The sequence below is a fragment of the Ursus americanus genome, chromosome 14 (assembly GCF_024610735.1).
Source record: "Ursus americanus isolate L20-20 chromosome 14, mUrsAme1.1.p, whole genome shotgun sequence".
Taxonomy (NCBI): Eukaryota; Metazoa; Chordata; class Mammalia; order Carnivora; family Ursidae; genus Ursus; species Ursus americanus.
The window spans coordinates 51,850,161-51,970,501 of NC_142140.1; the positions used below are offsets into that span (position 1 = coordinate 51,850,161).

Consider the following 120,341-nt stretch of genomic DNA (forward strand, 5'->3'; position numbering starts at 1 on the left):
CCCACACAGTCACAGAATCGACCAGTGCTGAGGCACAATCACAGACAGTGTCTTATACTGTCACTGACATACCAGTGGTGGGGGACAAGCACACACATACAAGTTACAGACACACACCAACAGTTGGACACAACCACACGTGTGGAGTTCCACGACATCTGAGACTGTCCCAGACTTGGCATAGCCAAACCATAATACCATTGTTGGGACAAAGAATCACACACAGTGAGAGAGACACAGGGTGTCATGAGCACAGTCATGCACCTACAGAGTCAGACACTCATACAGTCACACATAGAGAGACAGATATGGGGTGTCACACATTCACATGTGTCTTGACAGTGGGACACAATCAATTATTCATCCACAAGTTGGGAACACACACTGCATCAGAGTCAATGACCTACCAGGGTTCAAATGCAATCACATATACATTATGGCATGGGAATGATCCCAGAAACGTTGGCACACCTACTGCTAGCCCCTGAGAGTTGTGGGACAAATTCCACACCCTCCCACATGCACAGAATCACAGACACCCTGAAGGTTGTACAGTTACAGGTGTGCATGCAGCTACTGACACATGAACACACAAGGACCCATGTACCCCAATGCCCAGACTGGCCTGGCCCACACTGATATACATGGGGACCATTCCAGAACCCCACACACACCCCTACACACCTTTGCTCAAGTTCTGAAATACTACAAAACTTCATGAAAACCTCCACACTCTTAACACCCCAGCATCACAGTACACACATACATACGCACCTGCGGCCACAGGACACAATCACAAACACACACACAACTCCACAGGACCCTCAGTCCTCAGCGAGGTTGGCCTAAGGTGTCAAACCAGACTCCACGCCCTCCCATTGAGGGAGGCGGAGGGAGGTGTTAAGGTGAATTCCCCATTAACAACAGCACTTATATGGCTGTTCTGCATAGATTAACTCAAACTTCAAAAAAATCCCATGAGGTTATTATAATTGCCCCAGGGTGAGAAAACCCAGGCACAGATGAGTTAGTCACTAGCGCAGAGTTACGGAGCTAGATGAGCAGAAATTGTCTCCATCACTGCTATCAGTGCTGTATCCTAAGCGCCTAAAACTGCACCTAGCACACAGTAAGCGCTCAAGAAAGGTTAGTTGAACAAATGAAGGAATCACATCACTTCACCTTTAATATTTCATTCCCATATTTCAGGTGGGAAAACTGGGGCCTCCAGGTGGATTCACAAGCCGCTCCCCCGCCCCGCCCGGTCCCTCAAGTCCAGCCTCCCAGCCCCGATCGGTCCAGTCACTCTTTTCCCGGCCTTAATGGGGGTGGGACCTGGCTCTGTATGAGGCAGGACCAAGGCCTTTCTGCCTTCCTATTGGTGCTCCTCCATTTGGGGCGGGACCTCTCTAAACCAGCGTTCTCGATTTGCTGTCTCCCTGGTGGCCCGTGACCTGGAAGCAATCTGGGTAAAATGGCGGCGCCCAGAGTCGAGACCGAACGGGCCCGGAGTCCGCGGCTTGCCGCGTGAGTATGTAGGTCGCGCGTGGGGAGGCTAGCTCGAACTTCTGGGTCCTGGACGGCCAGTTCTGGGCCGGCAGGGCGAGCGGGCGGCCCAGAGCAACCCAGCTGCAGGGCCAGGGCACCGTGACCTTTTGAGATGCGGGGCGGGGACGGGCTGGGAAATCCGCTCTCGGTGTACTCCCCTCCCCACTTCCCTAATCTCCTGTTTTGCAGATGAGACAGCTGAGGCTCAGAAAATTTAAGGCCTTCTCCCGAAGTCACGCCGCAAGTTGGCAGCTGGGCTAGAATTCGAACCCGCGTCAGTCCATTTCTCCCAAGGAACCGAGAATCCTGACAGCCAGCCTCAGAGCTGCTGTAGGTACACCCCCCCTACCCCCCGCCACGGGGGTTCAGACTTCTAGATCATAGACGTTTTGTAGAAATTTAGCTCTTCTCCTAATTGATCTGATACTTGTTAGGCACCTACCATAGTCCAGGCACTGTCCAGGTGCTGGAAACACTTCAATGAGGAATACAAAGCCTCCGGTCTCCTTGGGGAGCCAGACATTAAACAAGTTAGTAGAGGGAACAGGTGATTTCAGATGTTAATAATTGCTAATAATGCATTCATCAGGGTGCTGGGGGCTTTAAACTGGAGTGGGGCTATGGTCAGGGAAAGCCTCTCATTTGAATATAGACCTGAATGACCAGAGACAGCTATGGACTGATCTGGGGGAAGAAATTTCCCAACAGAGGGAAAAGCAAGTGCAAAGGCTCTGAGCCTAGAATAAACTTAGCTTGTTTAAGAAACAATGTAGCTAAGGGCGCCTGGGTGGCTCAGTCTGTTAAGCGTCCGCCTACCGCTCAGGTCATGATCCCCGGGTCCTGGGATGGAGCCCTGAGTAGGGCTCCCTGCTCCTGGGGATTCTGCTTCGCCCTCTGCCCCTTCCCCTCCCCCTGCTCGCGCTCTCTCTCTCAAATAAATAAATAAAATCTTAAAAAAAAAAAAAAGTTCAGTTTGGAGGGGTGGACCCTGTCTGAATTTTTTTTTTTTTTAAGATTTTATTTATTTATTCGACAGAGAGAGAGACAGCCAGTGAGAGAGGGAACACAAGCAGGGGGAGTGGGAGAGGAAGAAGCAGGCTCATAGCAGAGGAGCCTGATGTGGGGCTCGATCCCGCAACACCAGGATCACGCCCTGAGCCGAAGGCAGACGCTTAACCACTGTGCCACCCAGGCGCCCCCCTGTCTGAATATTTTAAGTGTGATGTAACACTAGCAATTTTTAGGCAGAGAGCACTGAAATTAGTTTACATTCTAAAAAGCTCCCTCTGACCATGGCAGCGAGAATTGACTGGTGGGAAGGCTGGGTAGGTATTAAAGAGATCATGGATTGGGGTGGTGGCTTGCAGATGGAGAGAAATGGATATATTCGGGATGGATTTGGAAGTACTCATCAGGACTTCTCGGTGGATTATATGGGTGTGTGAGGGACATAGTGGACTCAGAAATGACTTCTAGGTTTGTGGACTGAATGATTGGGAATGGTGGTGTCATTGGCTAGGATGCGGAGGAACAAGTTTAAGCAGGGATATCATTCTGGAGCAAATTAAGTCTGAAATGGCTAGGTATATGCCCAAGTGGCGGTTAGGTATGGAGGTTGGAGCTCAGGACTGGCAATATCTATGTGGAATCCAGGGCTCCTGGGTGGCTCAGTCTGTTAAGCGTCTGCTTTCAGCTCAGGTCATGGTCCCAGGGTCCTGGGATCAAGCTCCGCATTGGGCTTCCTGCTCAGCGGGAAGTCTGCTTCTCCGTCTCCCCTCAGCTTGCACTCTCCCTCACTCACGCTCACTCTCTCTCTTTCAGATAAATAAGTAAAATCTTCAAAAAAAAAAAAAAATAACTATTTGGAATCCATCAGCAAATAGATCATCATTTCAGAGACTTTAACACTCATATGAGAAACCTGGACTCTTCTTAAAATGTGGATTCTGATTCAGGAGGTCTGGGTTAGGGCTGAGATTCAGCTTCTCTAATGAGCTTCCAAATGATGATGTTGATATAGCTGGGCCCTGGAACACATTTTGAGTAGTGAAGATTCAGATAAGGTCTTAATCTTGGCTTCATATTAGATTCATTGGAGGCTCTTGTTTTTGTTTTTTTTTAAGATTATATATTTGAGAGAGCATGAGCAGATGCTGGGGGCAGAGGGAGAGGGAGCCCCTATGTGGGGCTCAATCCCAGGACCCAAGGATCGTGACCTGAGCTGAAGGCAGATGCTTAACTGACTGAGCCACCCAGCTGCCCCTGGAGCGCTTTAAAATGCTGATGCCTGGGCCCTAGATTTAGATACTTTGATTTATTATATCCAGGGTATGGCCTGGACATAGGGATTTTTAAAAGCTCTCTAGATGATTCTAATATGAAAAAAGTTTGAGAACCATTAGTGCTGCCCATAATAATACGGAGAAGAGAGGAACAAGTTGAAAGACAACTCAGGGTAGCAGGCAGACAAATCCAGAATGTGGGACTCTTTGCCGCTTTATTACTAAAAGTGTGGTCCCCAAACCAGCAGCATCAGTATCATTTGGAAGCTTGTTGGAGGTGCAAGATCTTTAGCTCTACCCCAGACTTGCTGGATCAAAGTCTGCATATTTTTTTTAAGATTCTATTTATTTATTTATTTATTTGACAGAGAGCGTGAGAGAGAACAAGAGAAAGCACAAGCAGGGGGAACAGCAGAGGGAGAGGGAGAAGCAGGCTCCCCACTGAGCAGGGAGCCCGATGCCGGGCTCAGTCCCAGCACCCTGGGATCATGACCTGAACCGAAGGCAGACGCTTAACTGACGCAGCCACCCAGGCGCCCCCAAAATCTGCATTTGTAACAAGGTCATGGGTGATTTATTGGCACATTTAAGTTTGCAGACATTGCAAACTTTAAAGAAAGAAGTGGGTCTTGCTGATTGGCTGAGAAACAGCCCGGGTTTAGGAAGAAAATCTAGAGTGCCAAGAAAGTGGGAGGAGGGCCTCACCTATGGTACATACTTCAGAGAAATTAAGCAAAATGAGGCCTGAGAAATAAATAAGCATTGGCTTTGGTAAGTGTAAAACCAAAAGGGATCTTTACAAATGATGTCAGTGGAGTAGCTGGGGCAGCAGCCAAGCTGGAGAGAGTGAGGAAGCAGAGTGTGTATGTACCTCTTGGGAGAAGCTTTGCTGTAAAGGGAGCAGAGATGTGGAGCAGAGGCTGGAGGGAGTCTTTGGGACAAGTAGGGAGATGCTAGAGAAAGTTTAAATGATAATAAGAATAGTACAGACACTTCCCAGCTTATTTTCTGAGGTCAGCATTACCTTGATTCCAAATCACACAGACACTCAAAACTACAGACTGTTATCTCTTATGAATATGGATGTAAAAATCCTCAACAAAATAACCAGCAAACCAAATTTTAGCAACATACAAAAAGGATTATACACCATGGCCAAGTGGAATTTGTCCCAGAAATGCAAGATTAGTTTAAAATCTGAAAATTGGGGTGGCTGGGTGGCTCAGTCAGTTAAGCATCTGCCTTCAGCTGGTCATGATCCCAGGATCCTGGGATCGAGCCCTGCATTGGGCTCCCTGGTCAGCGGAGAGCCTGCTTCTCTTTCTCCCTCTGCTGCTCCCCCCTGCTTGTGTGCCTGCTCTCCCTCTCTCTGTCAAATAAATAAATAAAATCTTAAAAAAAAATAAGTAAGTAAAATAAAATCTGAAAAATCGGTTAATATAATATACCTTATTAATAGAATAAAAGACAAAAACTACAGTCGTTTCACTAGATGCAACAAAAAGTACTTAACACAATCCAGTATCTTTCTGATGAAAATATTCAACATCTGGATATAGAAGGGAATTTCTTTTTTTTTTTTTTTTTAAGATTTTTATTTATTTATTCTGGGGCGCCTGGGTGGCACAGCGGTTAAGCGTCTGCCATCGGCTCAGGGCGTGATCCTGGTGTTCTGGGATCAAGCCCCACATCAGGCTCCTCCGCTAGGAGCCTGCTTCTTCCTCTCCCACTCCCCCTGCTTGTGTTCCCTCTCTCGCTGGCTGTCTCTATCCTGTCGAATAAATAAATAAAATCTTAAAAAAAAAAAAAAAAGATTTTTATTTATTTATTCTTTTTTTTTTTTTTTTAAAGATTTTATTTATTTATTTGACAGAGATAGAGACAGCCAGCGAGAGAGGGAACACAAGCAGGGGGAGTGGGAGAGGAAGAAGCAGGCTCATAGCAGAAGAGCCTGATGTGGGGCTCGATCCCAGATCGCCGGGATCACGCCCTGAGCCGAAGGCAGACGCCCAACCGCTGTGCCACCCAGGCGCCCCAAGATTTTTATTTATTTATTCTGGAGAGAGCGAGCACAAGAGTGAGCGTGAGTGGGGCGAGGGGCAGAGGGAGAGGGACAAGCAGACCCCATACTGAGTGCAGAGTCCGATGTGGGGCTCATTCCCACAGCCCTGGGATTATGACTTGAGCCAAAATCAAGAGACAGACACTCAACCGACTGAGCCACTCAGGCACCCCAGAAGGGAATTTCTTTAACCTTATGAAGGCCATTTCGGAAAACCCACAGCTCACATCATACTTAATGATGAAAGACTGGATACTCTTCCCCTAAGATCAAGAACAAGAAAAGGATATCTACTCTTGCCACTTCTACTCAACATTGTACTGGAGGGTTCCAGCAAGGGCACTTGGGAAAGGAAAATAAATAAAAGACATCCAGTTTGGAAAGGGAGAGGTAAAACTGTATTTGTAGGTGGCGTGATCTTGTATATAGAAAATCCTAAAGAAGGCAGTAAAAAGCTATTGAAACTAATAAGTGAGTTCAGCAAGGTTGCAGGATATAAGATCAAAATACATAAAAAATAAATTGTATTCCTATACACTGGCACTGAACAATATAGAAATGAAATTAAGAAAATAATCCCATATGTAATAGCTTCATAAAGAATGAAACATGAATAGGGGCGCCTGGCTGGCTCAGTTGTTAGAGCATGTGACTTTTGATCTTGGGGTTGTGAATTCAAGCCCCACGTTGGGTGTAGACATTACTTAGAAATAAATCTTTAAAAAAAAACATAAATTTACAATAAATAATTATTTATTATTTAATAATATAACATAGATAAATAAATTTAACAAAAGTAAGAAACTCATACACTGAAAACTATAAAACGTTGAGAGAAATTAAAGATAATCTAAATAAATGGAGAGGCATCCCGTGTTCATGGGTCAGAAGACTTAATGTTAAGATACCAACATTCCCTAAATTGATCTATAGACTCAACACAATCCCTATCAGAATCCCTCTGGCTTTTTGCAGAAATTGACAGCTGATTCTAAAGTTTATATGTAATTGCAGGGGAGCCGGAATAGCCAAAACAATTTTGTAAAAAAAAGAACAAAGTTGGAAGACTTACAGTTCCTGATTTTAAAACTTAACAGAACTATAATAATCAAAACAGTGTGGTACTGGCATAAGACCCAACGTATAGGGGCGCCTGGGTAGCGCAGCGGTTAAGCGCCTGCCTTCGGCTCAGGGCGTGATCCCGGCGTTCTGGGATCGAGCCCCACATCAGGCTCCTCCGCTATGAGCCTGCTTCTTCCTCTCCCACTCCCCCTGCTTGTGTTCCCTCTCGCGCTGGCTGTCTCTCTGTGTCAAATAAATAAATAAAATTAAAAAAAAAAAAAAAAGACCCAACGTATAGATCAATGAAATTGGGAACCCAGAATTAAACCCTTAACATTTATGGTCAAGTGATTTTCAGCAAGAACAACAGGACAAAAGAGTGCACTTATCATGATGAGCACTAATGTATAGAATTGTTGAATCACGTTATTGTACACCTGAAACTAACATAACTATATTAACTATACTAAAATTAAAACTTCATTTAAAAAAAAAAAGAATGCCAAGACAAAGAAATAGGGAAAGAATAGTCTCTTCAACAAATAGTACTAGGACAATTGGATATCCACTTGTAATGAATCCCTTTCTCACACCATACACAATAATTAATTAAAGGTGGATCATGGGATTAAATGTAAGAGCTAAAACTATTAAACTCTTAGAAGAAAAGAGGAATAAATCTTTTTTTTAAGATTTATATTATTTGAGCAAGAGAGTGGGGGGGAGGGGCAGAGGGAGAGAGAGTCCCAAGCAGACTCCACGCTGAGCGCAGAGCCTAGTCCAGGGGCTCAGTCTCATGACCCTGAGATCATGACCTGAGCTGAAACCAAGAGTCAGATGCCTAACCAGCTGCGACACCCAGGCGCCCCAACATAGGAGTAAGTCTTTATGACCTTGGCCTTGGTAGTGGTTTTTTAGGTACAACATCAAGACCGCAGCTATAAAAGAAAAACAAATTGGACATCATCAGAATAAGACTTGTGCTGTGAACTGTTAACATCAAGAAAGTGAAAAGACGACCCAAAGAATGGGAGAAAGTATTTGTAAATCACAAGGGTATCCAGAATATATAAAGAACTCTTACAACTCAATGATAAAAAGATAAGTAGTCCAATTTTTTAAATGTACAAAGGATCTAAATACACATTTCTCCAAAAAAGATACACAATGGCCAATAAGGACCCGAAAAGATACCTGGCATCAGTTTTTAGGGAAGTGCAAATCCAACCATGAGATACCACTTCGCATTCACTACTGCGTCCAATGAAAAAAACCACAAGAATTGGCAAGGAGGTGGAGAAATTAGAACCCTTATATATTGCTGGTGAGAATGTAAAATGGTGCAGCCACATTAGAGAATGGTTTGGCAGGGGGAGCCTGGCTGCGTCAGTTGATAGAGCATGCGGCTTCTGATCTGGGGGTTATGAGTTCAAGCGCCATGTTGGGCAGGGAGGCTACTTAAAATAAAAAAAAAAAAAAACAGTTTGGCAGTTCCTCAAAATGTTAGACATAGAATTACCATACATCTCAGCAGTTTGACTTCGTGTATATCCCTAAGAGGCATGAAGTACCCGTTCACACAAAACTTCCACGCAGGTGTTCACAGCAGCGTTAATCATAATAGTCAAAAAGCGGAAACAACCCCAAATGTCCATCAATTGATGAATGGATAAACAAAGCATGGTTATATCCCTATAATGGAATTTTTTAGCAATTAAAATGAATGAAGTCTGATACATGGATAAGCCCGAAACACCTGCTAAGTGAACGGCTAGTCACACAAGAGCACGTGTTGCGTGACTCCTTTTATACAAACTACCCAGAGTGGGCAAGTTATAGAGACAGTGCGTTAGTGGTTGCCTGAGGGAAAATGAGAGGAACTGCTGATGGGTATAGGTTTTCTTCTTGGGGTAACGAGAATGTTCTAAAATTAGATTGCAGTGATGGTTGCAGGGTTCTGTGAGTATACTAAAAAACCATTGAATTTTACACTTGGAAACGGTGAACTATAGGATATGTGAATAAAACTGTTATATAAAAAAAAAAAAAAGATCCAGAGGCACCTGGGTGGCTCATTTGGTTAAGTGTCTGACTCTTGGTTTCGGCTCAGGTCATGATCTCACGATTGTGAGATTGAGCCCTGTGTCGGGCTCCACACTGGGCGTGGAACCTGCTTAAAATTCCCTCTCTCCCTCTGCCCCTCCCCCCCATCACATGCACTCTTTCTGTCTTATTTTTTATTTGAGAAAGAGAGAACAAGCCGGGTGGGGGGGGGGGGGAGCAGAGGGAGAAGCAGGCTCCCCGCTAAGCAGGGAGCCCAACATGGGACTGAATCCCAGGCCCCTGAGATCATGACCTGAGCTGAAGGCAGATACTTAACCAACTGAGCCACCCAGGCACCCCATAAATAAATCTTAAAAAAAAAAAAAAAGGGTCCAGTAGGGAGGGGGACCATGGCAGGAGCAAATTCCTCGAGATAGTGGAGGGTTTAGCCCAGCAAAGTAGGGACCCTTGGTTGTAACAGCCATTTTAAGTCCATCTTGTGGATAAGGAGACCAGGGGGCCTGGTGAGTTAGCCATGCCATCTGGATCATGGCTCTGCCCATGAGGGGTCTCATCTCCATTAGCAGGTGGGGTGCCAGGCTGATGCTGTCTTTTTTCCCTCTCTTGGCCAGGTGGTTGTCTGACAAGCAGCGGCATGAGCTGGGCCCAAGCCATCCTGCTGGCCCGGGGCCTCTCTCGCAGCTGGGGAGGCATCTGCGGGCCTCTCTTGGGAGCCCCCTTCTCTCAGGTAACCAGCAGCCTATCGGCTCTGAGGGCCAGCTGAACGTGCCTTATTCATTTTAAGAAGCGCTACTGTCCATGTGGGTAGGGGGGTTGAATTTGGAAATGGGGTTACAGGAGCGCAGTAGATTTGGGTGGTGACTATGGGTAACTCCCGCATCCATTTGTAAAGATGGGGGCAGAACATTGAACTTCTGTCCCTTCCACGAGTGACCAGATGGCCCAAGCCAATCGATGGGCCTAGACAGCAGTAACAGTGATGGCGGCAGTGATGGTAATAATAATTACGTATACCTTGTTCTGTTGTGCTTCACAGATAATGGTTTGTTTGGTTGGTTGATTTTGGTTTTTCGGTTTTTACAAGTTGAGGGTTTGTGGCAGCCCTCTGTCGAGCAAGTTTGTTGGTGCCATGTTCCGACAGCATTTGCTCCTTTCGTGTCTCTGTGTCCCATTTTGGTAATTCTTGTAATATTTCAACCTTATTCATTATTATCATGCGTGTTATGGTGATCTGTGAGCAGCGATTATGACCCACTGAAAGCTCACATATGCTGCTTAGCATTTTTTAGCAAGAAAGCATTTTTTAATTAAGGTACATACATTTTTTTAGACGTAATGTTATTGCTTTCTTCATAGACCACAGTATAGGGTAAACCTAACTTTCCTATGTGCATTGGGAAGCTTCAGAATTCATTTGACTCACTTTATTGTGACATTTGTTTTATTGTGGAGTCTGGAACTGAACCCTCCATGTCTCTGGGGTACGCCTATGCTTCCCTTACTAAGCACTTCCTCTGTGTCAGGCCCTGTGCTATGCTTTTTGTTTACATTATCTCCTTTGTGGGGTCTCCCCTTCTTTTGGGCATCCTGGAGCTTCCTTTCTGGTATTTGACCTATGCACATACCACCTACAGAATGAGTGGCCTACAATTGTACTTTAAATGGACACTTTTTGTTTGTTTGTTTGTTTTTTAAAGATTTTATTTATTTATTCGACAGAGATAGAGACAGCCAGCGAGAGAGGGAACACAAGGAGGGGGAATGGGAGAGAAAGAAGCAGGCTCATAGCGGAAGAGCCTGATGTGGGGCTCGATCCCGTAACGCCGGGATCACGCCAAGCCGAAGGCAGAGGCCTAACTGCTGTGCCACCCAGGCGCCCCTTTTTTGTTTGTTTGTTTGTTTGTTTTTAAAGATTTTATTTATTTATTCGACAGAGATAGAGACAGCCAGCAAGAGAGGGAACACAAGCAGGGGGAGTGGGAGAGGAAGAAGCAGGCTCATAGCGAGGAGCCTGATGTGGGGCTCGATCCCAGAATGCCAGGATCACGCCCTGAGCCGAAGGCAGACGCTTAACCGCTGTGCCACCCAGGCGCCCCCTTTTTTGTTTGTTTTTTAAACATCACCTTATGTAAGTAGGACATTGGGATGGCTGTTGGGGCAGCAGAGCAGAGAGACTAAGGGCAGGGACTGTGATCTCAGCTCTGTCACTTTGTAGCTATGGGACACCAGACATCCCATTTCACCTCTCTGAGCCTCAGTTTCCTCCTCTGTAAAATGGGTACACTAAGAGCACTCTCTCGGTGGGCAATTGGAAAGATTAAATGAGCTTCACATTCAGAAAGTGATCAACAATGCCTGGAAGAAGATTCAATAACTATTAGCTTTTATTTGCCATATATATAGATATAGATAGGTAGATATCTAGATCTATATATCTTTAATAAATAAATAAATAAATAAATAAACATTCGATTTCACTTAAAATAAGAAATTAGGTAGTGTACTACCCATACTGGGGTTAGCAAACATTTTCATGAAGAGTCAGATAGTAAATATTTGGGGCTTTGCAAGCCACACAGTCTGTTACAACTACTCATCTCTGCCAGTGTCGTGTAAAAACAGCCCCAGACTAGACATCATGAATGTGCCTGGCCATATTCAAATACAACTTTATTTATTATTATTTTATTTTATTTTTTAAGTTTTTATTTTTATTTTTATTTTTTTTTAGATTTTTCTTATTTATTTATTTGACAGAGAGACAGCTAGAGAGGGAGCACAAGCAGGGGCAGCAGCAGGCAGAGGGAGAAGCAGGTTCCCTGCTGAGCAGGGAGCCTGACGTGCGGCTCGATCTCAGAACCCTGGGATCATGGCCCGCGCCGAAGGCAGATGCTTAACGACTGAGCCACCCAGGCACCCCGAATACGATTTTATTGACAAAAGGAGACAGCTGCCCCTCAGATTTGCCCCCAGCAGCCTCCACTCCTCACTCTGGGGAGCAAGGTCTGCCTTGACTCAAGGGAAACACCATCGTAACAGACAGGGAAGCTTAGGCCTGAGTAGTAAAGTGGGATGTGGGTATCACCTAGCAGAGGACAGCCAAGCCAAGATTCCTGCTGAGTCCAAAATCTGCATTTTCTTTTTTAAACTCAGTTGTTGACATGTATCTTTTGAACAGATAATACAGTTAGTTACCGTGAGCAATTCAAACAGTTCTGGGGCCACACCAGACAAGGGTCTGTCCCTCTTTTGCTTGGCCACCACTTAGCTCCCCTCTCTAGAGGCAAGAGGTGTTACCCACTTAATGCATTTCCTCCCAGACGTATTTTACAGGAGCAGGAAATGTATATGCATACAGTCGATTCTCATTATCCACAGTAACATTTTATAAAGTGCCCGCCTACACCGAATTAGCTAGTGAACCCCAAACTATCGCTTCCAGGAAAATACAGGTCGGTTCTTGTGAGCCTCGCCTCACATTTTCATCAACCAGTCAACCCCCTGCTTGTGTCTGTGAATGACCAGGAAAGTGTTAAGAGTATTGACTTTGGGATTACAAATCGTTTTTAGCAAGTAGGCAAATTTGCAACCAGGGAGTCCACCAATAATGAAGATCTATTGTATATAAGTCGGTGAGGTTTTTTTACACCTCTGGGAACTTACTCTACACATCGATTCACACGCTATTTTTTTTCATTTCATAATATACCTGGGAGCTCGTTCTGGGTCACGCAAGACCCTCCTCGGGGCCCCTCATAGATGCAGGTACTGCCTGCCCACGTTCATGGCCGGGGGCTTAACCATTCCCTTGCCGATGTACGTTGCGGCCCTTTCCACCGCTGCTGTGGAAGTCCAAACGTCATCGGGCGCAGGTTTTGTTCAGAGCTGTCGGATTTACAAACCCGAAGCAGGATCCCTGCATCAGAGGGGGTGTTTGCCATGCTCAATGTGGCCCAGAGGCCCCATGGGGGTTTCACTGTTGTTTTCTCACACTTTGTAACAGTGCCTGAACTTGGGCTTATCACCACAGCACCCCGCTTCCTCAGGGGCCCTTCGGGATGCCCACTGGCACCTTGCCCCGGAAGGAGCCAGCCCAGCAGCCCCCGGGGGCCCAAATTCCGGCAATGGTTCTCTGTCCCCAGGTGCCTCTCCGGGCCGCACGGGGCCTCCACTGCAGCGCAGCCGCCCGTAACTCAGACTCGTGGCTCGTCCCGCCCCCGCCTGAGCCCCGGAAGGGCCCCGGACCCACGAAGGCCCTGGCCCTCCACGAGGAGCTGTTCCAGCAGGCACCGGCAGGGGCGCGGGACAAGGCGAACTTCGTGCGCGCGGTGCAGAACTTTGGGCAGCACAACGTGCACAAGCGGGGCCACGTGGACTTCATCTACCTGGCGCTGCGCAAGATGCGGGAGTACGGCGTCGAGCGCGACCTGGCTGTCTACAACCTGCTGCTCGACGTCTTTCCCAAGGAGGTCTTCCGGCCTCGAAGCATCATCCAGAGCATCTTCATCCACTACCCACGGCAGCAGGAGTGTGGGATCGCCGTCCTGGAACAGATGGAGAGCCACGGTGAGGCCCGCAGGCTCAGGGCTGGGGAGTGGGTTTCCTCCTTCTCCCCGGTCTTGGGCCCCTCCGCCGCTCCAGGGCTCTGTCTTGCCTTTTCTCTGTGTGTCTGTTTGGCTGGTTTGCTCCCCCTCACTCCCCTCTCTCAATCTCTCCTCTGTCTCTCATCTCTTTCCTCTCTCCCTCTGACTGTTCCTTTCAATTCTGATTCTGTTCTCCCTCTCTGTCATCAATCCCCTGACTTCAATTCTTCCTGTCTCTGATTCTTTCCATCTGGCCCTCCTCCTGATTCCCTCTTGGCCCTGGCTCCTCTGCCCCTCCCTGTCTCCCATGTTTCTGTCTCCCCTTACCCCTTTGAGCCCCTCCCTGAGGCTCTGCCTCCTTCTGCCCGATGCAGGCGTGATGCCCAACAAGGAGACTGAGTTCCTACTGATTCAGATATTTGGACGTAAAAGTTACCCCATGCTCAAGTTCGTGCGCATGAAACTGTGGTTCTCCCGCTTCAAGAATATCAACCCCTTCCCTGTGCCCCGGGACCTGCCGCAGGACCCTGTGGACCTGGCCAAGTTGGGCCTGCGGCACATGGAGCCCAACCTCAGCGCAACGGTCACCATTTACCAGGTATCCACCCCTTTCCACACCTTCAGCCACAACCCCAGCCCGGGCCCCTCACTCACCCTGAGTGATTGTGCTGAGACAGACTGAGCCCTCACTAGATTCCCGTGGCCCTCACTCCTCACTACAGCTTGACCTCTGACCTCTGACCTCCACTCCTGCCCCTCTCCCCACACTCTGTATTCTGGGCATCTGTCTTCCTTTCTGGTCTTTGAGCCCTTTTTTTTTTTTTGAAGATTTTATATTTATTTATTTGAGGGGGCAGGGGAGGGGCAGAGGGAGAGGGAGAATCCCAAGCAGACTCCACGTTGAGCTTGGAGCCCAATGCAGGGCTCGATCCCAAGATGCTGAGATCATGACCTGAGCTGAAATCAAGAGTTGGACGCTCGACCAACTAAGGCACCCAGGTGCCCCAGTTCTTGAGCATTCTATGCCAGTTTTCTTCTCAGGCCTTTGTGCTCACTGCTCCCTCTGCCAGGACTACTCCTCCCTGGGACTTCATGTTCTTCTGATCTCAGCTATGCCATCCCTTCCTCAGGATCCCCTTCCTGACCACCCTGGCTGAGGCACTGGGTGACTGGCTTGGTTGCTCATTCACCATGATTCAGTTTCCCCTGTGTCTCCCAAGGCTCAGCACAGGGTCTGGCACAAAGCTGAGCTCAGCAGTTGTTTGTTGAATGACTGAATGAAATAGTCCACACACACACGCACACACACACACACACACACCACACACACCCCGGTGTTCTAAGGGTGCCACTCGTGCCAGACCACGTGGAGGATCCTTTGGTCCTGGAGGCTGACCCCAGATCACAGTTTCTCTCGGAGCTGCTGGTTCTGAGATGGAGAAGCACTGGGGGCTGTGGGAGCCCAGAAGGGGCAGGGGGGAGGGAGGGCTTCCTATAGGAGGTGAGGGTGAGCTGCACTCAAGCAGGACAGGAGAGGCGAGGAGAGCATTCTAGGCAGAGGGAGCAGTGTGGGCTGGGGTTCAGAGGGCAGCTGGGAGATGCAGAAAGGGCTTCCTCTGGCCAGTGCAGGGGGGGGGGGGGGGCTCGGGTGTGGGGAGAAGGGGCATGGAGGCACCAAGCTAAAGAGTGTGGTTTGAACCGGTTGGTGGGGAAGGAGCCACCAGGAAGTTTTAAGAAGAGGAAGGATGGGGTGGGAGTCATGTTTCTGGAAGGAGTTTCTGTTTCAAAAGCACCCTCTGGTGGCCACGTGGTTGGTGTTGGATGGGGGCCAACCGAGGACCGAGGGACTGGGACAGTGGGTAATGGGGTGTCTGGGTGAGAAAGGACAGAGACTTGGCCTGGAGCACATCGCAGAGGAAAGCTAGTCTTTAACTCATTTCTTCATTTTGAAAAGTAAAGCATTAGAAGCCAAACAGTCCTCAAGGACACACAGTGAAGAGTTCTCCTCTCCTAGCCTGGCCCTTCAGTCCCCAGGCTCCTTCCCCAGAGGTGACCACGTCTGTGTCTCCTTGCATTTGCAAGCAGATAGATCCTTTGTATGTATTCTTGTTTCCCCTCATTATGAAAAATACATACAGAAAGCTTGAAAACATGGTAAAATGATCACCAGCACCACCTAGATTTAAAATGGGAACAATCCAAGACTCCATCAAGAGGGCATTGTCTATGTAGATTCTAACAGCGCAGTCAGATTTGTAAAAAAAAAAAAAAAAAAAGAGCAAGTGAAAAGTTGAAGTATATTCAGTGGTACAGTAAGTTTCCTTCAGTGTGAGAGGGGAGGGGAAATAAAAGTGCATATAACTATTTGCCTGTTTTCACAAAAATAAATAATGCAAAGATAAATCTGAAAAAGGAAGAAATGATTATCTCTGGGCAGGCGGAGGAAATGGGGTAGAAAGAACAGGAGTGGAAGAGAGACATCTATTTAATATGGATTGACTTTTAAACTGTGAAAATGTTTACGTGTATTTTTTTTTAAAGATTTTATTTATTTATTTGACAGAGATAGAGACAGCCAGCGAGAGAGGGAACACAAGCAGGGGGAAGTGGGAGAGGAAGAAGCAGGCTCATAGCGGAGGAGCCCGATGTGGGGCTCGATCCCATAACGCTGGGATCACGCCCCGAGCCGAAGGCAGACGCCCAATGACTGCACCACCTATGCGCCCCAGTGTGTATTTTTTTTTTTTAAGATTTTTATTTATTTATGTGACAGAGAGACAGCCAGCGAGAGAGGGTACAGAGCAGGCGAGTGAGAGAGGAAGAAGCAGGCTCCCAGCAGAGGAGCCCGATGTGGGACCCGATCCCGGAACGCCGGGATCACGCCCTGAGCGGAAGGCAGACGCTTTAACGACTGCGCTACCCAGGCGCCCCCCCAGTGTGTATTTTTTTAAATCAAAGGGGGGAGGGGAACTCCACTAAAATTGAAAACAAGCAGAAACAAATGGATATGGCTAAATATCTAATTGATAGTATAATCAATGAGAGAAGAAGTTCTTCCAAGTCAGTTGTCCAACTGCCCGTCCTTAGTGGCATCTGTTCCAAGAACAGACATACCTGTAGAGAAATCCTAAGCTTAATCCCATAGCGTTATGGTTACCAGTAACATCAAAACTATTTCTGTGGTTTGATAGATAAGTAAATGTATTACTATTGATAGGAACCAAGATTTTTAGTGAGAAAAGGAAAGAAAAATATACAATCAAATGTGAAAAAAGAAAAAAAAAAAAAGAAGAACTCCATGGTGTGAAATTTAAAATGAAAGATCAGTATTGGGGCGCCGGGGTGGCTTAGTCGGCTAAGTGTCCAACTCTTGAACTCAGCTCGGGTCTTGATCTCAGGGTCATGAGTTCAAGCCCTGTGCTTGGCTCCACGCTGGGTGTGGAGCCTACTTAAAAGAAAAAAATATATATATCAGTATAATTGTTCGGTAAAAAGGCCCAGGAGCAAAACATATACTTTTTTCTGCCTCCAAAAAACTTACACTTTGAAAATGTTTCTGCAGTGGCATAGCATTCTGCATATGTTCTGCACCTTGCCTTTGCTGTTTTCACTTAAGCATATGGCTAGGAGCCCATTCTGTGTCCATACCCATTGAATTACCTGTGTTCTTTGTAACTTGAAAGGATGAATGATAGTTGTCTACTCTCAGACGTTTCAGTCAAAGAATATATGCATTTTTAAGATTTTATGTATTTGTTAGAGAGATCAATAGAGAGAGCACGCATGAGTAGGGGGAGGGACAGAGGGAGAGGGAGAAGCAGGCTCCCTGCTGAGCAAGCCCAATGTGGGACTCAATCCAATGCATTTTTTAAAATTTCATTTGGGGGACACCTGGGTGGCTGAGTTGGTTAAGTGTCTGCCTTTGGCTCAGGTCATGATCACAGGGTCCTGGGATCAAGTCCCGCATCGGGCTCCCTGCTCAGTGGGGAGTCTGCTTCTCCCTCTCCCTCTGCCTGGTGCTCCCCCTGGTTCCTTCTCTCCCTCTCTCTCTCTCTCTCTCAAATAAATAAATAAATAAAAATCTTTAAAATTTTTTTTCATTTGGTTTGGTTTTTGAATCATGGCTCTATGTAAAGTCAGAAGGATATAAAACTGTCCTCCTGTTCTCCAAGAGGCAAACACTGATTTGTTTCCTGTGTCTCCTTGAGAGTATACTGTGCATGTGAAATTATTTTTCTTTTTAAAACTTTACAAGCACAGGGGCGCCTGGGTGGCTCAGTCGTTAAGTGTCTGCCTTCGGCTCAGGGCGTGATCTCAGCGTTCTGGGATCAAGGCCCACATCAGGCTCCTCTGCTAGGAGCCTGCTTCTTCCTCTCCCACTCCCCCTGCTTGTGTTCTCTCTCTCGCTGGCTGTCTCTCTATGTCAAATTAATAAATAAAAAATCTTAAAAAAAAAAAAAGAACTTTACAAGCACGGAACATTTACTATGTGCCAGGCACTGTTCTCAGCATTTTAGAACCATCTGAATTAAGTGCTGTTATCTCCATTTTGCATCTGGAGAAACTGAGGCACACAGGTACATCGACTTGACCATGGTCACACAGCCTGTGTGGCAGATCCCAAATTTTAACACAGGTAGGCAGGCTCTAAGGTTCCCTCTGGGTACACATCTTAAATGTCGGCAGCTAGCGCCAAAGTGGATAGAAATAAGGAAGGGATGGGCTTGAGTGCTGGGTCGGAGGCCAAGAGGAGCCCTGAATTCGCTGGGATCCCCTTCCCCATTTTTCTCCCCAGCTCTTCTATAGGGGCTGGGGGCCACAAGCTTCCACCCCTCCTCCTCCTTGCAGATGCCTTCTTCCAAAGACTCCACAGGTGCAGCAGATCCTGCTGAGCCCCACATTGTAGGTAAGGCTCTGGCATGGGGGGCTGGATTCCCACCAAGCCTGCTGGGTGGGCTCCCTGGGCCTTTGGGCAGAGCCCATCAGCCAGCCCCTCCCCCCCCCCCCCCCCCCCCCCGGGCATGTGTGTATCCTCACCAGGAATCCAGACTCCTGATCAGCAGGCTGCCTTGGCCAACCACAACCCAGCCCGGCCTGTCTTCGTCGAGGGCCCCTTTTCCCTGTGGCTCCGAGACAAATGTGTCTATTATCATATCCTCAGAGCTGACTTGCTGCCCCCTGAGGAGAGGGTAAGGCCCCAAAGCGTGAGTGGGGGGTATGGGTGTGTTTGGGGGGCTGGCACCACCCTAAGGGCTCATGTGAGGTCTCAGAGGGGCAAGCGGAAAGGGAAGGGATAGCTCCTGGTTTGGGGAGGTAGGCTGTAGCTGGCTGCAAGATCCTGGGCCTCTGACCCTGCTGGACCCGCCTCCCTGGGGTAGGAAGTGGAGGAAATTCCGGAGGAATGGAATCTCTACTATCCGATGCAGCTGGACCTGGATTACGGGAGGAGTGGCTGGGATGACTACGAGTTTGACATCCATAAAGGTAAAACTGGGATGGGCAGGGTTCCAAACACCAGACATGATGAGGCCTCTGGGGTGGAAGGGTGGCACCCAGACTGAGACCCAGCCCAGTTACCACATGCAGACCCAGTAGATGTCCAAAGACACACACAAACACACACTCCTCAGGGGCTCCAGGCCTGTTAGCCCTTGGTCATGGAGCATCTCTATGCTGGCTACTGAGTGTGACCAGGACAGGCCAAGTCTCTCCCCTTGAGCAGCTCTGGGCAGTGGGAGAACAGGCAAGTTAAGTTACATTCCTCGGGTCTCAAGGGAGGAGCACACCATCCAGCATCAGGTGGGATGTGGGGAGAACTTCCTGGTGGAATGTTGAAGAACCAGGAGGCATCACTCAGGTGAAGCATGGGATTAGCAGTCTAGGCAGACAGGATATTTTGTGCAGAGGCTTGGGTGCACAAGAAACATGCCACCTGTGGCCTGGAAGGAGTGCAGGTATGGGGGGGGGGTGTCCTCGGATTCCCATTGCACAAACTCTGAGCACCTATTTCCCCCAACAGTGGAGGAAGGCCCTGTCTTCGCCATATGCATGGCGGGTGCCCACGACCAAGCTACACTGGCCAAGTGGATCCAGGGCTTGCAGGAGACCAACCCAGCCCTGGCCCAGATCCCCGTGGTCTTCCGCCTGGCTGGGTCCACCGGGGAACTCCGGGAGTCCTCTTCAGGGGTGAAAGAGCCGCCCCCGCCCCCGCCCCCGCCAGAGGGCCAGGAAGAAGAGGAAGACAATCAGCAGCGACAGCAGCAGGGCCAGAGCTGAGCTTGAGCGGTGACCTGCACAAGCTGTGGACTGGTGTGACAGCGTGAGATGCCTTTTGAGTGTACAGCAAATAAAAGTTTTCCGGTCTTCAGCCTGCCCTCCCTCTTCTCTAGCAGCGTGGCGTCTCTGTCCCTTTAATGCTTGGTGGCCTGGCTTTTCAAGGGATCTGCAGCATCCGGGACGGACAGATCAGACTCCAGACTACCTCTGCCTTCACCTGACAGCTCCTACCCTTCCGTTGTCATTTCCAGGATGCATTCAGGATGAAGCGTAGAGAGGGGAGCCCCTACCTCCCAGGGTCTACGGGCTCATCTAAGTCTTCCCGAGCCTGGCCTCAAACCTCAGCCCCTCCCCTCGGTCTCTGCGAAGTTAGAAAGTTTAACAAAGGAAAGAAGAATGGGTTGTTGCTTGCGCTTGTGGCGCGCATGCGCAGTTTCTGCTCTCGGTCTCCTCTTGGCGCCGTGGGGCAGTGAAAGTCCGTGAGAAATTTCCCGTCGGCGCGGAAGATGCGCGCCACTTCCGGCCGGGCTCCTAACAACGGGGGAGGTTGGTAACCAGGGAGGGGGGGATGGCGGAGCGGGTGCCGGAGCCCGAGGCGGAGGCGGAGGCTGAGGCGGGCGCAGGCGGGGAGGCGGCGGCCGAGGAGGGCGCGGCGGGCCGCAAGGCGCGGGGTCGGCCGCGGCTCACGGAGTCCGACCGAGCGCGGCGGCGGCTCGAGTCCCGGAAGAAGTACGACGTGCGGCGTGTGTACCTGGGCGAGGCGCACGGGCCCTGGGTGGACCTGCGGCGCCGCAGCGGCTGGAGCGACGCCAAGCTCGCAGCCTATCTCATCTCGCTGGAGCGCGGCCAGCGTAGCGGCCGCCACGGGTGAGGGGGCCCGGCTCGAGGGAGGGAGGGAGCGAGCGAGGGAGGAGACGCCCCCATTCCCCGCCGAGCCTGGTCCCGCCCCCTCTGCCCACGGCCCCGCCCCCGGCACCTGTGAGCCCCGCCCAGTGGCCGGGCTGCCGGCCTGGGTCTCCTACGGCAGGTCCTGGGACGCGCCTGGCTCGCGGCCCCGCCTCCCGTCTTTCCGACTGCCCAATCCTAGAATGCGCCCAGCCTCTCGACCCGCCTCTTAACACTTGGCCCCGCCCGCTAGATTTGTGGCTGCCCAATCCTAGTACGGGCCCCACCTCCAAGCGTTCTAACTGCCTAGTCCCTGGAGGGGCGGCCCCGCCTCTGAGGCCTTAATGCCCCTTCTTCCTTGTTGGTCCTCGGGATCTCACATGCCTCATCCTCTAAAACCCCTACTGTGTAGCCTGGGGCTGTGACTGGATACACTGGGCCACCCAGTCCTGTCCCTCATGAGGTTCTGGCACTCCATCTGGGGCTGTGTGTGGCCCCATTCCCACAACCCTCGACCCCAGACATAGGAAGACCCCCCACAGTCCAGATCGCATTCCCTTAAACCTCTTGGCTCCTGGGGAGCACCTTAGCCCATGGAGACTCAGTTGAAGAGGAGTCCCCAAGTTAGCTGCTTAGGCAGAGGGCAGAGCCCTTTGCAGAGTCTCAGTCTTGAGAATGAGGAGTGTGGATGCAACTTTTCCCTTCCTGCGTAATAGGTTGGCGTGACAATTAAATGAGTTAAAATACAGCAAAAGGCTTAGAACATGGTTGGCACATAGTGAGCACTCCAGGTATTAGTGGTTATGATGATATTTGTTCTCTGTCGCAAGCAATGCTGCGACAGAATCCTTGCTGTGCCCTGGTTTTTATTTGCACACATTGGCATGTTTCTCTGGGGGGAGATTCTAAGGATCAAGAATCAACCAGATCCTTCTGCCTCCCTGGGGTGGCAGGCTGGCTTACATGCCCAGGAGTGCAGCAGGAAATGCTGGGCATTAAAAAAAACTCAAGCTAGTGTTCCATTATTGGAGTTTCTTTTTTTTAGACAGAGACATAGCACAAGCAGGGAAGGCGGGGGGAGGGGAGCAGGGTGAGAAGGAGAGAGAATCTTAAGCAGGCTCCATGCCCAGCGCAGCACAGAACCCAACTCGGAGCTCGATCTCACAACCCTGATAGCATGACCTGAGCTGAAATCAAGAGTGCCATGCTTCACCGACTTAACCGCCCAGACATCGGCCCATTATTGGAGTTACTGACTCCGTTAATCTGGGTAGAGTTGCAGACCTTGTGCTTTTTTCTGCAAAGCTTCCAGGGAGACATTATGTGCAGCTGGAGTTGAGAACCACTGGGCAGAGGGAGCCCCTGGAGGTCCCTAAGCTGGAAGTGGTATTTGCAGAAGCTCGGTTTGTGTAGTCCTGCAGGCCTGGGGCCAGGACACTGAGACAACCCAGACAGGGAATGGCAATAACCGGATCCCGGGACACATGGGTAGTCGGAAAAATACACTACCCTGAGTGAGGGGTCTCCTGTGGAAAATGGACATGACCAGAGACAGGGCATCACTGGTTTAAACTCTTCAATTATTTGTAACTATCTTGTACCTGGAAGGATTTCAGTTCAAGACTATGTACAACATGGACCAGAAGACAGAAATGAAAAGTGGGATGAAAAGAGAAAGGAGGGGCGCCTGGGTGGCTCAGTCAGTTGGGTGTCTGCCTTTGGCTCCGGTTGTCATCTCAGGGTCCTGGGATCAGGCCCGTGTCAAGCTGTCTGCTTGGCGGGGAGTCTGCTTCTCCCTCTGCCTCTGCCCCTCCCCACTGCTCATGCTGTCTCCCTCTCTCAAATAAATTAATAAAATTAAAAAAGAAAAGAGAAAGGAAAAGGAGGGACACAGTGGGGCTAGGATCAGTGTTATTGGATTGAGGCATAAGTCACAGGGGACAAGGGCAGTTTTGTGGCATGGTGAGTTAAAAACCTGACCAGAGGGGTTCAAAAGACATGAAGAAGTGGGAATGGAGAAATGGCCATGAATTTGCCTCAGAGCCACGCAGCAGCCAGTGGGAACGGGGAAACAATGGTCAATAGTGGAGTCTCCAGTGTCCATCTGTTTCGGGAACGCTTACTCAGTACCTGCTATGTCCCAGACACTGGTATAGGTGCTGATGGCGTAGCAGTGAGCAACACGAAAAATCACAGCCTTATGGAGCTGTCATTCTAGAGGGCAGAGACTTGTCCACTGTGCAAAGGTTGTCTATTACTATATATTTACTGTCATTTACTATAAAGAATAAATTATGTAGTGAGAGACAGATAGGGGCTATGTAAAGAAAAAAAGTGAAATAGGGAAAGAGGAATCAGGAGGGTGTGCTGGAGGTTTAAGTAGGGTGTTAGGGTGGGCCACAGTGAGAGGATAGCATCCGGGGTACAGACCTGAAGGAGGCCAGGGAGAGCCATGCAGATATCTGGGGGAAGAGCATTTGAGGAAGAAGGAATGGCAGGTGCAAAGGCCCTGAGGCAGGACCCAGCCTGGTGTGTACATGGGGCAGTGAGGAGGCCCGTGTGGCCGGAGCACAATGAGAGGATGAAGAGTGGGAAAAGGCGAGGACAGGAAGGTGACAGGGCCCTGTGGGCTGCATGGAGGACTCTGGTTTTTCCTCCCAGTGAAGTGGGAGGCCTGATAGGATTTTTTTTTTTTTTTTGCTTTGCTTTTTTTAAGTACGGAATTTTGGACAGAGAGGTCCCATACCTGGCTTATATTTTAACAGAAGCACTCTCCAGGGTGTGTGTGGCAGGAGGATTGGGTGAGGGATGCCCTGAAACAAGGTTGGCTAAGAGTTGGCATCTTTAAACCTCGTGATGGGCTCCAGGAAGTTCACTCTTCTCTCTAGCGTTGCATGTGTTTGAATTTTTCTTTTTACATCTTCAAATGTTAACAAGAAAATCAAAAGAAGCACACGGACTCCGATGTTGAGGCTGTGGTGGGGGAGGGCTGGAGCTGGCAGACTGGGAAGGAGCTGACTGCTCTTGTCCAGGTGAGTGAGGCGGGGCCATGCAGAAGTGGAGAGAAGTGGTTGAAATTAGGGCCAATGGGGTTTGCTGATGGGTGTGGATACGAAAGACGTCCCCCGGTTTGGACCCAAGCACCTGGAAAGTTGCAGACGCCATTAACGAGAAGGGCTAGTTCGGGGGCAATAGGACAGCTCACGTGTGAGCCGTCTGCGAGACCCCTACAGGTAATGTTGGGGAAGCGTGCTGGTCGTGTCGTCAGGAGAGGGCCAGGTGGGAGATCCGGATTTGGCAGTCACCAGGCCAGTGATGGTATGGTGCTGGAGGGTGCCAAGGGGGCTTGGGTAGACACACAGGTCTGAGCCCGGCGCTCTCAGTCTGTGTTTAGAGAAGTCAGGGATACGAGGGAGAAGCAGCAACCTGGAGGCTGGTGGAGAACCCGCCGGGGCGGCGTCCTGGAGGCCACGGGAAGGATCTGCAGTCGAACGCTGCTGGGCCGAGTGAGGTGGCCACCCCGGGGGCCGAAATGGGGCAGTTGGTGGTATGATGGAGAAAACCCTGACTCGAGGGGCTCAAGGGAGACGGAGGAGAAGACAGGAAGGCTGTGCACGTGTATAAACAACTCAGAGGGGGACAGAGGAATGGGCGGAAGTTGGCAGGGAAGGGGCTTCAGATTATTTAAATCCAGGGTAGAAGAACTGGTGGTGTGTTTGGACACTTGGTGGGGATGATGAAGTCGAGCGTGAAAGCACATGGCAGAGGAGGGCGGAGGAGAACGGCTGGGCGCCGTTTGGGGGCTGGCCACTGCGAGGAAAGCAGAGCCCTGGAGAAGCCCCAGCAGCTGCTGTCCTCAAACAGGGTGATGTGTAAGGGGTGGAACTCGGAGAAGTGGGCAAGGGGAGGGAAGGCAGTTTGAGGTCTGGCCTCGTTTAATTGCCGCAGCAACTCTGTGTGGGAGGCACTGCTGTTTTCCCCAGATGAGGACACTGGGGTCAGAGGGGACGAGACACAGCTAGTCAGTGGCAGAGAGGAAACTTGAACTCGGCTCTGACTGGCACCAAACACCAAGCAGTGTTCCCAGCACCCCGGTCATGGCAAGGCCGTGGGTGCACAGAGGTGGCCATGGGTGTTGGGACTCGGGTGTGAGTGAGGATTGGGGCAGCCAGCCTCCCCCTTGCAGGGGAGGGGAGAGCCGTGGGAGGGGATGGAGGCAACTGGGATGGGGGTGAGGGAGGGGGCAGAGACCTGGACGGGGCAGAGCCAGGGGCAGGAGGGGCAGAGGAGCCCAGGGGAGCTGTCCTGGGACCAGACGTGGGGCGTGGGGGCTGCAAATTTTTAGCAGGCTGGACAGGGGTCAGGTGGGCTAGGTGGTGAAGCCGACAAGGGACCCTGGACTGCCTGTCAGGATAATTTGTGGTGAGAGCACAGTCTGGCCCGTAGCGGGGAGGCTCTGTGACAATGTCGACAATCACAGTGATCATCTCTACCACTTGCCGACTGGTTACTAAGTGCCAGGGGCTGCCCCAAGCTCTTTCAATGCACATAACCTCATGCCAGTCCCACAAGGAAGGCATGGTTATGATCCCCTGCTGCAGATGGGGAAACTGAGGCATGGGGAGACAAGGTTACCCAGAGTCTCAGGGCCTTCTGCTGCAGCGTAGAAAAGGAAGGATGAGGGGCACCTGGCTGGTTCAGTCGGAAGAGAATGCAACTCTTCATCTCAGGGTCATGAGTTCGGGCCCCACATTGGGTATAGAGATTACTTTTTTTTTTAAGATTTATTTATTTGAGAGAGAGAAAGAGAGTGTGAGTGGGGGAAGGGGCAGAGGGAGAGAGAGAAAGAGGAAAGAGAATCTCAAGCAGACTCCCCACTGAGCAACGAGCCTGATCTCACAACCCTGAGACCAGAGCTGAAATCAAGAGTCAGACGCTTAACCGACGGAGCCACCCAGGTACCCCGGGTGTAGAGATTACTTAAATAAATAAATTTAAAGGAAAAAAAAAAGGAAGGCTGAGGCAGCAGCCAGAGCGGGCAGGCAGACCCAGAAGCATGGTGTCAGGAGGGCAGAGGGAGGCCCCTCACGGGTCGAGGAGAGGTGACTCTGAAGCGCCTGCCCACAGCACGTGTAGAGCCAGTACTGGGCCCCAGCCGAGCGGCCTGGATGGGGTCAGGATCCCACCTGGCAGTTCTGGTGGCCATCGGGGTGCGGAAAGCCTTGGAGGGTCCCCAGCGTTGGGGCCCGGCCTTACCCTGGGCTCCCTGAGGCACACGGTCAGGGTGTTGGGCTCCAGCCAAAGCGGGGAAGGCCCCAGAGCCAGGCGGGTATGATGACCAGGGCATGTGGGCCCGAGCTGGCTGCAGGGGCAGGACTGATGGAGGGGGCAGCGCCTTGGCCTGGGACCCACACAGAGCAGGCAGTTCAGGTCGGGGGCAGGGTCGTTACAGGGCCAGGCATCCTGGCTCAGTCTGACGGTCTCCCCAGGGCTCTCAACCAGCCTGGGGGGCAGAAGCTTCAGGGCCCTGGATGGGGCAGTGCCAGTTTTGAAGCCGACTCCACAAAGGTCCTATTGCTATGGAACAAATGACCACGGACTTCATGGCTTAAAACCACATGGATTATCTCACATTTCTGCGGGCCAGGAGTCTAGCATGTTTTAGCTGCGTCTTCTGCTCAAGGTCTCACAGGCCTGAAGTTTCAGCCAGCCGTGTCTTCATCTGGAGGCTCGACTAGGGAAAGAGTTGCTTCCAGACTCCCTCGGAGCATTGGCAGAATTCATTTCCTCCTGGATTGTACAGCTGATGTCCCCACAGCCTTGAGGCTGTCAACCAGGATTGCTCTCAGCTCCCAGAGGCCGTTCTCAGGTCCCAGCCCCTCATAGGCCTCTCCTAGCCTCGGCCTTAAGGGCTCCCCTGATTAGGCCAGGCCCACCTTGGAAAGCTCCCTCCTGATTGATTCCAAGTCACCTAGCCACAGGAGTGGTCTCCCGTCATATTCTCAGGCCACCCCACTCAAGGGGAGAGGATTATAGAGTGTGTGACCCGAGGTTGGGAATCGTGGGGCCAGCATAGAATTCTGCCTGCCCCACCGACTTCCTGTTACCCCTTTTCTGAGTTCTCCACTCCCTGGCCACGGGCCCCTGGGTAGGCAGCCTCCCTCCTCAGCCTCATTTTCCCACTTGGTGAAACAGGTGGTGATGCTAGACCACCGTCCAAGGGCTGGTGTCAGTGGAGGAGAGAGTCCACGCGAAGAGCCCTGGGAAATAGAACGGCAGCTACAATTCGGCCTTGAAGCCGTATGCTGTCATTAGCTCAGCATCAGCCAGGCCCTATGTTCACTCCCCCTGCCTCTCTCTTTCAGGAAGCCTTGGGAGCAGGTCCCCAAAAAGCCAAAGCGGAAGAAAAGTAAGTGGGGCTGCAGCCAGTGGGGAGGGGATGGGTGTTGGGAGTAAGTGGCTTTGTTGTTCATTCCCTCACTCATTCTCAGGCACCATTTGTGAAGGGCCGGCATGCACCAGTGCTGTGCGGACCAGGACAGACCCAGCCCTGCCCTCGCAGAGCCCACGGTCTCAGGGAAAGATGGGACCAGGCCCAGCAGGGCCGTAGCAGGGAACTGGGGGCACCAGGGGCCCAGAGGAAGGGCCGGACTCAGCTGGGCCTGGGGAGGGGCAGGGGGCAGGGGCCGGAAGGGGACTGGCACCTGTGCTGTGCCCGGTGGCGGTGCCCCCACCACCCCCATAAAAGGCCAACTCACCACCCCACGCTGCACAGCTGACAAGGGGCCAGGCCAGACTGCAAACCTGTGTCACCCGAGCAGTCCCCTTAGCTCCTGCACTGCCCCGCCTGGTGCATGGGTGTCACCCAGGGAAGAGCTGGACAGGGCAGAGGGAACAGCTTGTGCTGGGGCCGAAAGAGCGTGTCATGTGCCAGGCCGAGGGGAGCGTGGCGTGAGCAGTCGGAGTGGAGGCCTAGAGCGCCTTCCTCCTGCCCCTCAGCCACAGCCTCGGAGCCCTGGCGCTGTGGGTCTCGGGCCTTGTCCAGTGGGGTGAGGGCCAGCGGTCCAGGCCAGCCATCTGGTGGCAGTGAGTCCCCCTCCCTTCTCACAGCTGTCAGAGGCAAGGGCTAAGCTAAGTCTGTGACCTCCAAATCCCAAAAGGGTGAGGAGGGAGATAAGGAGGCAAGTGCTGAACTGGAGGGGCGGCTAGGGGTGGTGTCCCTGTTGTCCCCATGGTCGTCACTGGGTTGGAGGCCCCGGACAACATCCCTAGGCCCAAGGACCCTTCTGGGCGCCCTCCTCACCTCCCAACCTGGGAGATGGGGGGGGGGTCCTCCCCCTTGGCTACGGGACCAGCATCTTTAGATATATCACAGGTTCCATTTCTTGGGCATTCAAAGTGTACCCACCCCTGTTCTATGCCCTGTCGATGTCTTCCCTCCCTCCTCCCTGGCAGCCCTCAAGGAACAGGGACCGATATTCTCCCCTGGCCCAGGAGAGGCAGCTGAAGTTCAGAGAAGCCGAGTCACTTGCCTGGAGCCACCCAGCTACAAAGTGGCAGTCAGGATTTGAATCCCACAGTCTGTCTCCATTGGGTGCCCAGCTCCTTGAAGCATTTACTCATTCAGCAAACATACTGTGTGCCATGCCCTGTGTAGGCACTGGGGATACAAGAGGAGCAACAGACCAGTGTCCCTACCCGTGGGGAGCTGGCATTCTAGTAGGGAAGACAGAAACACAGACACAGATAACCACAGATGGTATCTAGATACTACGTGGAGAAAAAGAAGCAAGTCAGGTTGGCCAGAAAGATAGTGGGGAGGGGGTGGCAGACTGAGGGAAAGACCTGGGTGAAGGGGGAAGGGCAAGGCAGTCATCTGGAAGGAGACACAATCCGTGCAAAGGCTCTGAGGCAGGGCCATACCCTGCTCATTTCAGGAGCAGGGAGGAGGCCACAAGGCTGGGGTGAAGTGATCAAGGAGACCTGCAGGGGATAATGGAGCAGAACACGCAGGGCCTGGTGGGTCTGGGGAGGTCTTTGGCTTTTACCTCCAGCCAGGTAGGAGCCCTGGTGGATTCTGGGCAGAGAAGAGGCATGGCCTGACTCAAGTGTTTGCAGCAGGCGCCCTCTGCTGCAGGCCGAGCAGACTGTAGTGGGACAAGAGTGGGAGCAGAGAGACCAGGGCGGAGGGACTCAGCAGGTCCAGGCCAGAGACACTGATGAGGGTGAGTCTGTTAACAACAAGCAGCTCATGACCACTGCGCACCTATCATATGCCAGGCTCCACAGTTTACGGGGTCTCACCCATTCAGTGAGGCCGGTCTGGCCGGGGGGTCTCTGTTATCACCAGGGTGGATCTCAGTGCTGAGGGCCTGTTTCGTCATCTGCACACTGGGGACGGGCCTGGACAGGGTGCAGGAAGGTGTCTCACCCGCCGGGAGCCGTAAGGCTGGGGCATCCTGGGGCTCCCGGGGGGCGAGCACCGCCCCTGACTCCGGCCCCGCCCCGTGTGCGCAGGGAGGCGGCGCAACGTGAACTGCCTGAAGAACGTGGTGATCTGGTACGAGGACCACAGGCACCGCTGCCCCTACGAGCCGCACCTGGCCGAGCTGGACCCCACCTTCGGCCTGTACACCACGGCCGTGTGGCAGTGCGAGGCCGGCCACCGCTACTTCCAAGACCTGCACTCGCCCCTGAAGCCCCTCAGCGATTCAGACCCCGACAGTGACAGAGGTGGGTCCGAGGGGTGAGGGCTCAGCGCTCCTCCTCCTCAGTCGCCCTGGACTCCCTGCCCTCGCGGGTCTTGTCGGTCTCAGGCCAGCACTGGAAGCATCATAGCAAGGAGGCCGGCGCCGGCGTTAGGGACGACGCCCCGACCTGGCAGGCCGGGCCGCAGTCTGCTGAGTCCTTCTGGAGCTGAGAGGCGGTGGCCCCCATTTTCCAGAAGGACAGGAGAGCTTGGCCCACCTGTGCCCATGGCCAGCTGGGCTGGGGGTTGGGACACCTGGCTCGGCGGCTGGAGGGAGGGGTGGGTGCTGGGCCTCCTCAGGCTTGACTCCTCTCCTGGCCTCTTCCTCCTGTTTTCCCTGGCCCTTTCCCTTTTGGTTCTGGGCTGTCTCTCCCAGCCTCATCCTCTTCCCCTCTCTGTTCTCCTCCTTCCTTCCCATTTCTCTGTTCTTGAGCTCTCTCTTGTTCCCCCTCCCTCTCACACTCTTCTGTTTCATCCTCTCCCTTCTGTCTCCTGCCTTCTCCCTGCCCCCAGTCTCCCAATCTCCCCACACCCCACTCCCTTACCCCCATCTGTCTCCCCACTGCCCGTTGTCTGCCGTCCCATGTGGGTCACGTGTCCTGAGCCGGCAGCAGGACTGGGAGGGACTCAGTTACTGAGGCCCAGTTGGCCCTGGTAGGGGAGCAGAGGAGACGCTGTGGGTGGCTAGGGGCTGCCTGCCTGCCTGCCTGCCGGCCTCAGGGGCTCAGCTTCAGCTGCAAGGAGCGCGGGGCCCACTGCCAGGTGCCCTGCCAGGGCTGAGGGTGAGGTCAGTCGCCAGGGCTGAGCCCGCGCTGGCAGGAATCTCAGAGCAGGTGGCATCCCAGCTGGCCGAGGGGAAGCCGTGGGCGAGAGGTGTTCCAGGTGGGCCCCCTGGCCAACGGCTGTCCCGTGTGCGTCAGCCAGACCCCAACATGCAGCCGGCTCTTCAGCCATTCTCTCCCCGCTCCAGGTCCCCCCCCCCCCCAAACCACCCTGAGTCCTCCCTACAGCTCTTCATTAGCCCCACTTGACAGTCGAGGAAACCAAGGCCCCAGGACTAATGTGACTGACCCCTCTGGTGATGGGTCCGCTGGGCTGGGGTTGGCACCCAGAGGAGCCCCTTGTACCCCCACCCAATTTTGACACCAGTGGCTGCCAGATGTGGCTCTCAGGAACGAGTGCTGGGGTCCAGGGCGGGTCTGCTGTGGCTGCAGTCTGGCCTTCACAGCTGGACGCTACAGCTGGGGAGGCAGTTACAAGGAGGGGCCAAACCCCCTACCCCACCCCTGCTGCCATCCCAGGGCCATGAGTCAGGGATGGGGCATTATGGTAAGAGTGATCATAGAAACACTGATAGGGCACTTACTCAGAGCCTGGTACTGTCCTAGGCCCTGTACATATATTTACTCATTACCCCAAACACCCCCTGGGGTAGGTGCCAACTTATCTCCAGGCCCAGAGAGGTTACATAAGGCGCCCACATTCACACAGCTGGAGGGGGGAGCACCAATATTCCACCCCCAAAGTCTGGCTCCAGAGCCTGTGTGTTCCATGTGACCTTCTGGGAGGGTAGGACACATGGTCCCCAGACAGTGCACCCCAACTCTCTCAGGAGTGTGTAACCGAGGGTCATTTCTTGATTTTTCTGTCCCCCGTTTCTCCCCGTGTGTGGACTTTAGCATGACATGCCTGGGCAAAATGTCGGTCTCCTTGACCTTCATCACAACGTTGGGCTGAGAGTCATTCATTTTTACAGCCATGCGTTCAGTGTGCTCCAGGCGGCCTTCTGGGCACTGGGGCCTGTGCACAGGGCCCCCCTATCCTGTGGAGCTTATGATCTAGGGGGGAAGTAGAGAGGAAACAAGATAAACAATTAAAATCTAGAGAACTCTGGTATTTTGGAGTGAAATAAAGGAGAGAAAAGAGTGCTATTTGAGATAAGGTAGTCAGAGGCTTCCCTGAATAAATACATTTTAGGAAAGGGTCTGATGGAGGTGAGGGAGGGAGCCCCTGCAGGTGTCTGGGAGAAGGGTGTTCAGGCAAAGCAAACAGCAAATGCAAAGGCCCTGAGGCAGGAACCTGCCTAGTATCCCTAAATACGTGGATGTAGTACCAGCGGGTTTTGCTGACAGACTGGAAGTGGGTGTGAGAGAATGAGAAGTCAGGGCAGCCCTAGGACTTCGTTTGGCCTGAGCACCTGGAAGGACAGAGCCGCCATCATCCCTTGAGATGGGGATGACTGGGAAGGGTGTGGGCTTTTTCTTAGGGAAGATTCAGAGCCCAGAATTGCTGGGAGGACTCTGAGGTGCCTGAGAGACACCCCCCCCCCCACCAGGGGCAGCAGAGGAGCCAGGAGGAGGTAGGAGTCCCCAGCCCCACAGGAGGTCCAGGCGGGAGCTGTCCACATGGAAGCATTGGGTATGGGTGGTGGCAGGGTAATAAAAATCAATATTCGATCTTTGTCCCTGGTTCCTGGCACAGAGCTCCTAAAACCCTTGGAATTCCTGAGTGATGGGAATGTTCCTCATTGTTCATCATGAGCCCCTTTCATAAGGGGCCCCTTTGGAACACACCTGAGTCCGTGCTAATGAGGTGACTCAGGCAGGGTCCCCTCGATAGCTTCAGGATGGGGGCTGGTCATCAAAGGCCAGATGCATGATTAGACGGGGGATCTCAGCCCCACCCCTGGCCCCCAGGGAGCAGCCTGGGGCTGGAGACTGGGTTGCAAAAACTCTTCAATAAGGAGGTCCAGAGAGCTTGCAGGTTGGTGAACACCTCGAGGTGCTAGGAGGGTGGCGCATCTGGAGAGGGCATGACAGCTTCCGCCCCAGCCCCCACACCTTGCCCTGGGCACCGCTTCCATCTGACTATCGCTGAGTGGCATCTCTTGTGATAAAACTGTAGCTATAAGTAAAGCATTTTCCTGAGTTCTGTGAATCGTTCTAGAAAATTATTGAACCTGAAAAGAATGTCGTAGAAACCCACAATTTAGAGCCAGAATTACAACGGCCTGGGTCTTGTAGCCGGTGTCTGAAGCGGGGCCAGGTAGTCTTGTGGGACCTGAGTCATTAACCCATGGCATCCGAATTGAATCGTCAGACACCCAGCTGGTGTCAAGAACGAGGCAGGATCTACACCATCAGGCTAGCTGAGACCCTGGGGTGAGTGGAGCACTGAGGAGAGCCCTGGCTAGAACCTTCCAGACCTGTAAGAGCCAACGAGGCTAAGAAGGGGACACCAGGGAAGGGCCAGAAAAACAGAATTTGAGTCTGGAGGCACAAGGGGGACTGAGAAATGACCAATGTTTGTGGCACCGAGGGGGTTACCGTGCCCCCTAGTGAGCCCTCGACAGAGTGTTGCCACCACTGTTGCTGTTGTGACTGTCCCCTTTCCTCTGTCACCACAGTGGGCAATGGCCTGGCGGCCGGCAGCTCCGACTCCTCCAGCTCAGGCTCCAGCTCTGACTCCGAGGACCCCCCTGAGGGCCAGCCACCCAAGGCAGTGGCGGCGGCGGCGGCGGTCACCCCCACCAGCCCAGCAGGCAGCAGCGGGCTCATCACTCAGGAGGGCATGCACATCCCCTTCGACGTCCACCACATGGAAAACCTGACCGAGCAGGGCACCCCGCTGTGCCCCAACCCGGCAGGCAGCGGGCCCGAGGCCCTGGAGACGGTGGTGTGCGTGCCAGTGCCCGTGCAAGTGGGCCCGGGCCCCGGCACCCTCTTTGAGAACATGCCCCAGGAGGCGCTGGGCGAGGTGGTGGCCAGCTGTCCCATGCCGGGCATGGTGCCTGGCTCACAGGTGATCATCATCGCCGGCCCCGGCTACGATGCCCTCACAGCCGAGGGCATCCACCTCAACGTGGCCGCAGGCAACAGTGCGCCCGCTGGGGGCCTGGGGGATGAGGTGCCCTGCGCCATGATGGAGGGTGTAGCTGCCTACACCCAGACGGAGCCCGAGGGCAGCCAGCCCGGTACCATGGACCCTGCCGCCCTGGCAGGCATCGAGACCAAGAAAGGTCTGGGGGGGCCGCACCGGTCCAGGGGGGCTGGTGTGGTCTCTGGCAGGGGTTGCGGCGGGACCTGGGAGGAGGAGGGAGGGTGGAGGGGTGGCCCTGGAGCCAGCGTCTCAACCGCAAAGTCCCCCACGGACACCCACCCTGTGTCCACCCCGTAGAGAAGGAGGACCTGTACATGCTTAAGAAGGAGGAGAAGGAGGAGCCCGTGGCCCCAGAGCTGGCAGAGCTGGCGGCGACGGTGCCCGAGAGCGCAGAGCCCGAAGCGGAGGCGGACGGGGAGGAGCTAGACGGCAGCGACATGTCGGCCATCATCTACGAGATCCCCAAGGAGCCCGAGAAGTGGGTGCCTAGGCAGCTGGGGGCTGGGACAAGGAGCAGCCCCGGGGCCCACAACCTGCCTGGTGTGAGAGCCCTGATGCCATGGGCCCCTTCCCCTCCAGGAGGCGGCGGAGCAAGCGGACTCGGGTGATGGATGCCGATGGCCTGCTAGAGATGTTCCATTGCCCCTACGAGGGCTGCAGCCAGGTCTATGTGGCCCTCAGCAGTTTCCAGGTGAGGCCACCACCCAAACAGGCCGAGCAAGGCCTGCTTCCGTTTCCCGCGGCCTGTGTGCTGGTGTCTGTGGCTCACAGAGGGCTCGACTTGGCCCCATCGGGTGCCACTGGCCTGCCTCCCACATGCTGACCTCTCAGCTTCTCACTGACCCTACCTCGGCCACAGGGCACCAGGAGTCACCTCGCTGCCTCCCCTTCCTGCTCTCCATTGCCCTGTCGTGCCTTCTCAGCCAACCTGAACTCGGCCACCTTCTTGGCTCCGGATGCCTCTTCTCCAGGCTCAGCTCAGGATGCCCCTCCGGCAGGAAGCCCACCCTAGTCCCCCAGGGTTGGCAGGGCCTGCGAGCCCCAGGTCGCTGCGCCACCAGGACGTACCTGTAGTTTGTCCTCCGGAGCCTGGACGGGATGTCCCAAGGGCAGAGACAGGGTCCTGTCACATTCCCACCTGAGGCAGGAGGCGGCACCGGTAGGCCTTTGAATTTGCTGAGTCTCCTTTTCCAGCGTGTGTTGAGCACCGACCGGGTGCCAGGCCTAGTGCTGGGCACTGGAGCTACAGGTGTGCTGGTGACTTAAAGAATAAAAGAACAAAGGAGTGACTGAGGGGGCTGCCTGCTCCAGACCTGGGGGCAGCGCAGGTCCGTGGCAAAGCCTGCTGTGGGACTGAGAGCCCTGGGATCCAGGCCAGCCCTGTCACTGCCCACCTGTGAGGCATGGGCCAAACCCTAAGCCTCTGGAACCTCATCTCCCCATCCATAAACCGGGCCAATAGCAGCCCCCCCCCCAAGGTTACGACAAAGCTGATTAATGCCCCTGGCCAGGCCCTGGCTGTTGTGGGTGCACAGGAAAGCTGGGGTGGATCCCAGTTGTGTCCCTGGGCCTTTGCTCAGAGCTGGGAGGCCCTCGAAAGGGCAAGGGCACCCCTCTTCAGTCCTCCAGAGAGGCTGGCCCTGGCCTGCCTCCCAGCAGCCCTTATCTGCCTCCACCGTGGAGAGCCCTGGAGGCGGGCCCATGGCACCCACAGCCCCACTCCTGCCCCTCTTGCCTACAGAACCATGTCAATCTTGTGCATCGGAAAGGGAAGACCAAAGTGTGTCCACACCCTGGCTGCGGCAAGAAGTTCTATTTATCCAACCACCTGCGGCGGCACATGATCATCCATTCAGGTCAGACCCAGGGTGGGGCTGGCAACGCGGGGCCCAGGGTCGTGGGCTTGGATCTCGGGCGGGGGAAGGCCGGCTGAAACCCCAGGGAGCACTGGGTTCCCAGGCATAGGACTGCCCCCGCCCCCAGGACTGCCACCCAGGGCGTGGGCTGCTGACTCAGTGGGTAGCTGTGGTGCCTGTGTCCCGCGGGAGGGCACAGCTTCAGATTTTTCAAGAGGCAGGAACCTTGGATTTTTATGTGAAATCGCCCCGAAGTTCAAATATTGGGGTCAAATTCAGACCCACTCTGGCTTGACAGTTTGGACTCCGTGCCTCCCGGGGAGCTGAGCTCACATTTCAGCTCTGCCCCGGCGCCCTGCCGGGCAGTCTCTGAGCCTCATACGGGGCTGTGAGCTGCCCTCGGTAATAACCGCCCTCGTTATTAGAGCCAGCAGTGGCTCCCAGAGGCTGTGAGGCTGTGGGATCTGCTGTCCCTGCGCCCAGAGGTCCGGGAGACCGCCCCGGAGACCCGGTTCCGGCCGCGCAGCAGGGACATCCCGCAGCCCCTGCCCCCGACGCCGGGGCGCTCAGCTCCGCATCTCCCCCAGGTGTCCGTGAATTCACCTGCGAAACCTGCGGCAAGTCCTTCAAGAGGAAGAACCACCTGGAGGTACACCGACGCACGCACACCGGCGAGACGCCCCTGCAGTGAGTGACAGGCTTCCCCTCGAGGGGGCTGAGGGGGAGGGGGGTGTGGACCTGGACCGGCAGAGGGCGGGTCCACCCCTCGGGTTCCTCGTAGTTTGGGCCCCGCCCCCAATGCGGCCCCACCCCAGTCTGACCCCGCCCCCGGTGTCGCCCGCCGGCTCCCGGCAGGTGCGAGATCTGTGGCTACCAGTGCCGACAGCGCGCGTCGCTCAACTGGCACATGAAGAAGCACACGGCCGAGGTGCAGTACAACTTCACGTGCGAGCGCTGCGGGAAGCGCTTCGAGAAGCTGGACAGCGTCAAGTTCCACACGCTCAAAAGCCACCCAGACCACAAGCCGGCCTGACCCATCCAACCACTGACCGCCCCTATTTATTCGTCCGCTCGGACAAGATGCCCTGGCTTGCCGGGGCCCGGACAGCCGCGGGGGCCTCCCGGACCGCGGGCCGGAAGGAGGCGCCCCTGCCCTGCCTAAGGGCTGGGTCCCCCGGGGCTGGTCCCCCCCCAACCCTACCCCATCTCTGGAGGTGACGCCTGGGGCACTGCTAGAACTGTGTCAAGAGAGCAGAGCGAGATTAAAAAGCGAGAAAAGAGACGCCCTTCCCCTAGGCCTGGATGATTTGGGGGGCCGGGCCCCTCTTTGTCTCCATCCTGGTCCCTTTCTGAGCAAGGCCAGGGCAGGTGGTGATGCCCCTACATGCCGGACAATGCCCTTTCCCTAACAGCCTCTGCTATGCCTCAGCTATCTGGGCCTGGCAGCTCTGAACACTCCCTGCCACAGGCCCAGGGTTGGGAAGTTGGGAGCCTGGGAGGCCACGGGACATCTCCCAAGACTCAGGATCCTGATGCCCACTCCTAAATCTCCCATAGAACACGTATTCCCCACCGTCAGAAAACTCAGGGGCCGCTTGGGGAGACGTTCAGAAGACCCCTAAATAAGACATCTACAGCTGTGACAAATGCCGTGCAGGAAATAGAGTGATGTTAGTTTCTGGCTGTTTAAATTGGTGGTCAGGGAGGTCCTCTCTGAGATGGTGGCATTTGAACATAGACCAGAATGACAAAGAGGTTCCGTCCCTGAAAAAAGCTGGAGGAGGCAAATCCCAGGCCGAAGGAACAGCCAGTGCCAAAGCCCTGAGGTAGAACGGCTCGGCGTGTTCCTGGAACAGGAAGCCGCGGTGGGGAGGGGAGTTGGCAGCGACGGGGCGGCTGCCCTGGCCCCATTTCCCGGAGGAGGATGCTGAGGTCGCCGCCGCCTCCTGTCGGCCGCCAGCAAGACAGGCGGGGAGCGATACGAGGCCGGCGGCCGCCAGGTGGCGCGCAAACTGCGTGGGCCCTGGTGGCTGCAGCCACGTGACCCCGGGGACCGCAGCCGCGAGCCTGGGCACGTGCCCGAGGGAGCCCTGTGGCGCCACTCGCAGATTGGCCCCTTGGCTCCTCACCAGCTCGTGGGGGCGGGGCCGCAGCTAGGCTTCATTTTACACTTTGGACCGGGTATTGTCCCAACCAGGGACGGAAGTGTCGGCGAGGATGAGCAAGTCCGGCCGCTGGGGCCACCCACGCGAGCTCCCCAAATCCCCCAGGGCTCAGTCCCCTTCGCTATCCCTGCACGTCCAGAGCCAGCAGTTTCCATGGAAACCGCAGCAGGGTCTGCGCGCCCGGGAGGAGCTCCCCTCCCGGCACAGGCACAATTTGCAATCCGATAGGAGCCGGGAGGAACACGGGATGGGGAACAAGCCTTCGCTCGGGGTCTCTATGTTAGACAGCCAGGTCGCCCCGGCAAACCCAAGAGGGGCCACCCGGGGACCTGCAACGCCACCGCCCAGATTGCGCGGGCCTCCGTGATTGGCCTGTTCTCTCCATCAGCGTGGCAGTGCTCTCTGCTGCGCGCTCTCTCATTGGCTCAATCTCGAGGGCATCCTCCCTCAATTGGTTCTCCCGAGGGCAGTCCCTGATTGGTCAAATTAGGCTCTCCTCGCTGGGTTTGATGGCATTCTCGGACAGTCTGGAACCTAAAAGGGCGCGCAGGGACGAGAATAGGGTGGAGGCTGCGACTCCCGGATTAGGGGCCCCGTGCTACCCAGCCCTCAGCGCCCTCGGCCAGACCGTCGGGCCGCTGTCTGTGGTGCTGAAGTCTCATTCGAAAACGACCCTGCCCTAGTGAGAACACTTCCTCCTGCCTGATAGCCGTCCCGACGTAAACGTGTCCTTGAGCCCGCACACCAAAGGAGGCTGCACCAACTGCTATTGCTTGAAAGAGAAGCCAGATTCCCCCTAGCTGAGAAGAAGCGTGACTCCACAGGCAGGCCAATCCTGAGCTCGGAAAGCCAGGACATTTATACAACAGATCCACCCACCCAAAATTTATGGGGTCTGAGAAGGCCCGGTGGTTTCCCGGAACCGCAGCGCGCCAGTGGGTTTGGCCTGGAATCCTAAGCCCCAAACTTCTTCACCCCCTTGGAAAAGTGCCTAGTGCCCTTGTACTACGGGGTGCCAGTCCCCACCTTTCTAACGAACCTTTTGAACCTAACCCATTCAAAAGCCGCAGGGTCCCAGTTCCTTCTGCAGGCAGACGAGAGCCCCTGCCACCGCCACCGTTCTCCATTGGTCTTGGGAGGCTACACCTGCTACCCCCAAATCTGGGGACCTGAGCCTCTGCTCATAGAAATCTTGGTTCCTCGTCCCTTTCCAATCTTCTTGATGGACAGCAACTCCGGAAGTTCGTCCAATCGGGCCACCGATATCTCCTCGCTGTCTTCGCCCCAAGAGCTCAGGGTGTTGGACAGAGGAGAGGAGCCTTCCCTGTCTTTCCGGCAGAAAGCCTGCCCGAGAAGGGACGGCAAAGCAGAAAGCAGAGTCCACGGGGGCAAAGGGGCCCGAATCTGGCAACCCGAGCCCCCAGGGCGTGCTTTCTGGGGGTGCGGAGTCCCAGCCAGCGCGCGCTCGCTTCCACCTGCCGCGCCGTCGGGCGCCGGGAGGAGGCGGGGCTCAGCTGCCGCAGCCAATAAGCGACGCCGGCTCTGGCAGCTGCTCCTATAAAGGGCTGGGGGCGGCGGCGGCGCGGCCCAGAGCGCGGAGCGCGCAGCGCGGGCTGGAGGGTGGGAGGGAGGGCGGGCGAGGGGAGAGGACTGAGCATCCAGGACCGGACAGGCCCGGCCGAGGGGCGGCGGCGAAAGGCAGAGCGCCGCGATCTCTGTCAGGAAGCGCAACCTCCCCGGGCCCCGCGGGGCCGCGCAGGGGGCGTTCTCAATCCCGCGCCCGCTCCCTCTTTCCATCCCCTGCCGCCCGCAGGCCACCCCGGGGCCCGGCTATCCGCGCGCGCGTCCTCGGGCTCGGGCCCGTCCCCGGCCCTCGAGGGAGCCGCCGTCTTCATCTACACCTCTGCAGCGGCCGCGCCAGAGGCCGCCCGGGCAGGACCCCGGCGTGAGCATCGAGCGCCCCCCAAGGAGTGCACGACCCCCGGAGCCGCCCTCAACACGGACCGCGCCCGCCGGGCACACAAGAATGGTCACTGTAGGTATTCCCTTGTCGCTGAGATGGAACCTGGTTGGGGAGGGGTTAGGCACAGGCTCCGCGGAGATGGCGGGGGGTGGGGTGGGGGGGTAGGACCAGGCCTAGCTAGGCCCCGGTGGGGGGGGTAGGACCGAGCCTCGGGGTCTGAGAGTGGGCTGGGCCGCACCCATAGTGCTGGGGGCGAATAGAGCCTGGCCTGAGAGGCCTTAGGGAGCGGAACTCCGATTCGGGGAGGCGTCCTGCGGCGCCCTGGGGGCGGGATTGCCCCCCTCCAGCAGGCCTGATGGGGGAGGGGCCGCAGCAGCGGAGGATGCCTTCTCCATCCAGGCCCGGACCCCGCAGGCCTCCCAGGCAAACGCAGGGCCCCAATCACTGGTGCTGGGCCAGGACAAGGCGGCAAACCGTCCCCGAGAACCCCGGGAAAGCGGGTGGCGTCGGATCGCGCGCCCCGGGCAGTGGCCGCGCCCGGGGAGCCGGGCGTCTCGTCCTCGAGCCCGTCGACCTTGCGGCAAGCGGGGAGGGGAGAGGAGGGGGCGCGCCCGGAGGCCCCGCGGGCCCGCCGCCGCTGCCGCCGCGTCCCTTTGTTTCTCGGAGCTTCTTAGCGGGCCGTAGCCTCGCGCGGGCGCCTCAGGCTTCGGGGAGGGGGAGGGGAAAGGAGGGCCCGCGGCGGGGGGGGGGGGGGCTTCCTGACTCCTGGGCCCCCGCTCCACAGGGAATGGGGCAAGGAGCTCAGGGATGTCCCCTAGGCCAGGTCCAGGCGCCCCACCCCGCCAGGGCTCTGGGCCTCGGGGTGACCTTGAGAGCGCCCGCCCGCCCGCGCCGCTCGCCCCACTGCCGGTGCTTTCAGCAGCTACCGAGCTGGTCAGCTCCCGAGCCTGCGGCCACGCCCGGCCACGCCCTGTATAACCACGCCCCTGCCCCGCCCATCTGGACCCCGCCCCCTGGGGCCCCCAGGGCCCGGCCTCGCCCGAGCCCTCGGATTTCCACTCGGCAACCCGGGCGTATCCCGGGGGCGGGGCTGGCCAGTCCTAGCCCCACCCCGGCTCCACCCCCGCCCCCGCCGCGCGACTCCGCTCCCCGCGCCGCCGCGCGTCCTTTGTCTGGTCCCAGCGCCCAGGCCTCCTTCTTCCGTACTTACTGTCTTTCCGGTCTGTGTGTGTGTGTCTCTGCGCACTGTGTCTCTTTCTGGGCCTCTTCTTGGAGTTGTGGCGAGCACAGTGGGTGGAGGGATGCTCTGCACTCCCTTCCTGCATGGGACCCTGGGACCCGCCCACCTGGCTCCCTGCTGTGTGACCTTAGGCAGGCTCCCTCTGCTCTCTGGGCCTCAGGCTGCCAACCCAGGTGCAGGAATGTGCGTGCAGCCTCCTGAGGACCCTCAGAACCCCCACAACAGCCCAGCATCGATTCCTCTGATCTGTTCCTTCATTTGAAAGAGGGAAACTGATGCACAAAGGGGCGAGGGTGTGGTCAGAGGTCACGCAAGGGCCTTGAAGCCCTGGAAGGCCTGGTTACTCCCCTAGAGGGCACTCAGGCAGAGGTCCACCATGGGGACAGGCTGGGAGGAAGTGAGGGGATAAATTGAGACAGTGAGAGCCCTACATGGAGGGAGAAGGACCCAGAAGTGGAGGGCCTAGTTAGCACCACGTGGTGGCCCAGCCTTACCATGCATAGTCACTCAATGCCCTATTGTCGCCAGTACCCAGGCATCTATCACTGTGACTGGGGCGAGGGGGCACAGCTGGGGCCAAAGGGGTCAGTCACAGGCGGGTCTACAGAGCACGTGACTGCAGGTGTGTACCCTGCAAAATCCATTTGTCATATGTGTGTGCAATGGTGCAAAAGAGTTGGCAAAAGAGAGAGGGAGGGGGGACAGATGGGTTCAGAGGGGAGAGAAGGACAGAGAAACAGAGGGGGGAAAGAAGGAGAGAGAAACAGAAAGAGGGAGAGAACCAGAGGAAAAGCTGAAGAGACTGGGAGGGAAGGTTCTATTGCTCCCACTTGGTCTCTGCCTCCCCATCTTGGATACCCTCCTCCCCTCTGAGTTCACCCCTCCACTCCTGACCTGGGACAGCCCTCCAAGGTCCCTGTGATCCCCGAGTCATCCCAGGCCACGCATTTGCTGTGGGCTGGGGCCGGGCGGGTGTGGTCTCCACCAATCCGATCCCTATTAGCGGCTCAGCCGGCTGAGCTGCAGAGGAAACGCGACACTGATCCTGCTAAGCTCTGGCACAGATGGGAGGGAGATGGGGTGCTGGGGAGATTAGTAGGCTGGGTCTCAAGATCCCAATTACCTTTTAACCCCATCCAAGTTGAGGACATTTGGGGTGGCTCTGTAGGCTCTGGGATAATCAGATCAGTGGTCAAACTTCATCACTACCTCTGCTACCGGTCACTCCCAGGCAAATCACAGGTCCCTCTGACCCTCAATTTGTCCATCTGAGAAATGGAGATGATCTCTGGCTTTCAGTGTGGTTTTGGGAAGTCAATGAAACCTTTGCACCTGCTCAGTGCCTGGCACATGGTAGGAGTTCCAACGCTGGGATCTGCTGTGTCCTGAAACAGTGTTTTGTGTACTGATAATTATTGGGGGGGGGGCTCCCCAAGCAGACATTATCAACCAGTCACAGAACTCTAGTTTGCCGAGCCCAGAAGGGAAATCAGAATCCATCTTCGTGCGTGATGAACCTTGGTGCCGTATCTTTAGTGGAGGGACAGAGGCCCAGGGAGACAGTGTGAGTGTCAGAGGATACACAGTAAGAAGGTTGGAGCCAGAAGCCAGCACATGGTGGCAGCCAGTAAATGCTTGTTGAATTGAATGGGTAGATTCAGCGAACAGAGTGGGTTTAAATGTAGTGATGCCTAGGCTAGGTGTAGAGTACGGGCTCAGTTTCACTTTGCTCTTATTTTTACTACTGTTATTAGCCTTTTTGTTAGTAAAGTGGGCTGTGATGTCCAAGCCCTGGACTTGAATTCTTGATCCACCATTGGCATGCTACCCAGCCTTGTGTAAATCCCTACCCCTTCATTGAGATTCAGTTTCCTCTTCTGCTAAATGAAGGAAAGAGTCCCATAATGATCAATGTTGGAAGAATTGCCCAGAAATTTTCCCATAAAGGATTTTGTCTGGCACAGAGCAGGGCCTCGATACATGGCCATCAGTAAAGTATTAACCTTCTGAAACTGGATGCGGATCCGTAGCAGGCGTTCCGGCTTCATGGCAGGCGCTGGGGGCAGACATTGCTCATCAACCCAATGTGTGTTCCTGCTCAGTCTGGACGTGGCTTCAGAATAATTCTCCCGGAAGCCCCCGGACAGCCGCTCTTAGCCAACTGTGGATACAGGGGAGCTGACCCTCCGTGCCATCCTTTTACTAAGAATAAATGGAAAGGAAACAGAGGCTCAAAGAAGAGCTAAGATCATCCCTGAGGACACACACCTGTAAGGTGGCAGAGCTGCCCCCACGCATTTGTCACTGTCATTAAAAACAGCTCTGAAGTCCAACATAGCCAGGTTTGAAATCGAATTCCCCACTGATATCACTCAACGTCTCTGAGCTCGGTTGCCTCACTTATAAAATGGAGAATGTGTTGCTGTCTCTAAAGATGATTGGGAGACATAAGTGGAAGGATGCCTGGAAGCACTTCACGCAGTGCTGGGCACACAGAAGATGTCAGCTGGGGCAGGACCAGTATTAATAACAGGTATTACAAGGCAGGGATGGCAGATATGACAAGCTGCTTCCTGTGACTGTGCCCACGGCAGACCTGATCCCAGAATGCTTTCCAGCTGCACCCACGTATGGCGTTAGTGCCTTCCCTGGGGTCACTGTGCCAGTAACTTGGAGTTTGCAGCAAAGTGGAGCAGAGACCCAGAAGCATATCGGAGGACACACAGCTGAGAAATGTTAGAGCTAACCCTGTTCTTCGGTTGGCAGTGAAGTTGAAAATATGGACTCTGGATCCAAAAAGCTCCTGTGAAAATCTCCGTTTCGCCATTTATAAGCTGCGTGACCTTGAGTAATTTTTAAAACTTTGCTGAACTTCACTTTCCTCATCTGTTGTCTTTGTCAGCTCAGCTCAGCTCAGGCTGCTCTCATGAAATACCATAAACTGGGGGGCTTAAACAACAGACATTAATTCTCATAAATCTTCTTCTTCTGGAGGCTGGGAAGTCCAAGATCAAGGTACCAGCTGAGCTGGTTCCTAGTAAGGACTTGCTACCTGCTTTGCCGATGGACATCTTCTTGCTATGTCCTCACATGGCGGAGAGAGAGATCATCTCTCTCCTGTCCCTCCCCCCCTTTTTTTAAAGATTTTATTTTATTTATTTGTGAGGGAGCGAGTGAGAAAGAGAGCACAAGCTGGGGAGAAGGGGCAGAGGGAGAGGGAGAAGCAGGCCCTCTGCTGAGCAGGGAGCCTGGCATGGGGCTCGATCCCAGGACCCTGGGATCATGACCTGAGTCTAAGGCAGATGCTTAACTGACTGGGCCACACAGGCGCCCCTTTCCTGTCTCTTTTTGTAAGGACATGAATCCCATTCATGAGGGCTCCACCCTCGTGACCTAATTACCTCCCAAAGGCTCCACATCCAAATACCATCACATTGGGGATTAGTTTTCAACATATGAGTTTGAGGGGACACAAGCATCCAGTTCGTAACATCTTAAACAGAAGAATTAAGCTCTCTTTTCAGGGTGATTGTGAATAAGAAAAAAAAATAATAAACATTGCCTGTAGAGGGCTTTGCACTGTGCCTGGCACACAGTAGGACCAATATTGGGAACAAGTATGATATTATATTTTGGGTCAGGGATGGCTGAGATGAAGTGTACATACTGACTCCTTCTAATTCTGTAGCCTCAAAGACCTTGCTAATCAATCACAGTGATCTCTCCTGCTGAAACTGAATATGGCTTCTAATCCTTCCTAATTCATCCCTTTAGGAAAACCCTACCAATCGATTTGATTTTTCAAGTGAGGACAACCCATCTGCCAACCATGCCATTGGAGAAAACCTAAGGAAATGTTGGCTATTTTACCTTCCCATGCCCATGACAAATAATCCCAGCACTGTTTCCTACTGAGCACAGATGTGGCTGTAAAATTCTTCTCTGTGTGGTCCTTATGTGTAAAATAGATGTAGAATATATTTGAAAATTGCTAAGGAAGTAGATCTTAGAAGTTCTCATCACAGGAAAAAAAAATAGAACTATATATGGTGATCGATGTTAACTAGACTTATAGTGGAGATAATTTTGCAATATATACAAATATTGAATCATTATGTTATACATCTGAAACTAATGTAATATCATATGTTAATTATTTAAAAATGGAAATAGGGAAAAAACGTTAATTAAAATTCAACATCCATTCTTTAAAAAAAAAATCTTGTTAGGATACTAGGAATAAAATTAAACACTCATAACATAAAAACCCACAGCAAAAATCAAATTTAACTGAGCAGTGTTTAATGCATCTCCTTTAACATCATGAATAAAAAAGCCACTATCACACTGTAACCCCTGCAATAAGACAAGAAAAATAAATAACAGGTATAGATTGGAGATAAAGAAATAAAATTGTCATTATTTGCTGGTGTTATTATGCTGTACATTTAAATAGCTCAGGGGCATCTAGCTGCCTCAGTCAGTAAAGCATGCAACTCTTGATCTCGGGGTTGTGAGTTTGAGCCCCATATTTGGTGTAGAGATTACTTAAAAATAAAATCTTTTTTTAAAAGATATTATTTTTATTTTTATCTTTTAAAGATTTTATTCATTTATTTGAGAGAGAGAGAGAGAAAACACGAGCAGGGGGAAGGGCAGAGGGAGAGGGAGAAGAAGACCCCTGCCAAGCAGGCAGCCCCATGAGGGCCTCCATCCCAGAACCCTGGGATCATGACCTAAGCCGAGCCGAAGGCAGATGCTTCACCGACTGAGCCACCCAGGCGCCCTTATTTTTTGTTTGAGAGTGAACGAGCGAGCGAGAGAGCACAAGCTGGGGGAGAGGTGGAGGGAGAAGCAGACTCCCCACTGAGCAGGGAGTCAGATGGAGGGCTCAATCCCAGGACCCCAGGATCATGACCTGAGCCAAAGACAGATGCTTAACCAACTAAGCCACCCAGATGCCCCTTAAAAATAAAATCTTAAAGAAAAAATAATAGCGGCCTCTGCGTGGCTTAGTCGGTTGGGCATCCGATTCTTGATTTCAGCTCAGGTCGTGATCTCAGGGTTGTAGGATCGAGCCCCACATCAGGCTCAGTGCTGGGTGTGGGGGGAGTCTGCTTGAGATTCTCTCTCTTCCTCTCCCCCTGCCCCTCCTCTCTCTCTCTCTAATGAATAAATTTTTGAAAAATAAAAAAAATAGCTCAGTGGCAAAACTGGGGGGGGGTGTAAATGCCTAGTGGGGAAATTATTCAGGAAGCAAAAGGAATATTAACACATTTGGGATAGGAATTCCCTTTGGTGGGAGGAGGGCAGTACATGGTCAGGAAGGAGCTTATGAGGACTTCAAAGCTAATAAAAATGTTATATTTCTTATTGTGAAGACAAAAGTGTTCATCTTATTATTCTAGAAATACACAGACTGTTATTAGACAAACAGGCAAATAGCAAACAGACATACATGGCATCTATATATGGAATTTTTCACAGTAAAATCACATGTAAGGTGCTTGCCTAATGCTGAAGGAGTGGAAGGGATTGTTACTATACTTGTCCTCTCTCCATGTTTAAGCCCATGTCAGACATGACTGATCCATCACCACTGAGCCGTTCCTCACTCCCACTGATGCCTGTGTAGGGACTGGGCCGTGAGCGGGTGTGGCCTGTTGTCTCCAGCAGATACTCGGGGCCATGGAGTCTCAGGTGGCGGGGGGCCCGGCCGGCCCGGCCCTGCCCAACGGGCCACTCCTTGGTACAAACGGAGCCACTGACGACAGCAAGACCAACCTTATCGTCAACTACCTGCCCCAGAACATGACCCAGGACGAGTTCAAGAGTCTCTTCGGCAGCATTGGTGACATCGAATCCTGCAAGTTGGTTCGGGATAAGATCACAGGTGTGGCTGCTGGCAGGTGGGGAGGGAGGGGACAGAGGTGGTAGTCTCAGGAGTACAGGTGTGATGGGGGCAGGTGGCACCCTGGGGGATCTGAGGTGTGATGGGGAGACAGGTGTGACCCATGGTAGGGTATCTCAGGGTCAGTGGGGTTGGCAGGACTCTGGGGGATCTGAAGTGTCCTTGAGGGCAAGTTAGTACTCATGGGGAACAGTAAGGTGGGGATCTTGATTCTCATAACCTTGAGTGATGGCAGTCAGCCTCTCAGGACTGGGTCTGGGAGGACACTGATAGGTCTGGGGAAGTCATCATCCTGGTCCTGCCCACAGGGCAGAGCCTCGGTTATGGGTTTGTGAACTACTCTGATCCCAACGATGCAGACAAAGCCATCAACACCCTCAACGGCCTCAAACTGCAGACGAAGACCATCAAGGTTAGTGCCCTCATTTCCCTCTGCTGCCCATCCCCCGCGACTGCCCATCTGCAACAGTCCCCAGCCCCTCTTACTACTGTCCACTTGGACTGCCCCCTTCACTGCCACTTAACCCCTACAGCCACCTACCCTCCCCACACACCCTTTTCCCCACTACCACCCAACATTTTCCATGGCTCATCCCCTGAATAGTTAAAACTCTCCGCTGAGTTCCTAGCTGGGCACCTGGGGCCCAGTGGCTCTGCCTCTCTGAAACTCAGTTTCCTTATTTGTCAGTGAGAATATCAGCTTCGCATTCTCTGGTGGCTCAGGGAGGTAGCCATGCCATTGGCCGGAGAAGAGTGACCAGGGTCTGATGGGCAGTCCCCCTTGCCTTTGTCATGGAAATGGGGGAGGGATGGGGGCCCATCCGCCATCTGGAGCCTAATTAGGGTCTGAGAGGGCGGGATTAGGGGCAATCCCCTCCCCCACCTTTGTGCAATGCCCCTCCCCCCACAACCTCCCCTCTCAGCAGCTGCAGCTGGGACTCTACTAGCCCAGATTCCCTGGGGGGGATCGCCATGGAAACGCCCCTCTCTAGGTATGCCTGGGGGTGTCTGGACTCCACCCCACAAATCTGCTCTGGAACCTTGGGGGAGGCTGAGCTGGGGGTGCCCATCTGGCCCCTGGTTCTCTCTGGGAACAGAGGTGCAGGAATCTCTTCCTCTTCCCATTGTGCGTTGTGGGAGAGGATGAGGTCATGACCTAACGGGTCCCTCCATGGCCAACTAGACTCAGAAGCCCTGGGGCATGAGAGTGACAAATCCAGAGGGCCACTGTATGCATGCAGTGCAGTGAGTGTGAGTGTGAGTGTGTGTGTGTGTGTGTGTGTATGTGAGATGCCCTGGGCTGTGAGCCATTGTGTTTGTGGGACACCGGGACTGTGTGTTGTCACATGAGTCTGGCTATTACAGACCGCGGGTGTGTCACTATGTGTCTGTGGGATGTGGGTTTATTTCACAGGTGCTTCGTGACGCACTGTGACTCTGGCTGTGACCCGGCGGGGCTGTGTGGCTGTGTCTGGTTGTGACTGGGTGGTTGTGTGGGTGTGTCTACCTGTGCCCCATTCGGGGTGTGGGCTTGTGCGGTGGTGACAGGTGTGTGGTTCTGCGACTCATACTGTCTCTGGCTCTGTCCCAGAGCCTCTGGGGACGTCTGGGCAGCCTTGAGTCACCCTTTGGCTGGTGTCGGCCCTGGGGCTGTGCAGAGGGAGGCACGGGGCGGCCTCGTGTCTGTGCGTGCGGGTCTGTGTGTCTGCCTGGGTGGCACTGTTGTACGGTCGCTCCGACTGGATGCTCTGGCAGATTTTGCCCACGTCCTGTCCTGGTGAAGGGGTGTGGCCAAGCACACACCCAGGTGAGGGACCCGGTCAGCCCCCGTTATGGGGGGATGGAAAAGACCCCCGAAGACCGGCTCGGTGCCTCAAATGACCCCTGAGCCCAAACGCCCACCCAGGAGCTGAGGCCCGTCTTCGCCTCACCCCTAACTCTGATTGTCAACAAGCCCTCCCCCCTCAAAACTCCCAGCCCCGTGGGCCGGAGTGGAAGCCATCGAGTACGTGGCCATGATTTTGAATGACTATTACGGGAAAAAGAGCAGCCGCTGGGTTTGTGTGTGTTTCCTGGAGGACCCCAGGTGCGCGCGATTGCATTAATTAGCACCCCTCCACCTCCAGCCCAGGGGCGCCCTCACCTGACCCACGCCCCGCCCAATGTACTCCTTTTGTTAGTTTTTTAATTAGTCATTTCTGATGAAGTGCTCTGCCCTCCCAAATCACCATGCCGAACAAAAGCCAGACCCTTGACAATGACCCTTATCTACCCAGAGGTTAATTTAGAAGGATTCAGAAAATAGTGGCAGAAGTAAGTGGAAAGAGAAGCTTGTGCCCCCAGTGCCCCTGCCAGCTCTAGGTCAACCTGTTAGCATCTGGGGGCGGCCCCTCCAAACTGTGTTTCCAGGACACTGATAAGCACACAACGAGAGGGGGTCACACAACTGGCTGCTGTGTAAATGGACTTTTCTTTCCCCCAGTTCACAATACTCACCACTGTTTCTGGGAAATAAATACACACGTCCGCCATTTTTTAAACAGCTGCAGAGAGTTTCATTGTGCGGCTGGACCATAATTACTGACAGAAATCGAATGGCGGTACTAAAACATGTCTTCTTCACCACTGAGAGAAGTGCTTGCAGACAGTGCTAGGGGTGGGGCGGAGGACCAAATTCAGACGGAAGAGGACAGGGAGGACATTTCAGCTGAGACTGGAAGAAGAAAGGAGAGGAAGGGCGTTCCAGGCCGAGGGGAACAGCCAGAGCAAAGGCCCTGGGGCCGAAGTGTGCCTGGTGTGTTTGGGCAACAAGGAGGAGACTCGTGTGGCTGAAACAGAGCAGTCTGGGCAGAGATGAGAGTGAGGGGGTGGGGTGGTAGGCTGGTTATGCAGGACCTTGTGGGCTGTGAGAAGGACTTTTACTCTGGGGAAGGTGGGAGCCACAGAAGGTTCCGAGCAAAGGAAGGCTGTGCCCTGACTCAGTTGCTCACAGGCGCCCTCTGGCAGCTGTGGAGGAAAGAGACTGGGGAGGTTAGGGCGGGAGTGGGGACCAGAGTAGAGGCTGCTGTGCTGGTCTGGGTGAGGAAGGGTGGGAGGTGGGCCAGGAGGCAGCAGCAGAAGTGGGGGAAGTCTGTGGACTCCGGGTAATGAGGAAGAATCAGCAGTGCATTGGATGTGGGTGTGAAAGACGGGCACGAGGGACAAGGGAGGCTGGGGACCTGAGCACCCAGGAGGACGAAGCTGCCATTACTGAACTGAGGCACAAGCTGGGGACAGTTGGAAGCTGGATGCAGCCTCACCGAGTGTGATCCACTGTGAGACCTCGGGGGGTGCCCAGAGGCAGGTGTCAAAGGTACGCAGCTTGGGGGTCAGGCCCGCACTGGGGATGGACATTTGGGAGTCATCAGCATCGAGCTGGTGGCTGAAGACCTGAGCGACGCTGATGGCCCCAATGTGGTCAGAAAGAGCAGGGCCAGAGTCCCGGGCTCACTTTTCAAAGGAGCGGGAAATGTCATGTTGACGGAAGGTATGGCGTGAGAGCAGGAGCTGGGGACTCGGGGTCCTCAGGGAGACATCTGCCCCCCCAGGGCCCAGCGACAGGTTTCCCTCACCCCTGTATGTAGGCCAGGCCACATTATCGGCCATGGCCGTGTCCCCCCGCTCAAGCCCTGGCCGGCACCAGCCACGGAAACTACTTGAGAGATAGTTACTGAGGGAACAGATGAGGCCCTTCTGCCGCTTGCTGACGGTCAGGACGTGGCCTCACTCTCCCCATCTGTGAAAAGGGTCTTCCCCTCACCTCTGTCCACCTGGCCCACCCCCCTCCAGGTGTCCTATGCCAGACCCAGTTCTGCATCCATCCGAGATGCTAACCTGTATGTCAGTGGACTCCCCAAGACCATGAGCCAGAAAGAAATGGAGCAGCTCTTCTCCCAGTATGGCCGCATCATCACGTCTCGGATCCTGGTGGACCAGGTCACAGGTCAGGCTGCCGGGGACGATGCACTTGGCAGGGCACTGGGCGAAGGCACGGCGGGGGGGCGGGGGGTGAAATGGAGAAGGCGGGCAGGGCCAGGGGCAGAAGCAGGTGAGGGGGTCACAAGAAGGGGCAGGGTCCTCATGACGCCCTCACTCCCTGGCAGGCGTCTCTCGGGGTGTGGGTTTCATCCGCTTCGACAAGAGGATCGAGGCCGAGGAGGCCATCAAAGGCCTGAATGGGCAGAAGCCACTGGGCGCCGCGGAGCCCATCACGGTCAAGTTCGCCAACAACCCGAGTCAGAAGACTGGGCAGGCCCTGCTCACTCACCTCTACCAGTCGTCAGCCCGGCGCTACGCAGGCCCCCTGCACCATCAGACACAGCGCTTCCGGTAAGCCCCCTGCCACCCCGCCCCCAGGCACCCTGGACCCCCACATGCTGGGGGCCCAAGCCTTGCAGCCCCCTACCCTGAACCTCATTCCTCAGGCCAAAGGGACACTGGGAGGGTATCCGCACGCCGGGGCCACTGAGGGCCGCAAAAGGGAAATGTGTGAGTCTGTCAGATGTTGAGGCCAAGCCTTGTACGCAGCAGGCACTCAATGTATGCAGGGCACTGAGTGTATTAATGGTATTAAGAGTTTATTTTTTGTAAAGATTTATTAGAGAGAGAGAGGGAGAGAGTGCGGGGTGGGGGGGAGCAGAGGAAGAGGGAGAAGCAGGCTCCCGGCTTCTGCGAGCCCGATGCGGGGCTGGATCCCAGGATCCCGGGATCATGACCTGAGCTGAAGGCAGACCCTTAACGACTGAGCCACCCAGGTGCCCTCGGTATTAAGCATTTTCGAGTCACCTGATTGGGGCCCCCCTGTCTCAGGGGTGGAGCTCCCGCGCTGCCTCCAGGTAGATATACTTATGAGGACAGGGCTTGTCTTGCCTGTACTTTATGAACAGGGACCCTGAGGCACCAAGAGGTACTGTCACTTGCCCAGCCCAGGCACTGCCCAAAAGAGACCTGAGAACCTCCCCTTCTGGGGACCTGAGCCCCGCAGGGTGGGGGCAGGCGAGTGGGGCGGGGTAGGCTGGGGTGGGGAGGACAGGACACGGGGGCAGGCCAGGCAGCGGCAGGGCAGGCGAGAGGCAGTGCCCGAGTGACCACGGTTCCGTGCCAGGCGGTGTCCAGCCGGGCGGGGAGCAGGCGGGTGGGGGCAGGGCCGGGCTGCTGGCCTGCTGGGTGGGGGCGGGGAGGGCAGTCGGGCCGGCTGGCGAGCGTCACAGCTGGGGGTGTGCCCAGAGGCCACGGGTGACCACCCTTTTGCTTCCACAGGCTGGATAATTTGCTCAACATGGCCTACGGAGTCAAGAGGTAACAGTGCCCCCGCCCCGCTGCCCCCAGCTCCCCACTGTCCCTCCTTGGACTCTTGCCCCAGTGCACCCCCTCCCCCTGCCTCCCCACCTGACTGCCAGCTTAGCTGCGTCTGCCCCCTGTCTGGGAGGGGTAGGGGCTGTGGAGCCTAGTAAATGCCTTGAAAGAGCTGCTATGGAATTCGGGCCCAGAGGGCCTGTCCAGGGCGCTCTCCAGCCCAGGGAAGGGGTCCCAGCCTTGGGTCTGGTCACAGCCAAGCCCCCTGGTTCCCATGCTAAGTCTGAGCTCCGTCTGCAACAGCTGACGGTCTTTGCTGAGGGTCACAGAAGGCCCCCTCTTACCCCATAGTCTGGGGTGGACCTTGAGGCCCACACGACGTTGTCCACATCCCTGACCTGTGAGGGTCCCTGTGTTTACCGCGTCATGAGCTGTTGAGCACGCACTGAGTGTCCGGCGCTGGGCTCGGGGCTGGGGACCCAACGTGGCCCAGCCAGACTTGGTCTCCCATGGAGACGACATGACGTTGAGCACAGTGCTTGGCACATAGTGAGCGCTCAATAAAAGGTAGCCGCTCTTGCGATTCTGGTTACTGTTGTTCATTATCTCAGTCTAGTGGGGAGGAGACAGACAACAGCCAACTGGGCCGTGAAGGGGGCAGGAGAGGGGCTGACGGGGACCTGCCGAGACTGCTCACGTCACCAAGGCGGCAGCACCTGTGCGGAATGGGGGAGAAGGGAGCAGGCAGTTCGTCCCCAGGGGTCACACCGAATGGGTCAGACCCGGGCCCCCCCCTGAGCTGAGCCAGGCCTGGGAAGGGAGGGAGGCTGTGAGGAATGAGGGTGGAGCCAATCCTGTCTGTTCATTCATTCGGTCCCTCCATGGGTCAGTCAACAAACCCTCCCAAGTGCGGCTGCGCTCAGAGCTGCTCCAGGCTGGGGCTCCACAGGGAACAGAACCTCACAGGGAAAGGGGAGTGGATGCTAAATACACAATATGAGCAGGAGAAGGCTGGCAAAGGGCAGAGGAAGGCAGCGGAGTGCCGCCCTTCAGGGTGGGGTCGCCGGGGGGAGGGCGGGAGTTGGGTGGGAAAAGGTGCCAAGGGAGGGGTACTTGGTCAGGAGCGGGGAAGGGGCCAGAGGTCTACAGGGCCAAGGACCCTGTAGGGTCAAAGGTTAGGGGGTCAGGGTGTAGATGGAGACTCCTGGCAGGATTGTGGGAGAGGGCCTGACATTCAGGAAAGGTCAGAAGTCAGGCCAGGGCTACATGTCGGGACGGAGATGCAGGTGGGGTCAGAGGCAGAGGTCACGAGGCCATGGCAGAGTCAGGACAACGCAGGGATCACTGACCGGCCGGCAGTCCCGACAGCATCAGGGGTCGCAGGGGCTCAGGGGTGTGCCGGGGGTCAGGGCAGAGCCCGCGTGACCCCCAAAGTAGTCCCCTGTCGCTCATCGCCAGGTTCTCGCCCATCGCCATCGACGGCATGAGTGGCCTCGCGGGTGTGGGCCTGTCGGGGGGCGCGGCGGGCGCTGGCTGGTGTATCTTCGTGTACAACCTGTCGCCGGAGGCGGACGAGAGCGTGCTGTGGCAGCTGTTCGGGCCCTTTGGGGCGGTCACCAACGTCAAGGTCATCCGCGACTTCACCACCAACAAGTGCAAGGGCTTTGGCTTCGTCACGATGACCAACTACGACGAAGCGGCCATGGCCATCGCCAGCCTCAACGGCTACCGCCTGGGCGAGCGCGTGCTGCAGGTGTCCTTCAAGACCAGCAAACAGCACAAGGCCTGAGCCGCCGCCGCCCGCCCTCCCCACCCTCCCCGGGCAGCAGAGAGAGAGAGAAAGAGAGAGAGAGGGGCCCCGAGAGAGACAGCGCAGGCAGACCACCGACGGCACGAGGGCCCCGCGTCCCTGCGGAAGCCACAGGGTGAGCACTCGGGGTGGGAGAGTCTGCAGGGAATGGGGGGTGCCTGGGGGTCCCCCAACCCGTCCTCCTGCCCCCACCCCAGGCTGGGCTGTTTACTCTCTCGTCTTGGTTTTGTTCATGGCGATGGTTTTTGTTTCTTTTTTCGGCTAAAAAGAAAGCAGAGATGTGCCCCCACCCTACCTTCGACCACCCTCCATGGGATGGCTTTGCGGGGGCGCTGGGGGTGCCCTCCAAGACCCCCTTGCCCAGGCCTCCCCAACACCTAGATGAGCCTGAGGGGAGGGGGAACAGGTTTAAAAATCCCCAAAAAAGCGAAACGGAGGAGGGGTGTGGGCATCCCTGGCCCAGAGCCCCTGGATGGAGTGTGAGGAGCAGGGGGAGGGGCTGGAAACAGAAACAAAATGAAAAAAAGGGGGGGTGGGGGGGAAGAAAAACTCTATTTTTGTAAAAAGGGAAAAAAGACCTCGTGGAGAATTTTTACTGGGGATTCTTGAACTTGAAAAAAAAACACAAAAAAAGACAAAAAAAAAAAAAAGAAAATATTTTGGCAGGTTATGTTTACCAACTGGGGCAGGGGCAGGGAGCAGGGCTTGGGGGCCGGGGGTCCACGGGGCCACACAGAGAAACACAGCCACGCAAAGACACGCGGGGGCATGCGCACGCACACGCGTGTGCGCGCGCACACACACACACACACCACAGGGACACACAGAAGCACTGACAGACCCAGAGACACACCCGGACACCTTCAGGAGCTCACTGGCCAGAGCCAGACATGCAGACACACACGTGGATAATCACAGGAGACCGAAGCAGGGGGCTACACAAATGTGGCCGCGGGCAAACACCGTCGTGGGCAAAGGCGGCCACAGGTGGACCAGGAACGCAAACATTTCCACGTGGACGCGTGAGAGCAGAGACAGATACATTTGGACACACAAATCTAGACACCCAATCATGGAGAAACAGAGATACAACACCCTGGAGACACCGACATGCCCATAGCATCCCTTAGGCCCAGGCAAGAGGTCGTAGCCCAGACCCTGGCCCAGTCCACTTCCTCCAGCTAGGCCGCCCGGGTCTCCTCCGGACGCGTGGCCCCACTCAGCCCGGCCCCAGGTTCTCTGCAGAGCTCTCTCCTGGCTCATCCGTGGTCCCTGCCGCCCACGAACACAGGCGTGCACACAACATCCATGCATCCAGACACACGATACCTCGTTTCACTTTTGGCGTCACGGTGGGCTGGAGGCAGCCCCCCCCCAACACTTGAGGCCAAAGGACCCCCTGTCCCTGGGGCTGAACCTCCCTGGGCTGAGGCCCTGGCCCAGAGGCTGAGGGGGGAGGCTGGGCCCTGAGCCTTCCCCCTCCCCCAAGGCCTCCCCAGCAGGAAGTACCCCCCTGTTCCCTCCAGGCACCCCCCCACCCTGGGGTGGATGGGCCCAGGGGCCCAGCCCTGAATTCCCTTCCCACCTACTTGTCACCCCCCTTTCAGTTTGTTGGGTTTTTCCGTCTTTCCAAACTCCTGAGGGCCGTGGATGCAGCCCCCATCCCGAGTCCCAGCCCCGGCTTCTGTCTGGAAAGTCCAGACACTTTCCATTCCCCTAGTTTTCATTCTTTTTAAAAAAAAAAAAAGAAAAAAAAAAAAGAAAGAAAGAAAAGAAGAAAAGGAAAAAAAAAGAAAGAAAAAATTCCAACAGAAGCCGAAGGCCGGAGCCCCTGGGAGCCCTCGCAGCCCCCCACCCCCCGCAGCAGGCCCAGTCGGAACTGAGAATTGCAAACCCCGAGTTCAGCTTGAGTCGCCCTTCCTCCGGTGTCCCTGCGTTTGGTGTCCGGCCATGGCCCCATCTGACTGCCCAGCTCTCTCTCCCCCACCCCTCCCGGTGTTTGTTAGTAAACGTCTGTGGAGCTTCTGCTGCAAGGAACAAAAAGAAAAAAAAAAATCAAAAAAGCGACAAAAAAACACAAACAGAAGAGGAAAAAAGCGACAAAAAAAAAAAGGAAGAAAAAAACACACACAGAAAAGATTAAAAAAAAAAAAGGAAAAAAAAAAAAGACATAAACTGGCACCAGTTAACTTTCTTGTACTTTTTTGCCGAATTTAGCTTCTTGTAGTTTTAACTTATTGCTATGTTAACTATTTATTCTCCTTGTTGCCCTGTAAGGACATTTGTGTATATTTCTGTTACTTCATCCAGTTTGCAAGTTTAAAGGAACCACGATGTTCTTTGTTTCTTTAAGTTTTGCTGAGACGTGGTTATGCCTAATTTATTTATAAAAGGGGAAGTGGAATCATTAAAGTAATAATAATTATTAATAACAGTAATGGTAGCCGAGCGGCGCCCGGGGGGGCGTGTGCTCTGTGGGGCGGTCCCCGCGGCCAGCGACGTCCGGGGTCTTAACGGGATTATTTTTGCTCGTCTTGAGAATTTTTTCAGTCCTATTTAGCTGGTGAAAACCCTAGCTTGTTCTTGATACACGAACCTATTTATTCTTGTGGTTTTTAAGTCCTTCCCAACCTCCCAGCTCCCCTCCAGCAGGGCAGGCACCCCCAGCGGGTCCACCCCTCTCCCTCTGCTGTTTCTTGGGGCTCTCTCCCCTCCGCCCTCCGAGCGCAGGGACACGTGTGCACACGTGGGCAGCCGGCGTGCAGGAGGCGTCTGAGCAATAAGGGCTGGGTTTGTCCCCTACCCTGGGGCAGCCGGGCTCTGCAGAGGGGGCACCTCCCCACACACACCCTCCCCCACTGAGGCCTAGGCCCCTGACACCCCCGCGTCTGGGAGGGGACTTCTTTTTCTAAAACACAGAACTCAGCCCAGCCAGGCCCTCTCCCCAGAGGCCAGCCCCTCACCCCAGGGGCTGGGGGGCCTGGGGTCTTCCACATCCCTGGGGGTCAGGGGCAAGGCCCGTGGGATGGGGGCTCAGCCCCTCCAGCCCTCCCCTCATCCTGTTATTTATTCAGAAGGTTTCAAATCACGACAGAGTCCATGTTGGAGGTGATAAAGAACTGTAAAAAAAAAAAAAGACAAAAAAGACAAAAAAAAAAAAAAAAAGTAAAAGACAAAAAAAAAAATCACAAAAACCCAAAACCCAACAAGAACACTTTGCGTTGCGTTTAGACTATTTATTACCGGGATTACAGGCCTGGCCGCGGTAACAGACTTTTACATGGAATTGTTTAATTATTTGTACTTTTCATGCCAGAAAATAAAAGTTCAGAATCTTACGGCCTCGGCTGTCTTGTGTGCCGGCAGGTGGGAGCATTGGGAGTGGGCGTCACTGGCCCGAGCCCCGAGGCCAACATCCCTGCCGCTGTCCCTCCCCGGGCCTCGCCACCGCACAGCCTGGCGCTCAGGATGGGTGGGAAACTGGTGCGGGCGGAAACCCTGAAGATTGCGGCCCGGGGCCCGCGCGCCCTGCGGTGCTGGGCTCTGCTCCGAGGCCCACGCAGCATCTCCTCCGATGTGAATCAGGCTCTGATGGGACCCCCGCTGCGGAGCCACCAGATGGGGGAGAAGGTCTGAGCACCATCTTCTTCTCCTGAATCCCACCCTCGGCCCATCCCTGGCCCGCTCACACCTGAGCAAATCAAGGCAGACACAGCTTGGTTGGGGGGGGATCGTGTTTATTGTTTTGAGGTCACAGGTCAAGTCACTCATCCCCACCAGGAAGGGAGGCAGGCGCCCTGGGCGGGGTGGGGGTGGGGCGCCCGGGGTGGGCGAACCCCTTTATTCCATCTTTGGAGGCCGCCGGGGCCTGGGAACGTGGCTGTGCCCTGCCTGGCCCCCCGAGAGCAGGGCACGGAGCTCCACACGGTTCCTGCCCCCGCGGGGAGGGTGAGGAGACCCGGGGGCGGGCCTTGGTCCACAGACGGCGGGGTGGGTGGGCGGCCCCGCTGGGGAGGTTCCCATGCCTTGAGGTTCTGCGGCCAGAGAAAGACCAAATGAGAGAGGCGGAGGCGGACGGGCGGGCAGACAAGTTTTCCTCAGCCCCTGCCGCACCCCCAGGTGGAGGAGGCCCCCTCAGCTCCCTGCCCACCTCGGCGCCCAGGAGGGCTAGAGCTCATCGTGGTCGCCGTCGGCAGGTGGTTCGGGCGGCGGCTCCGGGCAGGCGGCTGGCGTCATCAGCTCCATGAGGTACTCGCAGCGACTGGGCTCCGTCGTGCTGGTCACCACTGTTTCCTTTCCACACAGCAGGCGCACCTGGGATGGGCAGGAAGGGGCTCAGGTGGGCTCGGGTGGGCCGGGGCTCCCGCAGCACCTGCCGCCCCCCCTCCCCCGCCCAGCACTCACGGTGGTGGAGCGGTTGGGGCCCTGCCAGCAGCCCGTTCCCTGCTCGTACTTCATGGCACTGAACTTGTCGTGGTCAGGGCCAGCCCATGAGCCCCAGGTGCTGCGAGAGAGCAGGGTGCTTAGGGTGGGGGTGCCCACAGGGGCAGAGGAGCTGCGGCAAGGGAGTCCAGTCTAAGCCCACTCACCCGAGGCTGGTGGGGGAGCCGCCGAGTTTGGGCTTCTGAGAGACGAGCTTGAAGGGACAGAGCCGGTAGACGTACCTGTCACAGGATGGGGACGGTGGGCAGGGAACACGGGACCCCAGCCTCCTCAGTGCACCCACACAGAGGGTACACGGGCGCCTCGAACCCCGCTGACTGCCCTGGAGCCCACCCCCTCGCTCCCCCGCGTCCTGCCCTGCCCCGCCCCAGACTCCACCCGCCCGCTGGCCAGTGGGGGGCGCACTCGTTGGTGGTGAGCTCGTAGCACTGGCTGTACAGGTAGGCAAACTCTCCGTTGGGGCCAAAGTCAAAGGAAATCTCCTGCTCCAAGTTCCTGGAATGGGACGCCAAGCAGTTAAGGGGCAGCTGGGGACGCCACCGCCTCGCTCAGGACAACACAGGGAGGCCCACTCCAGCAATGGAGGGCCGCTCGGGGGCTGGGCTCTGGCTCCCCACCGTCTGGGGACCCTCCCCGCAGGAGCCACTGCTGCCCCAGCAGGGGTAGCCTCGGCAACTCCCCATTACCGCCTCCTCCGGGGAGCTGTGCGCCGGGTGGAAACATGGCCTTGCTGTAGCCCGACACCTGCCCCCCTTACCTGATGGACTCCTCCATGTCCCTCAAGGACCGCTCAGCCTCCTCAAACTTGTTGCGGGCCTCCTGGGCAGCTGGAGGGGGTGGGTAGTGTGGGGGGAGGTCAGAGGTGCCCCAACCCCCAACCGCGAGAAGAGGGAGGGGGGCCACGGATACACTTGCTTTCCCCCAGCTCCCCGGCCTGCTCTGAGGCCCAGGCCCAGGAAGGCCCTGTAGGCCTCGACAGGCCTAGGGCAGACCCCGCCCGGCTGCCCAGGCTCTCCGCTCCTCAGGGAGGAGGGCCAGGACTCTCGGGGCCTAGCTGGCTCCCCGCCCCGACCACGCGGCACAAACAAGCAGCAGCCAGAGGAGGCGAGAGGGCCCCTGGGGCCGATCAGGGTGGCAATGCTTTCTCCAGGCCCCAGATGCCCCCTCCAGGATGGCCCCAACTCCCCGGGCTTTCTGAGGGCCAACACATGCCCATCTTGGGGAAGCAAGTGAGGCCCATTCCCTGGGTCCCTGCAGGTGTGGATCATGGGGAGCATGGATTTCCCTGCTTGGCCCTCACCGTCAATGAAGGCCTGAGTCTGCTCATCATAGGGCGGCATTTTGTCCTCTTCAGGGGGGCTGGGGGCAGGCTGCGGGGGAACCAGCGGGGGCGGGGCCTCCTGGGGGAGGGGCAGAGTCAGCAAGTGACCCAGTCCCCACCCAGTCATCCCCTTCTCCCCCAAACACACACCTTGGGCTGCTCCCCCTGCACCTGGGAATCTTCTTCTTCTTCTTCGTCCTCCTCCTCCTCTTCTGTCTCCTCTTCTTCCTCCTCCTCTTCCTCCTCTTCCACGGGTGGCGAGGGCACTGCAGGCTGCTCCTCCCTGGGCTCTGTCAGGTCAGGCTCAGAAGGTGCGGGGGGGGGGGCTGGTGGGTAGCACCTGGTGGGTGTGCGGGGAGGAGGTGCTATGGGCTCGGTGGTCCCCCCCACCCTCCCCCGGTCTCAAGTCCAAGCTCACACCGTCACCCAGTGGGCAGCCACAGTGTCTCCGCCCCTCCAAGGGGCCCGGAGGGAGGGACAGACAGCTGATGGGGGGGCCCTCCATGGAGGGCGCTTGGATGACCCAGCTGGCCAGGGTGGCCCTGTGCCAGAAGCAGAGGGAGTTTCTTTGTAAGGCATGGGGGGGGCAGGGAGGGGGCACACATCTCCTCTCCTACCCCGCTGACCTCAGACCGGTACTTGTCCCTGATGGCAGCCCAGACGCGGTCGTAGAAGGCAGCGGCGTCAGTCTGCACGTCTCCCCCAAGGAGGGCCTGTGTGCGTGTTGGGGGTAGTGTCAAGATCAGGGGACTCCACGTGCCCCCCTGTGCCCCAGGCACTCTCAAGGGGGGCCTCAGGCTATGGTGCCAGGCACGGATGTGCTCTGACCACCCGTGGCCGGGCCTGGGCCTGGCCCGCTGAGGCGGAGCAGTTCGAAGGGGGCAGCACAGGCCTGTGGGAAAGGGGGCGGCCCCAGAGGAGGGGAGCCGGTGGGGGCAAAGGCCTGAGCGGCCAGGGAGAGAAACTGAGAGACAGAGAGGGAGAGGGAGCTAAGAGCACAAGCGCCAGCGGTCGCTGGGCCCTTGGGAAGAGGCAGAGGCCCAGGCGGGACAGGAATGGAGTCAGCAGCAGGGATCCAGCCCCAGCCAGGACAGAGAGCCAAGGCCCGCCCTCAAGGAGGGCAGGGCGGCGGCACACGCTCGGGGAGCACATGGGGCCAGGTGGGTGGGACATCTGGCGCGTTCCTAACCAGGTGCCCCTGTGGCACCTGTGTGGCCCCCCACCCAGGTCCCAAAGGGCAGGGAGAAAGAGAGCTGGGCGGCTACCCCCTTGCCTTACCCAGGCAAGGCCAAGTGGCATCGGCCATGCTGGGCACCCCAGCAGCCCTGGGAGCAGCCCAGGGCCTGCCTGTCCTCCGCCCCTGGCCCTGAGGTCACCCTGGAGCAATGCCCCCTGCAAGTCCCAGGGCAAGGAAAAGGATGGGATACCTGAGCTTCCGCTTCCGATAGTGCCCCGTCACCGTCGCTGTCCAGCTCCGGATGGGTCTGCAGCTCGGTGACCGAGACCCTGCAGGGACACCGGGAGAGGCCGGCAAGCAGTGAGGCCCACTGGCTCGGGGCCTGCTACCTGTTCCCCCCCTGTCAGGGGCCCTCCCCAGAACTTATTTTAGGACCTTAAAGTGGGGGGGAAGAGGCAGAAGTTGGGAAAAGGTGAGCTCTGGGGTTGCGGTCGGAGGGGGGGCCCAGTCCCATCTCCTGCCCTGTCCTGAGAACGCCGCAGCCCTTACGGGGCTCAAAGGAGAGACAGAGATTCTGTGTTCCTGACAACCCACCCTCCACTCAGCCATTAGCCTGGGTCAGAAAGCAAGTCAGGGGCACAGGATTAAAAGGTGTCCGGCTTTCGTCAAAGTGACCCAGGCCACAGAATAGTCTTGGGAAAAATAATGGGACCTCCCCCCAGCTACCTCACCTGGCTCCTTGTGGGGATCCCCTCATCTACCCTTAGGATTTTTCTAGACCTACTTTATACTTTAGTAAGCAGGGGCTTGTTCAGATACGGTTTGGCACTAGCTAAGGACTCATGATGAGGAGGTGGGGCTCAGGCGCAGGGTAGGGGGAGGTGGGAGGAAGGAATCCCAGGCCCAGGGTAGGATGGGTAGACTCACGCCCCATCCATATCGTCGTCCAGCTCCTGGAAGGCGTTGGCCGCCAGCTCCTGTTCCCGCTGGGCCTTGGAGGCGGCCTGCTGCTCTGTGGAGGGGCGAGCTCTGTCACCCGCCACCCTGAGACCTGCCCTGCCCCAACACCCCACGTGTCCCACTGTGTGCTTGGCCCTGCACTGGGTGCCAAGTCGGGCCACTGCAGAGCACGGACCAGGGATGGGAGCCAGGAGCTGCCAAAGGCTGGCCAGGGTGGGGGCCAAGGAAGAGGCGAGAAATGCCAGATAACGGGGAGACTCCGAAGCTGGGAGTTGAAAGGGTTTGCAGACATGGGGGCTGGGGCTTGAGGACACCCTGGGACTTTGGGTTTGAACAAGCAGGGGCTGGCAGAGACCGTGCAGGGGTGGGTGGGAGAACATGCACAGGTCGGCCACATCTGGGAGGCCCCCATGAGAAGCAGCCCGTGCACCCCAGGCCCGCTCTCCAACATAAAGGTCAGGATGGAGACTGGGGTGGGGTGTGGCCAAGCCAGGAAGGCTTCCTGGGGGCCCCAAGGAGTGTCCCAGGAACATGAGGGAACTGGGCTGGAGCCAGTGGACACAGGGCCACAGCTGCATGTCTGCTCGGACAGTGCCTCCCCCGCCGGCCTCACCCCCACCTAGTGTGGCTGGATGGGAAAGCGGCCACAGCGCAGCTCCAGTGACCGAGCTCACGGGGTATGCCGGGCCGCCGCTCAGCCCAGGACAAGTGGGGTTCCCTCTACCACGCTGTGGCTCACGCCCAGAGATCCCGCCATGCCCCAGCAGACCAGGCTGGCACTGCCCCTCTCCCAGATGAGGGCGTGAGGCTAGCTGGCTGAAGGGACCTGCCCGCAGGTACCCGGCTGGCGAAGGGCAGGGCCAGGGGCAGAGACACAGGACAGTTTAGGAAGTCGGCTTCCATCAGGGTGAACAGAGAGAAGAGACCTCCTGACTTCCCAGTGCTGGAGGGGAAGGCAGAGCTTCGGGACAGCTGTCTGAGTGGCGGGGCCTGCGTGTGCTTCTTGGGGCGGGGGGGGGGGGGGGAGGTACCAGCTGGACACCGCCCAGGAAAGAGGGGAGAAAACAAAGTCCGGGGTCTCCCAAGAGCAGTGGAGATTGCAAGCCAGGGTCTGGGGGCAGAAACAGCCCCTGCTGAAGGAAGAAGAGGAGGCTGCAGAAGCCACTGGGGGTTCTGGACCGGAGGCCTCCCTGCTCACCTGCCCCGGGGCCACGACAGCTTCAGTCTGTCTTCAGGCCCAGTTCTCTCCACCTCTGCGCCCCCCACCCTCATCCCAGCCCACTGCTTGCCTGGAACAATATGGTCAGCTTCTCCCTGGTTTCCTGGCTTCTGTTCCTCCTCTGCTCAGAATCCTCTAGAGCTCCTACCTCACTTGGGAGGAAGTGAGGTCCCCACAGTCCCCAAGGCCCTACCCTTCTCTCTCCCCACCACCCCTCCAATTCTCCTCACTCCCTCCCTCCTACCACACGGCCTCCTTGCTGCCCCTTAAAAACCAGACAAGAGGCTGCCTCAGGGCCTTTGCAACTGTGCCCTCTGCCTGGCTCACTCCCTCTCTGAGCAGGCAGAGGCTATCTCCATCTTGTTCAGTGCTCAACTACTGGCACCTGGGGTGTGCCCAGAACACAGCAGGCACCCCGCGAATGCCAGATGAACTGAGTGTGAGAAACCAAGGCAGAGAGAGCAAGGGACAAAGAACACAGCAGGTGCCCCGGGAGATGGAGACCAGCAGTGTGGACTCAGAGACGGGCTCCCAACTCGTGGCTCCCAGCCCAGGGAGTAGCCAGGGCCACACTTCCAAACCCTGTATGGAGGGGCTTCTGCCCCACCTCACCCGTCTAGCCTGCTTCCACAGGATGACCCCCCACTGGACAGACTGAGGACGAGGGCCAAGGCTCCCGATTTCCCAGAATGACAGCATGACCTGCCAAAAGCAAGAAGACGCTGGACAAAGCATAAAAACCATCTCCAACCAAGCAAAGTGACATAACTTGCCAGGGCAAAGAGCAACTCAGGAAGGTTAAAGGACACAGAAGCCCCCCGGCAAATTCCGAGGTCTGTGTTGATGAGAACTTGTGAGACAAGAGAGAGGGAATCAAAGCCCCAGGAGGGGAGAATGGGAAAGCCCCACCAAGCCCCCAGGAACCAGGCTGTGACCCCCACCCCAGGGCTGTCCCCTTAAGGAGAGGCTGGACCAGCAATCGCCCAGCCTGTGCTCACACCTCTGCTCACACTGCCTGACAGGCAGGAGGGGCCTCCAGCCCCCGCTCTGGATTCAGGGGACCCCCCATGCTAGTGTTCCCATGTGGCTGGCAGAAACAAAAGCATCTCTTCTCAGAAAAAAAATCACTCCTGCTAGGCTGCAGATTATTCCTACAAATGACTTTCGAATACAATGACCGATGCACAGCGAAGACGAGAAGGCGCCTGAGAGACTGAGGCACGGTGATCGGTGATCTGATCGAAAATCAGCAGGAACGAGCAATCGGGAGACGAGGGCCAGCCCAGCCACCCCCCGACGTACCTTCCCACCGCTTCTGGTGCTGGTCTTTGGCCTCCTTCTCCGGCTTCTCGGCCTCCTCCTTCACCACGCGTAGCATCTCCACCTGGTCCTCCAGAGACTTCTTTCCAGCCTGCAGCTCAGCGAGCTTTTCCTGGGCGGGCAAAAGGCAAGATGCAACCTCTCCTTCTGTTCTGGCTTCTTCCTGAGTGCCCCCTCCCTGCCTCTACTCCACAGGGGGCCACAGGTGACCTTCCTGAGGCACACTCCTCCCCAGGTCTCCCCCTCCCTGTGGTTCCCCAGAGCTCACGGGGGAGAACCCTGAACACCCTGCGGCAGCCCCCCCAGGTCCCGCATGACCGGGCCCACGGCTCCAGCCCCCCCTGCCCCACAGCCGTCCTGACCTGTAGGCTCCAACTACCCCGACACCGTTTAGATTCCCCACAGGCTCTCCAACTCCCATTCTTCACACGTGCTTTCCCTCTGCCTAGAACGCTCTGCGTGGCTAACTCTGAATTATCCCACTGATTCCGGTTTAGACAGAGACCTTCTCCTCCAGAAGCCGTCCCCGCTTCCTGCCCCCACAACAGGTGGGAGGAGGAGGGAGACAGGGCACGAATCTCCTCTCTGCCTCAGAGCCCCAACCCCAATGTCCCTTTTCCCAGTGGCCCTGGGTGTCACTTTGGCATCTGTCCCTCTCAGTGGACAATGTGTCCTCGAGGGAATTCCAAGTCTGTTTCCAGTCTCACGTCCACTACACCGCAGCAATCCTGGGCCTCTGCGGGTATTCCAAGAAGGAACGAGTGCGCTGTGTGGATGGGACCCCAAGCTGAAGGGCCTTAGCCCAAGCCCCGCCAGGATCATTTTCCTCCTAAGGCCTTGGCCCACACCTCAGCCTGACCTGCCCCCAGGGTCCTCCTACCGCTCCCAGGAGGGCAAAAGGCACTTGGAGCCAACCCCACTGCATGGCTCTCCCACTATGCTCTGAACTCAGAAAGGGCTTCACTGCCCACCCCCCCACCCCCCCATCAAACTCAGGAGGGGCCTCAACAGCCAGGGCATGGAGAGGGGAAAGACCCGGAACCTTCCCTGGGCAGAAAAAGAGCTGAAGCTCTCGTGCAGAGAATCTGGCAGAAGTCCAGGGGGCAGCGCTGAAGACTCTGACCCGTCTAACGGCCCAGGGGGTGGCGGGCAGGCGAGGAAGAGACACATGCCTGGGGACACAATTTCTTCCAGCCCCTGCAGCACTCACCCTGTGGAGCTAGCCCGGCTGCTCTGACAACGTCTCGAGTCCTCCCCCAGAACAGGGAGGTCACACGGTCATCGGCCTCACCTTACAGATGACGGCACACCGAACCAGGATGCAGAGACGTGTCCCTCCTGTTCCGGGGTGCAGGAGGAGAGCTCCTCTAAGCCCACTCCAGCCTGCCACCCCAGGCCCTGGGCAACAGCTGTGCTGACTGCCACCTGGCAACGGCTTAACCAATGACTAAACAGCCAGTGGACGAACGGGTAAACCAAGGCACACACGGACAGTAGCTGGCCTCGGGACTCCACTCGTCAGGGGCGGGTGTCAATCCCGCCCAGCCTCACCAGCCCATGAATCCAGGCCTCAGGGCCCAGACTGTCCTGGGCCAGCCCCACGGGCTCCCTCACCTGCTTCTCCTCCCGAGCCTTCTTCCAGTCCTCGATGAGGATCTTCTTCAGGCGGAACCCCTCCCGCGTGACCTCTGCCATCTGCTGCAGCGTCTCTCTCTCCTTACGGCCCTTCTCTCTGCGGTGGAGGGAACACACGAGCGCCACCAGGGAGGCCCTTAGGGCTCACCAGCTCTGGCTCGTTCCAAAACAGCTCAACCCACCAGCTGCCGCCCCTACGTGGGGAAACATAAGGAGCCAACCTCCCACTCCCCAAGATCTCATGGTCTCAGAGCCCTTCATCCCTGTCCTTGAGAGGAGGGACAGCGGTCAGAGTTCGCTCACTGTAGGGATCTAGGGAAGGGGCTAGGGAATGCTCGGATGTGGGGCAAGAGGTTGGCTCCCAAGAGAGAAAGAAAAGCACAGAAATCACAAACTCCCAGACAAGAAGGCCATCTGATGGATAACTGTGTTGCCCCTGACCTGCCCTGTACCTAAAAGATCTTTCATCAAGTGAGTTTACAAAAGTATTGGGATTTTCAGGTTCTCTGAAAAACGAATCTAGCTTGGCCACCTGCCTTCGAATGACGGAGTCAAGGGGCAAGTGTTCCTTTAGATGCCACAATGCCCCCCAGCCCTACTGCCTCACACTCAGCCGCCTTCTGTTTATGCCACCCCGCCTGGGGGCATTTCAGTTTTCAGGTCCTGCTGCAAGAGTGTAGCGATTCAAAGATCGGAGTTTCAAATTATACCGGCCTGGGTTCAAGCCCCGGCTCTGATCTGTCCTAGCTGTACGAACCTGGGGAGGTCACTTTTTATTCTAAACCTGACTTTCCTCATCTGCTGAACTGCGAAACAACTCTGTCTGCTTCTGGGCCAGCGATGAAGTGGCAACGCGGTGCTCGTTCACAAGGCACGGGCACAGAGTGAGCACTCGAGAGACAAACGCAGGGAAGAGAGGGACTTGCTTCCCTGCGTGGGGTGAGGCAAGGGCCGGGCCGGGGGCAGCGGCTGCCAGCCACATACTTGCAGGTGTTCTCACAGACGGTCCCACTGTTGTATTCATCCGTCCCGTCACAGCAGTCTGAGAGCAGAAGCAGGGATGCGATCAGACCCGGCGGTGGCTCCTCCCTACTCCCCCCCACCGCCTATTTCCCCAACCCCAGCGTGATCTCACTCACCACAAACTCCATCGTTGACCCATCTGGAGGAGATGTACAGGGGCTTGTAGCCAGTGTTGGTGCAGTGAAAGCTACCATTAGGACAGGCGGCTGTACCTGCGGGAAGAAAGGAGAGTTTTTGCGGTGAGCTCAGGGCTAACCCATCACACCCACCCACAGACAGATCCCCGCCCCCCAACACACGTGCACACAGACAACACGTAAGGATCACCAGTGCTGAGAAAGGGAAGGAAGGGCAGCTGCCCGTTCATGGCCTGGAATAAAACTCTCCAATGTTCTCTCTTGCCTCTCCTCACCAAGGCCCTCAGAACAGGGCCCGGCCAACTGCTCCATCCCTTGCCTCTGCTTCTGTCTTTGTCTGCCCTTCAACCCCACCTTCTCTCCCATCTCTGGGTACTTGCACTTGCTGGCGCCTCCATTTTCAGCACATTTCAGGGTTCAGTGGAGACCTCACTTTGTGATCCCCAGGCGGGGGGGGGGGGTGCTCTCTGGGCTCCCCCAGCAGCTGTGGCCCTCCTCACCAAACCACTAACCACTGGCTTCTATGCCTGCTTTCCCCCGCTCAACAGGGAGCCCTGTGAGGGCAGGACTGGGTCTGTGTTGGTCACCACCACACGGGCTGGCATTTCCCAGGCATTCAAAAAACCTTGAATGAATGAATGAATGAATGAGCAGAGAAAGACTCACCTGGTTCATCTGAGCCATCCTTGCAGTCACAGTAGTCATCATTGACCTGATCAAAAGGGATGGTGGCAGAGCCGTCCAGGCAAGTGAAAGGTTTGGACTCATCATAGAAGTGATGGTCTGGGGAGGGAGGTAAGGCGCTCAGCCCAAGGCAAAGAAAAGGCCTTCAGCTCTCTCCCAGCAGCTGAGCACTGCCACCTTCCCTACCCAGAGACCAGGAAACTGAGGCAGAAGGCTCAAGTATCTAACCCAGGGGCCAAGTCGGCCCCTTCCACACCTTACCCCCACCTCCAGCCACGTCCAGTGCCGGACTCACTGGTGAGGGAGACGCCCCGGGGCCTCTTGACCTCCACGGCCCAGCACAGGGGCAGCAGCAACGCGAACAGTAACATCTCGCAGAAGCTCGCAGGCCGGAAACAAGTTCTGGGGGAGGAAGGCGGCTGCGGGGAGATGTGCTGTGCACCCACGCTGCGGCAAGAAAGGGACGGCTGGTCAGCGGGAGAGGGCTACTTCCAGCCAAAGGAAGTCACCTCTTCCTCCAGCCAACTGGACTCCTCCATCGCTTCCGGGCAATGGGGACTCACTTTGCTTCCAATATGGGGGGGCTGTCTCCCCAGTCTTGCCCAGAAGAAGTCTCACTTTTCTCATATCAATGGTAGGAAGCTCAAAACCTCCGCTCCCTGCTGGGGGGGTGGTGAGCTACCCAATTCCCGCCAATCAGCCGAAGGGGTTAACAGTCTCCTACTCTACCGACGAACACCCTCCAGCTGCCCCCAATAAGAAATTAGGGTGACCCCCCCCCGCCCCCGCGCGTTAGTTCACCACCTACACGAAGCCGGGGCAAAGGTCAATATCCACCGCGCCCCCCAGCCCGGCAGCCAACCGTTCCTCCAGAAAAAAGAAAGCGGAAATGTGTGGGTTCCATCACTTCCGGCATCACGCCGCGCGTGCGGAGCGACGACCCAAGGGTGCCATGTTGGGAGTGGCAAATGGGGGAGGGGCTGGGCTGGAACCCAGACGGCCATCTTGGATAGGACTGTGAAGCCCTAGAGGGGATCGTTCTGATGGTTCGCGCTTAATGGCGGCGCTAGGTTCCTCCATCTTGGGAGTGGCAGGTTCTGCGGCCGGAAAAGAAGGTTCCTGAAAAATGCCCTGGAAACCCAGCGGAGTGGGGGTGGTATGTGTGTGTGTGGGGGGGGGGGGGTACTTTAAAAAAAAAAGGGGGGGTTGCTTGGCTGGCTCAGTCCAGGAGCGGGACTCTTGATCTTGGGGTTGTGGGTTCGAGCCCCATATTGGGAGTAGAGATCGCTCAAAAATAAAATCTTAAAAAAAAAAAAAGTAGGGGCGCCTGGCTGGTTCTGACTTAGACCGTTGGACTCTTGATCTCAGGGTTGCGGGTTCCAGCCCCACCTTGGGTGTACAGAGTACTCAAAAATAAAATTAAAAAAAAAAAGATGAGCACGTGACCCCAAAGTACCCTCCTCCCAATATCCAGCAGAGAGGCTTGGTCAGCCTGCAATTAGACCGCCCCTCTGCACAGCCTTAGCCAATGAAAGCGGTGGTGTGGAACGCGGGCGGTTTCCATGGGAGCGGTAGAAGAAGGAGGGGGCAGAGGTTACCCAGCAACCGGGAGATGCTGCGAGGCCCCGCCAAGCGGTCGGAAAGTGCATTCTCCCAGAGCCCGGGGAACCCGCGCTGACGGATCCGGGACAGGGGCAATTGCTGTTTGCCACCCTAATCCCCAGGGACCCTACGCCCCAACCCAGTCATGACGTCTCCCCTGTGCTGGGCGGCCTCCTCCAACATCCAGCCTTCTCAGGACCAGGTTTCGACTTCCGCCAAGGTCAAGGGCAGTCAGTCTCAGGCTCAGCACCGCCACTCCCCAGTGAAGGGTGTGTCCCACGCCTGGCTTCCACACCATTCCAAGGCTGGAGGCCTCCATGCCGGAAGGGGGAAGTCTGCTGTGCACACGCAGGTGGCAGAATTACAAAGGAAGATACAACTGTTAGGTAAGATGGCTCAAGGGCACGAAGAATCAAGAGTCAACAGTGTCCACTGAGCCCTCCGACCAGGCACGGTGTGACAGGGGCCTTCCTCCGGCCTTCAACCAGGTGACCAGTCTCTGGAGGCAAAAACTCATACTTGTTCATGGTTTTCCTCACCTCTCTTCTAAAATCTTTCCTGGGCTCAGAACCAACTAGGCTGTGTTTCATACTTTTGTGTAATTTCGACTCTTCTACCACACATTGGGCAGGGAGTAAAGAACATGGATTCTAGAGCCAGATTTTTCTGGGTTCAAATCTTGGCTCTACTCTGCATATACTGTTTGATCTCAGGGGACTATGAGTAGCCTAATTGCTTTCAGTTTCTCTATCCGCAAAATGGGGATAGTAGAGTACAACCCCATAGGTAGTTGAAATGTATAAAGTGCTTAGAACAGTGCCTGACACACAGTAAGGCACTATAAAGTGTAAACCATGTATCTGGAAGAGGGCCATTTTGCTCCCCAGTGGACATGTGGCAATGTCTGGAGACGTTTTTGATGGTCACATTGTTGGGGGGTGGGGGGTGGGAGGCGGTGCTACTGTCATCCGGTGGGTAGAGGCCAGGGATACTGTTCAACATCTGAGAATTCATGGAACAGCTCGAAACAAATAATTATCCATCCCAAATATCAGTTGTGCTAAGGTTGGAAAATTCTGCTGTGAACCATTATGATTACTGTTTTGTTATTACTAGAAGGCAATCTTGCACAGTAGTTGAAGGTATGGGCTCAGGAAACAGACTTCTTGTGACCTTGAACAAACTCATAAGCCTGAGCCTCATTGTTCTCATCTGTAAATGGGCATGATAGGGATATGCACCTATTGACATATGGCATTCGATATCTAGAAAGTTCTTTGTCAAGCATCGAGTATATAATAAGTGCTCAAACTAAAGTATTGTTACAATATTAAGTCAACGTAACAAAAACAGCTTCCCTCTGGGAAGCCCCCAGCCCCCTATGAGATTCTGCTTGTGTACCTCGCATGACCTCAGAGGGTGACCGGAAGGCCTTTTATGAGAGCACCCAGTGGAACATCAGGAAGAATCAGGAGACCATCAACCACCTCCGTGAGGAGACCAGGGCACTGCAAGTACAGCTGACGGACCTGCTCCAGGTGAGCAGGTGGGCGAAGGGTTTCCAGGAGTCAGGGCAGCACCCCCAGGGGCAGGGCGCTGCCTCAGGTTGGGGTGGTCTCAGTGAGCGGTGACTGGGCTCCTCTCCTTGCAGGGAGATGAGAAAGTGGTCCAGGCAGTGCTTCGGGAGTGGAAGTCAGAGAAGCCGTACCTGCAGAACAGGACAGGACAGGTTCGCCCCGTCCCACTCCACTGACCATCTGCCTTCGTTTCCAGCTTGTGTCCCCTCCCAGCTGGACTCCCTGCCTCACCTCACCTTCTCCAGTCCTTTCTCCACACCAGCTGGCGTTCATTTGTTCACTCAGTCTTTATCACACACCGACCATGGGGTAGGCATGGTATTCGGTATTGGTGACTACAAAGTCAAAACACCACCAACAACAACTGAGACCAGTCTCCACTCCCCAAAACTTCACATCCTAGTGGGGAAAAGAGATTGGAGGAAAACAAAACAAAACAAAAACAAAAAAAACAAAAAACACCAAGAACGAATGCAGAAACAAAGTAATTTCCAGTGGTGACGAGAAATGAATAAAATAGAGATAGATAGGGGCAGAGTTTTGCACCTTATTTTTTTTTAAGATTTATTAACTTTTTTGAGAGAGAGAGAGAGAGTGCACAAGCACGAGCAGGGGTGGGGGTGGGGAACAGGGAAAGGAGAAGCAGAAGACACCCTGCTGAGCAGGGAGCCTGAGGCCAGGCTCTATCCCAGGACCCTGAGATCATGACCTGAGCCGAAGGCAGACAGTCAACCAACTGAGCCATCCAGGCGCCACAAGGGGTTTGCACTTTAGATTGGGGGGGGGGGATCAGCAAAGCCCCCTCTCTCTAAGAAGTTGACATTTGAGCTAAGAATGTGACAGGCAGGAAATGATTTGGGGAAAAGTGATCCAGGCAGAGAGAACAGCAAGTGCAAAGTCCCTGAGGTAGACACAAGGGAGCAGAGCATTGGAGACACAGGCCTGGGCAGTGTGGCTGCATGGGAATGCGGGGCTCTGTAGGAGATGCGGTGAAGAGGGTCAGCTGGGGGCACCTGGGTGGCTCAGTGCGTTAAGCCTCTGACTACAGCTCAGGTCATGATCTCAGGGTCCTGGAGTTCAGCTTCTGAGGCTACTTGTCTCTCTGCCCCTCCTGCTCATGCTGTCTCTCTCTCAAATAAATATATAAAGCCTTAAAAAAAAGAAAAAAGAAGAAAAAAAAAAAAAAGAGGGTCAGCAGGGGCTGAACCTTCCAGCAGGCTTAGCTGGCCAAGATGAAGAGTTCAGATTTTATGACGTGCAGTGTGAGGAAGACGTGGGAAGCCAGGTGGCGGTCATCCAGGTGAAGGTATTGTCAGCTGCCCTTAGACAAAAGTGGTGGAAATAGGAAGAACGAGGTAGCTCTGGGAAAACCTTTGACATAGAATAAAGCGTTGCTTCACAAATTGGATGTAGGGGGGATGGAAGAAGAAAAGGTGGGGTAGGACATCGAGCTTTTGGACTTGAGCGTCTGGAAGGATGCAGCTGCCGTGAGCTGACATCGAGAAGATTCAGGGAGGGCAGACTTGGGGAAAGATCATATACTCAATTTTGGACACGATGGTTTTGAGGTGCCTATGGAAACGCCTGGAAGACGGTGTAGATATGGGTATATGAGGCCTGTCGTTCCGGGCATTGGGAGGGGGTGGGATTTGGATGTTTTCGCTATGGTGAGTTTTCAAACCCTGAGCCTGGGTGGGTCCATCAAGGGGGTGGGTGTGAACAGAGGCGAGAAGAGCCTGAGGCGGCCAAGGAAGTGGAGGAGGGGCAGCCGGGGTGGAAAACTGGGGAGTGGGGGGTCCTGGAAGCCACCAAAGGAGACCATACGCAAGAGCAGGGGATGAGCCAGGTCAGATGCCGCTGAGCCCAGGGAACGAGAAACAAGAAATGGGAGAAGAAAGGAAGGCTTCGGTGGGAGGGTTCAGGCTGCCGCTTGGGCTCGCCTCCCTCCAGCAGGCCCTGGAGCACCTGGACCAGCGGCTGCGGGAGAAGGTGAAGCAGCTGAACGCGCTGCGGCACCAGGTGGGGCTGCGGCGGCGGTGGCTGGACGAGCTCCAGCTGCAGCACCGCCTCCGTGAGCTGGAGGTGGCAGAAGCGCAAAATGGCAACACAGAGGTGGCCAAGGTGAGGCCGTTGAGGAGGGGTGGGGGTGGAGATCCTGGGGAGAATTTGAGAGGGGAGGGGACTCAGCCCAGCCTTGCTTCCCTCTAGACCTTGCGGAACTTGGAGAACCGCCTGGAGAAGGCCCGGATGAAGGCGGAGGAGGCCGAACACATTACCAGTGTTTACCTGCAGCTCAAGGCCTATCTCCAGGTAGGGACCAGGACCGCTTGGGGGCGGGGTGGAAGCAAGTGGGAGGGCCAGCCTGCGGAAGGACGGCGGTCACAGGCCCGTCCCACCCCCCCCCCCCCCACTCCCCAGGAGGAGAGCCTTCACTTGGAAAACCGGCTGGACTTCATGGAGTCCGAGGTCGTGAGAGCAAAACGTGAGCTCGAGGAGCTGCAAGTGGTGAACCAGGAGGCGTTCAACGCCCGGGATATCGCCAAGGTGCCAGCCTGCCAGGCCCTGGGGTTCCTGCCCAGATGCCATGGTCTCCTGGCCCCAGAATCTGAACCTCGGCTGTCCCTGAGCTCCTCCCGCCTACCTCCCAGGACCCCGCAGCTTGGCCCAGCTGTCTGAAGTTGGGCCGGCCGCTCGGGCCCTGAGCCTCGGTAGGTACCAGCTGGTCCTGCTGTCTCCCCCGGCCCTTCCTCCAGAACCAACTGCAGTATCTGGAGGAGAGCGTGTTCCAAGAGCGCAAGAAGCGTGAGCGCTACATAACCGAGTGCAAGAAACGCGCAGAAGAGAGGAAGCTGCAGAACGAACGCATGGAGCGCAAGGTGGGCGTCTCCAGGGGTGCCGGGCGCAATCCCAGCCCGCCCCAGCCTAGACCTGGCCCTGCAGGTCCGGCCACAGCCCTGCCTGGAGCCATACCCTAGACCGTCCCCGCTCTTAACTCTTCTCTGGACTCCGCCCCCACCTGCGCTGGATGCCAGGGCTCCTCCCACATCCCTGACCCTGCCCTCCCTCCATCTGATTTTCTCGTCTCCAGATCGCCCTTCACTCACTGGTCGTCCCAGTCCTTCCCCACCTGATTACCCCCACTCCGAAATCTGATCCTGCCTCTAGCCCGCCCCTTACTCGAGGCCCCGCCCCCGCTCCCTTGACCCCGCCTCTTTGCCCGGCCTCTGTGGGGGCCAGTCGCTGACCAACCCTTTCTTGGCACTGCTGACCCCTGGCTGGGTGCTCCCCAATCGGGCCCCGCCCCCTCGCGGCCCCCTGTCCTGCTACCCCTCTCTGCCCTGTACCCTAAATCCTTGCCTGAGCGCCGACTCCCACCCTGACCTCAACCTGTGAACAGACCCAGCGTGAGCACGTGCTGCTGCAGTCCGAGGATTCCACCCAGGACAGCCTGCGCGCCAAAGAGGAGGAGCTGAGGCGGCGCTGGAGCATGTACCAGACAGAGATGCTTTTTGGCAAGGTCAAGGACGCCACCGGCGTGGCCGAAACCCACGTGAGTGCTGCCTGCAATTCTCCCTGCCCTCTAGTTCCGCCCAAACTGAGCCCAGGCCAGTGAAGCCAACACGCCCAGCCTCCCCTTTCTGCTGGCTCAGGTCCTACAAACCTGCTCTATTCGTAGAAGACACTCCTGCCTCCTCCAGTTATTGCTCCGTTTTTCTGCTGCTGGTCACAGCAAAACCCACACAAGCTGCGACCCTCGCCGTCATTCCCTCTCCTGTCCGCTCTTATGCTGGCCCTAACTTCTTTGGCATGCCAGCTCTGTGTGATCTGCGAGTTTGGTCTCTCCTGTGTCTCCAGTCCCTGTGATGTGGTGTGGGGCACAGTAGACTCCCCAGTGCCACTCTCAGACCCTGGCAAGCCGGGCCCCTGCCCTGGGTCCTGCGCTTTGTTGCATTTTCCTTGCAATTTGCTAAGACCCTCATGTTTCCTGCTGGCAGATACGGATCCCACTGGACCCCAGTCCAGTTTCTCCCCTTCAGGCACTCTCCCACTGCTACTTCTCCCATAGGGTAACCCCTATGGGAGTTACCCTCCCATAGGAGGGTTCTGGAACTCCGAGCTATGGGGTCATCTGGGGCACTGTGGCATGACACCTTTCCAGAAATTGGCCTGGTGGGCAGATAGCTCCTGAGATTGCCCATATTTCCTCAGTGGACTGGGTGAGATTCACGGTCACGATGTGGATGGCAGGTTGATTTTGGAAAACAACGACGCTCACTGCTACCCTGCACCACACCCTGATTTGGGCTGATTCAAATCCCTTATATAGAAAAAGGCCCCACAGAAATTATGTGTCGGGGGCTGTACATCCTTGAGGCAGCTCTGAGTCTGACTCTCGGAGTCCCTAAACATCATTGCTGCGCAGAAGCCACCAGCTTAGGCCATCTGTCCTGCGTGCCCAGGGGAAAGGAAGAGGGGGTGCACCCAGGCCTGCCCAGGCCTCCCTCTGACGGGAGCTGGGGGACCTGCAGGCGGTGGTGAGGCGGTTCCTGGCGCAGGGCGACACCTTCACGCATTTGGAGATGCTCAAAAGCGAGAACGAGCAGTCGCTGCAGAGGCTGAAGCAGGAGAAGCAGCGGTTGCAGCGAGAGCTGGAAGACCTCAAGTACTCAGGGGAGGCCACGATTGTGAGGTGAGGCCCCAGTGCCCAAGGGAGAGAATGCCTGCCCCCCCCCCCGGGCTCAGAGGCACCACAGTGGTGGCTCCCCACTGCCTGTAGTCAGCAGAAGCTGCAGACTGAGTTGCAGGAGCGCCTCAAGGCGGAAGAGCAGCGGCGCACTGAGGCACAGGACCAGCTGGAACACGCCATGCGGGCGACACAAATGACCAAGGAGAGCCTTGAACACCTGGCGGGCAAGCTGAACCACATCACATTGGTAGGCCTCACCCCCAGGAAGCTCAGCCCAGAGCCTCCCACAGCCCAAGAGGGTGGGGTTCCTGCCCCTACTCAAGGGGACTGACCCTCTGCCCTGTCCAGGATGTCAGAGGCCTGCCTACAGGGGACGCCCAGCCCCACTCTTCAAAGTCCCCACCCCATATCCCTGCGGGGAAACCCCCTTACTTCTCAAGAGGCTCAGGACTTCAGAGACCCTGTTCCATCTTCACGGGAAAGCCCCCCCTTGCCTCCCCATCCGAAACCTGAGACTCCACTGCAATACTTGGGCGGCCTGAGACAGGGGGAGCCCCACCCTGCCCGCAGCAGAGTCCCATTTCTTCCGAAAGTCATCCCCGAAATGACTTCTCCTCAATTATTACCCCCTTCCCCACTAAAACCCTTCGTTCCACCCATTGCCGTTTGTGTCTGGAGTTCAGAGGCCCCGCCCCACAGGGGATAGCACACCCCCCCACCCCCCGTTGGTGGTCCCTCGCCTTTAAAGTCCTGGCTCAAGGCCGGTAAGGTCCCGCCCCCGGTGAACACGCCCCAGGGGCCCGCCCCCTTCGGGCTGACGCGGCTCCGCCCCCGGCCGCAGGTGGATGGCCGCTTCGCCGGAAAGGAGCTGGATCCCCAGGCAGATAACTATCTGCCAGACCTTCTGGGCCTCGTGGAAGAAAAACTTCTGAAGCTGCAGGCACAACTCGAGAGCCACGACGTGCCAGAGATGCTGCGCCACCTCGCTGAGCAGGAGGTGCGAGTACAGCCAGAGGGCGGGGCTGAGGATGCGGGGCTGGGGCAGAAAACCAGGGAGCCGGGGGCACCCCTTGGGAGACCAGGGATGAGGTCTATGGGTGGGAAATGAGCTTTAGGGACAACGTGTGAGGCTTGAGGAGAACTTCCAGAGGGTCCGCGAGGCCAGTGGGCAGGGCCGGGGAGTGTGGGTGCTCTGGCGTTGGGGTGGGGGGGAAATCAAGAGGCCGGACCCCAGAGACCAGGGGCGTGCATACGGGGCAAAGAGGCGGGGTTGGGTATCGCGGTACGCTCTAAGAACGAGTCATTCGGCAAAGCTAAACTGGAGGAGTGTCATGGGGAATCAGGGTATATCTTGGAATGGGGTAAGGAGGAGGGAATACAGGACTTCCCTGCAGCCTCTACCCCACCCCACTCTGTTGTCTCCCGCTCCCTCCCTCCCCCAGTTCTACTCCACCATAGAGGGAAAGCTGCCCACGTACAACACCCGCATCGCCCTGCCTCTTGCCAGTCTCAAGGACAAGTTCTTCGGTCAGTACGGTCAGGGAAAAGAGGCGGGGCTGGGGGCCCAAGCCGACCAAGGGAAAGTGGTCCCAGGCCTGGCGTGGGGCCAGCTTGGGGGGTGGGGCCCAGTTGGGGATGGTAAAGGCTGGGAAAAGGGAAATCTGAGCCAAGAATGGGAACCCGGATCGCCTCATTGCCCTGCGCAGACGAAGAGGAGAGTGAGGACGAAGACAACGACGTGGTGAGCCGTGCGGCGCTTAAGATTCGTTCCCAGAAATTAATCGAATCCCGCAGCAAGAAACGCAGTCGCGCGAAGAAGACCTAGACTCACCCTTGCGTCCACCTGGCGCTTCTGGGCCCCTGCGGAGCTCCCAACCCCTCTGGGTCCAGCCTCAGGCCCATGGGCCCCTTCAAAGGCTAAACGCAGCCCGGACAAGGGAGCAGAACGGGCCGGTGGTGCCCGGAGTAGAGAAGGGGGCCGGGCCACCGGAAGTTCCCACAGTAAATCTTCCAAGGCGAGCCTGTGCTGGCCTCAGAATCGCGCAATAAAGGTCACCAACCAGCCCCCTGGGTATTTGCCTCTCCTAGACCCTGCACCTCCTCAAAGACTGCTGCCCCGAAAATCCAGGGCACAGATTCCACCTTCTCTGACCTGGGGAGTAAGGACTCCCCATCAGCTGGGGACGCAGATTGAACACCCCCCTCCAGGATAATAAGAGATACTCCCACACTTGGAGCGAAACAGCCCTCCCCATTTGAGGACAGGGTACTCTCCTCCCCAGGGATGCAGACTGGCCCCCCACTTAGCTACACACGCTAGCTCAACCACACCTGGAGACAGAAAAGAACCTTTCCCTGGGAGAGAGGTGACCTTTCTCCTGGGCACAGATTGGTACACAACTATAGGGAGAGCCGGGACCTCACCTCCGTGGGCTTGGGGTCCAGCTGGGGGCATCCGAGAGCCACGGGACCCGCCCCGCCCCTGCACGGCCCGGTCGCCCCGCCCTACCCCGCGGGCCCCAACGCCCGGCCACTGCCCGCCGCCCGTCGGCCCTTCCGCCTCACTCAGCTGCGCCGTGGAGCGGGACGGGCACAGGCCATGGATCGGACAGCGGGCAAGGAGCTCGCCCTGGTAAGGGGACCAGGGGTCCCGGACCCCACGTTCCTAGCGACCCTGAGGTCCAAAAACCCCAGGTCCCGCCTTCCGGACCCTATCTCCCAGCAAATCGGACCCTTCGTACGGGCCCACGAGTTCCAACCTTGGGCCTCCCGGCCCCTGCTCCACTGCAGTGGCTGGTACCTCTTAAGGATAGGGGGCGTCTCTGAGCTCATCTACAGGAGGGGACAGAAACAGATTCCGTGAGCCTGGACCCTGGGACGTCCCTAGATGCCACTCCATCTTCTCAGGACAGAGGAGGAGGGTCCCCGCGGCGCCGAGGGGACTGCCCTAGACAGGGACCCCGCCCCGAGTCTCGCTGAGTCTGACCGGGAAGGGGGAATGGTGCTAGAAGGCCCGGCTTGAGTCCGCACGGGAGAGGGGGGACGGTCGGGGGGCCCCCCACGGCCCTGAGCCGGTCTCCGCGTCCAGGCGCCGCTGCAAGACTGGGGCGAGGAGACCGAGGACGGAGCGGTGTACAGCGTCTCCCTTCGTCGGCAGCTCAGTCAGCGCTTGAGCCCGGGGGCAGGGCCCAGGGGTAGCCAGGTGAGGCAGGGGAGGGAGGGGAGGGGTGGAGCGGGGAGGGAGACGACCAGGTGAGGGCGGGGCCGAGTGGAGGGGCCTGGAGGAAAAGAGGCGGGGGCAAAGCCGAGGGGCGGAGCTGAGGCCCGAGTGAAGGGCGGGGCTTACAGGCGCCCAGGTGAGGGTAGAAAAGCACCTGGGGGCGGCCAGGTGAGTGGGGTTGATGAGTGCGGCGGCCCCCAGGCGGCCCGGTTCCGCAGCGGGACCTGGGGACTAAACTGGACGGCGGGGCCTAAGTCGGCCAGGTTTAACGGGGCGGAGCTGGAGGGGAGGGATGGTCTTTTGAAGCCCCCGGGTGCGAGCGGGCTGGGGTGGAGGGCTGGGACCTGGGATCTGGAACGATCAGCGAAGCGCGGCTGGAGAGCTGGGAGCAGCCTGGGAGGGCCGAGTAAGTGAGGGCATGGGGCGGGGCCTGGGGGGACGACCGTGTCCAGGGCGGGTTGCGAGGGTCACTTGGGTGTGGAGCAGAATCATGAGTCCAGGAGGCAGGGTTCAGAGAAATGCGCAAGACCAGATGCAAGAGTGGTACTTAGCGATGGGTGTGATTGGAAAGGGTGTGCTCTGGGGGCCACTCTTGTGTCTCTTCGCCGCCTCCTTGCCCCCCCAGGCCCCCAGCCCCGCTGCGGATGCCTTCCTCCATTATCGCACGAGCAAGGTGCGGGCGCTGAGGGCGGCGAGGCTGGAGCGGCTGGTGCGGGAATTGGTGTCTGGAGACCACGAGCAGGACCCGGGCTTCGTGCCTGCCTTCCTGGCCACCCACAGGGCCTTTGTGTCCACCGCCCGTGTGCTGGGCCTTCTCCTGCCACCACCGCCGCCGCCCCTGCCTCCAGGGTCAGTACCGATGGGAAACCTCCGCGTTCCCACCCCCAGACTCTCACCTGGGTACTCGATCCGGCATTCCCGCCCCCTAAGCGCCCCCTAGCCTCCCTCTTCACCTGATGGGGGAGTTGCTTTTCCCAGGATAAAGGTCAAGAAGACAGAGGGAGGATGTCTGCGTGTCAACAAGAATTTAAGGTTGGTCTCCCATAGGTGAGGGTGGGGGTCCTAGAGGCCCAAGGTCACCTCTGAGGTGTGGGGGCTCCCGAGGTCCAGAGCTTCGGGCTGGTCTCTGAGGCCCCCCACTCTGGCCAGGGCTGTGGTGTCCGTGCTGGGCTCCTGGCTGCGGGATCACCCTCAGGATTTCCGGGATCCCCCTGCCCACTCGGACCTAGGCAGTGTCTGCACTTTTCTGGGCTGGGCGGCCCCAGCAGGGCCTGAGGCCCAGGAGGCAGAGAAGCTGCTGGGAGATTTCCTGGAGGAGGCTGAGCGGAAGCAGGAAGAGGAGGAGCAGCCTGAGGCCTGGACAGGTGAGGGGAATGGGGCCCAGAGGCTTCTCCCCTCACAAAGTGACAAATCTTGGGCAAAGTTCTTAACCCCATCTGAGCCTTTGTTTCCCCACCTGTATAATGGGGGTATTGACCCTTTGTCTAACGTTTTAGCATTTGTCTCACACTTCCCCCTACACCTCCATCCTAACTACAAAAATGCTCTACCATTGGGTCAGGATGCCCTTGGTTTCTAGCTATAACTCAGGCCACTACTTACCTTAGGAGCCACAGAGACCTGGGTTCAAATCCCAGTTCTGCCATGTGCTGACTATGTGACCTTGGATAAGTCACTTCACTCTCTGAGCCTCTATTTCCTTATCTGTGAAATGGGGATGATAATAGTATTTCCCTCATTGACCTCTTTATTCATTCAAAAAATAGTTAGCTACTGGCTCTTGGCAGGAGAACTGGACAGGAGCTCCCAGTTCCCCAGGGAAGACAACAGTAAACCAGTAAATAAGTAAAGAGTGAGGGCTTGACAAATAGTATTATTTTCATCATTGTTATCACTGATTCTTACTTATTAGAATCTATCACATAAAGTGAAAAGAAGTAAGAGCACATACTGATATGTTCTTGTAGAGTAAGTTATTAGCAAACTATCTGGTCCTTTAATAGAGTTTGCCAAACTTTGTTGTAGAGAGCTTTTGGGGAGTGGGAAAAAAATATCTACATACTTCATCCATCCTTCATCCAGGCCTTTGTTCAACTTGTCCCTTTCTCTGATCTCCAAGCAAATATATCCTCCCACTCTGCATCCCTGCCTGCCTCATTTTTCTGCACAGCACTCATTGGCCTTGTCCCTGACTCTGTCCCCAGGGGCAGAAAAAACCAAGATTTGTTGATTGAATAATTGCATCCTGCTTATAAGGTATCATCTTTCATCCATCTGTGTTTGACCTGATCCCCATCTCAAAAGCATCTAAATCCCTAATCCCCGTCCTTTAATCCTCAGATTAAAGTGGCTACATCCCTCTCTGCTTTACAAAGTAGCAGCCACTTATTTCTCCCTGGTGACAAAATCTTATTTATATATAGTTTATCCCTCTGTCTTCCCCCTTGGTTCTTAAGCATCCTTCTTCCTCTGCCAGCAGGATTTCACCAGCTGATTCCAAACCACTAGAGCTACACAGTCCCACGGGGCAGCTGATAGCTGCGTGTAGTTATTGAAATTGAACTTAAAATTAAAATTTCAGTTACTGGTCACACTAGCCACATTTCGAGTGCTCAGTAGCCACATTGGACAGCACGAGTAGAAAATATCTCCACCATTGCAGAAAATTCTATTGAAAGTACCACTCTAGGGTATGAGTTCTTGAGGTCAGAGGAGTACGTGAACATTTATTGGACACCTACTGCATGCCCTGCTCTGGGATGTACTTTATTTTAACATCTTTATTTTGGGATTACTTTTTACTATGAAAAATTGCAGACATACAGAAAAGTAGAGAGAATAGTATAAAGAACACTCAGACACCCATTGCTCATTTTTAACAGTTATGAATTTGACACAAACATTTTTTTTCAGGATGATTTGAAAACAAATTGGACTTAAGACACTTCACATGTAAATACCTTGCTATGCACCTTAACTGACAAGAACTTTTATTAGGATTTTTTTTAACATAACCTTGTGTGCACAATAATTTCCAACAAAATCAGCAATAATTACTTAATATCAAAAATTTTCCAGTCCTGGAGTGCCTGGGTGGCTCAGTCAGTTAAGCGCCCAACTCTAGATTTTGGCTCAGGTTATGACCTCAGGGTTGTGAGATTGAGCCCCAAGTCAGTCTCCACATGCTGGGCATGGAGCCTGCATAAGATTCTCTCTCTCCCTCTCTCTCTGCCCCTCTCCACCCTGCTCTCTCTCTTTCTCTCTCTTAAAAAACAAAAACAAAAACAACAACAACAAAAAAACAGTCCAGATTCAAATCCCCCCATTGTCCCTAAATTGTCTTTTTTTTTACAGTTGTTTCTTCAAAATCCAAACATCTGTTCAAGGCACTTTGTCTTTCATTTCTTTTTTTTATGCATTTATTTAAGATTTTATTTATTTGACACAGAGAGAGACAGCAAGAGAGGGAACACAAGCAGGGGGAGTGGGAGAAGCAGGCTTCCCACTGAGCAGGGAGCCCTATGCGGACTCGATCCCAAGAACGGAGCCGAAGACAGACGCTTAACGGCTGAGCCACCCAGGCGTCTCATAGTCTTTCATTTCTTAAGTCTCTTTTGTTCAATGACAATCTCCCTTTGCCTTTTGTTTAATGTCATTAGGGGAAAAAATGAGTCATTCGTCCTGAGGAGTGTCTCACCTTCTCCATTTACCTGTTTGCTGTCTCATGGTGACATGTTGCATGTTCCTCTATCCCCATATTTGCCATCAGATCTGCAGATTTGATTAGCTTAGGTGCAATTTTTTTTCCAATGCCAACTTTTTAAAGCTAGTACTTTGCAATGCCATCTGTCCTCATTTGAAGTGAAGGACCGATAATTAAGTGGACTTATAAAGATAATTTTAAAATAATAATATGGTGCTGTAACTATAATATGGAGGAGAAATAAAGTGAAAGCAGTTTACACAATAATAAACTATGCTTGTTGCTATGTATGTCAGCCCTTGGGCATGTCTTACTAGGACATGTGATGAAGTCGTCTGGAGCCTTTGTCTCTTACAGCGTCACGGTGAATGTGACAGCCACAAACCCCAACTAATGCAGGGGAGAATGAGCCACACAGGTGTAGTAGCATAAACACTGGTGACCTCGCTTTCTAGAATGGTGAACAACACTCGTAATTTCCAAACAAAACAGAGCCCAGACTTTGGCAGTTCCTGCATTCGTGGAGCCAAACTAATGAGTGTTTATGAGCAAGATAGTTGGGTTCCAGGTGCAGATTATTGTAAACAGGTTTTCCAAGGACACAAATGTCTTGGAGGGACACCTGGAGGCTGAGTGGCACAAATTCACTGTGCAGGTCGGCCCCCTTGTGGCAGAGTTCAACTTCAAAATGTCCCCTAGGGGGCGCCACCATAGAATCCCACTAGGGAAAAATCATTCCTATTTATTGAGTACTTTATAGCAGTCTGGTATGTATGAGCTCTAATTTTTTTTTTAAATCCAGATAAAGAAATCAAGGCACGCGGTAGTTAAAGGGTTTGCTTTAGTTGACATAGCAAGCCTGGGGGACAAGTTCGGATTTGAACTTGGGACTGACAATAGCCTTCCCTTAACTACAAAGTTATACCACCTCTCCCTGCAAGAATAGGGCAGACAGATCTTATTTTAATATAGGTTCAAAAATAAAACCACCTCTCTTTTCCACTCTAGACTTTAAGCACCTGCCCTGCCATTTCCTGAAGGTGGGACTTAGGGCAAATTGTTCCTGCCTCAGTTTCTCCATCCATGGGAGGCAGATAATAGTACTTCCCTCACTGGGTTAGTGTGCTAAATCACCAAGGGTGAATCATCACCTTAGGTGCTAAATGAATGTTACCATTGCTCTGACACCCTTGAAAATACCCAGGGAGGTTTCCGCTTTGCAGATTAGGAAAGTGAGACTCAGAGACGCTAAAGAATTTGTTCAAGGTCACACAGCCAGTCCTGGATTCAAACTTCAGAGTTTTTAACCCCCCTCTAATACACCCTCAGGACCTCCCGGAGCTGCCCAGACCCCCTGCCCAGACTCCCTGGAAGGCTGCTCAGAAGAGGAGGAAGGACTGGTGCCGGAAGGCCCTGAGCTCCTAGACTTTAGTGTAGACGAAGTGGCCGAACAGCTAACGCTGTTGGACGCGGTGAGCACCGGGCAGGGGCGCAATTGTGAGCCAGATTCCTTTGAGCACAGATCCTACCCACCTACCCGCCCCCCCCCCACCCTCCACCTCCCTCCTCCCAGGAGCTCTTTTCGCGCGTGCGGCCCTGTGAGTGCCTGGGCTCCGTGTGGTCACAGCGCGACCGTCCAGGGGCCGCAAGCACTGCCCCCACGGTGCGCGCCACTGTGACCCAGTTCAACATGGTGATCGGTTGCGTGCTGGGCTCCGTGCTGGGAGAGCAGAGCCTGGCCGCCCCACAGAGGGCGCAGCGGCTGGAAAAGTGGATCTGTGTCGCCCAGGTGCGTGTTGGCAGGGAAGGGGACGTGGGGGCGGGGCATGGGGGTGGGGACGAGGCCTGGTGAGAGACAGGGGACCCGAGGGGGAAGGCAGAAGACAAGGGTCTGGGAATGAGGGGAGGGTTGGGGTGAGGAGGTGCCCCTAAGGGAAACCCTAGGCGGGGCCCAGGGCTGGGGCCGGGGCTGCTGAGGGACACTGGGTGGGCCAAGGAATAAGAGGATGGGATGGGAGGGGGTAATGGGAAGGGGGGTGGGTTGGAGGAGGAACCACGCCCAGAGAAGGGGGCTGTGGTCCCGAAAGAGACTGTGCGGGGGCGGGTCTAGAGCCTCAAGGCTGAAGGAGAGAAAGAAATGGGGCCCCAGGAGAGTGGGAGGGTGGTAAGGGAGGAAGGAAACGGGGTAGATGGTTGATACCCAGGGTGAGCCATAGGTTCGGGGAGGAGAGGTCTGGGTCCAGGAGAGATACTGTGGGCACGTCTAAGAGGAGAAGTAAGGAGTGGGGACAAAGGCAGCCAAGGTGAGATGTAGGGAATGGAGGGGCAGCTGGGGGAGGGGCTGGGGCTGCAGGTGGGGGAGGGAAGAGGGTCCTGAGGAGTGAGGCTGAGTCCTGGTAGCCTGTCAGCTAGTCTGTAGGGTTTCTGACCTGGGGTCAGAAGTCTCGGATCAAAGGTGAATCATAGCTGGGGGTCAGGCGTGGGGTGTCACCGGCTCCCCCCGCTCCGCAGCGCTGCCGGGAACTGCGGAACTTCTCCTCGCTGCGCGCGATCCTGTCCGCCCTGCAGTCTAACCCCATATACCGGCTCAAGCGGAGCTGGGGCGCCGTCAGCAGGTGAGGAGGGGGAGGGGGCTTGTCTCTGAGGCGCCACGTCCTCCCCAGCGCAGCTCTGACCTTCCCAGCCGCTGACCCCTGACCCCTCCCCTGACCCCCCCAGGGAACGGTTATCCACTTTCAGAAAACTTTCGCAGATTTTCTCCGATGAGAACAACCATCTCAGCAGTAGAGAGATTCTTTCCCAGGTAAAGATGGGTGTGGACCCCGAGGATCCCAGGCCCAAAAAGGAGACCTGGGGCTGGGAACCGGGAACCGCTTCTCGTCAAAACATTCAGTGACCTTTCATTACGCCTCAGCGATGACCTTCCCCTTGTTAGTGGGCTGCGCTCCGGGCTGCGGCCCTCCTGATAGCTCACGCTCAGTGACTGCCTTATTTATCCATTCAACAAGTACCAGAAGTTACATTGAAAAGGTCACCCGAGGCCAGAGTCATAGCAAGGAGTAAAGCTAAAAAAAAAAAAAAAAGTACTTGGACTTGACTTTGATAAGCAAAACTAAAAATTGTCTGCCAGCAAGGCTGACTTACTGTAGGCAAGATTGAGATTCTAACAGTCATTGGATGCTGGTTCTTAGGGTGAATCCAGAATACGCAGAATGTGAATCCTGTTCCTTCAGCCCAGAACATTCTTCCCATTCACCTTCTGCGGGTCTCGTTCCGCTTGCTCCTTTATTGCCCTTCCCTCTGCCTGCTACCCGTGGAGCTCCGTTGTTGCTGTCTCTCCCTTGCTAATGTCTGCTCTGGGAGGCCAGAATTTTTGTCTCACTGCTGCCTCCCCAGTGCTCCGAACAGTGCCTGGCCCAGGGTAGCTGCTCAGTAAATATCTGCGAAGGAATGACTGTCCCAAATAAGGATAAGCGTCTGCCTTCGGCTCAGGGCGTGATCCCGGCGTTCTGGGATCGAGCCCCGCATCAGGCTCCTCCACTGGGAGCCTGCTTCTTCCTCTCCCACTCCCCCTGCTTGTGTTCCCTCTCTCGCTGGCTGTCTCTCTCTCTGTCAAATAAGTAAATAAAATCTTTAAAAAAGAGAGAGATCAAGGAACAGGGAGCTCTGAATTCAGCACCTGCCGTGTACAGGCACTGAGCCGGGAGACCTCACCGTGAACCTGACGGACAGGCTTCCTGCCCTGGGGAGAAATCAGGCCGTAAATAGGGAGACACACCGCACAATTAATAGCCGCTGGCAATTATATAATTAATTACAGACAGAGTGATGCTATGAAGGCAGGGTGCAGGGCATTGCCGGGGGATGGATGACAGGCCGGCGCCTCGTTCAGTTTTCCTTGGGTTTGGCCTTTACAACCCGCGGGTGGTTGCTGAAAGCAAAAGAGGTGTATATGGTGGGTCTTGAGGCATCTCCCCTGAGGGAAGGGTCAGAGAGACCCCAGGACTGCTCTTCCCTTCCTTCCAGGAGGAGGCCACAGAGGGCCCCCAAGAGGAGGACACCCTCCCAGGAAGCCTGCCCCCAGTGAGTGAGGTGGTTTGGGATGGGGGCCAAGCAGGATCCCCACAGTATGGGGTGGTATGTGATGGGGTCAGTGATGGCTGAGAGTGACTGAAGTTCTGGGGACCACAGAAACTGCCCCCAGGCCCTGTCCCCTACCTTGGCACCTTTCTCACGGACCTGGTTATGCTGGACACAGCCCTGCCGGACATGCTGGAGGTCTGACCCCTGACCCTTGACTCCTGACCCCAGCCTGTCCTGACATCCCACCCTTGACCCTGCCCCCACTCCATACCCGAGCCCCCACTCCCTACCCCAGGCCCCTTAGTGCAATGGGACTCCTGACATCCCAGCCCCTGACCTTGACCCTCAATCCTTGATTCTGGAGGCTCCAGTTCAGACAAACTTTGCCCCCAGGGGGATCTCATCAACTTTGAGAAGAGGAGGAAGGTGAGTGACACTGAGGTGGGCACCTGGGTGGGGGGGGCAGGCTGGGGGCAGGGCAGGGATGGGTTCTGAGAGGCCGCCCCCCTCAGGAGTGGGAGATCCTGGCCCACATCCAGCAGCTGCAGGAGCGGTGTCGGAGCTACCGCCTGAGTCCCCGCGCCCCTGTCCTGGCTGCCCTGCGCGCCCAGCGCCAGCTCGGCGAGGAGCAGAGGTGACCCCCTCCCCCGCACCGTGGCCCAGCCCAGCCCCCACCCTGGCTGATTCTGGCTGGCACACTGGACCACTTACCCCACGTACCTCTCCAACTCCTCAGGCACCCTCCTGAGCCCTGACCCCTATCCCGTGACCTTGCACCTTCTCCAGCCCAGTGAGGGCCCCAGTTCACCTCCGACCTCCAATTCTGACCCCATCTGACTTTCTGACTTCAGCCTTTAATGTACGGCTGGCCATTCCACTCACCTGTCCCATCTGTTCTCTTCCCCACCTTCTGACCCTGTCTGACCTATGACCCCATTTGTAACCCCAGTCTGAATCTCTAAGCCCAGTCATTTTTCCCTAGTTCTGAATAACTGACTCCAATTTTGGTGTATATTTGATGACCCAACTCAACTATCCCATTTGTTTCTATTCATTCTGTCGAATCCATTACCCTAATCATTGACGCCAATGATTATTTGACCTTGAACTCTCTGACCAAATTCTACTCCTCAGTCCCACTCTGCGAATCCCTGTGTAACCTCCCAACCAAGCTGTCCCATCTCATTCCTAATAAGACCCTGATGCCATAATAACCCCCCATTTGCTACCCCGACCCTGACATTTGGTGCCCAACCCCCCCCACTCCCCCCCCCCCACACCCACAGTGCAGCTCCCAGCTGATTCTAGCTTTCATCTCATTCCTTGCCGCTTCCTGGCCCCAACCCACCCCGAAGTGAACCTTGTCTCCTCAGCTACCGAGTCTCCCGTGTCATTGAGCCACCCGCTGCCTCCTGCCCCAGCTCCCCACGCATCCGGCGGCGAATCAGCCTCACCAAGCGCCTCAGTGCGTGAGTCTTGGGGTGTGCCGGGGGGTGATGGGTGCAGAGATGGGAGGCTGCTCCTGGGACCGAGTCTGGGCTCATCCTCATCCCTTGTCTCTGCCTTTAGAAAGCTGTCCCGAGAGAGGGGCTCATCCCCTGGAGGGAGTCCTGGGGACCCCTCATCCCCCACCTCCAGGTGAGCATCCCAGTTAGTGAAAGGACTGGAGATGGCAGGGTCAGAGGTCAGGGCAGCCACTCGACCTCAGGCTCTGCATCTCCCCCAGTCTGTCCCCAGGGTCCCCCCCATCTAGTCCTAGAACCAGAGACCCTCCTCCTGGCAGTCCCCCGGCCTCTCCAGGGCCCCAGGGCCCTAGCACCAAGGTACGAGGCCTGCCTGTGTGCCTGTGTGCCTGTGTGCCTGTGGGCATCCAGGGCTCTGTGTGTGTGTGTGTGTGTGTGTGTACATGGGATTTCACAGCCGGGCATGTACATCAGAGACTGTACAGGTGCTTGGCTGGGCACTCTGGGTGTCTGTCTGTCCAGGAGAACGTGTGCATCTCATGGCCCTATTTGAGGGACTATCCCTCGGTCTGGCTAATGCACAGATCTGGGTGAGTTAGCTCACCCACGGGGCACTCCGGGGTGTGATTATACTTTTGAAAGGATATGCGTGTCCCCAGGAATTGGCATGCCTAGAGGGGACACACGGGCATAAATATCACCATACCCATGGGACCCTGAGTGGGGCTGTCCACAGACCAGCGGATGTTCCGCAGTTACAGGCACGTGCGTGTACTTGCTGCCCTCTGTGCACGCAGGACTTCTTGTGTGTGGACACAGCTTTGTGCTGTGTTTACGGGTCATGTGTAAATTTGTTTTTGTCACAGGGCACGAAGGTCTGTATGTGATGGGATTGCAGAGATGCGGGCTTGTGAGTGTGGCCTAATTGCCTGTCCCCAGGCTCCGCTTGTGTAAGGGGACATGTAACTCTCCCACCACTCAGCCCCCACCCCTCCTGCCTACAGCTGCCCTTGAGCCTGGACCCGGTGGGCCCCCGGCCCTTGGCTTTGCCCCCGAGCAGCTCTCACATCTCCTTACCGGGGCAGCAGGGATCGGAGGCTCGAGTCATCCGCGTCAGCATTGACAATGACCACGGGAACCTGTATCGGAGCATCTTGGTGAGGGAGGGGTTGGGCCAGGAACCTGCTGGGGCAGCCCTGCCCCCTGGGGCTTGGCGGTCACACCTCACCACCCACCTTCTTTTCCCAGCTCACCAGTCAGGACAAGGCTCCCAGTGTGGTGCAGCGAGCCCTGGAAAAGCACAATGTGGCTCAGCCCTGGGCCCGGGACTACCAGCTCTTCCAAGTCCTTCCTGGGGACAGGGGTGAGCAGGGACTGCGTGTGGGCTGGGCTGGGGGTTGTTAGCTTGGAGGGCAGCAGATTGACGAGGGTCAAGGCTGGTCTCACAGGGCCAGGAGGTGGCTCTGACACAGAGTAGGGATAAGATGAAGCAGGGTGGGTAAGAGGCAGGAGAAATATGTGCCTCGATTTTGCGGGGTCATGAGATTGCCTTGGCTTTGTGAGCGAAAGGGGCACTGAAGGTGTCTTTTTGGGATTTATGGGGAAATGAAATTGTCCAAGGTCGAATGGGAGAGGGAGGAAAGGAGGTTGTCTTGGCTTAAATTTGTAGGATCATGAGGTCATTCAGGCTCAGCCTGGTGGGGTAGGAGTCTAAAGGCGGTCTGGGCTTAAATCTGTGAGGAAATGAGCTTGCCCCGGCTCAGCATGGGGACTCTGATGTTATCTGAACTTGGCACGGGAGAGGGCCACATGGTAGTGAAATTCAGGGTAGGGGGGCACGATGTCATTCAGTACAGACACAGGTAGGAGGTCGCCCAGTTCTCAAGGAGAGGCAGGAAGGCGAGTTGCTAAAGGGCATGACATGAGGTCGGTGGGCCATTAGGAAGGAATACAGGAGGCTGTTTGGCTTTGGCTGGCAAGAGTGAGGGCTGTCAAGACTGTATAGGCTGGACGTAGGAAGTCAGCGGTTGTCCAAGGTCTTGGTGAGAGCAGCATGAACTCGGCTGGGAATTGGCTGGGGGGAAGGGTGGGGGAGTAGGAAGTCGTTTGGCTTGGGTAGACTTGAGGTTGTCCCACCTTGCAGCGCAGGTTGGACTCCAGAGGGAAGTGGCAGGAGGTTGCTCAGGTGTGTGGTGGGAGAGGCACGAGGTTGTGCAGGCTTTGAGTGGGAGGTTGTCCAGGTTCCAGTGAGAGGAGAGTGAGGTTGGCTTAGCACTGGCTGAAGGGACCCAGGGTGGTTCTGCAGAACAGACAGGTGAATGGCAGAAGGTTACCTAGGCCTTTTGTGGGCAAATATGAGGTTGTGCAGGCCTTTGACCATCATGTCCGCCCTGGCCAGAGCTCCTGATTCCTGACAACGCCAATGTCTTCTATGCAATGAGTCCAGTCGCCCCCGGAGACTTTGTGCTGCGGCGGAAGAAAGGGGCCCGGCACAGAACCACAGTCTCCTCAACCTGAGGGGGCCCCCTTCTCCCTCCAGGTCATGGGCCCCAGGGGCAGCTTCGGGCCTGGCTTTGATCACCATGGAAGTGGGGAAAGGGGTCCTCTCCCAGAGAGGTCCCATTCTCTAGTAAAGCCCATTGTGCTCTGTACCCCATGACTCCCCCACCTCCAACTTGAGCCCTTTGGACACCACCTCTCTGACCCTCTTGGCACCAGGTCCTCATTCCAGAGCCATCAGCCCATGGGTGGCAGGGTGAAAAGCTTCATCCCGTAAACATAGAGGGCAGGTAGGGTACGGGGGTGGGGGGGAGAGACCCTTCCCCAGAGAAATCTTGTAACTGGTGGAGACACATCAGAACTGACAGAAGTGGATGAAAATAGTGACCAAAGTTATGAAACAGGAGGTCTGTCTTGTCTGTTCTCAGCCCATGCCTCATGTTCTCTATCACGATAGAAATTAAAAACCAAAACCAATACCTGAAAAACTCTAAGAGCCTTATGAAAGGGTTTGGATGAGACATGACCAGATGCGGAGGGTGGGTGGGCTATCACACACACAGGGGTTGGGACTCCCCAGCGTTTGGGGGGGGGGGGGCGCTATGCTTCTTTTCTGCCACGTATATGGGAGAGTGAAGAAATGAAAATCCATTGGGATCAGAGACAAATACCATCATCACCCATAAGTCAATAGGGTGTGGAGATGAAAGGAGAGGGGTGCACGGTGTCTCTGAACTGGAGTAGGGCGAGGAAACTGAGAAGGCAGAGACAAAGGGAGCCATAGGGCCACCCACGACACAGTCATAACTAACAACAACCACAATCATAACAATGTGTTCACTGAGAAACTTCCACTCTGTGCCGAACACCAACCAGGGGGTTTATATCTCACTGTTTTTTTTTTTGTTGTTTGTTTGTTTGTTTTTAAGATTTTATCTATTTGAGAGAGAGAGAGCACGAGCAGGAGGGAGGGGCAGAGGGAGAGGGAGAAGCAGGCTCCCCACTGAGCAGGGAGCTGACGTGGGACTCGATCCCAGGACTCTGGGATCATGACCCAAGCCAAAGGCAGATGCCTAAGTGACAGAGCCATATAGGTGCCCCTTTATATCTCACTTTGGTCAGGGTTCTCTGTGCTTCAAGTGTTCAAAAACTCAGTCCAAACGGATGTGCAAAAAGGAAAACTAATGGCTCGCAGAAATGAAAAGTTCAGTGGGTGCCACTTCAGTCACAATTGGATCCAGGGATTCAGAAGATGTCATCAGGATTGTGTTGCTGTCTCTGGGCTCTGATTTGCTCTGAGAATGAAACTGTGTCCACCCCACACCCTGCACCCCACCAGATCCAATCACCCTCTATGGCAACAGAACCACCTCTGATTTTTAGCGGGCCACCCAAAGTAGAAAACTCATTTCCAGTCCCCCTGGAAGCAAAATGTGGTCATGTGACTAAGTCTAGGCCAATGGGATATGGGCAAATTCTTTTCCCCCAGTGACTTCGGGTAAAGTCCCAGGATGGAGGCTCATTGGATCCATCTGGGTCACATGCCCACCCTGAGCCAATCACGGTGCTCCAGGAAGCAGAGTGTTCTGACTGGCGAGTCTAGGGAGGGCAGGCGCGAACACCCGCCCCTACGCCAGGCAGGTACCCTTGTGGGGGTGTTTACCCTCGTTTGAGAAGCTCAACCCAAGTGAATAGCTTTCACCGTGTGTACTTTATTACTTTCCAGATTATTAAAAGAACTGCACATTCCTTATAAAATAAAATCCCAAGAGTAAAAAAAAAACTGTTTTCCAAAAAAATCACAAATCTCAATACCCAGAATATGTTATTTTATCAGTACAGGATCATAGGGTACATACCGTCTGGCCACACTGCCTAGGACCGTGCAAACACTCAACCGCCAGTCACTATTAGGATTATTTATTCCTTCCCAGACTGGGAAGAGATGTTGATTCGCACGATAATACCAGTATCTTACATTTTTGGAATGTTTGCTCTCTGCCAAGCCAGGTTTTACAGATGAGAAGGCAGAAGCTCAGATAAGTGACCTGTCCAGGGTCACACAGTAAGAGAGTGTGTCTGCCGCAGAACCCGGCACTGTTCCGGACCCCCAAGTGGCTGCGGGGGGGCCCCTGAGTGCCCCTGCCGCCTCCCGCGGGACCAGCAGGGCGGCCTCCTCCCGTTTATCTCAGCCCAGGCTGCGTGTAGTCCCGCCCCCTCGGGGGAGCTGCCACTTGGAGGCGCCTGGCCGGGAAGTGCCTGGTCAGCTGTGTCCGGCGGAGGCAGCTGCTGACCCAGCTGTGGATTGTGCCAGGGGCGGAAGGGGGGCAGGGGCCCTGGGCCCCCTGTCTCGGGGGGGTTGCATCATGGATCACCTCTGGGCGCGCCTCTGGCCTGGAGTCAGCTCTCTCTGTCTCTTGCTCGCTGGGGCTGCCTGGGCTTCCCCACCCAGACCTCTGGACCCCAAGTTTGAAAGTAAAGGTAAGGGTGGACCGGTGTTGGACCCCTGCACTAGGTCCTGGACGGCAATGCTCAGGCCTGAGCTTCCAGTCTGGGTCCTGAGGGCCATATTGGGTTCTGAACCTCCAGTTCTGGTCTTGGGGGCCAAGCTGGTCTCTGAACCTCTTAGACTGGGACCTGGTGTAGCATGCTGGGGTCTAAGACTCCAGACTGGGTCTGGAGGGGGACATAAGTTTCCCGTTTTATCTTTTCAGGGAGGCTGGGACATGATATATCTTAATGGGGCAAGGGCGGTGCTGGGTCTAGGCCTCGACGTCTAGAGTCCCCGAGGAGAGGGGGACCTTGCCGACCCTTCATTGAGGGAGGGAGGACAAAGCAGAGGGGCCGGGCCGCTGGAGACTGTAAACATGGTTTGTATGCGGGCGCCGGATCCTTTGGCCTGGGTTGAGGGAAGGGGCGGGGGAGGGGGTCACGGTTGGCGTTATCGGGCCGCCGGCAGCCTGCCGGGGCCGATAGGGGAGCCCGCCACCTCCGCACACATCCAGTGGCACTCCAGGCCAGGCCTGGGGCGGGGCCGGCACCTGGAGGCGGAGGCCTGGCAAGCTGCGCGCAGTCCAGCGCGTTGTGGGGTGGGCGGGGCTGTGTGTGGGAACAGTAAGGCAAGCAACCTGTGCTTGGGAGTTCGGGGGGCACCACCTCTGGGGACCCTTCCAAGGGCCCCGCTTGGGGTAGAGAGCGAGGCGGGGCGTTTTTCTTATCGGTTCACACAGGCAGCAGGAGGGAGGGGGAGGACGCGGTGGCCCGAAGCCTGGGCGCCCCCGACCCCCTCCCCTCGTTCCCACCCGCAGCGGCCCTGCTGGCTGCCCGCGGGCCCGAAGAGCTTCTGTGCTTCACCGAACGGTTGGAAGACTTGGTGTGTTTCTGGGAGGAAGCGGCCAGCGCCGGGGTCGGCCCCGACAACTACAGTTTCTTCTACCAGCTCGAGTGAGTGCAGCGAGGCAGGTGGAGCGCCCCCACGCACTGAGGAGGGGGCAAGTGGGCAGGACAGAGCGCGCCCCGGAGCTTGCGCTTTGGGATAGCTGCTGGTGGCAGGGGCCAGATGGCACCTACCAGGTGGTCACCGGTGGGAAGCCCGCGGGATCAGGGCTGACAGCCCGCCTAGCGAGCCTAGTGACTGGGGTTGGAACACTCCCGCGATCTCTGTTGGAGAGCAATCCCAAACTGTAGGGCAGGGACAGCAATCCCCCGATAGGACTAAGGCATCGCGTGGGTCGGGGCTGGGACGCCCCTCGGTCTTGCCCCAAATGCTCCCACGGTCCAGGCAATAACAGATTGTCGCCCCCCCCCCAATTGCTCCCTTGCCTCTCTGACTCCTTGACGCACAGGGGCGAGCCATGGAAGCCATGCAGCCTGCACCAGGCGCCCACGGCCCGCGGCGCTGTGCGTTTCTGGTGCTCGCTGCCTACGGCAGACACGTCGAGCTTCGTGCCCTTAGAGCTGCGCGTCACAGCGGTATCCTCGGGCGCTCCACGCTATCGCCGTATCATCCACATCAACGAAGTGGGTAAGTGCACAGGGAATGGGGACCTTGTCCGGTGAGGGAGTCTCGGTCACCGCCCACCTGATCAACCCCTCTCCTCAGTTCTCCTGGACCCCCCCGCGGGGCTGCTGGCGCGGCGGGCCGACGAGGGCGGCCACGTGGTATTGCGTTGGCTCCCGCCTCCTGGGGCCCCCGTGGCCAGCCTCATCCGCTACGAAGTGAACATCTCCTCTGGCAACGTCGCGGGGGGCGCACAGAAGGTGAGTCCGCCCCTACCGCCAGCCTCAGAGGCTGCGTGGTGGACAGCCCCGCCTCCTCCCTCCAAATCCCGCCCAGATGGTCACCACGGCCCCGCCCCCTGGCCTCGCCCCTCCAGACCCCGCCTCTGACGCCCGTCACCTCCCTGACCGAGACACCTCCACGCCCACTGACATGCCTTCTTTCCCAGTGCCTCCCCAGTCCACCTGGACCCAATTCCACTTACCCCAGTGACCCAAACACTAGACCCCTTCAAGGTCCCGATCCTCTAGGCTCGGGCCCCTCCGCCCTCTGCTCCCTGGAGCCGGGTCCGGATTGGCCCCGAGCCTTACTGGAAGACGCTTCTTGCTTTCATTGCCCTTTCCCCTCATGGCCTCGCTTGGGACCTGTTCTTCCTTTCTCTGATTGGCTCAGTGCCACCCCCCAGCCTTTCCTCTGATCGCCCCCCCCCCCCCCACCAAGGTGGAGATCCTGGATGGTCGTACTGAGTGCGTGCTGAGCAACCTCCGGGGTGGAACCCGTTACACCTTCATGGTACGCGCGCGTATGGCCGAGCCGAGCTTCGGTGGCTTCTGGAGCGCCTGGTCTGAGCCTGCGTCGCTGCTGACAGCTAGTGGTGAGGCTCCAGGTAGGGGCGCAGGAGGAGCTGGGGCGGAGCATGGGGCATTCCCACCACCCTGACTTCCCCCCTGCTCCCCAGACTTGGATCCCCTCATCCTGACGCTCTCCCTCATCCTTGTGCTCATCCTGCTGCTGCTGGCCGTGCTCGCCCTGCTCTCCCACCGCCGGTGAGCGCCCCATTCGGGCACCTAGCCCAGACCCCTCCCCACCGTTCTCCTTTTGCTGTGGAAAGCTAGGCTCAGAGACTGGAAGGCGTTTGCCCAGGGACACACAGTGAGGGGTCAGTGGCAGGGCTGGGGTGCAAGCGAGACCAACCCAGACTTAGTTAAAATTGCCTGGGAACATTCACCTGGTTTTTCTTCAGCCTCAGTGGCTGCTCCTTCTTGAATTCCTTTGCTTGTTCCTTTTCCCAATTTGGTCAACCTTTGTAAAATCCCCGGATGGGCTTAATGGAAAGATTCAACACCCTGAGTGCCTCCTGCCCCTGTTGTCAAGCTCCTATACATACGGAGTGCCAACTGTGTGCTAGGCACTGAGGAGCAAGTGGAAAACAAACATGTCCCTCACCTTGTGGATCTCATAGTTGAGTCAAACAACAAGGGAACCAATGGGTATTTGATTATGCATTGTGATAAGTGATATATCACAGAAACAAATGCAGCATGGGGACATGACAGGATGATCACAGAAGGCCTCGGGGAGGTGAATCAGAATGGAAACCTGCCTTCTAACGAAGGCAGCCACATGAAAAGTGAAAAGAAATAGCAAGTGCAAAGGCCCTGAGGTGGGAATGAGCTTGGAACATTGAGGCGGCTGCCAGGAAGGGCCCTGTGGCTAGAGCAGAATGTGTTAGGAGAGAGTGGTGAATGATGAGGTGAGGGAGGTGACAAGGGTCAGAACATGTCAGGCCATCTGCAGGGCTGTGTACGTGTGTGGGGGGGGGGTTGAATTTTATTCAGAGTACACTGGGGGAATATTATGGAAAGGAGTGAGAAGGGAAGGAACATCAGTGCATATTGAACTCCTATGCATCCTTCAAAACCCTGTTCCAGTCATCCACCTGTAGGCCTTGCAGGTGCAAGCCAGAGCCTCTGTTCCTTCGCCCCTATGCACTCCTCTGCCTCCACTGCGATCACAAGGGGCTAGGTCTATCTGTGCCCCTGCTCCTAAGGGGTACTGGTGGGTATTCAGTGACACATACCCATCTTCTTGGTTCTTTTGGCTTCACCAGGGCTCTGAAGCAGAAGATCTGGCCTGGCATCCCAAGCCCTGAGAGTGAGTTTGAGGGCCTCTTCACCACACACAAGGGTAACTTCCAGGTAGGTGGCGTGGTTGTCCCCTCAGGGCCTGGGGCATCCCTGCTCCTGCGGCTGAACCGCAGGTCTCTGAGCAGGCCGGTGCTGTTTCCCCAGCTGTGGCTGTACCAGAATGAGGGCTGTCTTTGGTGGAGCCCCTGCACTCCCTTTGCAGAGGACCCACCCGCCCCCCTGGAAGTCCTCTCTGAGCGCTGCTGGGGGGCAACACAGGCGGTGGAGCCAGGGGCAGAGGATGAGGGACCCCTGCTGGAGCCCGTGGGCAGTGAACGTACCCAGGACACCTACCTGGTGCTGGACAAGTGGCTGCTGCCCCGGAGCCCACCCAGTGAGGCTCTCCCGCGGCCTGATGGCGGTTTGGACACAGTGGCCATGGATAAAGGCTCCGAAGCATCCTCCTGCTCATCTGCTTTGTCCCTGAAGCCCGTGCCAGAGGGGACCTTGGGTACCAGCTTTGAGTATACCATCCTGGATCCCAGCTCCCAGCTCTTGCGCCCAAGGGCACTGCCCCCTGAGCTGCCCCCCACCCCACCCCACATAAAGTACCTGTACCTTATGGTGTCTGACTCTGGCATCTCAACTGACTACAGCTCAGGGGGCTCCCAGGGAGCCCAGGGGGACTCATCCAATGGCCCCTTCTCGAATCCTTATGAGAACAGCCTCATCCCAGGCGCTGAGCCTTCACCTCCCAACTACGTGGCCTGCTCCTAGGACTCCAGCCCTCAGATGCTTGACCAGCATGACCTCAACTGCTAGTCCAGGCCTAAGACTCATTGAGCAGGGTTGGTGAGGCCTCCCTCAGGACTAGGGGCACTGCGAACCTCGGCTTTCTGCCCAATCCATCCTGCTCAGTACATCCTTTCGGTATTTTAAAATGTATAGAGCTGTGTGTGTGTATGTGTGTATGCATGTTATGTGTGTGTATTTTTTTTTCCCATCATGACTTCTGCAAACATCCTATAAGCCCCGTCCTTCCCGGGGCCCAGGCCATAGGGGCAGCAGAAAAAGGCCTCGAGCTCTGTCTGAAATTCTGGATCTGGCAACGTGAATAATAATCATAATAAAATGAATCAGTCAGTATATGTTATATTAGCTGCCATAACAACTCCTCATATGAGTAACTTAACACATCAAATGCTTTCTCTCTCGTATTTCAGTGCAAACCTCTAGGTGGGCAGCCGTCTCTGGGATGAGTCGGAAGCCCAGACTCTTCTGGTCTGGAGCTTCACCATCCATCCCCCAGGGCCACCCTGAGGTTTTTGGATGGTCCTCTGCGTCCTGCCAACCAACAAGCAAAACAAACAGCAGAAGATTTGGTGGGCCATTTTAGGGAGTTAGCCTAGGAAGTAGTAATCACCTCTTCTTTACCAATTCCATTGGCCAGAAACAGTCACAGGACCTCAGCTAGAACCACAGACAGCCGGGGAAAATGTAGTATAGCTATAGACCCAGGGAGAGGAAAGCTGTGGGATGTGCCTCTAGCTAGTCTCTGCCACTTATAATAACACCACTATTTTGTAAGGCTGTATTTTGAATCAGGCCCTGTTCTAAGAGAGTACTCTGATGTGACCAGTGTCATCAGGTGGCTCACTGGGAGTTCTGGTTTAACCACTTTGTAAAAGTTTGACATAACGGTGGAAAGATGAACATAGGCAGACCTACTCTACCAATTCCGCTTCTAGATATATACCCTAAAAGCCCTCACAGACGTGAACCAGGATATGTGTGCAAGAATGTTCATAAGCAGGAAATAAGTCAATCTGATTAATAAAATGGCGTATAGTCAGCCATGGAATTATATGCAGTAGGGGAAAAGGACTGAGCGGGGGGGGGGGGGCAGAGGGAGAGCAACAAGCAGACTCCCTGCTCAGCCAGGGCGCCCCACCCAGGGCTCGATCCCAGGACCCAGAGATCATGACCTGAGCTGAAGTCAGATGCTTAACCCACTAAGCCACCCGGGTGCCCCTGGCCTAAGCTTAATAACAATGTTGGGTGGGAGAAGAAGGAAGTCTCAGAAGATTACATTTATCATGAAACTTTTTATAAAGTTCAGAAGAGCAAAACAATACGTTGATTGGGCATAATCGGTACGTGGTGATACTATTTTTCAAAAGAGAAAGAGCACTTTATATTCTTTAGGTCTTTGAATCTGCACATGTTCCTGAATTAAGTATTCCAGCCATGGGCAACTGAGGCATAGAGAGGCTATCACACACCAAACTCAAGGCTGGCCTTCAGAACTTGAACCTTTATCTGAGCTGGGGTTACCAGCCTGGGCAGGCCATGGGGTGACTGTCATCTCTCCATCTGGTCGGAAAGCCACCCACCACTCTGCTCTAGGGCCCTGCCTGCCTGGATCCAGGCAGGCTCGGAGGCAGTGCTGTCCCGGGCCCTGTGCATCCACCTGCAGCCAGCACTGGGCAGGGAAATACCGCTGGAGCAGCGACAGCTGCAGGGCATCCCCACTGTCTCCCTGCTCCTGGATCTGGAGGGCCACAATGAGCCCACAGCCCTGGCCAGGCCCAATCTGGTGGCTGAAGTGGGCAGCTGTGTCTAGAAGCAGGGCAGCCAAGTAGGCCACTTCCTGGGGCCCCCAGTCTCCCACTAGGTACTCCTCCAGGCCATCCAGCAGCAGGAGGGAGGGGGCTGGGCCCCGGGCCTCATGGGCAGAGCACAAAAGCTGAAGAAGTTCATGGGTTGAGGGTGGGTACTGGAAGCGGATCTTCTAGAGAGAGGAAAAAAGGAAAAGACCAGATTCAGCTCAGGAAGCCAAGCTCCCTGCTATACCTGTTTTCCTGCTCCGTACACTTTCCAGCACTAGGCTCTCAGGCCCCAGATAACTGGTTCCAGAGAGAAGCTGCTGAGAGTGGTTGAATACTCTTCTATTTGTACCCACCCCCTTTTTTTATATAAAAATATTTTATTTTTAGGTAATCTTCACACCGAAGGAAGGGCTCGAATTTATAAACCTGGGATCAAGAGTCGCATGCTCTACCAACTGAACCAGCCAGGCACCCCCCACCCCCTTTTTTTATCCTGCATTTATCACTCCCCTATTAGCTGAGAGCAGGTATGGTTTTTTTGCCAGGTCTCTAAGGCAATGTTACCACGGAAAACCTCCTGATTAGCTCCAAAAGAAAAGCCGGTGTCCAGACAAGACACTGGTTTAGCCCTACCTCTTACCCACCCCTTTGGGGCGTCTCCTTTCGCTAAGCTCCGCCCCCTCAGGGAACGGTTTCCCAATCGTAACAACGGTTCCTATGGTCCCGCCCCACCCTCCCCCCACCGCTCATTCATGACTCCGCCCCACAATGGCCGCTCAGAATCGCTCTTCCTTCGTCCCCTCCATTGGTCTGTCTACCTGTCACTCAATCCTCAATCCGCTCAGGTACTAACTAGTCCGCCTTCGGTCCCACCCCTCGGTTACCTGTAGCCGCAGGGGGTCGAGCGCTGCTCCCCTCCCGCGGGGCAGGCTTTGAAGAGGCCTCCGGGTCAGGAAGAGGACGGGACCTCGGCCCTCTCCTGCCGCTTCCAGGGCCGCCGTGAATAGCAGCGCCGTCTTTCCAGACCCTGGACCGCCGAGCAGCAGCAAAGGCGGCCCAGCCTCAGTTGTGTATTCCTCGGACTCTGCCGAGCTGCCCAGGTTTAGCGCCCGCCTCAGCGCCTCCGCCATTCGCAACATACTTCTGTCCAATCAGCGCCCCGTTCCTGCCCTTAATCCCGCCTAAACCGAGGTCTCATTGGTTACAATGCACTTAGCTTCTCCATTGGTTCATGGATCTGCCATCAAAGTTAGATTGGCTTTTACTAGCTCCTGCCCCGGTGAAGGGGGAAATAACTTAGTTTGAGGGAAGGGGGATGGAGGAGTTTGAGGGAGAAAAGCCCCTTACTTTGCGCAAGTCGGCTGAGGAAAGCAGCACGAATATTATTGTGAACTAATCAGCTAATCAGACAAATATAAGGGTCGAGAGTTGAAGGAAACAGGCCCTAATCACTGACACATTACTTAAAGTCTAGCCTCAGTCTGCTCACCTGTACAATGGAGCTCATGATATCGCAGAGGAATATTGTGATGGATGTGTCTGTGTGTGTTTCTGCTGATGTCACCCAATGACAATCGAGAAGGTGAGTGATGGAGGAGCTTGTGTGCTTCTTTCTCTTCACCTTAGTATTGGCACAAGCTCGCGTTGGAGGCTGCAGACTCGGGAACGTTCGTGGGCAAAACATCAGCAGCCGTCTCTGAGGGTCTGTGAGAAGAGGAGTCTCAGCTGGCTTCCTCTTTGGCCTGGGGGCTCCTTGGGTTTTACTTGGGATGAGGGAGACGGGCATGACCATAGACCAAAGAAGGTGGCAGGAGAGACAAAGACACAGGGGGTGGGAGACTAAGGGACAGCCAAGGCAGAGACCTTGCCTGGTTCACTTAGGTATCTCCAGCGTCCAGAACAGTGACTAGATCATTGCAAATTCTCAATATATGCTTGTTAAACGAATGAATGAAGAAAGGAAGATAGAACTGATGAGAAACTGGGAAAGGAGGAGAAACAAGGTGAGTGGTTAAGTGATGGCTGGCTGGATCTCCTCACCCAGACTTCGCCCCAGAGCTGCCACTCACCCCTGTCGCCCTGGCAACTCTGTCTCCTGGTAACTTCAAAGTGGTGCTGTTGCCAGGAGACCCAGGGGCGGGGCGGAACTGATATTTCCTGGGCTTTCTCTCTCTGGGGCCAGAAAACAGATCCACAACATCCCCCAATACACCCACCCACACAGCCAGCACCTCCACACCCCCCTGCACACACGTGCGCGCGCGCGCATACACACACACACACACACACACACACACACACACACACACACACCATGGCATCTCTGCATATATTCTGCTTCCAGAACCCCCATCACCCACGTGTTCGCAGCCCTCTCCTATCTTGACACAAAGCATCCCATGCACACTTTTTCCCACATTTACTTCCCCACACCCTTAGCCTTGCACACACACTTAAACACACTCTGATACAACCATACCATTGCTATTACACACACACACACACATGCACACACATAGATACATTTCCTTTCGGCTAATGTGCCTGCCACTCTTTCTACACACACACACACACACACACACACACACACACACACACACGAAGCACACTGTTACACTCCTTGTCCAACGCACCATCTCAATCCCCCCCAACAGATGCACAAACCATGATTCACCTCACTTTGCAACACTCCAAATGCACAAGCACCCAGTAGTGACACCAGTGCCACATAGTCGTGCAGTTACATACACAGGAGCATAACCAGCACAGCCCCACTGTACTCGATATTCCCTTGCTGAGAGCACTCAGGTCCCAAATATCTCTGTGGCTCATTTTCCCACTCCATTCAGGTCTTAGTCAAATATCACCTACTCTGAGAGGCTTTCCCCGATCACCTGTGTAAAAGTGTGTGCCCTACACTAACTGCTTATCCATCTTTATTTCTTTTCAAATAACTTATAATTTCCAATGTTATGTCTTTATTGACTCTCTCATCACTAGAATGTCAGCTTCACCAGGGAGATTCTTTCTTTTGTTCATTGCTCGGCCCTCAGCTCCTAGAATGGCACCAGCACACAGCAGGTGCTCATAAATATAGACTGAGTACGTTGGCAGAGATGCAGATGTTTGGCATATTTCTTGTACACATAGTACTTCTTTCTCTCACTTCTCAGATGCCTGTCTTCATGTCCTGATGGAAGGACCCTTACTGTAGAGAAGCTTCCAGGAGGAGGGAGGACCAAAGTGTGAGGGGACAGGGGAGTGGACAGCTCAGAGTCAGTCTGTGCTTCTCCCTCGTTTTTCAGCACCAAGTGATTAATTTATTCATTTAATAAAATTTTATTGAGCATCTACTGTGTGCCAGGCACTGTTCTAGGCACCAGGGCTCCAGCAGTGAAAAGACAACTAAGGGGGCACCTGGGTGGCTCTGTCGGTTGAGCGTCTGCCTTCGGCTCAGGTCTTGATCTTGGGGTCCTGGGATTGAGCCCCACATCAGGCTCCCTACTCAGCAAGGAGTCTGCTTCTCCCTCTCCCTTGCCCTTTCCCCCCACTCATGCTCTCTCTCTCAAATAAATAAAAATCTTAAAAAAAAAAAAAGACAACTAAGTCTGTGTCCTTGTGGAGCTCACATCCTAGTGAGAGAGAAGATAATGTCCACTAAGCATAATGAAGAGTTTAAATAGTCTGTGAGTGGATGACAAGTGTATGCAAAAAAATTTTGCACGGGGGAAAAAAATTCTGGAAGGACCAGTTGTTTGCTTTTTGCATTTTGAAATAGGGTGGTAGAGGCAGGCCTCACTGAGAAGGTGACACTTAATTAAAGGCTTGAAGTTGCTGAGGGAACGAACCATGTAGATGCGTGGGGAAGAGCATTCCGAGCGGTGGCACCTTTAAGTGCAAAGGCCCTGAGGCACTGGGAGAACTTTGGCTTCTACCAGGATACATGGGGAGACACAAGAGCGTTTGAGCAGAGGAAGGTTGTGGTCTGACTTACATTATAAACCAGAACTCGATTTTGGTTGAGTTAGAGATTCTGTGGGACCTACAGGGGCATATCGAGAAGTCTTTTGAATAAGTACGTATACCTCAGTTTGGATTTTCTACCTAAAATTATCCATCCTGGGATGAGGGTGTGAACAAGGCGAGGCCAGCTGTCTCCACCCTCTCTAGCAGGCCCAAATGCTTTTTTGTGTCTGGCAACCCCCACTTTCTCCTTTCTTGGCCAGCACTTAATTTCAGGACCGCGGACAGCGCTAGCTGCCTGCGCTGGCATGCTGTCCGCTGTGCTGAAGTTTTGTTTCTTTCCTGGGCCGAGTGGAGGTAGCTGTGGGACAGAAGGAACCATGGCTCTCAGGGGTGTGATCCCTGAAAATAGGAGCTCTGTTTGGTGAAGAAGGGGGCTCCATGATTCTATCCTCCTCTGCTTAAGCCTTCTCATGCCCCCATATCATTTCCCACGGCCCACAATCAGCCCCATCACCTATCCCACCTCCTCTCCCTTTATCTGCCTCCTCCCTGGCTCACCTGAGCAGCACAGGCCTCCTCACTGTTTCCTGAACACAGCGGGCCGGTTCCCACCTCAGGGCTTTCGTGCTTGCTGTTCCCTCTGCCTCGAACGTTCCTTCCCCCCGCCATATTTACATGACTCTCTCCTCCCTCCTTCATGCCTCTTTATTTTTTTTTTAAGATTTTATTTATTTATTTGACAGAGAGACAGCCAGTGAGAGAGGGAACACAAGCAGGGGGAGTGGGAGAGGAAGAAGCAGGCTCCTAGCGGAGAAGCCTGATGTGGGGCTCGACCCCAGAACACCAGGATCACGCCCTGAGCCGAAGGCAGACGCTTAACGACTGCGCGACCCAGGCGCCCCTTTCATGCCTCTTTAAATTGCAAACTCTGTCCCCATCCCAAAGTTCTCCCATTGTCTTCTCTAGCTTGAATGTTTTCCTATCACTTATCAATATCTAATATATCAGAGATCCCAAACCCTGACCTAAACCCTTGATCCTAGAGTTTGGAATTCAGAATTTTTCAGATTTTTTTTTTTAAAGGCACTATGGTATAATACTATGTATCATGTAACATCCCTAGTGGGGCCTGGGATAGCACCTCAAAATCAAACACTTTCCTTTATCTGCAATGAAACGTAAGCATATTCACATCTAGTTCAATAAATAAAAGCTATAATAACCTTATGTCAGTAAAGGCCAGGTTTTGCCACAAATGGGTTATGAAAAAATTTTGGTTTTCAGACCTTTTTGGAATTTGGAATTGTGAATCTGTATCTAGCTTATTTATTTTATTGTCTGTCTCTCACATATTAGAATGTTAGCTCTCTGATGCAGAAATTTGTGTCCATTCTGTTCACTGCTACAGCCCCTGTGCCTACTACGCAGCATGTGGCACACAGTAGGTGATACACAGTGTTTGCTGAATGCATGCATGAATGAATGAATGAATGAATGAATGAATGAATGAATAGAATGGGGGGGTAGGAAAGCAGTTAACCCTTTCCTGATTCCTGAATGACTCCATGCCCCGAATGGCCTGTTTGAAGCCCTTCAGAGCCACAGTGGGCTGTGGGGAGGTCTGTGCCTCCATGCCCCTCCTACCCTCCTGGTTTCCACTGGGTCCTCAAGGGTTGGGTCTCAGCACAATGTCACAATCAGAACCCCTGCTCCCATCCATGCAGCCAGGGGGTTGGCATGGGGGCTTCTAGAGCCCTCGCCCTATTCCCTGTGTCCTCTGCACCCTGGCCATAGTCAGAAACAGGCCACCTGCCTGCAGGAGACAGTCATGTGAGGCCCCTCACCATCTGTTTGTGTGCCTTACATGCTTGTGGGGACTGTCTGCATTTGACAGATGAAGAAACAATACAACAGAGAGGTTAATTAACTTTCCTGAGGTTATGCAACCAGGAGATGCTGAGCCAGGATGCAAGTCGCTGGCTCAATGACCCCGCACTGCTTTTCCATAATCACTCTCAGATCCACTGTGACAATAAACGCACTCCCAGTCTCACCTTACCTACATACCAACAATCAAATTCTTCCACACTCCAACACCTGGGGGAGGAGGAAGGCAGGTGGCCAAACTTCTGTTACAAACAGGTCTTTATTAAAGATAAGGAGGGGGCAGGAAAGGGGGGCAGTGTCTCCTCTGCCCACTGCCTTTGGCTGCCTGGGGCAGGGGAGCCCTCTCTGCTCCATCCATGCCCCCCCCCCCATGATGGCACATTTGCAGGAGGCTGGGGCCCGGGGCAGGGGGCAGTGTAAAGAACAAGGGCAGATTCCAAGGCAAAAAAAAGTCCCTTCCCATAGCCCTAATAAGAAGGGTTTGGGGCGACCTGGGCACAGACAAGGGGAGACACAGCACCCTGAACCCCAAAACCTCTGAACTGGGGCAAGCCCTGTATAAGTTGGGAGTTAGGAGGGACTGAGTGAGAGGTTGCACATGGGGAGGGGCTGAGAGAGGAAGGGGTGCCCCAAGGACCCTGCCATGGGGGAGCCTGCCCCCCATGCTCCAGCTGGACTCTCTGGATCTGAGAGAGGACCCGATGACAAAGGATGACCCCATCTCCCTCTTCTCCTTTGCTCGTACTTAGACATTGGCGGTCCCCCAATGACTGGAATCATACCCACCCATCCTAGAAATTCTGAAAACCAAGGACTCCTATTGGTTGTTCAGACGCTGAACACTAACTGGAGTTACCCTCTTGCCTGAGGATTCTAAGACGTGAGGGGAGGCTCCCACGGGCTGGAGTAAACTCCTTTTAAGTAGAAATTTTAGAACTGGGGGCTCCCATTGGCTAAGCAATGGCCAATGGGGTCAAGTTTTGGCCCTTAAAAGAGTAATCCTAGGGGCAAGGGCCCACCTCCCAGTTATGCCCACTTGGGTGTCTCAGAGGGCAAGAGAGGCAGGGGGCCCCTCAACTGTCCTTCCAGCCAGCCTCTAATGCCTAGGCCTGGCTGGTTTGTGCACAGAGGGCTTTGGCACTCACATGGCACACGCACACACACGTGTGGCAGGGAAGGAATGGGGACCTGGCAGATTCTGGGAGGGTGGTGGGGCCTCACAACAGGTGGTCACGGCTGGCAAACAGGTAAGGGCTGAAGTTGTCCCGGTGGAAGGGGGAGGGATAGAGTCCACTAAGGGTGTACAGGTCCCGCAGCAGGGGTGTGGGCAGCAGCAACTTCCGACCACGTCCACCACCCCCACCCGGCCCCCCAGGCCCAGGGGAGGAGGGTGAGGGGCCCTGGCTGGGCGTTGGTGCTGGCAGGGGCAGGGGCAGGGGCAGGGGCGTCGGCTCAGACCTCAATCGAGGGCGGGGCACACGGGGCGACGAACACATGGCTGGAGCCCTGGAGGACACGCAGCTGGGGATCAGGTGGCCACGGCGGGCACAGTTCTGCGACTCTGGGGGTCAGGGTCAGAGGTCAGGGGATCAGAAAGCTTGGGAGAGGGCCACGAGAGCATAGGCGAGACCTCTGTGGCAGTGACTGCAACCTGGAAGTCCCCCCGGTTATCCCCCCACTCCCTCGACACTCACTGGATGGGGTGAGCCGTGCCGGTGTCGAATGCGGCCTGCAGGCTTCGGGTTCCTGAGACAAAGAGGCAGAGGGAAGGGGCTAGTGGCCCCCTGGGCCCCGCTGGCCACAGCCATGAGGGGCTCATCAGGCAGAAAGCCGGTGGAAAAGACAACTAGAGTTTTTGGGATTAACCATAACACACCCTTCTATTTTGTGTGACTGTCCCCCAGGACCTAGGTCCACAGAGACAAGCAATCCCTCTACTTCCCCATGGCCTGGAGACCCCCACCTCTTGCCTGACTTCCTGCCTCCTTGGTCCCCCTCCACCCACCACCCTCTCCAGCCGGGAGCAGACCCCGGCCCCCCTTACCTGGGCCACACTTAACTTTTCGAGGGGGCTTTCCATGGTGGGGGCTTGGCCCAGGTCCTCCCAGGGGGAGAGCCTTCGGCCAGAGGGCCGCCGGCTCTGGAAGTTGTGTACAACACAGGTGACCTGGGACAGAGTGAGAGGGGCATGTTGAGACCTGAAGCCAATAATGTGGGAGTAGCGTAAATACCATCCCCATTTTTCAGGTAAGGAAACTGAGGCTCAGGTTTTCAGTTAACATTTTTCCAGTACGTTTACGTGCCAGGCATTGTTCTTTCCACCTTACTAAGAGGTAGGTACTATTATTATTTATTCCACAGGGCCGTGACTAGGGTGAGGCAAGTAAAGCCAAGTGGTGCAAAGGCAGGATCTGATCCTGTCTTTTAAGTTTTTGATATTTTGGACATTATGTGTTTTTGCATTAATTTCGGCTTTTAAAAATATCTCATTAAAACATTTATCTTGATTCCTGAGTGTCTTGGTGGCCCTTTAAATTCTGCACTCAAAGCAAGGACCTCACTCTACTTACCCTGGTCCCGGTCCTGTCATCCCATTCCACAGGTGAGAACATCCAGGCAGGGTAAGATTAAGGGACTCGCCCAAGGTCACACAGAGTCCACACCCTTCACTATCGTGTGGTCCAGCTTCTTGGGTCAGAATGCTGATAGAGGGTCTCCCATACTGGAATGGATGGCAAGGTGGCTCACCAGAAAGGTTGCGATGGCAGCGCCTGTCAGGAAGCCCGCCAACACGTCGGACCAGTGGTTGCGGTACTCGGCCACACGGACCACGCCCACCAGGAAGGCGGGGCACAGCAGGGCCAGGCAGAGGGAGGGCTTGACCAGGCGGGAGCCCTTCACGCGGAACACGAGAGTCACGTACATCTGTGGGAGCCAGACCAGTCAGGGGACGCATGGCAGCACAGTTGCCGAACCCAAGTGGATATTGCCTTCCGGGCTAGAGGGCGTGGCCAGAATCCCTGGGAATGGCCTTGGGCCTGAGGCTGTGGCCAGGGGCTCCGGGGAACAGAGCCAGGGGCACAGGAGTTCGAGGATGAAGTCGTGAACTCCCAGCGGTCCCTTGCAGGGATGGGGGCGTGGCCAGGGCACCAAAAAGCAGTGGACAGAGTCTGGGGCCCAGGTCTCCCCAGGACTAGTCACAGATCGGGAAAGATGCTTGCTAGGTTAGCGTACAGTCTCAGAACCAGAGAGTGGAGTCAAGGCCCAAGGAGGCAGGTCCAGGAACTCCAGGAGGTAGAATCCCCAAACCCCAGGGACCCACTGCCAAGAACAGAAACTAGTCCTGGACTCCAGAAAAAGGAGTCAAAGCAACAGGAGGTGTGAACCAAGGAAAAGCTGGGGACAGAGGTAGTCCCAGTGGGTCAAGTCGGGGGCGTGGCCAGATCTAGAAAGGGCAAGGACAAAGCGGGGGTGGGGGTGGGGAAGGGGTCCTCTCTCCTGGGCTCCAGGAGACCGAGTTGAAAGCCCACCCCCCCAGTCTCCCAGCCAATATTTAGGGACCTGTAGCATCATGGGGACATGGCTAGGCTGCAGGGAATGGAGTGCAGTGCTCCAGGAACAGTGTTTTGGTCCCATTGGTTGGCATTCCTGGGCCAGGGGGCGTGGCCAGACCCCAAAGAGGCAGTCAAGAACAGAGCAATAAACTCAGACTCCGGGCGGGCATCAGGCCAGCCAAGGAGGGGGGTTCACCCTAGGGACAGTGTCGCAGCACTGCGGCGTGACTTTACCCTGGGAAGGAATCAGAGGTTCCAGCCCAGAGTGGCCTCCTTGCCCACTGGCTGCCCCCCACTTTTGTGCCCCTATTCTGGGGCTCACCGCTGTGTAGGTGACCGCATAGGCGCAAAGAGCAGCATCCTTGCAGGGGAAGGCACGGCGCGCAGCGGCCACGAGGCTGGGGCTGCCGGCACAGGCACCCTGGTCGGTGACGAAGCGGTCGGGCCCTGGCCTGTCGGGCGAGGGCGGTGGGCAGCCCAGGGCCGTGTAGTTGGGGCGGCACACTGACAGGAAGTGCGGCGTCGGGTTGCCGGTCACCACCTGCCCCGCATTGGCGAAGATGGTCGTGGTGAAGAGGCCGAAGGAGTAGACCCCTGGGGGTGGGGTGGGAGAGGGAATTCATGCTGGGCCCCTGATACCCCAGGGGCCCTCCTCCTGTGAGCCCCTATGGCTCATCTGGGCACCTTGTTCCTGTGACCATCATTAAAGCACAGCTGAGGATCCCCCTAAAGCCATATCCCATATTGCTGGGCCAAGGTCCTCTCCCCTTGGGCCCGCCGTGATGGTACTCTGAGCCTCTTGCTTCTGTCCCCCTTGGGTTACTACCATGTCAGGAGTGGGTCCTCCCCTGAAACCCCAATATAGCTGGGCTGGAGTCCTCAACAGCAGGACATCAGGATCGGGCCCATACCTCGAACTCCCAAGGACCATCCTGATGGCATTTCTGAGCCTCTTTACGCCTGCCCTGGACTGTTATTGAGTTGATCACTTTTTCCCTGGATCAACAATCACCCACAGCTAGGTCTCCGGCCCTCTGTCATAGGGACCATCACTTTGGATGAGCTCTGCCCTTCTCCTACACCATGGGCTGGGACTGCACAGCGGGGTCTCATTTTCCTGTTTGGAGTGGGGTGAGGGGTGGGCTGGTCTTTGGCCTGGACCTATGTCCCCCTTTTCTGCCTTGAGACTCTCCTTGTAGTAATCTGGGGCCCTCACCATTGCCGCCATGGTTGGCCTAAGCCCCACCATTGTCCCTAGAACCTCCGTTGTGCCTGGCCTTACCTACATCCCTCTTTGCCTCATGAGGTCACTGTCATGGCAGTTCTAGGGCCTCTTCCCCATAAAATCCCTATTGCGGCTGAATCTGGCCCGTATCTCCTTTGCATAGCTGACCCTCTGGCCACATCACTCACCCAGGAAGCGGACCAGCCTCCGCAGTGGGGGGCTGAAGCGGCAGCAGGCCCCAGACACGATGGTGCTCTCCCCGATGATGGGGATGGCTGAGGGCGGCGCGGGGAAAAAGGCACGCACCAGCTCCCCCAGCAGGATCTGTGGGCAAGATCAAGGCAGGGTCTTCCTGGCCTTCAAATCCAACCCTTCACCCACCTCCACCTGGCCCTCCTGCCGCCTGGGTCTGACCAAGGCTACCCCCAGTCTCACCGTAAGGGTGGGCCCAGCAGTGACCAGGGCATAGATGAGTGCAGGAGGCGCTCGGCTGGCAGCCTCGGGCCCTGGGTAAGGCTTGGCGTAGGTGCTGTCATAGCAGAAGAACCCCTGGGTGTGTACGGGGAAGGTGTCTGTGAACTCCAGGCGGTAAGCAAGCAGGACCACGATGCCCAGGAGCACTGACTGCCACCCGGTAATGGGAGGGGGACAGAGAGAGAAGAGACAGGGTCAGGTCCAAGCTGGGGCCATGGTGAGAGACACAGAGATGGAGAGAGACTGAGATGGGGAGGAGAGATGGAGAGATCAAGACCGAGGGTCTTGTACAAAGGGTGAGGGAGACAGAGAGAAGCTGGGAATGGTCTGGGCCTGGGGGACACAGAGACAGAAAGAGAAGACTGAAGGGGAGGGGAGGAGAAAAAGAAGGGACTAGTAAAATGCAAAAGAGAGAGGAGGTAGGATGGGGGAGAGCAAGTGAGGACTGGCCAGGGCTCAGACAGAGAGAGGGGTCAGCAGGGGCGGGGGGGGGGGGCACAGGCCAACAGGGGGAAAGATGATGCTACTAGTAGAAGTGCTAGCAGCTCCCGGAAGTACAACCCTTACTGGGGACAGGAATCATACTAAGCCCCTCCCGTGAATTAATACATCTTACCTTCGTAACTGCCCTAGGAGAAAGGGACTCTGATTACGCCTATTTGAGAGCCTAGGGAACTGTGGCTCAAGGGGGTATGGTTGGTACCCAGAGCTCTGCGGTAAGGGTAGGCAGAGCAGGCTTGGAATGCCGGGAGTGTCACTTCTGAACGCGCCTCCTCCCCGCTGAGGGTCTGGGAGTGAGTCTGGGGGGCGAACGGGCAGGGGGGAGAGTTACTGGGTTCCTCACCTCCACGAAGACAAAGCAGGGAATGATGGAGAAGCTCCTCTTCGACTGAGGTCTCCCTCCTGCCATGGTGAAGGCCTGGCCTGTGGAGGTGGGGAGGGAATGGGACGGCCAGGGCGGGGCCTAGGGGGAGGCTCTGGTCACCTGCCTGCGTAGAGTCCTCTGGCCACACCATGATCCCCCCCACCCCAGGCCCCAGAACTACTACAAAGGAGCCCTGGCTCCACCCACTAAGCCTTCTGGCCATGACTCTGAATATCCAGGATCCTGCCCATGGGAGGCCTGCCCTGACACAACCAGCTCACTCATCCTCTGCCGGGGATCCCAGAGATTCTGTAGTGGTCTTCTCCCCCCACAGCCCACATGCCTTTTAGGAGGGTCTCTCCTCCTTACCATACAGGTCACCTCCCTTCAGCCTTTGGAAGAGACTTCTCCAGCTTAATGGACCCCTCCCCCCCAGAGAAGGGCCCATTTAGAAGCATCTTCACTCCCACTGGCTTTTAGGAGACCCCATCCTCTTTCCCTATGTGCTTTATAAGGGACCCCATGCTCTGTGTCCCCCACCCCCACCAGGTTCCTCCTCTGAGTCCCTTCCCCCATGGCCCACAGGGACCTCTCTCTCCTGTCCCCATGGGCTGCGCCTGACTGGTTCGGGCTGATGGCCAGGCCCTCCTTCTATCCCAGCTGCCACCCCCTCTCCCCCTCCTCCCAGCCTGTCTGCCTCTCTGTATCATGAGAGGGCTATCTTCTCCCAACAAGCCCCCTCTCCCCCCAGTCTAACCTCAGTCCCCAGCACTGAGGGGCCAACAGGGCCACACCTGCTCGACCCATTCTCCCAGGCTGACCTCACCTGTGAAAGGGCCCTATGGCTTCCCACAGGCCTCCGCCACACCCACAGACTCACAGCCGCTCCTGGCGGCCAGCAGGGCAGGGATGGTCAACCCCATTGCACAGATGTGGAAACTGAGGCCCAGGAAGGTGAGGGTAGGCACTCTGGGTCCAGTGCCCCATCCACGCAGCTTGCTCTGCAGTGTGACATGTGGGGTGAGGGTCACCAGAGATCTCAGATGCCCATGTGGCCACGGCCCCTCACCCTTCCAGAGACACAATCACACATGCTGGCACCCTTAGAGTACACAATTCAGCCACAGCCTCCATCCCAAACACCACACCACACACACAAACATATGCACACACACACACACACACACACACACAGTACAGCGTTTGTCCATCCCACCAAAAAGGATCCAATGCCTGCTGTGTTGCAGGCACTTTGCTTGTGCTGAACAAGACAGGCCTGCTCATTCAGACAGGTGCCCAACACCCACTACACACAACTGTACACTCACACACATGGCACAGTGTGCACACGGCCTGTCACAGACACCCACACAGATCAAACTCCCCCCCCCACAAACACACACAGTCACAGGGACACAAGAAAAGGTCCTTCATACACTTCACAGCCCCACATACAGCCCCACACAAGCACTCACCTCACCATCACCAGGGACAGCCTCAGGGCTGCCAACACACTTGAGAGTTACATCAAAAAGAGTCATCGCACACAATGGGGGTCACAAACCGGTCACGGCAGCGTCACACCCCCAATTACCAGGCACTCCGACACAGCCACACACATTAACAGTCTCTCATCCACACTGACGCTCACTGGAGATACGATGTCATCCACAAGCTCAGCCACATGGCCACACAAGGGCACATACATGGACCATGACACGGATTTGCACACCAAGCCACACGAGAAAGGCGCATGATCACAGCCACACACTGAGACATAAAAATGGGCCCCCACACACCATCAGAAGGAACACACAATGGCAGTCATATGCACACAACCGTACAGACACCAAGACAGCCCCACACAGCCACAGTGATAGCAGTCACAACAACACAGCCACACACACCCTCGGAGTGACACCCATGATGACAGCCACACAATGACAGCCACAGGAGAGTCACACACACACCACACAGACCACACAGGCATCCCCAAAGCCACACAATTACAGTTATACAACCACACACTGACACAAAATGACAACCACACAATTACAGTCACCCTCACCAACGCCGCTTGACTTCTCCGGCCCGGGGTCCCCTCTCCACGCTCCCCTCCCCGAGCCCCGTTCTCAAGCCCCAGCTCACTGCCTCCCCTCCCCCTCCCTGCGCCGGACCCACAAGGGACCCGAACAGCAGGAGCTGAACCCTGGCGGGACAGACAGACCGAGGGTGTCTGCCCACGAGAGGGGGTGCCGGGAGCGCCCCAAGCCCCTCTTCCTCACCGGCTCGAGGCTGTCACGGTCTGAGCCCCCGCTCCGCTTAGACGTCACCCGGGTGGCAGTACGAACGGACGGACGGCAGGCCCCGCGGGCGGACACAGAGATGGGAGACGCCGTCGGCCCGGCAGCGCCGCGCAGACTCAGGGAAGGGGAGAGGGGCGGGGCCTGCGGGCGTCTCATTTGTATAACCCCGTGGGGCGGGGACTCGCGTCGTCTCATTAGCATGGTCCGGGGCGGGGCCTCTGTTGCTCTTGGGGGCCCGGAGAGTGTTAAGACAAATTTGGGAGGGAATGAAGGATGCAGGTTGAGGGAGAACTAGGCGGTGGGGGCGCTGAAGGGAAGAGGAGGGCCGGGTGAGAGCGTGACCCTGGACCTCGGACCCTCCCTCCCCGTGCCTCAGTTTCCCCTTTGGGGCAGTAGACTAGAGCACCAGGGCCCCCCAGAAAGGAGCTCCGGTGGCTAGTGTGAAAGAGCCTGTCTGGATACTCATATCTGGACAGACTGACCCCTGACCTTGTTATATATTAAATTTGGCCTCACACTGTCCCCTGACCCTAAGTCTACACATTCTGAACTGCCTCTGGGGTCCCCACACCCTCCCCAATACTGGAAAGTAAACTGGGTGTGGGTGTGGTCATTCTCAGGCACAGGAGGCAGCAGGAGCAACAGTCCACAGATGAAAGAGGGTCTTGGCTAGTTTATTTTCTCTCTGGAGGGGTCTTCAAGGAGAGCAGTCCCGGCTGCTCAGGCTGTGGAGAGAGAGTGGGTCAGGGTCCAGCTTGGTCCAGAGGACCCCAGGGCTGGAAATCAGGAGCAGATGCCCAGGTTGGGAGCTTCGAGGGTCCATACTGTGGCATTGGAGGGCGGGCCAGGAGAGGAAGTGTTGGGTAGGGCGGGGGAGGTTCCATACCAGATGGGAAGGAGCGGCTCTTGCTGAACGGTGGCTGGGAAGGGTCCTGGTCTGAGTCTGAGTCTGAGTCCCAGGAGGGGAGCAAAGGGCTCAGGCCTCGGTGCCCCTTGTAGCCTGCAAGAGCGACAGGTGCAATTCTGGCCTTTTACCCACATACCCTGAATGTGACCCTTGAGTGGCATCGTGATCAAGGGCCAGTGTCCCTTATGTCACTTGAATGTGACCCAATGTGAGACCAAAGTATGACCTCAGTGACCCTTGAATTTTACCCCACGGATCCTTTAAAAAGATCCCAGTGACCTTGAGTGACCCCAGGATAGATACCCTTAATGGGACCCTAGAAAAAGCCCCAACAGATGTGACCCCAAAATATAGCCTCTGAACATGACCTCCATGTGTGAAACTGGAGAATGACCCCCCCACACCCCAGACTGCGCCTCATCCCCCCTCACCCCGGAGGTTCAAGGCCCTGGGGCGGCCCCCTGAGGACATGGTGAAGCCATCGAAGCAGTTCTGCAGCAAGTGCACAGCGGACCTGTGGGGAGATGGGGAGCTGGGGGCCCTGGGGGACTCCCGACCGCTCAGGGCTGGGGCAGGGCGGCCCATGGTGGGGACCAGGGGTCAAGGGTGGAGGGTGGCCTGGACTCAGGTGGGTTCCAGGTTCTGGTGTCGCTGCTTGATCTGATTGGCGGGAGGGCAAGGCAGATGAAGGTCAGGAGTCAGAGATTAGAGTGGGAGCAGGGCATCACCATATGTCACTCAGCTCCTTTTGGAGGTCATCCCTCCAGGAGCCACTGCCTCCTGGTGGCATCTCCTCAGTCTCCGGCCAGTTGGATGTCTCATATCCCTGCTGCTTCATCTTGGTCAGGACCTGAGGCCAAGGGGTGGGAAGTGTGTGTGAGGCAACCATGGTCATAACACTAATGGTGAAAAGTGACCCTTGTTTAGCACTGATGACATGTCAGGCTGCCCTCAAAGTGTTTAGCATGCAGTTCATGCAGCTGCTCCTTCAGGTAGGGATACTGTGTCATACCCATTATGCGGAGAAGGAAACTGAGGCCCAGAGAGGTGAAGTGACTTGACCACAGTCACACAGCAGCTAAGCGACAGAGCTGAGATGTGAACCCAGTCCTTCCGGCTCCGGTATGACAGTGGAGGCCAGCAGGGATTCCCATGTCCCCAACTCACACAGGGTCTCACCCTCTCTGCTCACCTTGCGGCACTTCACCTGTGTCTTCTGCATCTTCTGGATGTTTACCAGGTTCTCTGTGATCTCGTCCTCCTGAGCCTCTGTGGGGGGAGGGGACTCAGGGGGGCCAGAGCCGCAGGAGGACCCCCCTCCTTGCCGCAGGCCCCAGGCACTCACGCAGCTTCTGGTAGATGAAGGTCACCTCCTCCCGCACCAGCTCCAGCTCCTCCCACAGGAACTTTTTGCTGAGGGGACAATGCAGCCTAGACCCACACTCCCTGCTCAGCCTTTGGCCTCCTATTTCCTGGCCTTCTGGCCTCCCATTTGCCCACCTGCCTCCTCAAGCCTCCTCCAGCTCCCATGTGCCCATCTCCCCAGTATCTGCCCCCTTTCCCAACTTGCCTGCCCACCTTGCTCCTCCTACCTCTACTCCCCCACCTCCAACCCCCCAGCCCCTTGTCCCCTCCTCCTGACCTCCAGCCTCCCATTCTCTCAGCCTCTCATTGCCTGGCCTCTGTCTCCCCACCTTCTGCCCCTCCGACCTCCCATACTCTCCAGCCTCTGCCACCCTCAATCTCTCCTCCCTTCAGCTTTCCATATCATGTCCAGTTTCCTGATCTCCTAGCCTCCCTCCCCATCCCATCGCCAGCTTCCTGTCTTCCTCCTCCTTCCTCCCAGCTTCCCACACTGCCCCACTGCCTCTCATCCCATCTTGTCCCTCAAACCTTCTATAGCCCCCAGGTCCCCTTACTCAGGCCTCTCCCACTTGCCTCATCCCACATCCCACCTTGGGCTCCCTCCCCCTGTCCTCCCTTCCCTCCCACAGCTTCCAGACTGCCCACCTGTCCCGGATCTCCTGGGCCAGCAGCTGCAGACAGCGAGTGGTGCGGGCCCTCTGCACCTCCTCGCTGTCACGCAGGGTCTTCTGTAGCCCCTGGAGGCCTTGAGCCAGGGCCCCATACAGCTCCTGCCGTCCCTGCTCCACGCCCCACTTGTGTCCCTCCTTCTCTGTCTGGCGGCTCATAGGACTCAGCACCTCTGCAGATTAAATGGGATCATGACTGGGCCCCAACCACACCTGAGCCCAGCTTTGAACCCAGCTTGCCCTAACCCTGGCCAGATCCTGACCTTGACCTTAGACTCACCCAACTTCTTTCACCTTGGGCTAACATTGCTGACCCCAACAGGACCAGCCTCCAGCCTGACTTTGACCCTTGGCCAGTCCTCACCTTCAAGCTGTTGGATCTTGATTTGCTGCAGACAGCTCTCCTTCTCCAACATGGTCACTGAGTGGTTTAGGAACTCAAACGCCTGTGGGGAAGAGGTCAGGCTTGGGGGCAGGAGGGGGGGCGGGGGTGTGGACAGGGTCAGAGGCCACCAAGGGCAGGGCAGAAGAGCCTCACCTTGGTCTGGGCCTGTAGCTGGCTCTTGAGTGACTCCAGTTCACAGCGCAAGAGCTGGGAGTCGGGAATCATCATGGTGGACTTAACTATGAGCAGAGGTAAGGGTCAGCCGAGGCTAGGAGGAGTGGGGGCAGGGGCAATGTCAGGTCAGAGGTCAGCAGAAGCTCAGGGGAGGGCGAGGGGCAGGGGGTCAAGTAAAGAGCTGGGGTCTGTTGAGGCAGAGGTAGAGGGAGGAGTGGAGGCAAGGTCAGGGGCAAGACTCAGCTGAGGCTGGGGCAGGGCTAAGTGGGCAGCAGCGGTGTGGTTCCTGCCAGGCTAGGGCAGAGGGTGGAGGTAAGAACTGGCAGGTCTCCCACACATAGTCTTGTCTGGAGGGAGGGTTCTCACCTTTGACTTTGGAAGAGTTGGTCTCCAAGGGTTTCTAGGAAAGGGGGACATGAGGGTAGTAGAAATTCATCCCTCTGCTTCTCCTTTCACACCCCAGCCCATTGTGTGGGGGTTGGGTATGAGTTGGGTCTGCTAGGGGTTTGGGTGTCCCGGACCCTGAGTGCAGGCAAAGCTGCCTCCATGCTTGTGCATGCACCCCTCCCCCACTAGGCCACACATGGTGGTTTGTCCCGTGTGTGTGCGGGCCTGTGGGCCGCCCCTGACAGCACACATGCAGAGCCCTATCTCTGGCCTGGGCTCAGGTAATGGCCCTCCTCCTTAAGGGCGAACGTCATAGGCAGTGTCTCCAGGGAGCTCCAACAGCCCCGAAGCACAACTGCACACAATCATTGAAACACAACTACAGCTGCACAAGCTCAGACACAGGCCTGCATGCCAGGTGGTTAAGACCCTCAGGGCATCCACTCACACCCAACTCAGACACACAACCACAACCACAGACACACAGGCAGTCATACCCAGAAACTATCACAGACAAGACCTCACTAAGAAACACAATGACACATCTGCTCCATTCATCCCTTCATCCCTTCATTTAAGACATTTTTAGTGTGGGCTGGCTGAGCGTTGGGTGCTGTTCTAGGTGCTGAAGTCACACAGTGCAAGGGTTCCTGAGAAAGACACCCCCCCCCCAATGTCCCCTCCCTAAGCCCCACAGCAGTAGATTGTGGTGTGGCTGGGAGGGGTTTCCTGTGTGGGGGTGACCTTAGCTGAGTTGTGATGCCTCTTCAGAAGGTCCTGGTCATTACACTGCTCCTGTGAGTCTGGGTTCAGGAAGATGGGAGACCCATAGGACTGAAGCTCCAAGTCCCTCTCTAGCCTCCAGTCTATACTTGGCACTGTGTTCTCAGAAGCATCTGGCCTCAAGATCTCTGGCTCTGGGGTCCTGGACCAGTGAATCGTATAATCCAAGGTCTTGTCTGAGGAAGAGCCTGAACAGGGGTGGGGTTGGGGGAATGAGGGAGGGGGTGAGGGCTTTCTGAGGACCAGCCCAGAGCACTCCAACCCCTCCCAGCTCCCCAGCCCCAGGGAAGCCCCTCAACAAACCCCAGTACTTGTCACAATTCCCGTTAGCAGGCAAACACCCGTTGGAGGGCAAGGGAGATGAGCAGTAGCGGGGCACAGAGTAGTCAGTGTCCTGGGGTAGGCCAGCCAGAAGAGGGTCGCTTCAACAAGGGGGAACAGGGGGCAGCACTGAGACCGGCCCCCATGTCCTGACACTCCCAGACCTTCCCTGATACCTCAGAGAGGCCTCAGCCCTGAACACAGGGCCTCCCAGCTATGGCAGGAGCAGAAGCTGGATGAAAGATGATCCCAGACCCAGGCGTTGGGCTGGGTAGTGAGTAGAACCCCACGGGAGAGAGTGAGGCCTCAGAAGACCCTAAAAGCAAAAAATGATCTTAACATTGGGCACTAACGGAAGGGCGTTCCTGGCAGGAAACAGCATGGACAAAAGCTTGGAGGTGTGAAGCCACAGGCTCCGTGCTGGTCAGTTCAGGATGGCTGAAGGAAGGGTCCAAGAGGAAGCTGGAGGGGGTTAGCAGGGCAGCTCAAGCAAGGCATTGAAAGCCAAGCAGGGAAGTTTAGATCTGGTTCCCAAGGTAAGTGGGAGCCATGGAGTATGAGCAGGAGAGACAGGCCATATCTATTGAGTAAATGTTAGCAGAATTGGGGCGGAAGGCCTGTGCTAGGAGAGGCTGGGAACAGGAGAAAACTCAGCTCTGGGTCTCACATTCATACCCACTGTTCAACATTCCAGTGTTGTCAGGGCTGGCACAGATGGAGACCTGGGGCAGGTCTGTCTGGAAAAACTTCCAGGTGAAGAGCATTTTGTCCTGAGTCACACTCAGCCAGAAAGCCCACACTCTAGAAAGCCCACTTTCTCTTCTGCCCTCGCTGGGCTCTTTGGTGTCCTTCCTCTGGCCCAGTCCTCCTGGAAGTCTGCTATATACCCTTCAAAACTCTAGTCAACGTTTCCTCTGTAAAATCTTCCTTAATCTTTTTTCTAAGCTCATATTTTCTTTCTTTCTTTCTTTCTTTTTTTTTTTTTTAGTTTTTTTAATTTATTCGACAGAGATCGAGACAGCCAGCGAGAGAGGGAACACAAGCAGGGGGAGTGGGAGAGGAAGAAGCAGGCTCATAGTGGAGGAGCCTGATGTGGGGCTGGATCCCATAATGCCGGGATCACGCCCTGAGCCAAAGGCAGACGCTTAACCGCTGTGCCACCCAGGCGCCCCCTAAGCTCATATTTTCTGAGCACCTCACTGAGCGCTGGGCACCATCCTAAGCACTCACTTCCCACCGGTTTTATGACATAGGAGCTTTCCTTCTGCCTGAAATGTTCTGGGCTACCCCTTCCAGAATCACTGTCTCGGGAGGCCCGCACTTCCAAAGGCAGAGCACCAGGATGATTAAGCGAGGGGACTCTCCAGCAGGGTGGCCTGCGTTGGAATCCTAGCTCTGCCCCTCCCAGGCTGTGTGATATTGGAGTGTTACCGAACTTCTCCATGCCTCAGTGTCCCCAACTATAAAAATGGGATGCCATCTATCCACCTTACTGGGTTGTTGTGATTAAGTTAATTAGTCTATACCAGCGCCTGACATACAGTAGTGGGAAACTGTCCTCGAACGTCACACTAAGAACCTGGGAAACTGGGGACCAGAGGAGCCCTGGGAGGCTTGAAAAGGAAAAGAGAAGATGCATTTCTGAGTGCCAACTGCAGGCAGGTCCCCAGTCGAGACTCCCCTCCCTTCCCCCTATCCTTCCCCCTTCCCCTCCCACATCAGCAGTTTCTCCCGCTGTCTCCGGGAGAATTCTTCGGGGGAAGGGGGCGGGGTCATTAGCCTGAGCCCCGCCCCCGGGGCGAGAATCCTGCGCCCGCCGGGCTCCAGACCCCCTTCCACCCCCACCTACCACATACCACCTGCTCATGCTCTCCCCTCAAGGACCGCGAAGCCAGTCCCCAGCTGTGACGCTGAAAT

At 55.9% G+C, this 120,341-nt stretch overlaps 10 protein-coding genes across 18 annotated transcripts; 6 read left to right on the forward strand and 4 right to left on the reverse strand.

Moving 5' to 3' along the window:
• Positions 1-1,400: 1,400 nt before the first annotated feature.
• Positions 1,401-19,968, forward strand: ECSIT (ECSIT signaling integrator). Of its 2 annotated transcripts, none has more exons than XM_045774535.2 (9): positions 1,401-1,527; positions 1,738-1,878; positions 9,630-9,745; positions 13,161-13,584; positions 13,976-14,199; positions 18,450-18,507; positions 18,642-18,790; positions 18,980-19,085; positions 19,621-19,968. In XM_045774535.2, the coding sequence occupies exons 3-9, from the start codon at positions 9,653-9,655 to the stop codon at positions 19,875-19,877; spliced, it is 1,311 nt and encodes a 436-aa protein (XP_045630491.2). In that variant the 5' UTR covers positions 1,401-1,527; positions 1,738-1,878; positions 9,630-9,652; the 3' UTR covers positions 19,878-19,968. The 2 variants fall into 2 exon arrangements, with proteins under 2 accessions (XP_045630491.2, XP_087723377.1); XM_087867251.1 differs by having other exon boundaries at positions 19,028-19,085.
• Positions 19,969-20,431: 463 nt separating this feature from the next.
• Positions 20,432-36,526, forward strand: ZNF653 (zinc finger protein 653). The gene is made up of 9 exons (XM_045774538.2): positions 20,432-20,744; positions 27,128-27,171; positions 29,280-29,495; positions 32,918-33,529; positions 33,688-33,868; positions 33,970-34,081; positions 35,132-35,246; positions 35,834-35,933; positions 36,102-36,526. The coding sequence occupies exons 1-9, from the start codon at positions 20,446-20,448 to the stop codon at positions 36,277-36,279; spliced, it is 1,857 nt and encodes a 618-aa protein (XP_045630494.2). The 5' UTR covers positions 20,432-20,445; the 3' UTR covers positions 36,280-36,526.
• A 9,767-nt stretch (positions 36,527-46,293) lies between these two features.
• ELAVL3 (ELAV like RNA binding protein 3) lies at positions 46,294-54,173 on the forward strand. Of its 2 annotated transcripts, none has more exons than XM_045774549.2 (6): positions 46,294-46,507; positions 46,834-46,937; positions 50,354-50,507; positions 50,668-50,893; positions 51,824-51,862; positions 53,297-54,173. In XM_045774549.2, the coding sequence occupies exons 1-6, from the start codon at positions 46,303-46,305 to the stop codon at positions 53,646-53,648; spliced, it is 1,080 nt and encodes a 359-aa protein (XP_045630505.2). In that variant the 5' UTR covers positions 46,294-46,302; the 3' UTR covers positions 53,649-54,173. The 2 variants fall into 2 exon arrangements, with proteins under 2 accessions (XP_045630505.2, XP_045630506.2); XM_045774550.2 differs by having other exon boundaries at positions 53,318-54,173.
• Positions 54,174-57,389: 3,216 nt separating this feature from the next.
• Positions 57,390-68,508, reverse strand: PRKCSH (PRKCSH beta subunit of glucosidase II). Its single transcript, XM_087867252.1, has 18 exons — positions 68,397-68,508; positions 67,884-68,035; positions 67,571-67,687; positions 66,884-66,979; positions 66,729-66,786; positions 65,724-65,841; positions 64,092-64,221; positions 61,538-61,622; positions 60,861-60,939; positions 60,037-60,146; positions 59,584-59,773; positions 59,413-59,512; positions 58,870-58,939; positions 58,518-58,607; positions 58,259-58,333; positions 58,074-58,173; positions 57,820-57,983; positions 57,390-57,703 (listed from the first exon to the last, which is right to left on the reverse strand). Exons 2-17 carry the CDS (start codon positions 67,957-67,959, stop codon positions 57,837-57,839), a joined length of 1,641 nt encoding a protein of 546 aa, XP_087723378.1. The 5' UTR covers positions 67,960-68,035; positions 68,397-68,508; the 3' UTR covers positions 57,390-57,703; positions 57,820-57,836.
• Positions 68,509-68,839: 331 nt separating this feature from the next.
• ODAD3 (outer dynein arm docking complex subunit 3) lies at positions 68,840-77,299 on the forward strand. The gene is made up of 13 exons (XM_045774548.2): positions 68,840-69,576; positions 70,607-70,728; positions 70,842-70,919; positions 72,718-72,888; positions 72,976-73,077; positions 73,186-73,311; positions 73,521-73,643; positions 74,165-74,317; positions 75,297-75,457; positions 75,545-75,701; positions 76,296-76,451; positions 76,897-76,981; positions 77,161-77,299. Exons 1-13 carry the CDS (start codon positions 69,336-69,338, stop codon positions 77,277-77,279), a joined length of 1,794 nt encoding a protein of 597 aa, XP_045630504.1. The 5' UTR covers positions 68,840-69,335; the 3' UTR covers positions 77,280-77,299.
• A 660-nt stretch (positions 77,300-77,959) lies between these two features.
• On the forward strand, positions 77,960-90,952 carry RGL3 (ral guanine nucleotide dissociation stimulator like 3). 3 transcript variants are annotated; one of them, XM_045774545.2, is made up of 19 exons: positions 77,960-78,086; positions 78,543-78,656; positions 79,300-79,523; positions 79,653-79,706; positions 79,824-80,038; positions 83,707-83,849; positions 83,951-84,166; positions 84,889-84,992; positions 85,096-85,180; positions 86,404-86,460; positions 86,569-86,655; positions 86,854-86,886; positions 86,973-87,094; positions 87,834-87,929; positions 88,030-88,098; positions 88,187-88,283; positions 88,928-89,080; positions 89,172-89,286; positions 90,322-90,952. In XM_045774545.2, exons 1-19 carry the CDS (start codon positions 78,054-78,056, stop codon positions 90,438-90,440), a joined length of 2,136 nt encoding a protein of 711 aa, XP_045630501.1. In that variant the 5' UTR covers positions 77,960-78,053; the 3' UTR covers positions 90,441-90,952. The 3 variants fall into 3 exon arrangements, with proteins under 3 accessions (XP_045630501.1, XP_045630500.2, XP_045630503.2); XM_045774544.2 differs by lacking the exons at positions 77,960-78,086; positions 78,543-78,656 and having other exon boundaries at positions 78,765-79,523; XM_045774547.2 differs by lacking the exons at positions 77,960-78,086; positions 78,543-78,656; positions 89,172-89,286; positions 90,322-90,952 and having other exon boundaries at positions 78,765-79,523; positions 87,834-87,925; positions 88,928-89,067.
• Positions 90,953-91,031: 79 nt separating this feature from the next.
• On the forward strand, positions 91,032-97,694 carry EPOR (erythropoietin receptor). 2 transcript variants are annotated; one of them, XM_045774606.2, is made up of 8 exons: positions 91,032-92,903; positions 93,731-93,866; positions 94,268-94,446; positions 94,525-94,682; positions 95,143-95,308; positions 95,381-95,468; positions 96,533-96,620; positions 96,714-97,694. In XM_045774606.2, the coding sequence occupies exons 1-8, from the start codon at positions 92,789-92,791 to the stop codon at positions 97,323-97,325; spliced, it is 1,542 nt and encodes a 513-aa protein (XP_045630562.1). In that variant the 5' UTR covers positions 91,032-92,788; the 3' UTR covers positions 97,326-97,694. The 2 variants fall into 2 exon arrangements, with proteins under 2 accessions (XP_045630562.1, XP_045630563.1); XM_045774607.2 differs by having other exon boundaries at positions 95,143-95,296.
• A 944-nt stretch (positions 97,695-98,638) lies between these two features.
• On the reverse strand, positions 98,639-100,293 carry SWSAP1 (SWIM-type zinc finger 7 associated protein 1). Its single transcript, XM_045774540.2, has 2 exons — positions 100,042-100,293; positions 98,639-99,339 (listed from the first exon to the last, which is right to left on the reverse strand). Exons 1-2 carry the CDS (start codon positions 100,285-100,287, stop codon positions 98,836-98,838), a joined length of 750 nt encoding a protein of 249 aa, XP_045630496.2. The 5' UTR covers positions 100,288-100,293; the 3' UTR covers positions 98,639-98,835.
• Positions 100,294-105,250: 4,957 nt separating this feature from the next.
• On the reverse strand, positions 105,251-113,952 carry PLPPR2 (phospholipid phosphatase related 2). Of its 4 annotated transcripts, none has more exons than XM_087867253.1 (10): positions 113,414-113,952; positions 111,955-112,129; positions 111,108-111,187; positions 110,225-110,413; positions 109,978-110,113; positions 108,887-109,158; positions 107,759-107,935; positions 107,055-107,177; positions 106,705-106,756; positions 105,251-106,571 (listed from the first exon to the last, which is right to left on the reverse strand). In XM_087867253.1, the coding sequence occupies exons 3-10, from the start codon at positions 111,171-111,173 to the stop codon at positions 106,228-106,230; spliced, it is 1,359 nt and encodes a 452-aa protein (XP_087723379.1). In that variant the 5' UTR covers positions 111,174-111,187; positions 111,955-112,129; positions 113,414-113,952; the 3' UTR covers positions 105,251-106,227. The 4 variants fall into 4 exon arrangements, with proteins under 4 accessions (XP_087723379.1, XP_045630558.2, XP_045630559.2 ...); XM_045774604.2 differs by having other exon boundaries at positions 106,397-106,571; positions 107,071-107,177; XM_045774602.2 differs by lacking the exon at positions 113,414-113,952 and having other exon boundaries at positions 111,955-113,206.
• A 140-nt stretch (positions 113,953-114,092) lies between these two features.
• Positions 114,093-119,188, reverse strand: CCDC159 (coiled-coil domain containing 159). Its single transcript, XM_087867735.1, has 13 exons — positions 119,100-119,188; positions 118,407-118,525; positions 118,065-118,291; positions 117,300-117,333; positions 116,913-116,998; positions 116,739-116,820; positions 116,352-116,547; positions 115,687-115,754; positions 115,534-115,610; positions 115,070-115,191; positions 114,773-114,855; positions 114,321-114,434; positions 114,093-114,159 (listed from the first exon to the last, which is right to left on the reverse strand). The coding sequence occupies exons 1-13, from the start codon at positions 119,186-119,188 to the stop codon at positions 114,155-114,157; spliced, it is 1,302 nt and encodes a 433-aa protein (XP_087723861.1). The 3' UTR covers positions 114,093-114,154.
• Between the last annotated feature and the right edge of the window lie 1,153 nt (positions 119,189-120,341).

Bases quoted from the DNA above. Each gene is read 5' to 3' on its own strand.
- ECSIT (XM_045774535.2), top strand. From the start codon at position 9,653: ATGAGCTGGGCCCAAGCCATCCTGCTGGCCCGGGGCCTCTCTCGCAGC. The intron at 14,200-18,449 runs GTATCCACCCCT...TCCTCCTTGCAG, and splicing joins CAACGGTCACCATTTACCAG to ATGCCTTCTTCCAAAGACTC. The intron at 18,791-18,979 runs GTAAGGCCCCAA...TCCCTGGGGTAG, and splicing joins TGCTGCCCCCTGAGGAGAGG to GAAGTGGAGGAAATTCCGGA.
- ZNF653 (XM_045774538.2), top strand. From the start codon at position 20,446: ATGGCGGAGCGGGTGCCGGAGCCCGAGGCGGAGGCGGAGGCTGAGGCG. The intron at 34,082-35,131 runs GTGAGGCCACCA...TCTTGCCTACAG, and splicing joins TGGCCCTCAGCAGTTTCCAG to AACCATGTCAATCTTGTGCA. The intron at 35,934-36,101 runs GTGAGTGACAGG...GGCTCCCGGCAG, and splicing joins ACCGGCGAGACGCCCCTGCA to GTGCGAGATCTGTGGCTACC.
- ELAVL3 (XM_045774549.2), top strand. From the start codon at position 46,303: ATGGAGTCTCAGGTGGCGGGGGGCCCGGCCGGCCCGGCCCTGCCCAAC. The intron at 50,894-51,823 runs GTAAGCCCCCTG...TTGCTTCCACAG, and splicing joins CATCAGACACAGCGCTTCCG to GCTGGATAATTTGCTCAACA. The intron at 51,863-53,296 runs GTAACAGTGCCC...CCCCCAAAGTAG, and splicing joins ATGGCCTACGGAGTCAAGAG to TCCCCTGTCGCTCATCGCCA.
- PRKCSH (XM_087867252.1), bottom strand. From the start codon at position 67,959: ATGTTACTGTTCGCGTTGCTGCTGCCCCTGTGCTGGGCCGTGGAGGTC. The intron at 59,774-60,036 runs GTGTGCCCCCTC...CACACCCACCAG, and splicing joins AGCGGGGTAGGAGAGGAGAT to GTGCTACCCACCAGCCCCCC. The intron at 58,174-58,258 runs GTGAGTGGGCTT...GCTCTCTCGCAG, and splicing joins GGCTCCCCCACCAGCCTCGG to CACCTGGGGCTCATGGGCTG.
- ODAD3 (XM_045774548.2), top strand. From the start codon at position 69,336: ATGACGTCTCCCCTGTGCTGGGCGGCCTCCTCCAACATCCAGCCTTCT. The intron at 73,078-73,185 runs GTAGGGACCAGG...CCCACTCCCCAG, and splicing joins AGCTCAAGGCCTATCTCCAG to GAGGAGAGCCTTCACTTGGA. The intron at 75,458-75,544 runs GTGAGGCCCCAG...CACTGCCTGTAG, and splicing joins GGGGAGGCCACGATTGTGAG to TCAGCAGAAGCTGCAGACTG.
- RGL3 (XM_045774544.2), top strand. From the start codon at position 79,093: ATGGGGCGGGGCCTGGGGGGACGACCGTGTCCAGGGCGGGTTGCGAGG. The intron at 84,167-84,888 runs GTGCGTGTTGGC...CCCGCTCCGCAG, and splicing joins AGTGGATCTGTGTCGCCCAG to CGCTGCCGGGAACTGCGGAA. The intron at 85,181-86,403 runs GTAAAGATGGGT...CCTTCCTTCCAG, and splicing joins GTAGAGAGATTCTTTCCCAG to GAGGAGGCCACAGAGGGCCC.
- EPOR (XM_045774606.2), top strand. From the start codon at position 92,789: ATGGATCACCTCTGGGCGCGCCTCTGGCCTGGAGTCAGCTCTCTCTGT. The intron at 94,683-95,142 runs GTGAGTCCGCCC...CCCCCCACCAAG, and splicing joins TCGCGGGGGGCGCACAGAAG to GTGGAGATCCTGGATGGTCG. The intron at 95,309-95,380 runs GTAGGGGCGCAG...CCTGCTCCCCAG, and splicing joins AGCTAGTGGTGAGGCTCCAG to ACTTGGATCCCCTCATCCTG.
- SWSAP1 (XM_045774540.2), bottom strand. From the start codon at position 100,287: ATGGCGGAGGCGCTGAGGCGGGCGCTAAACCTGGGCAGCTCGGCAGAG. The intron at 99,340-100,041 runs GTAACCGAGGGG...TCCTCTCTCTAG, and splicing joins TCGACCCCCTGCGGCTACAG to AAGATCCGCTTCCAGTACCC.
- PLPPR2 (XM_087867253.1), bottom strand. From the start codon at position 111,173: ATGGCAGGAGGGAGACCTCAGTCGAAGAGGAGCTTCTCCATCATTCCC. The intron at 109,159-109,977 runs GTGAGTGATGTG...CCCCACCCCCAG, and splicing joins GAGGCTGGTCCGCTTCCTGG to GGGTCTACTCCTTCGGCCTC. The intron at 107,936-108,886 runs GTGAGCCCCAGA...TGGCTCCCACAG, and splicing joins ATGCGGTCACCTACACAGCG to ATGTACGTGACTCTCGTGTT.
- CCDC159 (XM_087867735.1), bottom strand. From the start codon at position 119,188: ATGCTCTTCACCTGGAAGTTTTTCCAGACAGACCTGCCCCAGGTCTCC. The intron at 116,999-117,299 runs GTGAGAACCCTC...CTCTGCTCATAG, and splicing joins CAACTCTTCCAAAGTCAAAG to TTAAGTCCACCATGATGATT. The intron at 114,856-115,069 runs GTGATGCCCTGC...ATCTCCCCACAG, and splicing joins AAGGAGCTGAGTGACATATG to GTCCGCTGTGCACTTGCTGC.